Below are 144,179 nucleotides of genomic sequence, written 5' to 3'. Positions count from 1 at the left end.
TGCAGAAGGAAAACAGTCCATCCAGTGAGTGTGATGGAAACTTTCAGTAGAAAGGGAATCTTGACTGAAAAAGTCTGTGAAGGAGGCATGGGATTTCAACAGAGAAAGAAAATAGGGCTCCTACTCTTTTCTCCATTCTTTCTCTTGGGAACCAAAGAGATTATAGTGTTTTCACTCTTTTCCTTGAAAAAGTGCTTTTGTACGTAGAGACACATGTTTATGTGACAAAAATAAATCTAGAACATATAGATATTAATTCATATATGGAGAAACAAACTTATTCTGCAGAAACCAAGGCACAGTTTTTTTTGTATATAGCAATTATTTTCCCTCAAGAAGCAAACTACTTTACAAAAATGAGACAGTAATTTTTAGTGACATTTTAAGTCGAATATTATAGTTTTAAAAATGTCTTAGAATCAAATTCAAGGCTTCAGTATTCAGTAGTTTTTAATTTCAATTCACTGAAATGAGTTTTCATTACTATGGTGACACTGAAGGGAAACCCTCAGAAACTGCTGAAATGTCTTCTATTGGTAAGAGAGAACAATTGCTTGCAGCTTTATTTATCTTGTGACTATCTGAGCTCTCCTCCTGTTGAATATTTATTCTTTTGATGGATTTTATTTTTCATCCAGATTGTCAAGAATAACTCTATTTAAAAAGAGCTCAGTATAAAGAATGCAAGTCTTTTTGTGTGTGTGTTTTTCCCCTTTTACTGAATCTGTAAAAGAGGAATGATTGCAATTGTTACTTCCTTCCTTTTCCTTTCTCTGCATCAGTTTTGTACCAGGCCTGTACTTTCCAGGAAGACATAACAGTACCAGATGCAGGTCTAATAATACACACACATGAATACCTCTGTAATCATGTTATATTCTAGTTTAAATATTATTTGCACAACTGCTTTACATTACCATTTTTTAATATAAGTTTAATGAAACACTTCTTTACTAAAGTAAATCCCAATTCAGAATAATATATTCTGGTAAATTCTAGTTCTCAGATTCAGTTGTAGGTTGTCATAGCACTTTCTAACCACACATCAAAAGAAAAATCTTTATGTCAAAAGATCGATGGTAGTAATCACTAAAGCTGTTGTTCACATATCAAATGACAAAGTCCAAAGTTGCAGGCACTGATTACATATAAAAGACTGAAAAATATCTGAAGTATTTTTTATTGTTCTTTCTGCCTTTCCCCCACAAAATAATGCTTCTCAGTTGTAGCTTCTCAGTTAGTTAGTTTCTCACAATTCTGCTGAGAAAATGAATAATTTAATGCAGTTAGGACCTGAGATAACCCACATATTTTAGTCAGCCTGAAATTCTTTGATAGGTAAATAATGCAGATATAGATAAATGATAATGATGGATATGATGTGATTCCACTGGACTTTATTTTTCTTTAAGGTTACACATCAGACATTATAAACTACCTTAAGGCCTCAGTAGAGAACATTTCATTTAGAAAGATTACAGGGAAATTCTGAGTTTTGTTTCTTCAAAAAATTTAGAGCATTCTCCAACTGTGAATAAAAAGAATAAGTTTTACCAGTGACCACATCCTCCTTTTCATCTTGTACCTTAGACTATTCAGAGCAAAATTTAACATCTATTGTAGCTATGTGGATTCAGGTGGACTTATTTAAGATCATTGTTTGATTTCCCTAATCTAGACCATAAACTCTTAGTTAGCTTTTACATGGAATAGATTTGTTTATTCTTTTTATTTTTTATAAATTGTGTGTGTATGTATGTGTATGTTTGCATGCACTAATTCAAATCAATTTTGGGGGAGGGGAAGAATAGTAGTGATCTTATCTAAATTAGCTACATTAATCCTCAGTGAAATACAATGACAAGGGAGTTAAGAATATTTTAGAGTTGAAAAGGCCAACTTTCAGAGAAGTTAGTTTCCTATTGTCACTTTGTTACAGTGTTTCAACGAAGGTCTGCAAATTTTAAATCAGTGCTCTTCCCACCGTGCCATCTGAGCAGCCTTGGGCCATAAGGAGGACAACAAAGCAAATACACACACCTAAATGCTCATTAGAATAGTGTCAAAAATATGATGCCATAATTGCCTTCTCTACTAATTCTTGTTAATGTTTAACAATTGCCTTGTCTAAAGATCCAACTGGATGAAATTTTTACTCCATTTAACAAGAAAATAAGCAGGAGAGGAACAAAAGCAGTGGAGAAAGACAATCAAAGTCAGGGAAGTAGTGATCCTAAGAGTGAAAATGATGGCAAATGCCCAGTCTCGGTCTGAGTCAAGCACTAGGCTTGGGAGGAAGCTGCATTGTTCCAGGTGCAGAATTAATGTATTTCCCTAAGTGCCTCAGGGGCTTTCTCCATAGAAATCTGCCTCTTGGGAAATCTTCCTTCCTTTCTCCTTCACTTTATTACTGTATCCTCTAACTGTGGTCCTGGCCAATCAGGTCACCCAATTCCTGGAGCCCAGAAAGTTTACAATGTGAAGAGGGAGCAAAGTCTTTCACCTTATTTGTTATCCCAGCAACGAATTAATATGCAAAATGGCCATTTTCCCCAGAATACACTCTATTTTCACTATCTGTTGAATAACCAAGACAACTCAGGGAAGCTAACTCAATTTACCCCATCCCTTTTCCCTAAGGATGCCCACAGGTAAGATGTATGAGCAAAGTGCATTTTCCCAAGGCCATTTTAGCTAGCTTGCAGGAGTATTAGAGGGCAGGTCATTTATGTAAACACAAGCAGTGTAAAGACTGTTGGCATAAAAATAAAACACTCCTCTAGCGCTGGACCAGAATAGCCATGAAATTGAAGTCCTGTTGATGAAGGGAGCACACAAAGTAATACATGATTAATGCTGAAAGAAAGCACTTGAAAATTTGAAAATTTTTACATTTAAAAATCCAGATTTCCAGCTTCTCTTGAAAAACTGGAAGATCTGATCACAGTTGGCCTACATTTCAACATGACATGTTTCCAATTGAACATGGACTTGAACATTGAACACTGGATGTCTCTTTAGATAGGGCATGAGTTGTCCAGTTTTCTGCAGTCCCTACCAAAGGCACAATATAATCATATCGCCTGAAATTTGTTATCGTCTCTCAGCTATGTTAATTATCACTTCTTCTGGTTATTGGACTTTGCTAACCTTGCTTTAAGGAGAATGCCAAAAGCAGATTAAAACAGTGTGGCAATGTTAAGTGGTGTAGTTTAATGAAGTTTGAATGGGATGGGTAATCTAACTTTTTTTCTTCCTTCCTTCCTCCGTCCCTTCCTCTCTCTTTCTTTCTTTCTTTCTTTCTTTCTTCCTTTCTTTCTTTCTTTCTTTCTTTCTTTCTTTCTTTCTTTCTTTCTTTCTTTCTTTCTTTCTATTTTAACATCTTCTGTGGGCTTGTTATTGCACTAGGTAATATAAATGCGTTGTCTCATTTAATTTTCACATAAAAACTTCAAAATTTATATTGTTCACATTTTATGATGGGAATATAAAAGATCTGAGAAAGTAAATAAGATTCCGGGATCAGATGATGATTAGAGTTCAAACACAGATGATTCTGGGGCCTGTGACATGTCCTGAAGACGTAAATTAGAACCATAGCTAAATATTTACTGTGGAGGAAACATACCATTTATCAAGAGTGTTATGGGGGTCTGAGTGTGAGATGATGAGTCCCTCCCAGGTGATATGTGTTAATACTAATCTCTCTGAGACTCAGCTTCCTCATTTATACATTTCCAGACTAATATGCTGTCTTCATCTCTCTTCCTTTCCAAACTGCAACCCACCTAGCTATGTGTTCTCTCCCAGAAATTTCCTAAACCTTTATGATTCTTTATGCCCATGCTTCTTCTTCATCGTGGCCAAACTTTCTCCCTTGGTCCAATTGTCTCCTCCTCTCTGAATTCTTCTCTGGACTATGTAGATAGAATAAACTGCTCTTTGCCTTTAGTGTTATTGTTCTGCTATAGCAATCATCACATCTTATTAGAGCTAGTTGTTTATGTTTCTATGTATTGATATTTTACTAGATTTTGAACTACTGACAATAAGCATTTTATACTACATTGAATTCCTGGAAGCTACAGCAGCATATGGCAACTAAGAAAATTTTAATTAAATTGGTAAGCTGAATAAAGTCATATATGAATAAAATAATACATGCAGTTCTATATTATTCTTGAGTTAGTTAATAGTCAATTATTTTTATAACCAATTCCTTGTTTTTGCTTAGATGTTTTTGTGTCTGAGTGCCATATAAACAAACAGTCAAGTATGCCTGAAATAATAAAAATTTTAGTTTGTTAAATAAGACAAAAATTGGTGATATTAAAATAGATATAGATTAGAGCTGATGCTCTGAAAGCTATTCTAATGAAGTATGAAGTTTTAAAGATTTGATTTCAAGAAGCAAGAGGACTACTCGTTTTCTTATCAAACCAGTGAGCAAATGAAATTTTGTATTTTGTTTCATATGATTGTAAGAAGTAATTTCTCAAAGGTATTATTATGAGAAAAAAAAAGAATCAGACCTGACTTACTATGAATGCCTACCTGGACTTTTAAATAAGTTAAGGGGACATTTACTGAGCACATACAATCCCCCCTGTGCCAAGACTAGGAGATGAAAGGCTAAAGACATGATTCCTCTTTTTCAATGATCAAAGTTGATACATCAACAGAACATTGTAATAAAACATCAAAAATGATATAACAGTGGTATTCTGTTAATTAGCTCTCTGTCCTTTGGCAAGCCTTGTTATCTACTTGTTTTAATGTCTTCATCTGTGAAGCAGGTTAATTGAATTAGATACATTTAGGGCTTCTTTCAGCTCTGGACTTATAACACTTCTATGGAAGGATCTTCTAATTTCTTTAAATCCAAACGTGTCTCCAAAAGTAGAATAGATACTAGCTTTCTAAATATTTCTAGATATGTGTGTAAATCCACAATTCTAAAACTATGTGTTAAGGCACCCAGAGAACCACTGAGGGACAATTTAAATGTTTTGAGACAAAGGGAGAGATATTCAGTATGTGCTAGGAACTATGCAAACACTAGCTTGAGATACTTCACAGTTTCAACATTGGATTCCATTGCATATCTTTCAATGATGTCATATTTTTGTGAAGCTGAGTTTTCACTGGTTGCTATATAAAGCAAGAAAATCAGTGTGGAATAGGAAATAAAGGTGATGGTGTCCAATTTGATTCCAAGGTTTGAGAGGTGGTACAGAGCCTAAAAGGCAAATTCAGTATCAGTAATGGTGATTATTTAAGAATGAAATAATTTTTTTAAGTTTAATTTAACATAAATAATTTTTTCAAAAGTTTATTTAATTATTGGGATGTAAATACTTATTAAGTTTTTGAAACTTTTTAATAAATAGATGGAGCTGTTAAGTACATTTTTGGCCCATGTGCCGTGAAAAAGGTACTAAGATGTTAAAAGGACCATTTACTAAGAAAGTTTGAAAGCAACTGGTATAAAACATTTCAAATAGATTTCTCTGTTATATATAAAGTTAAGTACAGCATTACTTATAGTAGCTATGTTGAAGTCAAACTTTCATTCAACAGATAAAAATATTTATATTGAGGAAAGATACATTGTTTTTCTAGTGTTAGGTAGCTAGTTAATGGCAGGCTGTTCCATCTGCCTACGTTATCTATACTGATGGTACAAAGATAGACTAATTGTCATTCTCAAATCCTTTTACAAAATACATATTCCTATCGAAAGGTTAAATAGAAAAGAAATAGCAGCTGCTAAACAATTTCCATAATTATGGAAATTAGGTGTGATCTCCATTCTCTTAGTGAACCGCCAACATGTCCAGCTGGTAGAAACAATTGGTGAGCTAGCATGGAGATGGGCATTGTTGATTTTTACAAAGACTTGGACATGAAGCTTTTATTATGTGAATAAGGCATTTTTCTATGCACTTATTCTATTGTCCAATTTCTTTTTCATTATCAAAATATTATCTAGTCATTGAAATCAATGTAGAGAACATGGACATGATGAAAAATGATTACAAACAATTTCTAATTTTATCATTTGTATACATTGCTAACATGTTGAAGTGTACCATTTAATTCTTACTACTCTCCCATTAATGAATGTTTTACAATACTATTGCAAACGCATTGAATGTAAAATTATTACTCTATTCTTCACTATAAGCATTTTCCATATAATGATGTAATCATTATAAAAATTATTTTAATTATGACATGTTGTTCCATTAAGCAGAATTACCATAAATTACTAAGCTACTTTTTTATTATTAAACATTAAGACTTTTTCAAAAATTTTACTATGGTAACTAATGCTGGTATCAGTTAAACATGATGGACACAAAGATGTATTTAGTTGCCTCTCCAGAATCCACCCTAAACTGACAATAAAATAATGAAAAACACATAACCTCAAAGTAAAAGAGAGAATGAGATAGGAGATGGCAATGGACAAAATATTTTTGGAAAAGTTTAGAAATTGTAAGATGAATGGATGATTTGTATTTTGTTTATGAGATTGGAGAAATCAGAATCTTAAACCTACAGGCAGGGGCCATTCATTCCAAGGGGAGTTTGGAAATGTGCTGTCTCAGTATTCTGAATATGAGTAGCTTTGGATGCAGGGGAAAAAAGCAACACAGAAGGCAGTGGGGATGTATCTAATTATATATAGAAAGTTCAAATTTTGGGTTACTGATATCAACAATGCCCCCCTCAATAACTGATATATCAAGAAAGAAAATTAACAAATATATAACTTGGGTTAGGGGCCTAAGCACACTTGTGCTCTTTATAAAGATGAGGAAGACTGCGAGCAGTATTTTTGTGTTCTAAAGAAAAGAGTTTTGCTTTGAGTATTTAATTTGAAGTACTAGACATACAAGGGAAGTTGATGAGTAGCAGACATATGAATCTGGAACTAAGGGGGTAAATAAGAACTAGAGATACAAAATTTTGAAGTCATTGGCATGTGTTTACTGTCTTAAGACTGTGTGAGATGACTAAAAATTCTATATAGTTAAAAAAAGAGAAGCTAAAGGACAGAGGTCAGTGATACTACAACATCTAGAGATCAGGATGATGTAAGGAGCCAGGAATCACCATGAGGGAGGAGAAAAAATCTGAATATTGAGTTGCTCCAGACTACAAGAGAAGAAAAAAGTTCAAAAGGAAGGCAGGGATTAACTGTTTCAAAAGCTGTTGAAAGATCAAGTAAGATGGACAGTAATTGTTGACCATTGGATTTAGCAAAATGGAACATGTTTGTGAGCTTGACAAGAGTAATTTTAGTGGAGAAATAGTCAAAGACCTGACTGCAGTGATTGACAGGAGACTAGAAGGTGAAAAATAGGAAAGTTTCCATAAATAATTCATTCTAGGAGTGTTGCTGATTGAAGGAGTGGTAGATGAAGAGAAATGTGGGGGTCTACAGAAGATTTTTTTCAGATAACAGATATTACCATATAATTTGATGCTAATGGGAAAGATACAGTACAGTAGGAGAAATGGGAGAAATTAGTGATTCAGGAGATAATTATCTCAGTAAAATCCTTGGTCAAGCAAGAGGTTATGGAATCCAGTGGACACATGAAGAGTTGGAATTAGATAGGAACAGGAAGTATTTTTATTTTTATTTTTTTATTTAACAAGAGATATAGTAGAGAGTATGGGAGAAGTACAGGTAGACTGATAAAATTAATAGTGAAATAGAGGGAAATTGTATTTTGTTTGCTTATATTTCTCAGTAAAATATAAAGTAAAAAAATAAGACGTGAGGAGGTCACCCTAGTTTGACAAGGGTGAGTAGTTTAAAGTAGCTGTCTTGGAGAAAGGGAGAATTAATTGACAAGAGAAATCTAGTGTCATTGCCTACCAAGTACTGTGTATTCTTACTTGAATTATGTGGTCAAATATTTAAAGTAAGAACACTCACAGCATGGTTGTAAATTTTTCTTTCTATATCACATTCTGCTGCTTGAGTGTAGAAAAGAAATAAGCAGATAATTGCATTTCCTTGGAATTTCGTGTTTTTTCAGGGTGGGTGTATGATGGAGTTAGAGAAGGGTAAGGGGAAGTAGGGGTGTACATATGGATGAGGTTAAGATAGAGGCTATGGAATCTAAGCTGGATAAAAAAGTAGGATACAAAGGGTTGATAAAGAATGCAAAATGGTAACAAGGATGGATTGAAGGTAGGTTGATTTTTCTAACTCAAAGGATGAAAAATGCAAGTATGATACTTTTTTCAATATATGATATCTCTTTACACAGAATAAATTATATAAATGGTTTAGTTACAATTGCAAGTAAAATAGTCTGTATGTTTTAACTTAAGATATTCTAAAAATTGCATTTTCAAATTCCACATGATAGGCTAACTTCACACATTTATATTTCTTTTTCTTCCAAGACTACCTTAAAATAATAATAAATTGAGAAGAAATTAGCATAATCCAACATATGTAAATGAGTGTTTCTTATAAAATTCTGGAAATGGAAAGTAGAAAGAAAGAAACTTACTGATGGTGCAAAAGAAGTGTTAGCATTACAAGAGTGCCGATATTATGAAGTGGGTAGCCAATCTGACAAAACTCAGGGAAACCTCCAGAGAATGAAAGCACAAGGGAAGTTACGAGGAGGAGTGAGCCAAGAACAGTTAAAGAAGATGGGGTATATATACACAATGGAATAGTCATAAAAAAGAATGAAATTTTGCCATTTGCAACATGAATGGACTCTGAGAGTATTATGCTTAGTGAATTAAGTCAGACAGATAAAGGCAAACACTATAAGTTATCACTTACATCTGGAAGCAAAAATAAAATGAATGAATATAATAAAACAGAAAAAGACTCACAGATACAGAGAACAAACCTAGTGGCTACCAGTGGAGAGGGAATTGAGGAGGGGATAGATAAGGGTAGGGAATTAAGAGATACAAACTACTATGTATAAAATAAACAAGCTACAGGGATATATCGTACAGCACAGGGAATAGAGCCGATATTTTATAATAACTTTAAGTGGAGAGTAATCTATAAAAATATTGACTCACTATGTTGTACACCTGAAACGAACATAATATTGTAACTCAACTATACTTCAACTTAAAAAATGTATGAATTAGAAATAAAATGTATTTTAAATGGTAGAAAGAAGACAACATATGAAAAATAATTTTAGAAGCATATATGATCAATGTATAAATAAAGGAACAGTTTTCTAGAAAGAAAAAAAAATCATAGGGAAAGTAGTTATCCAAAAAATTCAAAAGTTTCTCAAAGCTGAAGGGAAACCCAACTCTTTAAATGGAAAGTATTGGATTCATTTTGAGCAGGAGAAGTGGGAATTTTCAGAATACTAAGGATAAGAAGAAATCTTAAACGTCTCGAGAGAAAAACATAGGTGACTTAAAAGGAACAGAATTCAGAGTGGCAATGGATTTCTCATAAGTATCAATAGTACTAGAAGACACCGCAAAATTATGTTACTTTTTGAAGAAAAGTATTGTTTTTAAGACATATTTCTTATTCAGGTACACTATCAAACAAATGTAAACGCTTAACAAAGACATCTCCAGGTTTGAGACACAAATAGTTTACATCCTGCATTGTATCTTCGGAAGTTACATAATGAAAAGCCCCGAAAGTAATGTAGGAGTAAACAGAGAAAGAAGATACAGGATCTAGAAAATGATAGGAAAGCACTGAAGATAAGTTCCAGAATGAGGGCTGGTCGCCTGGCGTTCAATCAGTCCAGACTATGACGATAGTGGAGAGTGCCAAGGAAATAACAGAACGCATGAAAGATTCCATAAAAAGGGAGTGCATGACTGAAGCATTTGCATACACATATATAATAAAGGTAGAGTTTGCTGCACATATTGGCAGCAGACAGCTCCCTTTCCTGGCTCTGTATTTCCAAGTGAAGCAACATCATTGCAAGCAATACTGTTTGTCTTCCTATCCTTTCACTTTCTCTTCCCTAGAGGTCTTATCTGATTGGTAGAGAAGGAATTAGGTCACTCTCTTCTGCTTTTTTCTTATTGAGTTCAGCCTATTTATAGAAGCATGAACTGTGGTGTGTCATCTTTCATAAGCTTACTTGTAAAGACTCTGCCCAGGTATGAGTTTCCCAGCACTGACTGAGAATGGCTGGATATGTGTATCTAATTTATAAGTTCATTATTATGTGCTCATTCAGCTAAAACACCACAGCTCCATTAAAACACTAAGAGCTGTATTAAAGACAATTTTCAAAGTTCTTTCTCTCTCTTGCTCTCACTTCTAAAATTCTAAAGTCAGGTGGTTAGAGGTGTGTTACACTGTGGGGCTCCTAAACCTGAACAGCAAGGAATAAATGTAGTTAGAAACTTCACGTAAAACAAAAGCTAGAGAAGAAGTAATATCTAAATGTAGACACTATTTGGCTATTAGAAAAGCAATGTTAGTGGTGGTCATTATGTTGTCCTTGTTTGTTGCTAGTGTTAACTTGTAAATTTGTCCACAAATTATGAAAGCCTAACAGCTCTAGAATGGAATGGAAATATTCTCAACATTAACAATTAAAAATCTAATGAAAATAAATCGATAATCAACAATACATTTATAGCATTTAGAGATACATAAAAAAAAAACCTAACCACAGAAGTAATTAAACATGTTTTTCTCTTGGGAAATGGGGAGGAATGGAAAGGGGAGTATTCCTTTTCATTTTGAGTTCCTTAGTGCTATTTAATATTTTGTTAGCCTGATTCATTTCTTAGTTTGAGGCTAAAAGACCATAATATAAGAGATTAAAAAGTTTCATAAGAGCAATATTGATTTTGAAGAGATGTGTATCAGATTTATAGGATGCATAACTCTGTTACAATCTGGCAAGGAATGTCAACAGAAACAAATCTGAATTCCTATGAAAGTCATTTAGGCAGGACAAACTACTCCAGGACTTTTAAACTAGGAGTGATTTAATACAGGGGAACAGGTGCTTCCAATATCCAGAGAACACGTACGCAAAGAGAAGGCTTCAGACTTGACCTCCTGGAAAGACTTCCACAGCATTTCAATCCTGTCTCCCTCTGTGAGTGATGTAATGAGGTCACTCATAGTCTCTGCCAAAATTAAGACTCTGCTGCCTCTCGAAACCCAGGAAGGTTGAAGATGTGTACCGGGAAGTTGGCTTTTTTTCCACTGCTGCATCAAAACTGTTTCTTGTACCAGGAAGCTTGGTAATGGACAGTGGAACACTTATTCAACCAAACTTCACTTTTCTACAGCTTTGCCAATAGTAGCACTAGACTCTTAGGAGTCTAGAATAAATGTTAAAAGCAGGATATAAAATATAATATTGAAATCTTAAATAATTAAATGTCATCAAAAATGTGAAACAAAGAAAAAATCATCAAGCTGATTTTTAAGAGATTGAAATGTCAATCTTGAAAATGAGCAATATGTCACACTTCTAATTGTTCCAGAAATGCTGGAGTCTGGAAGAAATATCCAATAAATGATGTTATTTTCACTGATGATGTTTAGAACATACTAAGAAATAAAGCAAGACTGAGTGTCACATGGGCCTTTGAACCCATCCTCAGGCTTAGGAAACTTGACTTCACTTGTCAAGCAGTGCAGGACCCAGCCAGGCTTCAGGATGGAGGACCTCCGGCCTCCTCTAAGTTGGAGTCCAACAGCAGAACTGACTTTAAAATGCCAGCCGTAATTCTTTTACCAAATATCTGCCCATGGAATTTACTCCATTACCTTTCTTTGTGGCAGTGTCAGTAGAGGGATAGAAAAGTAGCAGTGTGAAATACCAATAGCTCCCATCAATGTGAGGAGAACCAGGAATGGTGAACAGTTTTTTCCTCCCTCAACAGTTATATAATAATAGAGAAAAAAGGTAGCAATATTTGAACAGATTACGAGTGAGAAATTGGAGAAAAGCATGAGCCTTCAGAATTTGGAGGCACAAACGATTCCATGTATAATAAATAATTCTACATATTTTAGGTTAGCTTCAGAGCACTAAATATGGAGATCTTAAAAACTGCCAGAAAGGAAAGATCGATTATTCATTAAAAAAATAACTATTAGTCTGGTCAATTTCACAAGAGCCAGAGAATCTTTAAGAATAGTAACTTAAAGTTGTTGAGAGACAAAAAAAAACTAAAAAAAAAATTCTCTTAATTTAGAACCAAATACACATTGACCATATGAAGAGATTGTAAACCTCAATAGTAACCACAAATATTAAGATTGAAACAAAAGTGAGGGACTTCCCTCGTGGAGCAGTAGTTAAAAATCTGCCTGCCAATGCAGGGGACACAGGTTCGATCCCTGGTCCAGGAAGATTCCACATGCTGCGGAGCAGCTAAGCCCGTGCGCCACAACTACTGAGCCTGCACCCTAGAGCCCGTGAGCCACAACTACTGAGCCCGTGCACCACAGCTACTGAAGCCTGCATGCCCTAGAGCCTGCATGCCACAACTACTGAGCCTGCGCCCTGGAACCTGTGAGCCACAACTGCTGAAGCCTGCATGCCCTAGAGCCTGCACGCCACAACTACCGAGCCCACACACTGAAACTGCTGAAGCCCACATGCTCTAGGGCCCATGTGCCACAACTACTGAGCCTGCGTGCTTCAACTACTGAAGTCCACATGCCTAGAGTCCATGCTCCACAACAAGAGAAGCCACCACAATGAGAAGCCTGCGCACCGCAATGAAGAGCAGCCCCCGCTCACCGCAACTAGAGAAAGCCCGCGCACAGCAACGAAGACCCAATGCAGACCAAAAAAAAAAAAAAATTAAAACAAAAGTGAGATACCTCTTTACAGTAATCAAATTCAGACCTATAAAGATAGACTGTCAAATCTGGCACCCCCAATTTCTATATAAAGTAAGGTATTGGAAGAGTCAGCTTTGGGACTGTCATAAAGGTTTTTGGAAGAGTCAGCTTTGGGACTGTCATAAAGGTTTTCATATACATGAAAATAAGACAAGAAATTAGCATATAATAATTCTTGTTCTTGTTTTTGAGACCAAAAACAAGAATTATTATATGCTAATTTCTTTGTGTTATTGTGATTAAATTTTGGATATTCTCATTTTTAGATATTTAAATTAGAATTGGCATTTTTATTGAGAAATGTAAGATTTTAAAAATTTTTATTGGAGCATAGTTGCTTTACAATGTTGTGTTAGTTTCTACTGTAGAGCAAAGTGAATCAGCTATACATATACTTATAGCCCCCCTTTTTTGGATTTTCTTTTGGATTTAGGTGACTGCAGAGCATTGGTTATCTATTTTATACACAGTATCAATAGTGTCTATATGTCAATCCCCATCTCCCAATTCATCCCACCCCCCTTTCCCTCCTTGGTGTCCATACGTTTGTTCTCTATGTCTGTGTCTCTATTTCTGCTTTGCCAATAAGATCATCTATACCATTTTTCTAGATTCCACATATATGCATTAATATACGATATTTGTTTTTCTCTTTCTGACTTACTTCACTCTGTATGACAGACTCTAGGTCCATCCACGTCTCTACAAATGACCCAATTTTGTTCCTTTTAATATCTGAGTAATATTCCATTGTATATGTGTACCACATCTTCTTTATCCATTCCTCTGTTGATGGACATTTAGGATGCTTCCATGTCCTGGCTATTGTAAATAGTGCTGCAATGAACACTGGGTTCATGTGTCTTCTTGAATATGTTTTTTTCTGGGTATATGGCCAGTAGTGGGATTGCTGGGTTGTATGGTAGTTCTATTTTTAGTTTTTTTAAGGAACCTCCATACTGTTCTCCATAGTGATTGTATCAATTTATATTCCCACCAACAGTGCAAGAGGGTTCCCTTTTCTCCGCACCCTCTTCAAATTTATTGTTTGTAGATTTTTTGATGATGGCCATTCTGACTGGTGTACAAAGCTACAGTATTCAAGACAGTATGGTACTGGCACAAAAACAGAAATATAGCTCAATGGAACAGGATAGAAAGCCCAGAGATAAACTCATGCACCTATGGTCAACTAATCTGTGACAAAGGAGGCAAGAATATACAATGGAGAAAAGGCAGCCTCTTCAATAAGTGGTGCTGGGAAAACTGGACAGCTACATGTAAAAGAATGAAATTAGAAAACTCCCTAACACCATATACAAAAATAAACTCAGTGTGGATTAAAGACCTAAATGTAAGAGTGAACACTATAAAACTCTTAGAGGAAAACATAGGCAGAACACTCTTTGACATAAATCACAGCAAGATCTTTTTTGACCCACCTCCTAGATTAATGAGGATAAAAACAAAAATAAACAAGTGGAACCTAATTAAACTTAAAAGCTTTTGCACAGTAAAGGAAACCATAAACAAGACAAAAAGACAATCCTCAGAATGGGAGAAAATATTTGCAAATGAAGCAACTGACAAAGGATTATTCCCTAAAATATACAAACAGCTCATGCAGCTGAATATCAAAAAAACAAACAACCCAATCTAAAAAGACCTAAATAGACATTTCTCCATAGAAGACATACAGATGGCCAAGAGGCACATGAAAGGATGCTCAATATCACTAATTATTAGAGAAACATAAAAGCTTTAATTTGGCAATTTTCTATTTGCACAACTGTGTGCTTTGAGCTAGTGGGGCCCACACACTCACTGATTCAGGAGAATGAATTTTCCTGTTTTGTTTATAAGGAAATTGTCTTGGCATGCTACCATTGTCTTCCCTTTTAAAATTTTCCTGGTTTAGGATTTTCTTAGTTTCTTACTTGTGGGTTATCCTAGTAACTGATCTTCTCTGAATCCCTCCCATTTATCTAATTTCCTACACCTTCGTTTCTGCCAGACAAAGCCTCCATTTACCAGGCAACCCATTTTACAGTTCCAATTTTGTTTTACTTAAGAAATAAAGAAAATAATAGTTTTTTGTTTTGCTTTGCTTTTTTCCCTATAGTGTGCTCACATTGGTTAGGTGTGTTTGAAATGTCTAATGCATAGATTAATTTATTTTTATAGCTGAAGTGAACTTCAGAGTCCCACTTTCCCACTTTACTTATAGGGAGCTGAGTTTTATGTCTCCATTCTTTCATTCAACAAAAAATGATTTAGCCAGTTTAGCCATCATGATATAAGCTAGGCACTAAAAATGAATAAATGTGGTGCATGTTATATGAAGGGGTTGGGGTAAATGCAAGCAATAAGCAATGATGCACAAAGTGCCATAATATTATTTGGTATAAACGAGGTACAGAAAAGGCACAAAAGGGTTGGTAAACAATTTGAATGCAGGGATTTTAGAAAGATCCAGGGAAAAGTATGGTCTCTGTGCTAAGTATTAAATAATGCCTAGAAGTTAGGAAGGTCAACAAAGGGTACGGTTTAAATTATTCCCCTCAAAAATTGTTTTTAAAAAAATATCCAGAGATATTGCAGGGAGTTTATTAGCACTAGGACATGGTAGAGGTGAGGATGAAAGGATGAGCTATTGAGGGAGAAGGAGGTGAGCAACATAGTCTTAGAAGGCTTTGAATGTTATGCTGATTTTTCTATCATCATTCCATATAGGAGTAAATGAAATAAACGAAGGGGGACATGCTGAATACTACATAGCTGTTCCAGAAACAGCGATCAAACTAAGACTTTTTAATCTACATTCTCATGGATTTTTCACTGTTCCACAAAAGAACTATTAATGTTTCTGAATGCAAGTTTGTGTGCCCTACACACAGTGCGGCCAAACAATACTGAAACGTTACAGTTTGAGCAAAAAAAGGTTTAATTGCAGGGCCATGCAAGGAGAATGGGGGGCTCATGTCCCCAAAGTCCCAGACTCCCAGAAGGGTTTCAGCAAAGCATTGTTAAAGGCAAGGTGAGGGAGGGGCCTGGCTGGTTGTTGCAAACTTCTTGGTATAGAAATCCTTTGTTCTTGCAGCTGACCACTTAGGTCAGGTCATGATGTTCCTGTAAACCTCCAACAAGACAAATGTTATTCTCTGTTCTGCAAATTTTTATCTCTATATGAATGGAAAGTTTTACACTCTTAAATGTCAGAGCCTTGAGAATGGGCTATCCTGTATATTTCAGGCTATAAGCAACATTCTTAAAGCAAAAACAATAGAATACAAAGGTTAAAGTAAAAGAAACAGACCTAATATGAAGTCAGATTTGTTCTTCCCCATTACATTTGTTCTTCCCCATTACATTACATTTGCCAGGAGTCAGAAAGACAGACCACAATTAAAATTTTCAAGTGGGCATGCTTTCTTTTTATAAACTCTGGTCTTCAAATCTTACATTCTTTGTTCTGACTTTGGACACTTTCCAACCACTGGGGCTTGCATTGAGCTGGACACATTTCTGGGGTTTGAGGAAATAGCCTATTGCTCTACCTGATTGATGGATGAAATAAACAGAAGGCAATTTGTTCTTTCCTTGGAGAGCCAGACAGTAGCCACTGTAATGTGCAATTTAAGATGAGGGAGATGTCGGGGATAGGACAATGGATGGCGCAAGCCAAAAACTTTCCCAGTGGCAGGAGGGAAATTGTAAAAGCACTTACTGCTCATTTGCTGTGAAACCAGAAAAGCCATTTTCCCTTCTGCCTTTGATGTGAATTTATCCTTTTCAAATAAGATCTAATACATGTATTAATGATTATGCCATTTGTGTTTTTTTTTCTTCTAGCTAGTGTTTCTATGTTTAATAACATGATCTTTTTAACCTTGTATCCTACATGAAGTTACAATTTTTCACATCCCACAGTTGGGCTACATATTTCAGATAATAAAATTTACTAACAATTATTAACTGTTAACCATGTGTGAGGCACTTTCTAAGCCACTAAATGAATTAAATCATTTAATTATCACAACAATTCACTGAAACTCTTACTCTTTAACAGTTTTAGGAAGAGAACACACACAGTCAGCAGGATACCCAGAGCTGTTAATTTGCCTAAGGTGGTAATGCCATTATAGGTATTCTGTCTTTAGAGCTTGTGTGTTTGACTACAAAATATTGTTGATTTTTAAAAGGCTAGAACTGAAAGATAACTATTAGGACAGCTAGTCTAATAAAAAACATTTTAGTATCGGCAATTTTTAGATAGTCACAAAATTCGTTGGTAGCAAAGCCAGGAATAGAATCCAGGTCTCAATCCTGAGTTGACAGGTTTTTACTCTGTACGATACTACTGTTTGCCTAATAGGTGCATGCATTCATGAACACACACTCACAAACATGCATTTAATGCAGCTGTTTATAAATGACCTTTACACAGACTGGAAATCTATAGTAGGCATGAAGCTTGATAATTTTTTTCCTTGAGAGAAATAATGGAATACTTAGTGTATTAATTGAGTATTTTGAAAGCAAAGAGACAAACATGATAAATAAGATCTGGGGAAAATGGCATTGTATTTGGGGGAAATGCAACTTAGAAAATGATAAATCCCTATTTATGGGCCTTATGAGTATACTCATACAAACTCACAGATATGTATATACACAGACATACTAACATATGTAAAACCTAGACATATGTATACTCAAGCATCACACACATATGTACCTATTTGCATACATTCATTTATTAGCTGTATTCCATCTTGTAGGAATGTGGGAATATATGTCTGTGTTTGTGTATATTTATGTATATGTATGTTTGTGTATATATATGTATATGTGCATATGTATATGTATATTTAAATGGTAGTAGATTTATTGAGGATTTACATTCTCATTAGAAACAATGATATTTGTCTATATCTAAGGCAGGTGCCGTGAGGCAAAAAAGAGCAAAGGTTTTTGTAATTAGAAGAACATACATTCAAGTTCTGATTCTTTAATTATATTACCTTATGAAAGTCATCTAACCAATAAGTCCGTTTTTCTCATCTATAAAATGGTGAAATTCATCCCTAAATCTTTGTGTTGGTTTTCACTGAAAACTACACAAGGAGATACATGTCATAGAAAGAAAGAATAGAGTATATAAAATATGTATTACATGTATTTTAAATAATTTAAAACTTATCCCAATCACACCTTTGGGAAAAGATGTTCATTACTTGTTGATTGCTTATCTTTAACTTTAGATACTTGACCTCCAATTCACTCACACATCCACCTTTTAGAACTATGTTTCTTCTTTTTCAGCATATTCTAAATAAATCATGATAAAAAGAAGACTCCCACACCCATAGGTATTTACATTTATACAAGATAAAATACTTTAAAATAAATGACAGAATCTTAATGATGAAAAGTTAAGCATAATTTAATAACAAACAAGTATTTTGGATATCTGGGCTCTATGTATCCTCTGAAGATTCCACAGACTCTTCACTCTAATAAATAGAAGGCTACAGACTCTCAGATTGATACATGAGGGTGATCAAAAAACTCTATGGGAACAGAAGGACGGGGCCCTTTACCCACTTCGGAAACAAGATTATGGAGGTTCAGCAAGGGCTTCTAGAAGGAGTGACCACTTAGGCTAGCCTCATTCAATGCTATATAGACTCTCTTGTCCTGCTTCACTGGCCTGGAAGCCTCTTAGGCTGTGTAAGTGAGTGAGAAGGAAACATTTGTCATGGTGCTGGAGCCATTAGAAAGTATATATTTGGGTTCTATTTTGTTATAGCCATTAGTCTATCCTAGTTTTATTTATTTATTTTTATCTCAATTTAATTTATAACTTTATTTATATCCTAGGTTTTTTCCTAACTTTAAGTTAGTATTAAATTACTTTATAAATATATCTACTTATAAATATTGTTTACTTATATAGTATTTATTGTTTAGTTATATAGTATTTATTATTTATTTATAAACACTACTTTCAATATGACTATTAAAGTATTAAATATTTACATAAATATAAACATATATGTAAATTGCCCTGAGTTACAGCATTTCATTGAATAAATATATTCTTAAGTAACACTTGTACATGTAACCGCATAGAAATTTTTCAATAACGTTCTGAGCAGATTTTGGAGGGTAATATATAATTCCTGAAATATCTAAACATGTCCATGGAAAGGAGAAAATATATATATATTTACATACATATATATGCATTTTGATGCTTTTGTGCTATGATATGTAGAATTCTTTTGTGGAATACAGCATTAAAAAAGAATAAACTAGAACTACTTAAGTCAAGATGGGTGAATTTCACAAACATAAAGTGAAAACAAACAAAAAAATTGCATAAGTATAGATATATTAGATCTCTTTTTATTCTAAATTGCAAAAACATTAAAACATTCACATACACAAATACATTTATGTTAATATTTTGTACATATATAGCCAAACTATAAGTACAACCAAAGGAATTTTTTAAAATTTCAGGCTAATGGTACTATCTGGGCTCTAGTGAGGGGTTGGGTTAAGGAGGGCAGAGGTATTTTAACAATCTTGATGATACTCTTTGTTTAAAAAAAGAGTATTGGTTACATGGGCATTTTTTTAATGCTTTTTATATTGAATACGATTTAAATATTTTCTATCACTGAAATCTTCCATAATAACAGTAAATTTATAATATATGTAAGGTATATACTACAGTGCCTGGCATATAGTAAATTCCCAGTAAAGTTCATTTCTTTAATGAGTTATATTCTATAAAAGTACAAGATTATGAGGAGTCACATCCAAGTGCAATGTGCCACAAAATAGCTTATTGGACAGCACTAAAGCCATGTAGTCAGAGACCAAGATTCATCATGATGCATTAATGTCTTCAGTACCTTGAACTTGCCTCTGTTAAACCACATGACAATTTGTAGTGTATCCACTTCACCATGTCTTACATTACATTCACCTCTGTGCTTTTCCTTTAGGTCTCTCCAGGGCATAGCACTTTTCTGTATATATAGAACATACTCTGTAAATGCTCATTGAATGAATTCACAAGCCAGTGAGTGAATAAAGTTGCATTTTTTTCTTTTTTTAACTAGCTCTATTAACTTGAACAAGCTATTCCTTCCCTTTCCGCATTACGTTCTTTATTTCTAAAATTAATAGAATCCATGCCATGGTCTCCAAGATGCTGCCAACATTGAGATTCGTCATATTGTTACATTTCCAGGGACTCTCCAAAAGAAATGCCAGTTTCTTCTATTATAGCAACAACGTTTTAATTTTTTTTCAAACGTACAGAGTTTTTTTTGAATTGTACTGAAAGTAGAATCCTTCTTAACTAATATCACTAATTGCAGGCATCACAATAGCACAGCCCATCCTTAACCTCACATTAGGAGAAAAGGTCTAATGTTCATTACCAGATCCCAAAGCAGGGAATTTATAGCTGGCCTCAGAGGGAAACTCAGCTTACCTTGTGATGCATTTTAATTCAACAGCTGTTTAAGTGGATGTTACATGAAAAGTATTGTAAGAGATAGAAGGGATGATGAGATTTTGTGCGGTGAATGCATAGAGCCAGACAGCATCTTTTGAGATCATATAACCAGGGCTCATTTTGCAGAAAAATTTTAAATCGTGCCAGTAGGGCTATACTGGCTTTCCAGAGTCAGCTAGCTGCTTTCTGCATGGTTATAAATCACTTAGCATTTCTGTTCCTCCATTTCCTTGTAAATTAAAATAAAAACCTGCTCTTGACCTCTCATTTTCCTTTATGAACAATCTCAGGTTTATCACCTGCAAAACAGAGAAAATAATATGTCTCATACACTAATTGTGAAAATATTCTGTGGAAAGCTCCTGTTACATTGCTGTGCTATAGTTGATAGGGTCACCATGGTTATTGCTGTTGTTATTGTTCTAGTTATTATTTTTAGATAGCTGTGATATTCTCTGTGGCATCCCTTTCCTTGGCACTAGATAGGGTGAAAACAAGATTGTGAACATTCATAAGAGCCTCATTTTCCTTGGAAAACTCAGTATCCATACTCTTGTTATAGCTATCTCTTTGCATGTAGTGGCACATATATGCGAGCATCTCACAGAAAATCACTACAAAAATCAATAATTCTCCCCAAATCAATAATAATTTCATCCCTAATATTTTATATAATGTATTATATTGGTAACTCCTCAAAATTCTTGTTTCAGACTCTCCATCTTACCACAAGGCTGAACAAGACTTAGTATCCCCAGCTTTGATTTAGCACATTATGTTAAGCATTAGAAATGAGTGTAATGACACCAAAGAAAAAAAACATACTTGTTATGAACTGAATGTCTGTATCCACCCCCCCAAAAGTCCTATGTTACAATTTAATCCCCAACGTGATGGTATTTGGAGGTGGGGCTTATGGGAAATGATTAGGTTATGAGGGTGGAAGTCTCATGAAGGGGATTAGTGCCCATATAAAAAGAGGCCAAAGAGCTAGCTTGCCATCTTTCTGCCACATGAAGTTACAATAAGTCAGCCATCTCACTCCGGAGGAAGGCTCTCACCAGAACCCGACCTTCCTGATACCATGATGTTGGACCCCCAACATCCAGAACTATGAAAAATAAATTTCTGCCGTTGATAACGTACCCAGTTTACAGTAATTTGCTATAAGAGCCTGAGCCAAGACAATGCTTGAACAGAAATCTACAGAATTATTTCCTTGCATACACAATATAATGCTGTGATGGTTCTCTAGCATTTCAGAATTTCCTGTTGTTTCATGAGTAATTCTGACATATTTCTCTAGAGTAGCTTTTCTCTTCTCTGGTGTAACACCTCATTAGTCACTTGGTCATGTTTAAATCACACTCTAATTCCCCAGTTGACAAAGCAGGTCAAAAATAAAATAAATTCACAATCTTGAAAATCCTGAAAATTATATCGTATCAAAAAATATCACAACAAATCACGGACTTTGTCAAATTTATTCCATATAATATCTATTTTCTCTATTTCACTAAACATTTCTTATTTGGATAAATTCAATAAATAATAAATTATTATCTTATGAAAATAAATGTTTACTATATCTCACAGGCACCTCAGGGGTCAGTGGCTGAAAGAAGGGCACAATCTTTTTTTTTTTATTAATTTTTATTGGAGTATAGTTGCTTTACAACTTTGTGTTTGTTTCTTGCTGTACAGCAAAGTTAGTCAATCATATGTATACATATATATACTCTTTTTTTAGATTTCCTTCCCATCTAGGTAACCACAGAGCATTGAGTAGAGTTCCCTGTGCTATACGGTAGAGTCTCATCAGTTATCTATTTTATACATAGGAGTGTATATATGTCAGTCCCCATCTCCCAGTTCATCCCACCCCCCCCCTTCCCCCCTTGGTAACCATAAGTTTGTTCTCTATATCTGTGAGTCTATTTCTGCTTTGCAAATAAGTTCATCTCTACCATTTCTCTAGATTCCACATATAAGCAATATTATATGATATTTGTTTTTCTCTTTCTGACTTATTTCCATTGATCTCACTCTTACTAATTTTGACATAGCAAAAGACATTGGTCTCTCTAAATTATATCAATTATCTGGAAATAACCAGGCCTGGACTACTGTCTGCTTAGCCTGGGCCTGACAGGAATGACAATAAGAGGAATTTCTTAGAAAAATAGCTAGTTATGCTAGAGAGAAACTTTCATTTAAGGTTTAGGTTAAGGTCCCAAAATTCCAAAAGAGAAATCTCCAGCTACCTCTTAGGTGAGAAATACTTCTTCCCATGACTCATGAACCTCAGCAAATCTGCTGCAGAGATTTCAATGATCTATTCAATCCTCCCCTAATAATTTCTTTCACAATTGGTGGGAGTATGAGCAGAATAGAAACTTGACTCTGTGAGGATACATGAAGGTTATATAGTCAATATAGAAATGTGTATTAAAATTTAAAAAATAATGTTACTATTGAGGAATTCTCCCTTCACTAGTTTCATTTTGTCTAATTAGCCTTTTACAAAACCATTTGTGCTTAAGATAAGAATATGCTGTTGGCACAAATTGTGAAGGTAGAAAATAAAAAGTAATAATCATCTAAAGTCATTCACATTAGAATTATGCCTGGTGTAATAGATGGTTGGTTAGGAAGAGAGAGAAATAATAGACACATAAATAGACATTAGAAAGAGAAAAGTAAAGAAGGACTTAAATATTTGAATACTGACTAGATTTTGTTTTAAGTATCGTAGTGTAATTTATTTAAATCTTTGATGTTTTACTTAACATCGTATAATTAACATTATATATTTAATATTAAGGAATAGAGGCAGATATTGTTTCAAAGAAACTCATTTTCATTTTGGTTTTGCATCTGTTCCTTTTGCACTTTTATTGACTGTGTATTTTTGCTTAGTGATACTGAACATTCACAAAGATTATGTGATTTATATTTTAAATTGTACTGTCTTTAGGACCTAAACCCAAAACTAATATTCTTTGGTGGCCTTCAGCTTAGAAAACTTGCCTTAGAGCTGTTTTCCAGATTCCTCTGCTGATTCCTGTCCTGGGCTGTTTGTCTGTGATACGTTGTTCAGTTTTCTTTGTTCCCACACATGTGTCAGCAGAGTTTCCATGAACTTACTAGGGAACATAATAAATAATGTAAGCAGTATAAGAATATTAAATGGAATCTTCCAAGTTAATATAAGAGGCATGTTTTTCCTTGGTGACAGGATACTATAGAGATCATTCTGTCATAGCTATGCTTGTTCTCACATCAACTCCAAAATAAATTATAGGCAATAGGATGTGTTAGGTGCTATGTTTTCACTGTGAGTTGAGTAAATCATAATAACACTTAAACTTACATTAATGTTCCCGAACTTATATATTCATTGTGAAACTTCTGAAGCAATAAACAGAGCCCAAGGACCTAACTTAGACCAGGCATTTATACTTTTAACATTCTGTAGAAACAATATTTATATAATCATTTCTCTTATAGCATTTACAGTTGGGTCATGGGTTTAGGGATCGAAAGATGTGAATCGGGGTTCCCTTCCTAGAACTCACTAGCTGTGTAAATTCTGGAATATTACTGACTTCTAAGATGTGTAATTACTTCAACTGTAAAATAAGGATCAAAAATTTTACTTTGAAAGATAATTTCCAGGATTAGGAATAATTCATGTAAAGCACATACCTCAGTTCCTGGCTCAAATTATAGGTGATATTATTATGGTATTTTTAGTAATATTAATACTGGTACTAATAAAACCTAATGATTGTTGGAGAACATAAGATCTATATCACCAGCAAAAAACTGAATCCAAAGTTAGGAAATATCAAATATCATATTTACATGGAGAATTAAGCTGTCTTCCTCAAAAATATATACCTGCAAAAGAGTTTGAAAGATGAATGGAATTCAACATGTAGAAATAAGAGGGAGAAACTTCTGGTAAACTCAATAATATACTCAAAGAGAAAGATACAAGAGAAAGCTGGACCATGGTTTGGGAACAACAACAATCCATTATGTCTGAAGATATAATCCATATGTCCAAAGGTAAAAAGAAATAATGGTAGTCTTCCACTTATGGCACTATTGGCAGACTGGAAATTATGGGAAAAGAATCAAACACCTAGAAAGAGTGTCTTTTAAATGCATAGATGAATTTACAAAAGTAAATTTAATGGAGGCACAAAGGAATAGGAAACTGAAAACTCAATATTAAACTATAGGCTGCCTCAGGAATTTACTGGAAACAAATGTTAATTGAGATAGCATCAGGTGACAAAGCCTTGGGCCCAATATATGGTTGAGAGTCAGATTCCTAGACACATGTATTAACCCATGTCCCTCAAAATGCTACATACTTAGCAAAAGAATGCCCTAGGATTAATTTCGTTCTTTGGTAAATGTAACAAAGAGTAAATGACTCTCTCTTAAGGATTAAATCTGGCTTAAGATAAACAAATAAACAAAAATCTCTTCTAATAAATTGTAATCATCAGACTATCCTCTATTAGTTCAGAATGTGAATCTATATCTATATCTGATCTATATCTATATCCGTATCCATAACCCTGTCTATACATACATACATACATGCATGCATACATATGTAAGAGGACAGATTTGCTTCCTGATAAGATTAGGAAAGTTAATATCTTCCACTGGAGCTAAGGTTGGGCAGATTCACTGGTAACCCTTTTTAAAAAACTGGAGTTTCCTAAATTCAGTGTTACTCACCTGTATCATAAACCCACTGTATACACAGCATTTACTTAGAACTACCTCCTTATCACCCAATGGGATTTGAGAGAGTGAGGGCAACCACTGTTAACATGAAGCTCATTCTACTTTCCATGAGTGCCATGAGTAATAAAGCCCTTTGTCTCTGACATAGGAGTCTCCTGTCTTGTGCCACTATCTATGAAATTGTGGCTTCCATGTAATTGTTATGTTACAAGTAGGGTAAAATACAAACTATCTTCAGTTCTTGACAGTATGTACTAGTTGAATTTAGAAGAAGTGACCTTCCTTTTCTAAGATTGTGCATCCTAATTTGTATGATTTGTGGGTTGAATTATACATAAGATTCCATTCAATGCTGAGATTTTTAAGGTTTGAGTATTCTAATTATTTCAAAGCTAAATCTCAGGATGCCAAGATGGCAATTGTCATGCCCATACATATTAATTCCCCAGACACCTGGTCAATGGTGTTGTCTGTTGGCCAAGCTAGATGGCATCACATTTTCAAGATGATAGTTTGTTTTAATCAAGAATTAGGAGACATCCCAAATTTTAGTGAAATTTTGTTCTGTGATATTTTCCCAGGTGGAGTGAAGCAAGCAGTAGAATGTTGAAGCCTTCTTTGAATAAGAAAGTTAAGAGTTAAGGGAAGAAAAATAGAGAACAATTTTTTTTTCATGTAGCCTCATTTTCATGAAAGTGTGATATAATAACGAGACCTTTTTCTTTCTTGTTATATTAATCAACTGTGTATAAAACCATGTTACAAATAAATGACTAACATTTTTAAGCACTTACTAAGTGCTAAACAATGTACCCATAAAATACTTTTAAACCCATGACAAATGTTGTAAATAGAACCTTGCAAAGTCTTCATTATCACTGAGGATAAGTGACATGAAATGAAAAATGTAAGGTCACATACCTAATACATGAGGTTTATCTAACTTCTGATTTCTGACAAACATGTGGGCTCCTCATTACTCACCTGGAAAGCCTTATTATTTAGATCATTTCTATATTATAGGGTCTCTTAATTCTTTGGTTTCCTCTTGTTTTTCTCTTTTCCCAGAATGTTTCCAGAACAGGACATATTCTGAAGATCTAGAATTTAGAGCTTTGCAATTTCAGAGCATTATTTTCTTTTCTGTATATATGAAATAGGGAGGAACTCAGTTAACTGTAATTAAAACAAAGCAAAACAAAACGAAGCAGAATCTCACAAGATACTGCTTAAGAGTCAAGGGACCTGGCTTCTTCTACCAGCTGTGCTATTGCTGAAGGACTATTTCTGAGCTTTGCTTGAAATGAGAATAATTACAAAAGAATTGCCACTAGATTCATGCAGAAAAAGTATTAAAATAACCTAGAAAAAGAAACATTATTCTACAAGTAATATTTTAAGATTAATTTCTTGACTGAATATTTTTTGGACACAAGAGGAGATATTCATATGCAGACAAAAATAAAGCTTACACAGTTTCTCATTAATCATGTGAACACCTGGAAAAGATAAGCATCCTAGATTTTAGGACCTATTGTTTTCCACAAGAAGTACTTACTATTAACTTACTATTCTAGGGACTGGGTTTTTAAGATAGTTGCATTTCTCTGCCAGTAGGAGAGAAAGCATACCACAATCGAATCAGTCTTTCTTTAAACTTTTTATCTCTGACGCACCTAACATTTCCTTATAGCCCTTGTAGTAGAAAGAGTGATGAAAAGAGAGTCAGATGACCTAGTGCTAGTCTTTGATCTGCTGTTAGCAGGTATATGACATTAAACAAACCACCTGCTATCTGTGAGCTTTGCACTTTTCATCTGCAAAAATGATCATTAATACCAACAGTAATATATTTATTAAAGTTTCCTGGAAGTCACAAGACACTAAAAATAAATTCTGTGTTTTAAAATAGTTTTTCATAGTAGTTATATATTATATATAATAAATATACTAATTAATATTTCATATAATATATAAAGCATATGTATTGTTTGTAAGAAAATGTTATTCCTCAAGAGCCTACAACTTAAAAAAATCGGTAGGTGAAAGCAAAGCTTAAATGTTTCTATTTAAAAACAGGTGTCTCTAGACTCTTCTTTAACGTTGCCAGCTGCTCACAAGGAACTGGTTTGCAGCTTTTGTAAAATGCATGATTAGCAGAGACTGTGAACTTCGTTTTGCTTCCGTATAATTTTGATTTATGTTTCTGGCCATTATCCATATTATATTACTTTTTCACAGATTATTTTTTAAGTCATGACCACTCATTGCAACTTAACCTAAGTAATTACCCAAAACACAAAGAGATTTTTTTAAGATTTTGCACAAATAATGCATAAAGAAATTTCTCTTAGCAATGTTTAGAATAACAAATTAAGTGTGGGGAGGGGCTAAATTGACAATAATAATTAGAGAAATTCAATAAACTATATGTGTATATACATTCTTCACTTGGAATATTGTACATCCAAAATAACATTGTTTACAAAGAATTTCTAATGATATAAAAGAATACCAAAAACATGTCAAGGGAAAAAGTGATCCAAAATTATAAGATTTCAAGGAGAGTGAAGTCTACCTAGTTTTTAGGACTATACATATTGAATAGACAAATCTGAATTTGAATCTCAATTCTACCAATTACTAGTTAAATTATTAGGATGTTAGTATCTCTGATCCCATTTGTCTCATCTGTAAAACAGAAGTAATAATACTTTCTTCAAAGGGATTTTATGAGGATACCTAGCTCAGTGCTTGCTTTAAAAGCATCATTCAAATGAAAGTTAATCATTTTCAGTATTACCATTGTTCTTATTATGTTGAGTACCATGGCAAAAAAAACAAAACAAAACAAAAAAAAAAAAACACTACCAGAATAAGAGAAAGAGAAGAGAGTTAGAGAGCTAATTCTTGTTTTTCTACAAAAGTATTTTCTTTAGATAATATGTAAAGCCAATAAGCAAGAAAAATGCATATAAACATTATTTAGAAATATGGGGTAAATATCAGGATAAATAGCTGAAACCACTGAAAGCTGCTGCTCTTCTGGAACAAGAACTGTCGGCAGACAGAGGTGGGTCAGGTCATTGCTCTTATTATCAGCTTTGTAGTTCAATTTGTACCCCATTGCACATCTATCACATGGGTAACAATGAAAATTACATTTGAAAGAGAAATGCATTAGACGGTGGAACCGAAAAATCTAGTTCAGGATCTTAATGCACTAGGACAGTTGTTTAGAGCCTGGAATTGCCAAATTAAAGCAGCTTGATGCTAGAATGCTGTGACATTTTCTGAAAAGAAAACCAAATTGAATCAACTATGCTTTTACTTGAATCTTTTTATTATTTAAAATATGTGCACAATATATCTAGACAATATCTCTCCCCACCACTCTTTCCTTCTCTCCCATCCCTCCCAGAGTTAACCATCAATGGGGAAGTTAGTGTTCCCCCTGATGTGCAAGCTTTCAGACCTGTCATGCATAAAATATCAATAACACTGTTTCATGCTTTAAAACTTTTTGGAATCTTCCTATACTAACTTTTTGAAGTTTATCAATGTTGGTAAATATGGATCCAGTTGAGAAACTAAACCAAAGTATTTATCAGTATTGGTGGTAATAATATGAGTGGTAGGTATTTCCTTTCCTTACTCTTCTTCATTATCCAAAGTTTTCAAAATGGACACCAGCCCTTACTATGTCTTTTTCCATTTGCTATGGAGATCTCTCTGAAGCAATGCAGCCATGATAAGGAAAGTGAGGAAACCAGGAAGTCATGTATTAGTTCGTGGAATGTCACTTAGAGAAGACAGTCTTAAGCCCAAAGTTTTCTATTTAACTTTGATGACATAATTACCATCTCATTAGCCAGAAGTTGTTGGAAGAGACATTCTGCATGGGTGAAAACCATGTCAATATTTAGCTGGCATTAGTTGAGTCTCTTCACACTGAGGGCTGCACTCTTCCAGAATCATTCATTAGAAGCCTAGCCAAGTCAGCACCATTCATTAACTGTCTCTTTACTGAATAGGAAAAATGAATGGAGCCCTTCAATCTGACGTTAATAAATTGTAACCATTTGGGAAAATATTCAAATGGAAAATGTTGAGGTTCATCATTAAAATTATATTTGATGACTTGGGTTTGTTCTGGCTCATTTAAAGATATAATTTTCACAGGACTTTATCCCTGATGGTGGGTAATAATAGGTACTCTAACCAAATCATAGGGTGAGTTTAACCAGGACTCAATGGGACCAAGAGGCACATTCATAGAATAAGTATGAAAGCTGAAAGTACCCCTGTGGAACATCTAAGGGAAGAATTTCTCAAACTTCTAAGAGTTAATCTGTTTTTTCTTTTAAAAAAGTAGAATTAAACAAATAGGCAACTATAGTGGCCCCTATTCACCTCATTTTACAGATGGGAAAGTTAAAGATCAAAGAGAAAAAGCAAGGAAGTTACTACAATTTTTCCTTCAGAGCTCAATGATAGTCTATCAGAAAGAATTACTTACGTTTCAAGTCCTTTGGTAGCATTTAGAAACACTTTCTTTTTTAAGTAAGTAAGTACAGAGGGACAGTAATATATTACTTTTACTTCGTATTTCTGTAATAAAGTGGTTTGCAATATGTGCAATGTGTATATCATTTAGATCAGGATTAGAGACAGATTTTTCGCAAATAAGGTGACACTTGAAGTGGGCTTTGAAAGATGAGTGTATATTGCATCCAAATGTGTTATTTCTTTTTGCATCTTTTATTTCAACAAGTCTGTGACCTTCTTGAGGAAAGAGAAGGTTTATTCATATTGGTACATATAGTGCTTGAATTGGTACATATAGTGCTTGAATGATATCTAGAACAGAGTATGTTGGTACGTAATAGTGCTTGAATGATATCTAGAACAGAGTATGTAAATATGGCTTGCCTGTCTCAATTCAAGTTGAATTTGAGTATGCACATTGACACATCTGAATGTAATTGAGAAACATCCTATGTGTTTGGCTTCATAAATTTCCCATTTTTTTTCCTTAGTATTCATTGGCTGCTAGATGAATTTTGCCTATGCTGTGGCTATTTTTGATTGGATGAGTTTTGTTAAGAGTCTCTGCAAATCACAAATATTATATGTGAAAATAAAAAGCTGCATGGCAGGAGTATTCACAGAACTCAAAACAGTAGGAAATGTCTGTGTAAACATCTAGAAGATTCACATTAAATATCAGCAGATTTCCTTGAAAAAACATAAAATAGCCAGCCATTTGTTCATTCATTCATTTATCAAATATAAACTAAGAGCCTACTCTATGCCAGGAGAGGTGTGTAAATATCAAAGATGGCCAGTATCCTTTCATGATACTTTTCTCATCTCCCCATAAACAATGTTATTATTATTCATACACTTTAGGCAAGAGGACTGAAGTACATGTCAGCTTTCTATTGTCTTCCAGTTTTCTCTCCACACACAAGTCAGAGCCTTAAGAGGTTGCTGTTGCCACTGCTATTATGTTCCTTAAACCCTAGAGAGTAATTGAAATGGCATCCCCATACCATTTGTGGGTACTCAATGACTTTTTGCTAACACGAGTTCATTCTTCTAGAACATACTCCAGTAGGAACTGTTCATGCTCTATACATGCAACTATGTGTCAGGAATTGTGGCAATATACTAGGTAAGCAAAAATAAATAAGACACCGCTGTTGTCCATAAGAGGTTCAGAGACTAACAGGGGAGGGCAGGTATAAAAACATGAAATTTCCAAGAAAAAATTTGCTAGATATGTTGATAGAGGTAAGGAAATGTTGCACAAAAGGCAAAGATCATGTTTCCTTAGGATTTTGAGCATCTAGCTTGACTAACTGAAAGCTCAAATTCAACCAGCAATCCCGGTAGGCAGAGGAAGCATAATTGGTGATTGAGTCTAAGTTCCTGAACATGGTGTTAAAGGATTTCCAGCATCTGACTTCAAACAGTGCTTCAGCCTCATCTTCAATTCCTCCCTGTCACACACCCTGCACTCTAGTCCTAAGAATTACCAGAATTCTTCAAACATTCCATTGACTTCTATAATATTTTATACTCTTGCTCCTTCATTGCCCACTAATGTCTCACCTACAGTTACATTGAAGAAAGTTTACTCATGCGTCACTGCTCATTTCAAATGTGCCTATGTTAGTAAAATATGCAGTACCGACTTCTATCCTCAAGCACACATATAAATACACACAAATTTCTATATAATATCAAAATTTAATATCCTCTATTCATAAGAACCTGTATTTTGTCCATTATCTAATAAGTCCCACAGCATTATAATAGAAGCACAATTATTTTTGTTAAAACCATAATTGGGAAAAACATTCCTCATTGTTGCAAAAAATGCAGTGATTTCAGTTTTCTTTTTGATTTTCTTAGAGAGCTAGCACTAAAAATCCCATAGAAAATCAATGTAAAAATGTGTTGCTGTTGGACTTCCCTGCCAGTCCAGTGGTTAAGACTCTGCATTTCCACCGCAGGGGTGTGGGTTAAATCCCTTGTCGGGGAAGTTCCACATGCCTCGCGGTATGGCCAAAAAAAAATGTGTTGTTGTTGAAAACTGACACACAAACTAAACACAGGTTATATGAAGCATTAGCTTTGTGTCTTCATTTTAGAGCATAAATGATATTGTAAGGCTAAGCATTTTCCAGAGATCCCAAATGAGATAGGAAATTTTAAAATCAAGTACTTGTATGATTATTACGTATTCTTATATGAATACATCCAAGACATTAAATAAAAAAAATTTAAACACATGCATTTTTCTATCTGAAATATATCAAGTTACATCACCTCTGTCTTTTTAGTTTCAGGAGTGTTTTTTGCCAATTCTTTGAAAATTTTCTATATAGATAATAATGTCATCTTCGAACAAAGAAGATTTCAGTGCTTCCTTCTCAATCCTTAAACCTTTTTTTTTCTTTTCTTATCTTATTTCACTAACTATTACTTCCAGCACAGTGTTGAATAGGAGCAGTGAGAGGGGACATTCCTGCCTTGTTCTCAGTGGGAAAACATTTAATTTCTCACCATTAGTTATGATGGCTGTTGTAGGTTTATTGTATCAATAGCTGTTCTTTATTACAGTAAGACCTTTCCCCTCTATTCCCAGTTTACTGAGATTTTGTGTGTGTGCACACATGTGTGAGAAGGGATTTTCGACTGCATGAAATGATGTTTACTCATCAACTCATATAATTATATGACTTTTTCCTCTTCAGCCTATTGGCATGATGGATTACATTGATTGAGCTTCAAATGGTAAACTAGCCTTGTATATCTGGAATAAATATCACTCGGTTGTGGTGTATAATTTTTTTTTTATTGTTAAATTTGATTTGTGAATATTTTGTTGGAACATACAACTTTTTCATTTTATTTTTAACATATGGAAAATGTTAGAATTTAAAAATTTAGTTGATCTATGTAAACTTACTTTGAAAAGAAACAGGATAATAAAAAAAAAATTTTTTTTTATCCGATATTTATTGAGAATTTTTTGTCATACATTTTGCTCAAGTGCTTCAAAAGTATTATCTACTTGTCACATAAGTCCTTAAGTTTAGAGTAAATTTTATTTATATTTTACAGATCAAGACTATGGGGTTTAAATAGTCAAGTGACATGATCTATGTGGTAGAGTTAGTATCCAAAATCAAATGTTTCTTCTTAATTTATGGTATTTTGTTCTACCATATTATCCAGTTTATTCAGTAAAGAGCATCTCTCTCTCTCTCTGTATCTATCTATATATATCTATATATATAGATATCTTCTGATCTATAACCCATGTTTCTTACTCTTAAGTGCATGTCCTTGTGCCTGTACCTGTGGGAGGTTGGATAGTTGACTAGTCACATCTTTATCAAGAATTCTAGGCAAGTAGGATACAGGGGGTTCTTGGATCAAACCAAGAAAATATATTAGAAGCACCCATATGTAGATGTCAATATCTCACATACATTAGTACCAACTGAATTAGTTTGTAAACTGACTTAAAGATAGAATTCTGTGACAGGGTCATTGACCAAGGAAATATTTACTACCATGTATTTCTCTCACTATGAGTGAATATATACATATATAAATATATTCATATGTGTATTTATATCACCACCGAATTTTTTCATTAAAAAAATACAGACCGCAATAGGAATTAGCCAGATTTTATATTTTCTTTTTTAAACTGTTTATTTTGAAGAGTTTTAATTACTTTATATATGTTGTACAGTGTGCTTTTCAAATCATGTTATTGTACACAAAAATCTTTGAGCAGTACAATATAATGGACAAAACCATGGACTCTGGATCAACAGTCCAGGTTTTGAATTTTATGATCTTAAGCAAATTACTTCAGTTCTCTGTCCCTCAATATCTTCATCTGTTGAATATGATTAATAATTGCACTCACTCGTATAATTTCTTTGATGATTAATTTAGTTAATATCAAATTTCATTAGGTCTAAGAGACCATTAATTAAAGGATAAACCACTATGTTTGGTACCACTATGAATAAAAATTAGTGTGCTTCCAATATTTATGATAATATGCATTCAGTTTTAGGAGACACCTGATTTCAATGATGTTCATATGTGAAAAAAAGTATTTTAGAGTTGATAATATGCATTGTTTATATTATTAAGTAAAATGTTTTTGCTTATTTGACAAATAAGGAAACTTCGATAAAAGGGAGTAAAATAATTTCAGACCAGACAGCCAATCTAATTCAGGAATATAGTTAAGGGGTCTAGATTGCTACATTGGTGTAATTTCCAGTTTCCATCCTTCAGAAATAGGAATTATTTATAGTAGAAGTAAAAGTTGAAAAGTACATCTCCTATTTGATACAAGACATGCTAGTTTTAGTAGCAAAACTCATTTAATGTACAAAATTTATTCTAAATTAGTTGTATTTTGCTTTACAAATGTGATTTAGTTGATATGTTGGGATTAAAGCCTTATCCTCAACAGAATCTTTGTAAATGAGGCATCCTTAAAAGAATTGTATTCAGTTTTTCAATTTTAGCACATAAAAATAATATAATTACACTTAACTGAAATAAAATGAAAATGTAAAATGCAAAAATACAGATGCACAAAATAACATCTTAACTTGTACCTGATATTTTACCAGTGAGGAAACACAGATGCAGAGAAGTTATGCCACTGGCCAATTATTCAAATAAAATTTCAAATTGACATAAAATCTTCTGTGTATCTTGAATGCATTACTGTCATTTCCCCCACACTGGGTTTCTATGATCTTTCTTTTCCATTTGCAGTCAATCTACCTCTTAGGAGCCAAGTTAATTCTGCTAAACTTCTCTGCTTTGTTCTATCATTTAGATATATTTTACGGTCCTCAAAATATTAAAAGAAAATACTCTGTTTTTCAGGTCAACTCAATTTTATGAGTACATAATTTTACTAGAAATGTTATTCCACTGATGTAATGAGACAGGAATCCTGCCACAGTCTGTCATTACTCAGTGGGCAAGTCTGGCCTGAGCCAGTTGACAGTCACTTAGCCTTGCATTAGTGTGTTAGACAACTTATTGACTGTAATGATTATTCGATGAGACAAGCTATTAAAATGGATTCTGCCAAAGATGAAGAATAGTGGAAAACTCTCATTTATTTTAATTTTTGTTCCTATTTCCAACTGCTGAGATAAGCCTGCTAACACTTTGATCAGCCAGTATAAGAACAGATATGTTGGCCTGAGGGTCCTGTGAGTGAATGAAAGAGAAAGAAGGGAAAAGGGGCTAGTTTGTGCCAGTCACTACTTAAGTCAATTTTAGTAGATCATCTGGTTTAAACCTCTTAACAACTTAAAGAGTTAAATTTCCCAGTTGAGGACACTGATGGTCTGAAAAATAAAATTACTTATCCAAGCTCACATAGGTTGTAAGCAAACAACATGGCATTCCAGAGTCTAATTTGAGTGTCTATAATTCTTTCTGCCGTATTACAATACAGTGATTTTATTATGGGTATATTATTCTTAAGGTTTTAACCACATTTTTTAGTATAACTGGCATAGTGAGACAATTTATGTATTTGTAGATAGCTCTTGCAAATATCCTGAAGATTCTAAATACCTATTCAAGGTTTGAGGTTTGAACTAAAGGGACCCAGTGAACTGAGCTGGAATCATGAAACAGGATACACCACATTCTCCAGACCAGAGTCATGAAATCAGAATATTCCCAGAGACCTCAGAAATCTTTAATGCAAGGTTTTGAATTGCTAATTTGAGATATCAAATTGTTCATTGGCTTGTGTGCATCCCCTACATCCATTGACTTCCAACCATATGATCAGATATTGGGATTCTATGCGAGCATTGATATTTTATGACATGGAGTTATATAAGCTTTCACGAGACTTGTCTGAGATCTCTCTATTAGAGCATAAGTTAGTAATATAAATTCTCCACGGAAGGGTAATCACACCAACGCATACATGGTGGACTTGGGAAGAACACAATACAATCTTTTCTTATGTCTATGTAGTTCAAAGAAACCAGAAATACTACAAATTCCCTACTGCAATGTAGTAGGCTTTGAAAGGGGCAAGGGTGAGCTTTGCTCTTTTATGGCTGGTGTATTTCTAAAAACATTTTCTTCTTCCTTTTCAATTTCTTTTCTAGGTTTTTCTAAATAAGAGTCTTTTTAGATGAGAGTAATACCGCAAACAGACCACAGAACACTAAACCTGTTTGAGGCACTTAAGTAAATTTTGTGATATCCAATATCTAGGTTGATCTGTCTCATAGTAAAATTAATATAATTATATCTTTTCTTCTTTAAAAAAAGCCAATAAATTGTAAGTGGTTCTCTTGTGTGCAGACAAGTATTTTGAATTAAGTTTTAACTTAATGGAAACTTTATCAAATTAGGATAAATGAGGCAAAGAGTTTTCATGCCATAGCTTGAATTAAAGTTATTAAAGTTATAGTCAGCAATATATATTAAAGAAAACTATAATTAATCTTAAGAAATCAAATGGAAAAACAAAACAAAAAAATTTATCCTCTAAATGTATGGCTTAGAGTTTATTTTTGATTCAAACTACATCTTTTAAACAGTAATGTCAGGATCACAAATCACTTTGAAATGTCATAAAAAATGTTCCAAGTTTGTAGTTCAAGGGCCTTAGAGGTCCTATTTGAAGTTTGGTACTTTCTTTGTTCAGTGATCCACTTGCAGGTTATTCTGACCTTACTTGGAAAAAAATGAAAACAGGATGGCATTTTGGAAATGATCCTTCATTCTGAAACCACTGTGAGTGATGAATTAAGCAAGGTATTCTTAAGATGAAGATGCCTTTGCCATAGGAGCCAATCTCTCTGGTCAAAGTTTATGTGCATATTTATTGGCAGATTTTTTCTTTCTACTTTTGCTAAAATCCCAATACATAGAGTATCCACAGATATAGGATCTAAAAATGCATTGTAGGGATTTAATACATATTAAAAACCTGAAAGATAGTAAGACGGGAATTCTAACAGATTCTAACAGATTCCTTATGGTGGGAAAATATTGTTAGAAAAAATATGATGATCTCAGATAGAGTAGGATTGTATTTTGTTTCATTACTGTTAACTAGGTTATAAATGATTTATTGTCAAAATTCACAAAACTTTCATATGTTACCCAGAGGATTACCTGCTGACCAGTCTCCTGGCATTGATTTGGGAGACTCTAAATTAGATAACCTTGTGTGAAAAAAAAATAGCTAATATAAAAGAGAGACATTAGAGTAATATTACTGACCTTTTGCTAAGAAAAAGTTGTGCTGGATGGAAACATAAAGATTGTCTAGTCATATGTCCACAGTTTTCCCCTAGTGTCACTACAAGAACAGAAAAAAAAAAATACAAGTATTTTCACTTATAAAGGTTTATAAAAATGTAAAAAGGTTAAAAATTAAAGAAATTATATAGATGAAATTTTCAATAAGAACACATATTTATATAGATAATGCTATCTATTCATAGAAATCTCTAAAACCATTTTTTCAAAATAAGAATGTAGGAAGCAAGAACCTGATCTTTACATTTTCCTAGATAGTTTTAATGTATCCTATCCAAATATCAAGATACAAATTAGACAACACTGACCATTCTAAGCATTTTACATTTATTTAGATAATAGTAAGAAGGTTGAAGCTCTACTTATGAAAAATACAGAAACAAATACAATTCATTTTATTCTCTAAAGAAATAAACCATATGTAATTAATTCTTTCTCTCAACTTATATGGAGCACCATCTCTGTGTAAGGTGTTGGCAAGGTGTTTGAATATACAAAGATGGAATATACATTCAGTATTCATGAAGATTATGAAAACCTGCAGATAACGCATGTAAGTATAGGCTGAAGTTTTCAAAATTAATCATTATATAAGAGAAATAGAGATTCAAAACATTGTAATGAAATGTTCAGGTGTTCAGATAAGAAGGTATAGACCCATTTCTCCTTGCTTCCCCTCACTAAGCACAAGCATAAACACTGGAAATGGTACAGGAGACAAGTAAAGAACAACCCTGAAAGGTGACAAGCGTAAGGAGAGCTGGTTTAGAACTCCAGGATTTGAGCAATAATACAACATCAAGATGTTTTGTGTCTTCCCCTGTGGCAGAGAAAGGCCATTCATACCTGGTATTTTCTCACCTATGACAGAGCAGCAAAAGGTGGACCAGGTAGACTTATTATTTTCCCAGATAACAGTAGCCCAAATAACACCAGATAAGCCTGAAACAGTCTTAACCACCTGACTTAAGGCTCCTCTTTTCTGCCAGGAGATACTTAGGCTGACAGGCAGAGCCTACAGGAGAGTCTCAGCCAGCTAAGCAGACAACCTGGTAGGAAATGGAAGGCATACATGACTAAGACCTACAGGACTAAGATGTTTTTTCAGTCCAGCAGCCAACTGGTAACAGCAAAATGATCCAAATACAGTCCTCCCCCACAGTGGAGAAACCCCTTCTGTCCCCTCAGGCAGCATCCACAGAGACCAGGTGGAGCTGGAGCAGCACCAGATTAGCCAAGGACAATGACATAACTCTGCAAAGGCTGAAAATTACACTGCCATTGCAATCATAGCTTACACAAGTAAGACTTGACTCTCATGCTAAACCAAAGCAGTGCGAATGTCTGCTAGCATAAAAACATAAAACATAAGTCATTACATAAAGATAAAACAATCAATCCACCAACTTCATATAACAATTCTAAATGTGTACAGACCAAAGAGTAGATTTACAAAAATACGTGAAACAAAAACTGATAAGTTTGAGAGGATAAATTCACAATTATAGTTGGAGACTCCTACACTGCCATTACAACAACTGATAGAACTGTTAGACAGAAAATCAGCATGGATTGACTCTCTGAACAATACAGTTGATTCTTGAACAACACAGGATTGAACTGTGTGAGTACACTTATACATGAATTTTCCAATAAATCTGTATTTCAGTACTACATGATCTGTGGTTGGTTGAGTCCACAGATGCAGAACCACAGATAAATGGAATACCAACTATAAATTTATACACAAATTTTTGATTGTGCAGAGTGTCAGGGTCCCTAACTGCCACATTGTTCAAAGGTCAACTATACATTCAACCAAAAGGATCTAATTGACAAGTATAGAATACTCCATCTAATGGTAACAAAATGCACAATTTTTTTTTCAGGCCTCCATGGAGCACTCACCAAGACAGACCATACTGTGGGCCATAAAACAAGCCTCAAATAATTGAAATGATATAAACTGTGCTGTCTAACCATGATAAGATCAAACTAGATACAACAGAACAGAAACAACACTAACAGAACAAGAGGAGTCTCTAAACACAGGAAATAACACACGTCTAAATAAGCCTTGGGTCAGAGAGGAAGTCTCAAAGGATTTGAAAATGGTGCTACTGAATACTAGTAAAAAAATACATAGAACTGACAAAAATACAACCTATCAAAACATGTGGGATGCAGCCAAAAGAGTGCTCAGAGGAAAACTGATAGCAGTGCATGCTTATGTTTGAAATGAGAAAATGTCTCAAATCAATAACTTAAGTTTCTAGCTATGGAAACGAGAATGATAAAAGCAAAATAAGCCCAAAGCAGGCAGAGGGGAAAAGTGTAATAAATGTCAGCAGATATCAATAAAACAGAAAATATTCCTATAATAGAAAAAAAAGACAAATCAATGAAACCAAAATTTGTTTCTTTGAAAAAATCAATAAAATTGATACATTTATTTTAAAAATTAAACAAAAATACATAAATCACCCATACTGGGAGTAAAATAAGGATTATCATCTAGATCCTGCAGCCATTAAAAAGATAAGGAGATCATAATACAAACAACTTTATTCTCATGAATTCGACAACTTAAAATTAAGAGACCAATTCTTTGAAAACAAAAAACTACCAAAAATTCACCGAGATAAAGTAGACAATCTAAATAGCTCTTGAATAGTTTAAAGCTCTTGAAAAATAAATCTCCAGGACCATATGATTTCACTAAAAAATACTAATAAACATTTAAAGAAGAACTAATACCAATTCTACCAGAAAATATAAAAAGAGTGAACACTACCCAGCTCTTTTTACGAGGCCATTACTACAGTGCTACCCAAACCAAAAGATAAAAAAAAAGAGAAGGAAACTACAGATTGTACAAATTGGTATCCCTCATGAATATAGACATAAAAATCTTAACAAGCTTGTGTAAAATAAAATTTAGAAATATGAAAAAGTAATTATATAGTGACTAAGTGAGGTTTATTTCAGTAAATTCAAGTATAGTTCAACATCACAAAATTAATCATTATAATCAACAATAGCAACAAAATAAAGAAGAAAAATCACATATATCATTTAATGCATAAAAACAGTTTGACAAAATTCAACACCTATTTATGATAAGAACTCTCAGAAAATTAGGAATAGAAAACTTCCTCAAACTGATAAAGGCCATTTATAAAAAACCTACAGCTCACAATATATTTAATGATGAAAGACTAAATGCTAAGATAGGGAGAAAGTCAAGGATGAATGCTCTCACTGCTCTTTTTCAAAATAGTGCTGGAAATTGTAACCAGTGCAATAAAGGAAGGAAAGAAAATAAAAGGCATATGGATGAGAAAGGAAAAATTAAAATTATCCTATATGTACAACATAATAATAATCTGTGTATAAAATCCCAAGGAAACTACAAAAAATCAGATAAAACTAATAAGTGATTCCAGCAAGGTCACAGGATATATGATAAATGTACAACAATCACTTTGTCTTTCTATATATGAGTGATGAACACTTGAACACGGAAATTAAAAATGCAATATCATTTATGACACTCAAAAACAAAATATTTAAGTATAAATCTAATGAAACGGTACAAGACTTTTATGTTGAAAACTACACAATGTTGATGAAAGAACAAAATATCTAAATAAATGAAAAGCTATACTGTGTTTATAGATTGGGAGATCCCAATAGTAATGATGTTAATGTTCTCTAAATTGATATACAGATTTAACATAATTCCTATCCAAATACCTGGATGTTTTGAAAGTTACAGACAAGATTATTCTAAAATTTATATAGAAATTTAAAAAACTAACCTAGCTAAAATAATTTTGAAAACAAAGAAAAAAGTTGGATGAATTAGTGTACCTGATTTCAAGACATTATATAGGTACATTAATAAAAATTGTATAACTTTAGCACTAGAATAGACAAATAAGTCAATGGAATAGGACTGAAAACCCAGAAACAGACCCAACAAATATGCCCAACTGATTTTTGACAAAGTTGCAGAACAACTAAATGGCAGAAAAGTAGCCTCTTTAACAAATGGTCTTGGAGCAATCAGATATTCATAGGCTAAAAAAAGAAAAATAATCTCGACTTAAACTTCACAAGTTATACAAAAATTAAATTTAAATGAATTATAGACTTTAATGCAAAACTATAAAACTCATTTTAAAATATAGGAAAAAATCTTTAGGATCTAGGACCAGTCCACAATTTTTCAGATTTGACAGCAAAAGCACAATACATAAGAGGAAATGATTTTGCTCAGTGGAAGCCTATGTGAAGACGATAAAAGACAAGCTACATATTGGGGGAAAGTATTTAAAACTACATATCTGACAAAGAACGAATATCTAGAACGTACAGGAAACTCACTGCACTCAACAGTAGAAAATAAAAAATCCTATTAGAATATAGGCAAGAGACATGAAGAGACGTTTCAATAAAGATTATATAGCTATGGCAAATAAGCAACACATTAAAAGATACTCAACAGTATTATCCAGCAGGAAAATGCAAATTAAAATCACAGTGAGATATTGCTACACACCTATCAGAATGGCTAAAATAAAAGCAATAGTAACAACACCAAATATTGTCATGTATGTGGAGAAACTGGATCTCTCATACATTTCTTGTGGGAATGTAAAATGGTACAGCCACTATGAAAAATAGGTTGGAGCTTGCTAAAAACAACTAGACATACAACCAACATTCAACCCTGCAATTGTACTACTTTGAATTTATCCCAGAGAAATAAAAACATGTTCACGCAAAAATCTGTACAGCAAGCGTTCATAGCAGCTTTATTTATTACAGCTAAAACCTGGAATCAGCTCAGATGTCCTTCGACAGGTGAATTGTTAAACAGTAGTAAATTCATGTCATGGAATACTACTCAGAAATAGTAAGGAATAGACAATTGACACACACAACTTAGATAAACCTCCAGAGAATCATGCTGAAAGAAAAAAAATAATTCCAAAAAGCTGTAGTATACTACATTGTTCTACTTATGATGACATTTTAGAAATGAAAGACATATTTAGTGACAAGGATTAGGGATGGTTGGGAAAACTGGTGGGATGTGGGTATGATTATCAAAGAACAGCAGGAAGGATGCTTATGGTGTTGGTACTGTTTAGTATTTTTACTACAATGGTGCACACACACTACCTATCATAAAATTGTATAGAATTTAATACACACATGCATACGCACAGATATGAATACCAGTAGAACTATGGATATCTGATGTAGATTAATGGATTTTACCAGTGTCAATATCCTGGTTGTGATATTGTACTATGGTTTTACAAAATGTCACCATTAGAGGGAACTAGACAAATTACAGAAGGGATCACTCTGTATTGTTCTTTTACTGTACTCGAATCTATAATTTTAAAAGTGTGTGATGGGGCTTCCCTGGTGGCGCAGTGGTTGAGAATCTGGCTGCTAATGCAGGGGACATGGGTTCGAGCCCTGGTCTGGGAAGATACCACATGCCGTGAAGCAGCTAGGCCCGTGAGCCACAACTGAGCCTGCGCATCTGGAGCCTGTGCTCCGCAACAAGAGAGGCCACGATAGTGAGAGACCTGCGCACTGCGATGAAGAGTGGCCCCCGCTTGCCGCAACTAGAGAAAGCCCTCGCACAGAAGCGAAGACCAAACACAGCCAAAAATAAATAAATAAAAATAAATTAAAAAAAAAAAAGTGTGTGATGTTCAGAAGTGAGAGAAGTTTAACATCTCATATATTTCCACAATATATAGTAAGTACTAAGTTGATACTGTAGGGTTCAAAAAATGAAATATTTTGAAATTAAAGGAGAAGGAGGATTAAAAACAAAAAAAATCTCAATCAGCGTCTGGTATTTACACACATACAAAAATGAATATAGCTGCACCAAGTTTGAAATCAGCTGTGAGCCATGGCTGTGACAGGTATGGCATCATGTATTTGCAAAGCCAATACTGGAAGAACATTAGTCTTTGACCTATGCATCAGGTACAAGGTAGATGAATTAAGAAGAGGAGAAAACAATAAAAAATAAAATAAAAAAGAATAAAAGAGTGCTATGAAACAAATGCATGCCTTAGGCAATGAGTAATCGGAAATATCCTGGAATAATACTATGTTTCTCAGTGATGATATCAAAGCAATAGATAACTGTGATTACAATATGCTGAGTTGCTGCATCACAGCTGTCCAAGAGCTGCAGTATGTTTGGCTGCCCCACAGCAATATTGCAATTTTAATTAACATTTGGGGAGCAGCAGATCAGTTCAACAATTCTTCTCATTTAATTGATTGCCATTTGAAAATTGGGCTGCTTGTTTTATGCATGGACCATTGCTTACCACCTGCAGGGTTTATTTGGATGGCTAGCTATTAAATCTTATCTGTAATCATCATGAAGCTGAATACACATAATTTCTGTTTTGAAGTGCCTTTCAAGAAATGAGTTCAAATATTAAAGGAGTCATGTTTTGTAATGGAAAAGAGGAAAATTTTTTTCTATTTATTTATTTATTTATTTATTTTGATCCTTCATAGAGAAAATTTAGAGGATATTCTGTTTTTATACTAGTTTAGTATTTAAATAGGCACATAAATACATTTTATACATGCTAATACCAGTACTTGAGGTAGAAATAATTTTTGAAATATAATTCCATGGATGTTTTCAGACATACAGTAGATACTGTTGGTTGCCTACCTAGCATCATTCCCATCTTCTTCCTTCGTAACAGAATCCCAAAGTTCTTCAGGTACTCATCTCTCCAACAACTTTGTGAATCTCATTCAGGAGATATGGAGCCTATTCACAGCTCCATTTAATAGAAATGAGAAAATCATGATTAATTATATCTTCCTTTTTGATATTTGAATCAAGAATGGCCATGTGATCTAATACAGACCAATAAGATTCTTGGAGTAGTTTACCAAAGCTTCTGTGAAAGTACCCTCCTGTCTTTCCAAGAGTATCTCAGTTTTTATACTGAATCTGTAAAAAGACCGTTCTGTCTTCTAAATCTTATTTATGATATCCTGTAATCCAGTGAGGAAAGTATTTCATGGACATAAATGTGGTCATTTCTGTGAAATGCTATTGATGGATCAAACAAGATGTGAACTGATTATTAAGCATTCAGTTTAATAATATGGAGATCATGAGGATTTTGATAATGTCAATATCCATGGAGTATTGAAAACAAAAACTCAATTGAAAAGGGTTCAAAAATATGGAAGAAGAAAGTCCAGACAACTGCAAACAACCCAAGTGTCCATCAACAGATGAGTGGATAAATGAAATGTGAGATATATATGAAGGTGAGTATTATTTAGCCATAAAAAGAAATGAAGTTCTAATACATGCTGCAACAGGAATAAACCTTGGATATATTATGCTAAATGAAAGAAACCAGAACAAAAGAATAAATATTGTATGATGCCACTTATATGAAATATTTAGAATAGGCATATTCATTGCAAGTTTACCAAGGGCTGAGGGGAGTGGAAAATGGGGAGTTATTTGTTAATAAGTATAGGGTTTCTGGTTGAGGTGATGAAAAGCATTTGGAAGATAGTTGTGATGGCTGCACAACATTGTGAATGTAAAATGGCACTAAATTATACACTTAAAAATGGATAAAATGACAAATTTTATGTTATATATATACACACACACATATCTTACCACGATAAAAAATTTAAAAAAATTTTATGATGATCAATATAGACAATTCTTTCAGAGAATTTTCCATAAAATAAGTAGAGATATTGAATGCTATTGAACAAGTAAATGTAAGATAAAAATAGTGTGGAAACTGTAAAGGTATTATAATTATCATAATTAATGACACTTAAGGACAGAAGTACATTATCAACAATGACATTTTGAAAATGTAACAGAGGAGAAATTTTTAAAATAAATTGAAAGAAAAGTGAAAAAAAAAAAAAAAGGACATTCACAGTAAAAGCTTTCTCTTTGAAAATTGAAATTGGAAAGATTTTTTTTGGAAAGGACATATTTGGCTCTTTGGAAGTAATGAAGAGGTGGATCTGACTATGTTATATGTGCATCAGTGTGAAGGACAAGAGGTGTGTATTGCATGTTCAATCGTTCCATGGACTTTATTGACAAGTGTTTTTATGTGGAGTGAATATATTATTAGGCTTGCAGTAATTAAACTAAAAATGCTATGAAAGGTTATTCTAATCAGAAACTCTTCTAGAGGTGAGAAAGAAGTCACTGATGAAGCACTGGCTCAAATCAGTAGTCTAATTCAGATTAATGAATCTACAAAGTAGTCACTAATAAAACAGGATATAAAATAGTAGAAATAATTATCTTTACTGAATGTTCAATAATCAAGAAACAAACTTTTAGATGTAAAAAGCCAATGAATTTATTCATTTAATTTTAACAAATTAAAACGACAAAGCAAACAAAACAAAATTAAGCTCAGGACATGTGTGTTATGAATTCATGAATTTATTTTACTTTAATAAGTTAAACATTTATATTTTTATATGCAGAATCAGCAATGGTTTAATGCACACTTGCTATTTTTTTACCATCTCATTTTTGCTCTCCCTCAAATTAGGGCTGGATATACTTAAATATTTTATTGCAATGCAATGTATAAATGGCTAAAATAGAGATGATCGTAGGAGAGGGACACTTAAACCAGAATGTGAACTGAAGGAAGTCTTCCTGGAGTGGATTATATTTGTCTCATTTCTTAAAAAGATGAATGTAAATCAGTTCAAATATAATAAGCACTGAAGAAGAATCTATGTAGCCAAGTCTTAATCCCTAAGGGAATTTACAAAGACATCATCTAGAGTAGTGAGTGACAAATGATACTTTGATACTTTTGCTTGTGGTATAATTGAACAGATGAATAAATAAAGAAGATGTGATACACACACACACAAACACATACACACACACAATGCAATACTACTCAGCCATAACAGAGATGAAATCTTGCCATTTACAATAGAATAGATGGACCTTGCAAGTATTATGCTAAGTGTAGTAAGTCAGATGGAGAAAGAAAAACACTGTGTGATTTCATTCATATGTGGAATATAAGAAACAAACAAACATAAACGGCCATAGATACAGAAAACAGAGTATTGGTTATCAGAGAGGAAGGGAGCAGGGGCAAGGGCAAAATGGGTAGCGGGCATCAACTGTATGGTGATGGATGGAAACTAAATTTTTGGTGGTGGGTATGCTTTAGTGTATACAGAAGTCGAAATATAAGGTTGTACACGTGAAATATATAATGCAATAAACCAATGTTACCTCAATTTAAAATAAATTAAAATAGAAGGTATTTGTTTGATGATGTTTCACACAATATTTGCATTATTATTTCTACTTATACTATTACCTCTACTAATATTAAACAAATATTGCTATCAGTACCATCTACTCTTTTTAATGTCTATTTGAGCATGTAAGTGTGTTTATATATATTGTTTGGGTTAATCATCATTCAACATTTAGCAGATGAGGGAACTGAGAATTAAAAAGAAGAAATTATGTGTTGAGCCCCATACAACTTGTAGGTGGAATTTTTCTCTTTAGTTTTATCTGTACAACATGTTCATCAGTCACCATTACTGAAGACCTGCTATGGACCACACATTATGTTTTACACATCTTATTCATGCCTTAATAAACTTTATATTTTTAGGTAATGCTGTTAATGATAATGGTGAACACTTTCACGGTGCTTTAAAATAATATACAGTGCATATTATGCTCATAATGTCATGTAATTTTCTAGAAACTTTTAAGGGATAGAGCTATTTGTCATCACAACTTTGCAAGTAGGAACCTGAAACTCAAAGGGATAAAATGACTTGCAAAACACCAGACAGCAGGTGTAGAACGGTTAGGATGAGAAACTAGGTGCTCTAAATTGTAACACCACTCTTAATATACCTCATCGACATTCACTAACCTTCCTCCCCTGCCCAGAGCTTTCCACTATTCCCCCACCTTCCCTATTTACCTGATTGATGTTTATAGAACTTAAGACAGTTTTTCCATTTATTTTTAAGTATTTTTTTAAATTATAAGAGGCTAGCCAAATTAATGAGAGCTTGAGGATTGACTGAAGAATTTACAATCTTTGGGAGTTTGACTTTTTAAAAAAATCCATTCCAAAAGAATATGAGTGAAAGGTACTTTCAGTGTTAATTTCCAACTGATAATTTTAGGGAGTCTTGTAGCCACCATTGTCATTAAGAGAGGCATATACTTTTAAATAAAATAGATTCTATTAAGAATAATTTCATTTTAATCAATAAAAACTGATGTAATTGCTATTTTCAACTATAAATAATTGTCTATATATATATATTTTTTTCCCCTGGGGCAGAGAAGCACCTGTTAGGGGAGCTATACTCGCTTTTGTCATGATTCTGGTCCTTCGGCATTGACACTGACTCTTAAACTGGCTTTCTCCTTGTCTTCATAGAAAGCAGAAAGCTGCCTTAGCAGTGGAGTGTGTCACATCCTCATCATATTCATGAACATGGAGTGGGAGCCCCCAGTTTCTGTAATCAAGATATCTGAGAGTTGATGTGCTCAAGATCTTCTCTCCAATCAGCGGCGGTACACCACACCCTGAACTCAAATTATCCCTGCAACAGGAGCAATCAAGGCAGAATAAAACCAAGGTTATTCTCCTTGGCCCAGTTTTATCTCCCCATAGCCATGGGGAAGGTTGCTGCATCAATCAAGTTTCCAAATCAAAAGGTAATTATATTTTGATTTCTCTGGAGCGGTTGCAATGAGAGCAAGGTTGCTTCTACTGGGAGTTCCTACTGTGTTGCCAAACAGCAGTGGCTATCTTAGAAGGCAGAAGTAATTATGTACAAGATGTTCTTGTCCATTTAGGTGAGACTGAGTGCTGGTCATTAAGATTCACCTGGCATATGAGCAACTACTATGGGCCAGGCACAGTGCTAGATACTTTCTTGTGCATTTAGTAATTTAATTGCATTTGAACTTCAGATATATGAGCATGCACACACATGTACATGCAAATATTGGCACTGCAAAGTGTGCATCATTATATTAAAGTACGGAAACAGGTTCAGTGAATAAGTGACATGACCAAGGACACAAAGCTTGTCAATGGCTCAGGGTATTTCAAACTTGTGTTACCATGTCCCATGCTCTTTCATTATGAACACATAGTAATTTGCAAAACCTATTTCTAATGCATAGCACACTTATTCATATATCCACTACAACAGCTTGTCATTGCCTTTTTAAATGCCTATGACAGCAGTTTCAATGTTGTCTTTTTCCTAAGATGTTTGGAAATGGGAAGAATACCCTGGATCTTAGCCTAAAGAGATATTGAGAGGATTAAAAGGATGCCTGTATCATTCTTTCAAACTTTACTCCTGACCTTCCATAACCAAATATTATGAAATATTATGTGAAATCTAGCAATTAGCTAGATTCAGCATTCCTTTTCTTCTTGATATCACCTGTGAGAAAATGTGCATTATACATTTCATCTAACCATTGAATTAGTGACTGGGCTGTTTTGCCTAAAAACTTTCTAGTTTTATAGAAGGAGAGGAAAATGACAAGAACCAAGACATTTTCAGTGCACAAGAGAAAAAAAAGATATAGAATTTCTGAAGCAATATATAATTTTGGTTAAAAGAAATGGATTTCCTCTTTTTTAAAGATAAATTGGCTTGCGTTGCTATTTTTACAATCAATACATTAAAAAAAAAGGAGCATCCGCAGATTCTAGACCAGGGTTTCTCAACCTCCGCACTGCTAATATTTTATGAAGCAAAATTCTTTGTTGTGCTGTCTCATGCACTGCAAAATGTTTTAGAAGCACCCCTGGTCCTCTACCCACTAGATGCCAGTAGCACCCTCTACCAGTTGTGACAACCAAAAATGATTCCAGATATTAACAAATGTCCTGTGCAGGGCAAAATCTCTCCCAGTTGTAAACCATTGATCTAATGATCAGCTCTTGGGTCCAGATCCATCCATTTGCAGCTAGGTCATGAACTGACAAAGTACACTCTTACCCCTTTAAACACAGAGCTAATGAGATTATGGTATGTGTTTATATAGTGGATGTTATGATAAGCTACCCAGGTCCTCCTTCAGCACTGAGAGATTTATTCCTCTACATACTGGAAATATTGCCAGCAGAGAGTTTGCAGCTGTCAATCCTCATTGGAATTCTTCAGATGGAGGATGTCACTTTGCCCTTCTGGGACAGCACGTATCCAATATCTGGCTTATATTGTTTGTGAAGGCCCAGTTCCTTCCTTAGATTCAGAACAGATCTGAGCAACCCTCCAGATTCAGATCTCCCATCAGCTGGATGAATTTTACACATTGTCTCAGCTTTAAAAAAGTATTTGTAGAAGTAAATGTGCACATGTTATGTTTCTTCATGAAACATTAGACATGGCTAATTCACCTAAATCATCAAGCTGATTAGTCACGTAAAAAAGAAGGGATAATAAGCCTTTATCATGATGACCCTTCAGGATTCAAATATCAAAAGATTGCCAGACTTTATTTACACCTGTACATTTGTTTATTAAACCATTTTTGCTGGATGCCTATCATATCCTATTTATTGTGTGGGATCCAATTGATCCTTTCTCTTGGGGTACTTTCTGCAAGTAATAGAAATTCAGTTCAAAATGGATTAATGATAAAAAAATTTTCTTATACAGTAAGGTCAATAGTGAAGATGACTTTACTTATGGTATGCCAGGTCTTCTGTTCTGCTTCTTTTTGATTCTGTTGACTTCGCTCTTTCTGTATATTGGCTTCATGCTCACGATGGTGGCAGTTCCAGGCATCATTATCCAGAAATGACAGTGATCACAGGGATAAGATAAGATGCCCTTTTCTCCAAAGAAGATATACAGATTGCCAATAAACACATGAAAGGATGCTCAACATCACTAACCATTAGAGAAATGCAAATCAAAACTACCATGAGGTATCACCTCACACCAGTCAGAATGGGCATCATCAAAAAATCTACAAACAATAAATGCTGGAGAGGGCATGGAGAAAAGGGAACCCTCTTGCACTGTTGGTGGGAATGTAAATTGATACAGCCACTATGGAGAACAGTATGGAGGTTCCTTAAAAAACTAAAAATAGAACTACCATATGATCCAGCAATCCCACTACTGGGCATATACCCTGAGAAAACCATAATTCAAAAAGAGTCATGTGGGCTTCCCTGGTGGCGCAGTGGTTAAGAATCCGCCTGCCAATGAAGGGGACACGGGTTCGAGCCCTGGTCTGGGAAGATCCCACATGCTGCGGAGCGGCTGGGCCCCGTGAGCCACAACTACTGAGCCTGCGCGTCTGGAGCCTGTGCTCTGCAACAGGAGAGGCCACGATAGTGAGAGGCCCGCGCACCGCGATGAAGAGTGACCCCCACTTGCCGCAGCTAGAGAAAGCCCTCGCACAGAAACGAAGACCCAACACAGCCATAAATAAATAAATAAATAAATAAATAATAATTAAAAAAAAAAAAAGAGTCATGTACCACAATGTTCACTGCAGCTCTATTTACAATAACCAGGACATGGACGCAACCTAAGTGTCCATTGACAAATGAATGTATAAAGAAGATGTGGCACATATATACAATGGAATATTACTTACCCATAAAAAGAAACAAAATTGAGTAATCTGTAGTGAGGTGGATGGACCTAGAGTCTGTCATACAGAGTGAAGTAAGTCAGAAAGAGAAAAACAAATACCGTATGCTAACACATATATATGGAATCTTAAAAAAAAAAGAAAAAGTTTCTGATTAACCTAGGGGCAGGACAGGAATAAAGATGCAGACATAGAGAATGGACTTGAGGACATGGGGATGGGGAAGGGTAAGCTGGGACAAAGTGAGAGAGTGGCATGGACATATATACACTACCAAATGTAAAATCGATAGCTAGTGGGAAGCAGCCACATAGCACAGGGAGATCAGCTCTGTGCTTTGTGACCACCTAGAGGGGTGGGAGGGAGGGAGATGCAAGAGGGAAGAGATATGGGGATATATGTATATGTATAGCTGATTCACTTTGTTATAAAGCAGAAACTAACACACCATTATAAAGCAATTTTACTCCAATAAAGATGTTAAAAAAAAAAAGATAAGATGTCCTACTGTAAAATTCTCCTTAAATGTCATTGACCAACACTGAAGAGCAACCCATTCTAAATTAGCCACCTTAAAAAGAAAAACTTAATACCCATCAAGTGATTAGGCTATAATTCTGGAGCTGTGAACTTAGGCACTTTTGTTGGAATCATATAAGAAGGTGTGGGAGCTGAACAAAATGTTCCCTGATAAATTTTTGTAGACAACTGCAGGAAACAATGGAAAACATAGTTCCTGCTATCAGGAAGTTTATAGAATCTGTTACCTCCACCCTTTTCTCAGCCCTACCATGGCATGTAATAAATGTTCCATTACATCACTTTCAAACTTTTCTCACTGTTTAATAATTCTCTAACTTCCCCTCCATAAATGCAATAGACTTCATTATGTTTGTCTTCCCAACTTGGACTTGGCTATTTGCCAATGCCCCATTATCATTACTTTACCCAGTATACTTCCACACCTTCCTTCACCCACATTCAATCAAGTAATCAATCATTAAATCATAACCACTTATTATCCTATACATCTCTGGAATCTACCTATTTATCTCCATTACCAAAAGTTGTTCTTGTATTACTGCAGTTGCACACTAAACAGATAATCTTTGTTGACTCTTTTTGGTCCCTTAAATGAAAAGGAAGAATAAAGGGTAGCAGTACACAGAGGAAACAAAATTATGAAGGACACAGGGTGCAAAGAACCTAGAGAAACTGCAGAATTAAATACTGTAAATGCTCTGTGAAAAATTAGAAGTCAGCATATTTGGGGGGTACAAAATATACATGTTTTGCATTTATAGTCATAAGTTTGGGTTCAAAATAAATTGATAACTTCATACGTAAAATAAATTAAAATATATAGTGGAATAAAACACATCCTATGATAAAAATGATAAAATACTTAGGAGTAAACTTAACTATAAAGAGTTCAAATAGGATCCTTATTATACAACAGGTCACCAATAAACAGTGGCTATTCTTCTTTTTGGTTGCTGTTATTATTGACGTCTGAACTGTGGTCTCTACCACAACTTCTTTCTCCATCAGTTTTATCCATAGGCAAAGCTCCTCTGGTGACTTGAGCGCCCTGGTCTTTTGTCTTTGTCTAGTGACTGACCTGACTCCATGCCAGCTATCTGGCCCCACTTAGCAGCCCAGCATGGTGCAGTTGATAGCTCTGAGAAGTCTGATCTGGTGGGAAAAAACCACAGGCTTTAGAGTTTTTTCTAATGCTGACTCAGTCACTTACTATCTGAGTCATCATTAAACAAGCCTTTTCTTTCTCTGACTCTTACTGAACCCATGTGTCTGGAAAACAGGCATTAAAGCCTTACCTTACTCTCAGGTGTAGATTGTGTCACTATGTACTGGGAAGTAAATATTTTTTAAACTGCAGTTTGCTGAATAATTGTGTTTTTAAACTGCTTTCAACTATAAAGTCACTGAAAACACTGAATTATGAATATTGAGCAATTATCCCTAGGAAAAATACAGGGTTTGAGGTTTCTGAGACCCTCTGATCACATTTCATCAACTGATCAATATATACCTTGTTTTACATGTTCTTCTGTTAAAAGGTATCTAATTATAGCGTTGCCTTATTAACAATGAACTTGTAGCCCCCAACATTGTAACTCATGCCTGAATGAAGCTTATCCAGCACATATATTGTTCCTGTGAGGCACATCACAGCTTCTTGTGCCCAGGAGCGTTAGACAGCATGTCAGCACTACGCTTTGGGGCCATTTTAAACAGTGAAATCACAACAAAACACAAAAATGTGAGAAAGGTCACTTAAGGGACTCTTGTTTGTAGTATGAGAGCTAAAACAACAAGGTAGATCTTCACCACCCTTGATGTCAGCTGCAAAAGCCAGGTGACTCAAGTTTTTTGCCACTCTGCATACTTCCATGAACTGAAAATGCCCTGAATGTCAATTTTGGGGTTACAAATTTTAGCTTGTAGACTAATTTGCAAATATTGAATCTATAAATAACAAGTATGAATTCTAATTCTGTTAGGGGCAGGTAAAATTCCCTCACAGGTACCAAGAACAGGACCTATTGTTTCTGCCTTCTCTTGATTTTAGATCCCTGTTTAGATCCCAATAGCAAACATTCCTTTCTTGTTTCTATTGATGTATTAGTCAGCATTCTCCAAAGAAACAGAAGCAACAGGATGTGTATATGTGTATATTATTATAGAGAGAGAGAGACCGATTTATTATAAGGAATCGTCTTACAAAGCATGGTGACTAAGATGTCCCAATATCTGCAGTTGTTAAGCTAGAAACCTGGAGATCCAGGAGAAGGAGTGGTAGAATTCCAGTCCAAAAGCTTGAGACAAAAGGCCAGTGTTTCAGCTGAAGTCTGAAGGCAGGAAAAGACTGAGCTGGGACATTGGGACATTAATCAATTAGGCAGGAGGAATTCCCTCTTTCTCTCTGGAAACTCAGTCTTTTTGTCTTTTTGTTCTAGTCAGACCTTCAACTAACTGGCTGAGGCCACCCACACTTGCGACGGCAATCTGCTTTACTCATTCTACCAATTCAAATGTTAATCATCAAAAAACTCCTTCACAGACACATCCAGAATAATGTTTGATCAAATGTCTGGGCACCCTGTGGCCCAATCAAGTTGCTACAAAAAATTAACCATCACAATTGGTATATATTTTCATTATCTTTTTGTATGTATATTATGAAAGAATGTATATCACATATACGCACATTATAAAACCTAAAACACTCCCTGATTTCCCTCCCCCCAATTAAAGCCCAGAACTCCATTTTGGTAATGCTTCTTTTTCTTGGCTTCTGTATATTTCTTAGATAGAAGATACAGCGTGGTTGTTTGCACTCATGATTTCCTGATTCTAAAAGGTCCTGCCTTCTCCTCCTCACACAACCTAAGGGTCCAAAGGGCTGAAAAGAGCTAACCTCTTATTGAGAGTTCACCACAGGACAGGTGCTCTTAGAAATATCTCATTCAATTTTTTAGCTATGCTTTGAGCTGGGTACAATAGTAGCAATATTTGAAAGATGAGCCTGAGATGTAGAGAAATTTAGTAACTAACCCAAAGTTCTTATCTTGGTTGGTATTCTATCCTGGATTAAAATGCACTCATTCTGACTTTGGAAGCCTGTGTTCATATTTGCCCTGCTAGGCTGCATCTAACTGGCTAGTCCTACTTGGTGCTGGTCTTTTCCATTAGGAGACAGAATTAAATTCATTGGAAATAGTTGGAATATAGCAAATGATTAGCTCTTGTGCTGATGAAGCCCGTAGAAGTACTTAATTTTCTAGGACACAGGGCAAATTGCTGACTTTTGTCCAGCTTCTATGGAAAATTCCAAGTCTAGCTGTGGACATGAAACAGTTCTCAGTCTACAAAAATGATTTTGTTCCCAATCTGATGCAGTCTGGTGTGACTTCAGTGCCTTTGAAAATGATGACACACATGGTATATAACTACCATACCAATTTCAGCCAAATTATCTCTGTCCTTTTGCAGTTTTTCTGTGGAAACTCTAATTTAGCTTAAGGAATCACGTTCCTTTAGCTGAAATATTTTTGTTTTTTCTTTTTACATTTTTAAAAACTGTAAAATACATTCAGTTTAGGTTTAAAATACATGTGCTAGAATGAGACATTTCATTCTGCTTTAAGTCATAAATGACTAACATTTGAATTCTGAAATAATATAGAGAAATAGATCAACCAAACAATGTACCATGAGAAGAGTAATGGACTGAAAGATTTGAAATGTAAGCCACATACTAATCTGTCATCAGGTAGGAGTGATAAGATGCTGGCAAGAGGTCAAGTGGTCAGGAAATGGACATATCACAATATGGGGAGATCAAGAGTTACTGCAAGGAGCGACATGATTTTCAGTGGGTCCCCATTGCTTTTGTGTGAATATTAATAACTTCCTAATTATGATTATAAGATCTAATGGTGTGATCTGCTACCCATTTCTCTCTAGTCTCACCCATAGTTAGACTCCCACACAAACTCTGTCAATCCTAAGGTAATTTTTAGGCATCTGAAATATTCATTATCTTTTCTTGTGCCTCTGGGAATCCTCATGTTCTGTTTCCTCTTTCTAATTTTTGTATTAGAAAATTCTAACCTAATGTAAATCTTTTCTAAATTTCAGATTTTCTCCAACCTGACTCACTACTGTTTATTTTTATGACATCCTTCAACATTTAGCCCAAATGCCACATCAGTGAAGCCCTCACTGATTGGCTTAGACCTTGAAAGAGTTAATTGTTTTACCTTAGAGCTCATAGAAGCTTAATACTTCTCTCTTTTACTCTAGAGTCTAAATACTTTTTCTTCTTATTCCTGTTGTCGTCTTATCAGAACTCCCTTGAAATAAAGGACAAGCCTATGAGACTTGTGTCAATGTTTATTTTTGTTGCTCTTCAACTCATTCAACAGCTACTTAGTGAGGGAGTTCTAGGCGCAAGAAATATTTTAGGTGCTAAGAGCATAATGAACAAAATGAACAGAACTCTTTGCCCTTATGGATTTCACATTTAAGTTATTGCAAATATGTACATACCAAGGCAAACCAACGCTAACACAAATTGGGGAATTCTAAAAAGTAGGTGCTGACTAAGGAACCAAAAGATTGGAGTGCAGCTTGACCTGAAGAAATTTCTGGAAGGAACCAACAACCAGGAAAATGACTAAGATTCTCTTTGTTTTCCTTTGCTCTTTTATCCCCTAAGCGTCTTATTTACTTTTTCTACATTCTCTCTCTCTCTCTCTGAAGACTGGATTTTTGGGTACCCTATATATAGCCACCCTACATGATACAAAAAATTAATGTCTTTATTCCTAATTGTGGGAGAAAGATCTCTGATTGCACTAGAGTGGTCAACATTTGACTTATGCTTTATCAACTGTGACTGGGGCTGGTAGCGTGACTAAATTATACAAAATGGTACAAAATGTCTACTACTACTACAGACTCATGAATGGGAGAAGATTTTTAAAAAGCAGTGAAGCTTCAGAGCTCAAATCTCTTGGTTGACCTCAGCATGTTCTTATGGGTGTAGGTTTTTGGGTTTGGTTTTATGTCTATTCTGGCTCCCTCTGTACCTGATAACCAGGTAAAAACTATATTCCCTTGGGATACTAACTCCTGTATGCTCCCACTTGGCTACTCATATATTTTAAAAATTGAAGGCAATATAGGTGAATGTTTGCTTCTGGTTGGGAGATGATTTTGTAATAAAGCAATAAAAGAGGTACAGGATGATGAGATTGTTTAACTACTACAATAAAGTATTCTGAACACATCTATTTAAACAATATAAAAGCAAAATAAAAGGTTAAAGATGTGTCCATATGACTTAAGAAATATCATCTGGCCACTTCAAGCTTCCATTTACTTTTCTATAAAACATTCATTATGCAATACATATTTATTTGCATTTGACACTTTCTATGTGAAGTTAGTTGTTCAGGTGCTGACAAAAAATATCTTCCTGTTTCCTTGACAGTGTTTTATGAGGATTAGAAAAAATTAAAACAAACAAAAAAAACTTTTTATAAAGTACCTAAAAATGAAAGTGATTACTATTAAACAGGATAATGCTTTTAAAAGACTGTTGCAACCCACTCTCACCACTATTATTCAACATAGTTTTGGAAGTGTTAGCCACAGCAATCAGAGAAGAAAAAGAAATAAAAGGAACCCAAATCGGAAAAGAAGAACTGTTTGCAGATGACATGATACTATACATAGAGAATCCTAAAGATGCTACCAGAAAACTACAAGAGCTAATCAATGGATTTGGTAAAGTAGCAGGATACAAAATTAATGCACAGAAATCTCTTGCATTCCTATATACTAATGATGAAAAATCTGAAAGTGAAATTAAGAAAACACTCCCATTTACCATTGCAACAAAAAGAATAAAATATCTAGGAATAAACCTACCTAAGGAGACAAAAGACCTGTATGCAGAAAATTATAGGACACTGATGAAAGAAATTAAAGATGATACAAATAGATGGAGAGATATACCATGTTCTTGGATTGGAAGAATCAACATTGTGAAAATGACTCTGCTACCCAAAGCAATCTACAGATTCAATGCAATCCCTATCAAACTACCACTGGCATTTTTCACAGAACTAGAACAAAAAATTTCACAATTTATATGGAAACACAAAAGACCCCGAATAGCCAAAGCAATCTTGAGAACGAAAAATGGAGCTGGAGGAATCAGGCTCCCTGACTTCAGACTATATTACAAAGCTACAGTAATCAAGACAGTTTGGTACTGGCACAAAAAGAGAAATACAGATCAATGGAACAGGATAGAAAGCCCAGAGATAAGCCCACGCACATATGGTCACCTTATCTTTGATAAAGGAGGCAAGCATATACAGTGGAGAAAAGACAGTCTCTTCAATAAGTGGTGCTGGGAAAATTGGACAGGTACATGTAAAAGTATGAAATTAGAACACTCCCTGACACCATACACAAAAATAAACTCAAAATGGATTAAAGACCTAAGTGTAAGGCCAGACACTATCAAACTCTTAGAGGAAAACATAGGCAGAACACTCTATGACATAAATCACAGCAAGATCCTTTTTGACCCAGCTCCTAGAGAAATGGAAATAAAAACACAAATAAACAAATGGGACCTAATGAAATTTAAAAGCTTTTGCACAGCAAAGGAAACCATAAACAAGACCAAAAGACAACCCTCAGAATGGGAGAAAATATTTGCAAATGAAGCAACTGACAAAGGATTAATCTCCAAGATTTACAAGCAGCTCAGGCAGCTCAATAACAAAAAAACAAACAACCCAATCCAAAAATGGGCAGAAGACCTAAATAGACATTTCTCCAAAGAAGAGATACAGATTGCCAACAGACACATGAAAGAATGCTCAACATCATTAATCATTAGAGAAATGCAAATCAAAACTACAATGAGGTATCATCTCACACCGGTCAGAATGGCCATCGTCAAAAAATCTAGAAACAATAAATGCTGGAGAGGGTGTGGAGAAAAGGGAACCCTCTTGCACTGTTGGTGGGAATGTAAATTGATACAGCCACTATGGAGAACAGTATGGAGGTTCCTTAAAAAACTAAAAATAGAACTACCATACAACCCAGCAATCCCACTACTGGGCATATACCCTGAGAAAACCATAATTCAGAAAGAGTCATGTACCAAAATATTCATTGCAGCTCTGTTTACAATAGCCAGGACATGGAAGCAACCTAGGTGTCCATCATCGGATGAATGGATAAAGAAGATGTGGCACATATATACAATGGAATATTACTCAGCCATAAAAAGAAATGAAATGGAGGTATTTGTAATGAGGTGGATGGAGTTAGAGTCTGTCATACAGAGTGAAGTAAGTCAGAAAGAGAAAAAGAAATACAGTATGCTAACACATATATATGGAATCTAAGGAAAAAAAAAAAAAAGTCATGAAGAACCTAGTGGCAAGACGGGAATAAAGACACAGACCTACTAGAGAATGGACTTGAGGATATGGGGAGGGGGAGGGGTGAGATGTGACAGGGTGAGAGAGTGTCATGGACATATATACACTACCAAATGTAAAATAGATAGCTAGTGGGAAGCAGCCGCATAGCACAGGGAGATCAGCTTGGTGCTTTGTGACCACCTAGAGGGGTGGGATTGGGAGGGTGGGAGGGAGGGAGATGCAAGAGTGAAGAGATATGGGAACATATGTATATGTATAACTGATTCACTTTGTTATAAAGCAGAAACTAACACACCATTGTAAAGCAATTATACTTCAATAAAGATGTTTAAAAAAAAAAAAAGACTGTTGCAAATTCTAAAGCAATGGCTATGTTTGCAACGTCTTTCTTAGACTTTTTGGGAGATTGCTCAAAAAATCTGGGACGCTATCAGCTAGCCATCTTGTGGAGTCTAAAGGAATTAGGTAGAATCAGTTTTTCCTGCTGCATTTGTTTTGAGCATGGTGATTTTTATCAGGTATATCCTGAACCATGTTTTGTATCTACAAGGCTCACTGGTGGTCACTGCTGTGTCAGTGCCTACAGGTCACCATGGACAATTTCCTGAGGGAAAACCTGAGGAGCAACAGGCAAAGCTTTGAGAGTTTGCCCACCCACAGTATAAGGTAGCAGGAACCCACTAGGTGTCCATCACGAATGTGAAGTCACTGCACTTCTATTCTTTCTTACCCGCTGAGTTCATTCTTTTTATAAATAACAATTGTCCTGACTTTGTAGTTCTTGGTGCCAACAAATAACATCTGGATATTTTGGGCTGAAAAATATTCCACATACCACTCCTGAGGATATTTTTCATTTAAAAATCTAATATTTTTAATCAGATAAAATTAAACAGTTGGATTAAATAACAGAGCTTGAGCTCCTAAACTGAGAGGCCCATGAAATCGCTTTAAATCTGGATGTTAGTGCTAACTTCTTATAACATATTGCAAATGGTAATTAGAATGTAAGCAAATGAATAATACAAATTAAGTGAAAATGCTCTTCCCATTAATGAGCTTTTTTTCTTTTCCATTTTTGCCTTATGTCCCAACTGCCCTATTTCACACTGATAGATCACTACGTATTCTTTTAGACTCAAGCCAAAGGTCATACTCCATAGGAAACCTTCCCTGACTCCTTTCCACTATAGGTCTATTCTTTACCTCATTATCTTTAACACCTAACACAGTTCTCGGCACATGTAGGCAATTTAGTAATGTTAAGCGAATGCACTGCTTTTACAACACTGTGATGGGCAGAATATGACCCCACCCTGAAGATGTCCACATCTGAATTCCCAGAACCTATGAATATGTAAGGTTACATGGCAAGGGGGAAATAATATTGCAGATAGAAGTAAGGTTTCTCATTAGCTGATTTTGAGATGAGAGAGAGTACCCTTAGGTTCAATGAAATCTCAAGGGTCTTATAAGTGAAAGAGGGAAGCAAGAGAGTTGGTGTCAGAATGATGTAACATGAGAAAGACTTGATTGCTGTTGCTCGCCTTGAAAATGGAAGTGGGCAGAAGCTAAGGAATGGGCACAACCTCCAGAAGCTGGAAGAAGCAAGGGAGCAGAATCTCCTCACAGCCGGCAGAGGGAGTGCTACCCTCCCAACTCTTTCATTTTTAGCCCAGTGAGATCCATTTCAGACTTCTGATCTCCAGAACTACTGAGATGATAAATTTGTATTGTTACGCTCGAGGGTGTGAGAATTTGCTACAGCAGCAAAAGGAAACTAATACAGACATCATAATATAATTGTAGGGTTTTTGTTTTAGCTAAGTTTTCTACTTCTAACAATGACAAAGTCATTTTCAGGGTCTTTCAATATCAGCAGAAATATAGTGAAAATACATTGAATTTAGGAATTAGATAGCTCTGGAATCCTAGCCCAACACAGGACATTTGTAACCTTAGGCAGATCACTAAACTACTAAATATTTTTATCTGTTTAAAGGAGACAATATACTCTTCACAGAGGTATTGTGAAGATTAAAAATATGAAAGTCATCTGCTCTTGGCCCCAGTACACAGAGTAAAATAAATGTACCATAGTAGAGAGAATCCTTTTGCATGGTGAATGCAATAAGGCATAAGTGCTAAATGAATGGTGGGAGTTCCAGTGAGGTTTCTGGAAGGTGTTAGACCAGATGTTGGCCTTGCATGAAAGGGACAGTTTTCATATATGAATACAGAAGGGAGGTGTGCTACACACTGAAGAAAGGTGTGTTCAGTACAAGGTAGTAAGGGGAAGCCTAGTAGAGACGTAGGTAGTGCTGCCAGGTGATGACAGATGTGGGCTCTGGAGCCAGATTGCTTTGGTTTGAACCCCTGGTTCAACAACTTCCAGACCTTAGCAGCTTAGGGTCACTACTTAGACCCTTTATGCCTCTGTTTACTCAGCTGTAAAAGGACAGGTAGCTCTAGAAATGTATTGTGTAAATATGCCTAAAGCACATGGAGCAGAACATTTATAATGCACTCAATAAAATATTAGTTACTGTTTGTGTTATTTAAAGCATGTGTGTCGGGATGTGACTGTGGGGAAGGTGTTCTGGGATGCTTTTCAGCCAAAGTAACTGGAGCAGAAGCCTCTTTAATCCTGCAGAAAAGTGTCTCCAGTGGAGGCACTTCTGTACTCTTACAGGAGTGGGCAAGAGTTCAATTAGAGCTCAAGTTCAGCGAGGATAGAAATTATATTTTGCTGTTGTTGTAGTTCACCAGTTTGTCGCCCCCCAGCACGATGTCTTATCCATAGAGACATTCTTTAAATATCTGATTGAATGCACCTGTCTAAAATCCAGATTACTACCTGCAGTAGTTGATTAGTCTTATTTTGTATCAACTAGAATGTAAGCAGCCTGAGTGAAACACTTGAGATTCATTATATCAAACCAGATAAACCATAATCTAAATCACCCAGGAATAGGAGTCTATACTGTTCCACTGCCCGCCTGTGTGAGTTTGGGTGAGTCATTCAAATTCACTTGGTCTCAGGTTCTACCTTTATTAAATGAGAAATCTGGGAGATCTGTTATATTCTATTATCTGGTTTTTTATATAAATCATAATAACCTAATCATGATTATGTAAACTCCAGTTCAGATCCTATCTTTGTATCTTATTATCTACATGGTCTGCCCATCGCATTTGCTAGGAATATAATTAAACATTATAACATAAGCAGATACTGATCCGTAGGTGATGTTTACTGAGCACCTTATTTCTCAGCCTTAGTGATATTAAGGTGCTGCCCTCCATAAGCTTACAAGTACAAGTTGTTATGTATAGTCCCGAGTGGAAGAGTGAGATGTTTTGTTGAATCTATTCCATGGCTTATCTGTTCAGCACTCTTCTTGTTTAAATGGAATTATCTTGCTTCTCACATTGGCATTTTACAGATAGACTCTCTGTCATTTTGGTGCCACACAGAGCATTATATCACCACTAATACCTCATTTTTCTTGGGGAATAATATCAGTATGAAGGTGTATGGTAAGAAAATATAAATCAATCTTCCAGTAGGCTAAGAATTAAAAAAAGAATAATGATTCTGTGAGATTGTAGTATAAGAAAAATGAGGCTGGATATTTAGGCAGTGTTTATTAGAAAGTAGAAAACAATCATTTGCTACAGCTACTGATTTATGGTTCCCTCTTAGTGCATACATTGGGGTTATTTCCTCCAGAATGAAACTGTAGACAAATTCATAATTCATAGTAGTTAGAAATATGCATATAATAAAGTAGCTAGTAGTAACAGGTGAACGAGAGAGCAGATATTCCAAGGCTTTATCTACTGTTTGCAGGATGTTGATGGTACCATTTTTAATATCATTAGTAATTTTAATGCTTATCTATAAATCTCTTATTCACACAAATAGCTGTATGAGACATCATAGGTACAGTAAAAAGAATTATAAAAAACAAATCTGAGAGGAGCACTTTCACTCTCTGGCAATGGAATTCACTCCCCTAATTCCATGAAATTCACTGTTCACATCAATAAAATGTATCTAATATGTATGAAAGCATTGTAAAACAATCAAGCACCATAATTATTAATATGAGAATGTTGATTGAATACTGCTATAGTCCATTGGTTGCTTGCTCTTTGGTATAGTGATTCATTTTGGTCTCACACGATATTAGTTTCTATATATTTCTTGCTTAAAATTTTCTAAACCAGGTTATTTAAAGTAGTTTAAGAAAAAATAAGTTCCATTTTCTTAAAACAAATTATCACATTAGTTCAATAAAGGGACATTCGAATACCACTTTTACCACATAATCTATAGATAATCATAGAAAGTGTAACCTTTGTGGAGCCTCACAACATCGCAAGTCAGTTGGTTTTTCTTCCCAAATTGGTTATTTAGATTTGCTTTTATATCTCCATAGACTTTTGTCCTGCAAGTCCATAGAACTTTAACCTGAATCTGTTCAGACTTAACTCTGAATGTAACAGGGAAGAGCCAATTTTGACTCCATGTTGCATCTGTTTCTTTGACTTTAGCCTTTGCTTTTCGTTGCTTTTGTTATTATAATCATACATAATGGCCTGCCGCAGCGAACCCTACCCACCTGGGAATGGCTGCAAGAAAGAAGAAATTAACACATACCCTCCCTGAGTCTGGCCATTCCAGGAGGTGTTTTGCAAGACTGATGGCCCTTCTTACTTCTTCCCTGCCTCTCCTTCTGTATTCTGCCTTTTTATTTTATTTCCCTCTCGGATTCTATAAAAGAAACTGGCATCCAGATTCCGATAAGATGGTTATTTTGCGACACTAGTCTGCCATCTTCTCGGTCTGCCAGCTTTCTGAGTAAAGTCGTATTCCTTGCCTCCACACCTCATCTCCGATTTATTGGTCTGTCGTAGGCGAGCAGAGTGAGCTTGGACTCGGTGACATGAACAGCTATGATGTACTCTTGTTTTCTCTGACCATTTCATTACTGATAAGGTATAGGAAAATACCACCAAAGCTTGAATTCCCTGATAATGGTGGTTACTACCACCGTCTTATATTCAAGCACCATGTAGTGAAATATCTCTGGGTTGGCGAGTCAGAACAGAGTATTATTCACGTAAAGATACACAATGACAAGCTTAAGCAAGTTTTATCTCAGCTTCCTTGGGGTGGGAAACATACAGGAGGAGTTAGTCTTACTGTATATCAGTCTCTCAGTATTTTCATGAAAAAGATTGTTTGGTTCACCCATTTAGAAATTGGGTTGTCATTGTTGTTTCTGATGTATTGCCTGTGATTGATAGCCACAATAGACTTTGAACTCCTGAAATATAATAGCCAGGCTTCGCCTAGCCTCAAACGTGGGAAGACTTCTGGCGTCATTAAATTCTCCCTAGAACAGTGGTCCAGACCTTTTTGGCGTTAGGGACTGGTTTCATGGAAAAACAACTTTCCCACAGATGGGGGAAGAGGATGGTTCAGACGGTAATGGGAGCGATGGGGAGTGATGGGGAGTGATGGGGAGTGATGGGGAGCGGCAGATGAAGCTTCACTCGCGCGCCCACTGCTCACCCCCATCTGTGTGACCTGGTTCCTAACAGGCCACAGACTGGTACCAGTCTGCAGCCTGGGGGTTGGGGACCCCTGCCCTAGAGGATAGCATGCCATTTAGTATTATACATGTGTGTGTGTACATATCCAAACAAACATGCTTGTTCATTGGTTGATGGTGGGAATTTGTTTGCATGTCATCTAATTTAAAATTCACAACAGCCTGACATGGTAAAGATTATAATCTCTATGTAATTTTTCATAAATTATAGTTAATAAGTGAAATAAGTAGGATCAGCACTCATACCGTCTGACTCCAAATATGAATGTATGTATGTGTAAGGCTGTGTGTGTACTTAAAAAAATGGTAACACATTGCAAATCCCAAACTACAGGAGTCCACTTATGATACTATGTGATGCTTTTCCTCAGTTTGTAACACTGACCAAAGCCTCTGACAGATGTTTATAATGATAAAGGCAGAGGGAACTAACATTCTCTTCATTGATGAAGTACAGATTCTCACATGTCCATCCTTGTCCTTTGCTTTATTTAGTGCCTGTAAGGGTTGGTCAGCTACATGGACCATGTCTAGTTTGGGAGTTAGATATGTCTGACTCTTGTATCAGTACCTTTAATAATAATGGAACACTATCTTGAATTTTTGATTGACAATAAAGTATGTACATTTCCTTAAAACTGATGTCTAATGTTCTGGCACATTTTTTGAAGATTATCTTCCACAGCTAATATCTTAGCTCCTTTTCTGAAAATCGATTGACCACATGTAAAGGTTTACTTCTGGATTCTCAATTCTGTTCTATTGATCTATATTCTTATCCTTATGCCAATACCACACGCTGTCGATTACTCAGCTTCATAGTAAGTTTTGAAATCAGGTAGTATAAAGTCCTCTGGCTATGTTTTTCTTTTTTAAAATAGTTTTGACTATTTAAAGGCCTTTGCAGTCTCATGTAAATTTTAAGTTTATGAATTTCAACAAAACAGTCTGCTGAGATTTTGATAGACATCATCTTGATTCTATAGATCAATATTTGGGGGGTGTACTGCCATCTTAACAATATTGTCTCCCGATCCATGAAAGTGGCATTCCATGTATTTGGAACTACTTAACTTATCCTAGAAATGTTTTATAGTTTTAATTGAACATGTCTTGAAATTATTTTATTAAATATATTCCTAAGTATTCTACTTCTGATGTTATTATAAAAATTGTATTATTAATTTCATATTCGAATTGCTGTTGCTAGTATATAGAAATTCAGTTGATTGTTTACACTTGTATCCTGTACCCTAGCTAAATTACATTTTTAGTTCTAGTGATTTTTATGTGGATTCTTTAGGATTTTCTAATGGGTTATGTCATTAGAGAATAAAGACAGTTTTATTTCTTCCTGTCCTGAAGGGATGACTCTACTGTTTTTTCTGATTGGTTGATGAATTATGTGTCTTATTATGCTGGCTGTAACATGCAGCACAATATTGAGACATTGAGTAGAAGCGAAGAGTGAGGACGTGTGGGAGGAGGTCATCATTGAGAGGATATGACTGCTGGTTGACCTGTGAGCTGGACCTGGGAAGTTAGAGGTTCCTCACTTCCTCTCCTGTCCGTGGAATGTGCATTCCACCTTCTGTTCCCACTAGGAATAACTAGGATGCAGACCTGAGAGAGTAAGGTGTGGTTGAGACCACCTGGACTGAATATGTGACTGAACCCAGTTAAGGCCTCTCTATAAACTTTTAAGATTCTGGCAGATGGGTTCAAAGATCTACCTGTCATGCGGCCACCCAAGACAAGCTACCTGTAAGTTCCCTTGCTTATGAAATCTACCTCCAACCTGTCTAGAGTGGACTGCCTCTTTTTCTGGTCTTTCCTTGCCCTCTGTGTATGGGATGCAGTTTCAGATTTCACCTCAGGAACTACCCAGGTTTCAAAGCAGCATGATATCCTTGGCTTATTGCTTACCTGTGGGGAAAGCATTTACACTTTCACTATTCAGTTATGATATAAGCTGTAGATTTGGGAAAGATGATCTTTGTGGAACATAAGTTGTCCCCTTCTATTCGTATTTGATGAGAGTTTTTGTTTTATATGAAAAGGTATTATATTTTGTCTTTATCCTGAACTGGTGTTGGATATTGTGTGTGGGTGTGTTTTTCTGTTTCAGAGGAGATGATCATGTGGTTTCTATCCTTTATTCCTTTGTTTTAAGGTACTAAACCAATCTTGCTATCTTGTAATAAACCCCACTTGGTCATGTGTTATAATTCTTCATAAATGTTGCTGGATTCTGTTCGCCATTTTGTTAGATTTTTGCATCTGTTTTCATGAGGATATTTCTCTGCTTTTGTTTTCTAGTAATATTTTTGTCTAATATTGATTGATTGATATATACAATCATCTTTGGGAAGATGATACTGACATAGTAGTATAAGTTCATGTGTTCTCCTCATCTATTTTCTGAAAGGGGTTGTGATTGATAATTACTATTTTTCTTCTAATATTTGATAAAATTCACAAGAAAGCCATCTGGACCTAGGCTTTTCTTTTGGAAAAGCTTTTAAATTAATAATTCAATTTTTTATTTTCTATAGATTTATTCATATTTTTAAAATTCTTAAGTCAGTATCAGTAGTTTGTCTGTCTAGAAATGTGTTCATTTTATGTAAATTGTCCAATTATTTGACATAGGTTGATTATAACACTCCTTTATGTTTTATACAGTCAGTAGAAACTTCTCCTATTTCAGTTTTTTTTTTCCCTATTTCAGTTTTGATTTAGATTATGTTTTCTCTCATTATTTCTTGGCCAGTCTAGCTGAGGTTTTGTTACTTTTTTTCATCTTTTCAAAGAACCAATTTTAGTTTCAATAATTTCTTCTATTGTCTTTATGTTTCATTCATTTATGCTCTTATTTTATTCTCTTTGCATAATTTGTGTTTAATTTGTTCCCTTTTTAACTAGTTTCTGAAAATGTAAATTTAAAATTTCGACATGAGACCTTTTTTCTTTTGTTATATAGACATTTAAAAGGTTTAAATTTCCAAGTATGGCTTTAGTTGCATCTGATAAATTTTGATATGCTGTGTTTTATATTTCTTAAATTAAAATATTTTCTAATTTCCCCTTTGATTTGCTTTTTTAAATTAATTTTTATTGGAGTATAGTTACTTTACAATGTTGTGTTAGTTTCTGCGGTACAGCAAAGTGAATCAGCTATACATATACATATATCCCCTTTCTTTGTTTCCTTCCCATTTAGGTCACCACAGAGCACCAAGCGAGTTCCCTGTGCTAGACAGTAGGTTCTCATTAGTTATCTATTTTATACATAGTAGTGTACATATGTAAATCCCAATCTCCCAGTTCATCCCACCCCCCCCCTTCCCCATCTGGTATTCATACGTCCGTTCTCTGTCTGTGTCTTTATTTCTGCTTTGCAAATAAGTTCATCTGTATCATTTTTCTAGATTCCACATATAAGTGATATTATATGATATTTGTTTTTCTCTTTCTGGCTTACTTCACTCTGTATGACAGTCTCTAAGTCCATTGATGTCTCTGCAAATTGCACCATTTTGTTTTTTTTATGGCTGAGTAATATTCCATTGTGTATATATATATATATATATATATATATATATATGCTACATCTTCTTTATCCATTCTTCTGCTGATGGACATTTGGGTTGCTTCCATGTCCTGGCTATTGTAAATAATGCTGCAATGAACATTGTGGTACATGACTCTTTTTGAATTATGGTTTTCTCAGGATATATGCCCAGGAGTGGGATTGCTGAGTCATATGGTAGTTCTATTTTTAGTTTTTTAAGGAACCTCCATACTGTTCTCCATAGTGGCTGTATCAATTTACATCCCCACCAACAGTATAAGAGAGTTCCCTTTTCTCCACACCCTCTCCAGCATTTACTGTTTGTATATTTTTTGATGATGGCCATTCTGACAGGTGTGAGGTGGTACCTTGCTGTAGTTTTGATTTGCATTTCTCTAATAATTAGTGATGTTGAGCCTCTTTTCACGTGTTTGTTGGCCATCTGTATGTCCTCTTTGGAGAAATGTCTATTTAGGTCTTCTGCCCATTTTTGGATTGGGTTGTTTGTTTTTTTGATATTGAGCTGCATGTGCTGCTTGTATATTTTGGAGATTAATCCTTTGTCAGTTGCTTTGTTTGCAAATATTTTCTCCCATTCTGAGGGTTGTCTTTTCGTCTTGTTTATGGTTTCCTGTGCTGTGCAAAACCTTTTAAGTCTCATTAGGTCCCATTTGTTTATTTTTGTTTTTATTTCCATTTCTCTAGGAGGTGGGTCAAAAAGGATCTGGCTGTGATTTTATGTCATAGAGTGGTCTGCCTATGTTTTCCTCTAAGAGTTTTATAGTGTCTGGCATTGCATTTAGGTCTTTAATCCATTTTGAGTTTATTTTTGTATATGGTGTTATGGAGTGTTCTAATTTCATTCTTTTATATGTAGCTGTCCAGTTTTCCCAGCACTGTTTATTGAAGAGGCTGTCTTTTCTCCATTGTATATTCTTGCCTCCTTTGTCATAGATTAGGTGACCATAGGTGTGTACATTTATCTCTGGGCTTTCTATCCTGTTCCATTAATCTATATTTCTGTTTTTGTGCCAGTACTATACTGTCTTGATTACTATAGCCTTGTAGTATAGTCTGAAGTCAGGGAACCTGATTCCTCCAACTCCATCTTTCTCAAGATTGATTTGGTTATTTGGAGTCTTCTGTGTCTCTGTGCAAATCGTAAAATTTTTTGTTCTAATTCTGTGAAAAATGCTCTTGGTAATTTGATAGGGATTGCATTGAATCTGTATCTTGCTTTGGGTAGTATAGTCATTTTCACAATATTAATTCTTCCAATCCAAGGACATGGTATATCTCTCCATCTGTTTGTGTTGTCTTTGATTTCTTTCATCAGTATCTTATAGTTTTCTGAGTACAGGTCTTTTGCCTCCTTAGGTAGGTTTACTGCTAGGTATTTTATTCTTTTTATTGAAATGGTAAATGACTTTTGTGCCCTTCCTTTACACATCTACATAGATTATTTAGATTATTTAATTAATAGATTACTTAGAAGTGTACTTTATTTCCAAGTATTTGGGAAATTTTCCAGAATTCTTTTTCTTACTGACTTGGTATTTAATTCTGTTGTGGACTTCCTCAACACATAGTCTATTTAGAAGTCTGTTGTTTAGTTTTCAGGAGTTTGGAGATTTTTCTGTTATCTTTCCTCTCTTGACTTCTAGTTTAATGACATTATGGACAGAGACAATATTGCATAAATTGTCTGCAACGCTCCTTTGTCCCCTTCTTTTCTGTCTGTTGGTCTGTCACACACACATACACACACACAAAACTCTTTAGTATTTAGTTTGGCTAAATTTCTTTTTATTGCAACCTAAAAATCAAAATTTTCACAAAAATACCTGTCCACAGTAATATTGTCTTTTATCTTGTGCATGGATTTTTGAGGGAGATTCTACTAGAATGGGAATTTTTGTCTATAATTACTGTGTGTAATACCATTATTCTTCTGTAGACACCTTTCCTTTGCTTTATACATTGGAGTATGTCTTTTGAGCATTTTCAGCATTTCCACTTATTTTCACTCTTTCCACCCTTCTTCCCTCTTTGCATTTCTCTGCAGCGTTCAGCTAAGTGTTATATGCAACTGTAACAATCTAAGCCTTCTGGATGCTTGGATATTTCTTCCTATGCAGGTGATTGCCCTTTTTGTTTAATTGCTGCTTGGTGTACATTTTTGTCCCCCTCTCTTCATCAAAACTTAATTGTTCATATTGTGAATTCTTGGAGTAAGATGTTATATGAAACACACTTTACCATTTCAGCTGCAAGTATAATTCACCTTGATCATACAAATCTTGCTTCCATATTTGTATTGAGTATATCTCCTCTGTGGTTTGATTTATGCCCCTAAGAAATACCATTTCCACTTTCCTATCAAGAAATGAAAGCAATGAAAGAGATCTACAAGAATTTTTTCATGTCAGGAATGTCTTTTTCATATTTCTATGCTGAGGGAGTAATACAATGTTAATTATTTAATAAATACTATATAAATGTCTTAAAATATCCCTACCATATTTAGAGAAAATGACTGTAGAGACAATTGTATCCCAATATGGACAGAACAATCATGGATATTTTGAATATCCTAATACTTTAATAGTAAGCTGATACTCTATCAAATCAAATCATATCTTATTAATAAGACATTTTCATTAAATTTGAAAAATATATGCAAATGGTAATAATGAATCATTTGACTTTTTGAGAGACTATATTTTGGATACTTCCAAAGGAAAACACTTGATCTACAGTCCAATTGCCTTAGAAAAACAAATTTGAATTAAAGTTTGATTTAGAGTCAGCTAATGATTAAAATTTACTTTTCAAAAATAATTTTGTTGAGAATTCAAATTACAATATATTTTATACATGTCATTGTGAATTAATATATCAGCCAAATTTTACTTCAGTGATGGGGTAACTCAATGAACTTTCTGTGATTTAAACAATTTTTCTACCTTTTCTCAGATTATTAAAAATCATGGGGACTTCCTTATTAAACACTAATTTTTGTCAGGCTAAGCAATATATATGTATATAAACATACACCCTATTTCACAAAATAAACTTTAAGAAATTAATAAACCCCTTTTACAAATGGTCAACAAGAATAGTTCCATTCTCCTATATTAGGGAGCTAATATATTACATAGGTTATATCCAAATCAGATCTGTCTGATTCTACCCCTCTGATACTGCTTTATATTTACAAACCTTAATTTAATAGGGGCTAGCAATTACGCTTATGCAGAAATTTGTAGTGCATGAAGGAGGTGAGAAACATTTATACTGAATTAGAATGATCCTCTGCACTTTTGCTTTCTAGAACCCTGCAGTGCCTAGGATACTGTCATGAAATTATTTTGTGTCAATAAATTTTTCCTTATAGCACTGATGATGGTGATGATGATGGATCACTTTTTAATCATAAATCACCTAATGTTTCACAGTCTGAATAATAAATCTACCTGCTTTTACAAAGCCAACAAATAACATAAAAAGATCCACATACAACAATAGAAGTAATAAACCTGAGATATGGTAAATTTACTGAAACATGTTCTTAAATTTGTGTCTGTGGAATAATATAAAGTACAAAGAGAGACAGTAGTAGATGTACAGAAAGATGCCCTTTACAGTCTTACTGTTTCAAACTCAGTTCCTTTTGAGTAGTAAATGACAATAAATGACCTCCTGTTTGAAAATAAGAGTTAGTTAACTGAGTCTCATTACTTACAAGTGTCCAAACTATTTAATCATTTTATCTCTCATGGTGCTTTTCGATGTACCTGCTATAATGTTCAGTTCTTTTTCTTACCTCAAAAAAATTTGTCTTCTAATATAAGTAAATACCTCTTAGCATGCAAATCATTCTATATCCTTCAGAACCTGATTTCTCACAGGAACCATCTACACTGATTTTCTTCATCCTACTAAACTCCCATTCATTTTTCAAATAATTGCAATTTGATATCCATATTCACTATTTCCTCAGCGTGGCCAGCAACTCACTTATTCATTTCACCTGACAATTCTTTTTGCAACATTTAAAACTCCTTCCTTTTTTTATTGCCACAGTCAAATCTTTTTTACAACTCAACTAGAACACTAGTTTTATGGATCAAGGAACTTCATTCAAGCATCAACTTGGTCCTTTATTTGATGTGTCATCTGAGGTAAACAACTTTATTAAGTTGCTTAAGAGACATTTATTCTACATAATCCAGAAACAGAGACCTAATTAATTTGCTGTTTTATTGAAATGCCTTAATATCTGTTTCACATGATTATACATTATTATAAATATTGTATTTCCTTTATCATAACTTTATATATCATTACATTACATACATTTTATATATATTACTTATCTTTATATTATCATAACTTTATATATCATTACATTACATACATTTTATATATATATTACTTATCTTTACATTATCATAAGCATATTCTATATTAGAACTCTTTGTAAGCATATTTTTTCAGAATTTAATATTTTTATATTAAGCTACATGTATTAAACTTTATTTCCTATTTTAAAAATCAAAGACACGTATAATTTCTAACTGAAATTCCTACTGCCCTAATATTAATATTGAGTTGTTTTAATTATGGAAAAATTGAAAAATAAACATTGTGATTTATGATTATTGACAGAAGAAAATAATCCTATCAAGTGACTGACTTCACCATAGTTTATTCAACCATTCCCTTCTTGTTAGAAATTTTTAGTATGTAACTTCCACTTTTCTTCATCTTTGCAATTCATATCAATATGGAGGTCTTAATACTTTGCATAAACTGTTTCTTTGGTTTGACTTCCATTAGAGGAATTATTGGTGCAAAAAGAATAACACTTTGAAAGTTCTTTATATTATCAAATTAATGTTCAAAAATATTATGTTGGGTAACAGTTGTACTTGTTTCTCAGTTAGGAAGCAAAAAATACAACATGGCCACAATGTCACCAACTATTCACTTTCCCAATTCAGACACTTTTAGTGGCTGTCATCTGAACAGCTCAGAGAAATAAAAATTTATACACCCTCAGGGTCTTCTTAAGGACCCAAAGCACTTCTTCATATTATGTATTATTTAAGTGTAAAAACATTTGTAAATGGTTATCCGGTAAATTGGATAACCAATTGGAAACTGCCAATGACTTTGGGATAAACTGCAAGAGAGGATTTGGTGAAATGTGCATTACATTGTAACTGAAGAGGAGGTAAGTTTTGTCATGTAACTGGTGCCTGTGAATGTGTGGCTAGCCAGAGATATTTATGCCATTCAGCCTGCGCATAAACTCCAGCTATTCATGAGTCACTTCATAATCCCATTTCTCTCTTGTCAGCATATTTTGAAATAAACCTTATATTAGTTGAATCTAACATTACCAAGGAATCTGGCAGCAATTCACATAGCTGCTAGTTGCCAGTGTAATCACATTTGCCTCTCTGGTGTAACATTTATATAAATGAAACATAATTTTACTAATTTACAATGTACATTTTTATGTTCTGTTTTTTTATATAAACTTTTTATTGAAGCATAACATAAATATGGAAAAATTGACAACCATATCAGAACACAGAATGTTATCACAATCCAGTACCCTCTCAACCCCATAATCCTTTCAAGTATTTAACCCTCACCCTGAGGATAGCCTTATTCTTACCTCAAACCATAGATTAATGTTGCTTATATTTGATATGTATTATGTTATTGGAATTATAAAATACATATTTTGCCTGTGGCTTCTTTCAAATGCATGCTTGTGAGTTTTTTGCAAGTTTATGTTCATATTTGTACTTTGGTCATTTTCACTGCAGTAGAGTATAAATATACCACAGCTTATGTATTCATTCTACTGTATGCAGTGCTTCAGTGATAATTTTAGAAAATGTCTTTTGATAGAAGTATGTAGTACACAATTATGTTTGGCATGAGCGTAAATATTGAGTCATAGTGTATGAATATGTTCAATAGATACTCTCAGTGTATCAAAGTGATTTTATAAATTGAAATTCCCAAAAGTAGATTAATTTTTTTATGATAAAATATATGTAATATAAAATTTGAAGAGTTTTTCAACCATTTTTAAGCATACAATTCAGTGGTATTAGTTAAATTCACAATTTGTGCAACTATTACAATCTATTTCCCAAAATTTTCATTACATAAAAACAAACTCTGTACCCGTTAAGCAATAACTCCCCATTCCTCTCTTCTTCTAGTCTGTGGTAATCTCTATTGTACTGTCTATCTCAACGAATTTGCTTATTCGACATATTTCAATTAGCAGACATTTGGTCCTGTCCTAAACGTCCTTTAGACTCTCAGTCCACGTCAAAATGTCATTGATATTTGGTCCTGTCCAAAACCATTTGGCACGAACCAAATATACTCATGGATATTTTATTTTTTTAAATTGAAGTATAGTTGATTTACAATGTTGTGTTAGTTTCTGGTGTACAGCAAAGTGATCAGTTATGTTTATATATATATATGTATATTATTTTTCATTATGGTTCATTACAGGATATTGAATGTAGTTCCCTGTGGTATACAGTAGTATCTTGTTGTTTATCTACTTTATATATAGTAGTTTGTATCTGCTGGTCCCAAACTCCCAATTTATCCCTACCCCCTTTTCCCTTTTGTAACCATAAGTTTGTTTTCTATGTCTGTGAGTCTGTTTCTATTTTGTAAGTAAGTTCATTTGTATCATATTTTAGATTCTGCATATAAGTGATATCATATATTTGTCTTTCTCTGTCTGACTTAATTCACTTAGTATGATAATGTCTAGGCCCATCCGTGTTGCTCTGAATGGCATTATTTTATCCTTTTTTATGGCTGAGTAGTATTGCATTGTGTGTGTGTGTGTGTGTGTGTGTGTGTATGCATACATACATACATACATACCACATCTTTATCCATTCATCTGTCGATGGACATCTAGGTTGCTTCCATGTCTTGGCTATTCATGGATGTTTTAGACAGGACCAAATATCAGGGACTTTTTGGTGTGGACCAAATACCTTATGGTAGTTTGGGACATTATCAAATGTCCTGCAAGGCATATTTTATATAAGTGGAATCTTAACCATATTTTCCAATCATGTTTGGCTTATAGCACTTAGCATAACGTTTTAAAGTTTCATCCATATTGTAGCATTCATTAGAACTTCATTCTTTTTCATGAACTAAATAATATTTCATTGTATCGTACGTCACATTTTGTTGATACATTCTTCTTTTGATAAGCACTTGAGTTTTTTCAACCTTTTGACTTATGAATAATGACACTGTGAATATTTACATACAAGTAACTTTTGAGTCCCTGTTTCAAAATTATTTTGAGTATATACATAGAAGTGGAATTACTGAGTGCTGTCAATTCAAGCACATGGCTCAATTTTCAATTGGGATGCTCTTTTGTTGTTGAATTATAGTTCTTTGTATATTCTGGATATACTTTTATCAGATATATGATTTGGAAATATTTCCTCCCATCCTGTAGGTTGTCTTTTCCCTTTCTTATCAATCTCCTTTGATTCATAAAAGTTTATTTTTTTTAACTTTGTTGAAGACCACTTTACTTATTATTTTGTTGCTCATGCTCTTGGTGTCACATAAGAATTCCTTGCAAAATCTAAGGTCATGAAAATTTATCTGTATGTTTTCTTTTAAGAGTTTTCTAGTTTTAACTCTTATATTTAAGTCTTATATTCACTGTAATTTTTAAAATATGATTTAACTTTATTGTTTTGCATGTGGAAATTCAGCAGTACTTCTGAGAGTGTCAATTGTTCTACATTTTCATAAACACCTGACATTTTTGTGTTTTCATTTTAGCCATATTCTGGTATATAAAAGTTTCATACTCTGGTTATGATTAAACATGTAATTGCATTTACAGTGAAGGTCAGTACCTTTGCATTTGGATATTCTATTTTATAATGTACATGTTCCAGTCTTTTTTGTAGTTTTCTGTTGGAGTTAGCTGGTATATATGCTAAATTTATTAATTCCTAGAGTTTGCCAGGGGACACTTTTGGATTTTTTTTATATTGTGTATGTAATCGGATGATCTACGAATAATGAGAGTTTTATTTCTTTCTCTTCAACTTTATGCTTTTTATATTTTTGTTCTACTATTATACTGGCTAGGATGCCTTCTAAAGTAGTGAATAGAAATTGTGAGAACAAGGATACCTATGACATTTTTCATCTCAAAAGAAATACTTTTAATAATTAACTTAAACATAACATTTACAGTATGTTTTTATTTAATATTCTTTGTCATATTATATAAATTCTCACCTTCTATACTGCTGTGAAGATTTTATGGTGGGTTGTTAATTTTTATCAAATACTTTTTTCTGAATATATCAAAAGACGTTGTCATTTTTTGTTAATACATGATAAATTATATTGATTTAAAAATGTTAAACCACCCTTGAATTCCTAGAATAAAATCCAATTGGCTATGATGTATTATTACTCATATATTATTATTTCATATATTTTATTTCTTATATTTTATTTCATATATTTCATTTGCTAAAAGAGTTTTTGTAATACTGTGGTATTTCTTTTATAAACATTTAAGATAATTAATTGCATATATCATGTGTGCCTAAAATGTGCTTTGTGTTTAGGGTATTAATGAATTCATTGTTTTACATAGGACTATCTAGGTTTTCTTTTTCTTGAGTCAGTTTGGATAAGTTTTTCTTTTCAAGAAATATGTATATTTTATCCCAAATGTCAAATTTTTTGTCTTAAAGATATTCATAATAGTCTTATTATATTTTTAATATTTGTAAGATCTATGTTGGTGATCCATTTTTTTATTCCTATTATTGAAATAATTTTTTTATTTTTGTAGAAGTTTACTTTTTCTTATGAAAAATTTCAAACGTTAAAAAAAGAATTTATATAGCCAAAACCCAACTACAATGATTATCGTCATGATTAATCTTGTTTTTTATGTATACTCTCACCATGTTGACACCACATTGCCTATATTATTTTGAATTAAATCCCATGCAAATATGATTTCATCTATAAATGTTTGGTGTATATCTAAAAGCTATGAATGCTTTTATTATGTATAACAGGATTATTTTACTGCTAAACAAAAAGTGATTCCTTAACATCATCAAATAATCCATCCAGTCATTGTTTAGGTACTATTTTTTGTAATTTATTTGTTCAAATCAAAATCCAACAAGGTCTACACAGAAAGAAAAAATGATTGGTATGATTCCTATGTCTTTTAATAAATGAGTGGTTCTCACATTTTAAAGTGCATCACTACTGAGCCAAAGTGGTCTCTCTTTCTCTCCTTTTCTCTATCCCTTTTTATATCCATCTGTTAAATCAGATAAAGCTCCCTGTCAGTCCTAACATCTTACAAATATAAAGCTCTCCAAAATCTTAAGACTGTAAGATATTTGGAGTAGGCTATTCCAGATACACACCATTAAATTCCGAGGGTCCACCAATCAGGAAGACTTCAGCCCAAGTCACTATGAGACTCCCACTCCTTTTCCCTCCCCAGTCTTGGTGAGGGAGTTAAACTACATGGCTGCTGGTAGAGTTGGCACTCACCCCTTATTGAATACCTTTCCTTTGCTCTAGTCCTCTTATCTCTGTTAGTAAACTATAGTTCAATGGCAAGTAATTCATACTGGGTTGTCCCACCTTGTTTTCTCCTTGAAGTACATCCACAGATGTGCCTATTTTGTAGTATGTGAACTTTTGAAGTGCAATGTGTGACCTGCTTTATGTGGGCCTCCACCTCCTGCCAGGGCCATATGTAGGGGATAATTAAGTGCTACTTGTGATAGCGGAGCTAATTTACTTTCTATTTTTATATCTTTATTTGTATCCTATTGACGTGACTATTAGCTTTTTGTATATGCTCTCACCTCCTCACTTCCTCACCTCCTTATTCTAACATCCAGGCAATTGCCAAACCCTATCAACTTTATTACTTATTGACCTTGAAGAACTATCCAGTTTTTTTCTATCTCCATTGCTGCCCTCTGATTCAAAACAATGATCAACTCTATGATTTTAAATCCAATTTTCCTAATCTTCAAAATAAGCATCATTTGTCTTTGTTAATTTTCTCTGTCACTGTAGAAGTCAGTTGAATTGCGGGTACTGAATGAATCTTGTTTTGGTATTCATGACATTTTGTAACCCTCACATTTTGAATTCAAGTCAAAGCTTGGCTTATGACTTGCTATTATGGAATGGATGTTTGTGTCCCCTCCAAATTCATGTGTTGAAATCCTAACCCCCAATGTGATGATATTAGCAGGTGGGGCCTTTGGGATGTAAATAAGTCATGAGGGTGGAGCCTTCATGAAAGGAATTAGTACCTTTATAAAAGAGACCCTAGAGAGTTATTTCTCTCCTGCTGCCATGTGTGGATACAATGAGAAAGAGGCTCTGCAATCCAGAAAACCTTGCTCACCAGAACCTGATCATGTTGGGACCCTGATCTCAGACTTCTAGCCTCTAGCACCTTGAGAAATAATTTTTTTTTTAATTTCTAAGACACCCGCCAATGGTTTTGTTAGAGCAGCCTGAAGTAAGATGCTTTAAGAATTGACACGACAAAAATATTACTGTGTCAATCCTTGACTAAACTTTAAGAGGTTATACCTCCTTAAATCTTCCACTTCTGAACCCTTAGGAATCCTAAATTCTCATGTCAGAATTCTAGATAAGACCACATGAAAAGAAAATCTGGAGCCCATGTGGAGAGGGTGAGGCCTTGAGATTACATAGAGCAGAACTGAAAATCCAGACATGACTCCAACCTAGCTCTTCTAGCCAACCCTCAACCACTAGAACTTTCCTAGTTGAGGCTCTAAGCACAGGGCTAGCCAAGCCATTACAGACTTCCCAGCCCTCACAGCCATTGACGTGAGAACCGACAAGTCTCTTGTTCTGTGTGAAATCAGGAGAAAGAAAGTGACTGCTATTTTAAAGTACAAAGTTTTGGGGGTAGTTTGCTATGTGGAAGAAGATAAAAAACAGAAATTGGTACCTGGAAGAGGGGTGCTGCAGTAACAAAAACTCAAAATATAAAGCACTGACTTTAGGATCAAGAAAGAGGCATGGACATAAAGAACTTGGAGGAGACTGTTAGTAGCAGCTAGAGAAAAAGGGGACCTTAATATCATGTACTGACAGAAAGATTAGTGAAACTGCCCACCACCATCATGTGGAAGATGGAAAGTGCACCTAAGAAGCTTATGAATATGACTAAGGAAATTCCCGGGGAGAGTGGTGAAAGTACCAGTTGGCTTCTTTATTTGTCTATATGATAAAGTGAAAAGTGAGGTGAGATAAAGAAGGAACTGTTGATATTTTTCTCAAGTTTGTCTCAGCCCATTCCAATTTTTTTTAAACTTTTTATTTTATATTGGAGTATAGTTGATTAACAATGTTGTGATAGTTTCAGGTGTACAGTAAAGTGATTCAGTTATACATATACATGTATCAATTCTTTTTCAAATTCTTTTCCCATTTAGGTTATTATAGAATACTGAGCAGAGTTCCCTGTGCTATACAGTAGGTCCTTGTTGGTTATCCATTTTAAATAGAGAAGTGTGTACAGGTCAATCTCAAACTCCCACACTTCCTTTCCCCCCACCCTTCCCCCTGGTAACCAGAAGTTCATTCTCTAAGTCTGTGAGTCTGTTTCTCTTTTGTAAATAAGTTCATTTGTGTCATTTCTTTTTAGATTCCGCATATAAGTGATATCATATGATGTTTCTCTTTCCCTGTCTGACTTACTTCACTCAGTATGACAGTCTCTAGGTCCACCCATGTTCTTGCAAATGGCATTATTTCATTCTTTTTAATGGCTGAGTAATATTCCATTGTGTATATGTACCACATCTTCTTTACCCATTCCTCTGTCGATGGACATTTAGGTTGCTTCCATGTCTTGGCTATTGTAAATAGTGCTGCAGTGAACATTGGGATGCATGAATCCTTTCAGACCATGTTTTTCTCCGGATATAAACCCAGGAGTGGGATTGCAGGATTATGTGGTAGCTCTATTTTTAGTTTTTTAAGGAACCTCGTTACTGTTCTCCATAGTGGCTGTACCAATTTACATTCCCACCAACAGTGTAGGAGAATTCCCTTCTCTCCATACCCTCTCCAGCATTTATTGTTTGTAGATTTTTTGATGATGGCCATTTTGACTGGTGTGAGGTGATACTCATGGTAGTTTTTATTTGCATTTCTCTAATAATTAGTGATATTGAACATCTTTTCATGTGCCTTTTGGCCATCTGTATGTCTTCTTAGTCCATTCCAATTTAAATGCAGCATCTCATGAGTTGTTGACTTGTTTGGGGGGGAATGGAAGTAAGCAACATGAAACTGCCCAGGGAGAAATCCCTGCAAAAAAATTAATGGATAGAGTTTCAGAAGTTATGCATTTATTAGCATCATTGTATCTTAATAAGGAAAGGGACTTTGGAGATCTTTAAGCTCTTTGGAAACAGGTCCATTTTACACATTTGGCACTTTAGAAACTAGTCTAGAACATACGAAAAATCGCCCAGCATCACACAAGCTGGTGAGTGGCAGAGCTGAAAATAAAATCTTGTTCTCCTGACATCCTTCTTGCCACACAGCATTGAAGCTTTCCTCCCTTTGCAAAGTGAGACAGGCTACTGGTAGAGACATCTGAAACCTTAACTGTCAAACTGAACCAGGTTACTTGGCAGTGTCATGGTGAGAAATAATCTAATGGGCTAAAATGAAGGGAGGAAAATAGTTCTCAGCAAGTGGCATCAACTTACTTGGCAGTTTTCTCTCCCTTTATTGTTATAAACATGTTAATGGCAAATCTGAGAAGGTTCTTTTGTGAATCAGGTTAGGGATACAATTGTTCGAAAAAGCTCATTAACAATTTATGAAGAGCAGCAAAACTCATTTTCCCTAATGTGAAATCACTTCAGGCTGTCACTAGAGGAAGAATTGTTGAGAAGTGAATTGACCACATACAGATCCATTCTTTCTTTAACAAAAAAGAAAAAAGAAAGTCATTCAAAGGAAAAATATCTTGCAATAATAAGGTATGTGTAACACTCAGTCAGAGTTAAGCCCCAGTTAATATGGTTTTCTGAATTGTGCTACTTTTCTCATTTGCCTACTGTGGGTACCACTCAGGTAGACTTCATAAACCTGAGTTATCTATTAAAGAACAGCAGGGTCTCTCTGACATAGAATTTCATTAAAACAACAAAAGGATTTGTTGGGAATGACCAAATCTACCCTCTGGAAGAGAGATACATGGGGTTTACTACGCACATTCTGTTATCATATTTCAATTCCACAAGAATTGTTACCCAGGGTGGCTGAGGGGATGATTCTGTGCTGGGTGAGACTGTTTTCCTGTGCTCTGTGTGTGGCTCCTGCAGGCTTATCTCCTGCTCTCACTTGATATCTAGGATATCTTACTCCAGTCTTTCAAACTCTTTTTTTTTTTTTATTATTCAATTGCACATCTTTATTTTTTTTAATTTTTTAAATTTATTTTTTAACTGAAGTTTAGTTGATTTACAATGTTGTGTTAATTTCTGCTGTACAGCAAAGTGACTCAGTTATACACATATATACATTATTTTTTATATTCTTTTCCATTATGGTTTATCTCAGGATATTGAATATAGTTTCCTGTGCTGTACAATAGGATCTTAACTTTTCACATCAAGGTATTTGGCCGAGGTTCAGAATTTAGGCACTGAATCTTCATCTGCTATTTTCTGCATTGCAAATTTCTTGCTATTTAATCCCTTAACCCCAGGAGAGGTTGTGTGGCACTATAGCTTCTGATTATTCTAGGCATGCCACATCTGAATTTTCTCTGCCACAGTCAGAGAAAGACATCGTTCTGACCTGTGTTTCTTAATAAACAAATTTGTGTATCCCCAGAGGGGAAGTGTGCTGGTTGGCATAGGCAGAAACTGTATGCATCAATTTGATCTTCATAAAGCAACAATTTTATGACTTTAAAAAATTAAGATTTATGTTAAAATCATCATTAATATTCTATAGAATAAAACAAAAACATATTTAAGAAAGATAACTAGAGATTAAAAAAAAATTGTGTTTGAAATGACCCATTAACTCCTTTATCCACTGAGGCAATTCCATGAAAAAATTAGAACCATCACAATGGTAACAAAAACAATACCCGTCAACAGGTTAAAATTTGCAAAGCTTTTAAATCCTATTGCTTTCAATCCAGAGTAATAATGCTCACTGTTATATTTGTGAGTGACTGGCAGACAGATTTAACATTTTTCATTTGTGAGTATCTTTGTTTATGAAAATTCATTTGGTTGAATATCTCTAAGTGGAGATGTATCAGCATGTTAATATCTCACAAGGCCATATAATTGGACATCGCCTAATAATACTCAGACTCTATTGCCTAAGATGTTTGTATCAATATGACCACTACTCTACTTTCTAATTATTTGTTGAAAATGAAGGTACTTGTCTTAGTCCCTTTGGACTGTATAACAAAACACCCCAGACTGGGTAGCTTATAAATAATAGAAATTTATTTCTCAAATTCCAGAGGCTGCAAGTCTAAGATCAGGGTGCCAGCATAGTTAGGTGAGGGTCTTCTTCCTGATCCTAGACGTCTCATTGCATTCTCACATGGAGGAATGAGTTGGGGAGCTCTGGGGCCTCTTTTGTAAGAGCACTAATCCCGTTAATGAGGGCTTTGCCCTTGTGACTAATCACCCCCAAAAGACCCCACCTCCAAATACCACCACCTCTGACCATTTGGATTTCAACATGTGAATTTGGGGAGGACACAAACATTCAATCCATAGCAGTATCACACATCTGCCTGGAAACTTCCAGAAGTTTGACATCAAGAGAAAAAAATAATATAAAAATAATGTCCATCAAGCTAGAATTCAGAAATTCCAAGAAATAAGAGACTTAAGAGAGATCATTTAAAAAATATGATAAAGTATGTTCTGCACTTGGTTCTCTAGACGTCAATTTTAAGCCATTAAACATTTTTGGAAAAGCTAAAACCATATAGAAACACATTTTTTATAGTACTTGGTGGGTGTCACATTTTATAGATAAGGTTCTGGGGCCTACACAGAAAACTTCCCTCACACAGTTTTAATTCATGTTTTTACCAATTCATGAAGTCATACTGTGAACAATAAAAAATATTATGATGTCACAGTAAAGTTATTATAATCTAGTGATTTCTAATTATTTCAGTGGGCTATAATGGTTCCCTCAGCCATTATTCAATAGATCTTTAAATTAGTTGAGGTGACCATGACAGTTCCATATAGTTTTAAAAAAATTCCAAATTTGAAAAGTCAAATCTTCCAGTGTATCTTCTTTTACAACTATCTTCCCAAGAATTTTACTGGAGGAATAACCTTTGCATCAAAAATTTTGGAAACAGATATTAACTCCCCAATCCACGAATTAAAGGATATCTGGAAATTATCTAAATTATGAGTATCAATTTTCTTATCTGTAAAAATGAATTGTATGACATGGGTTCACAGAGATTTGCAAACAGTAAAGTCGATATATGGGAGGTCTGTATCTCAGTATTTTGCCTTTGGTTTTTAGAAAATGAAATATTTACTTTCACCCCCTGAGTATTCTTCAACTATATCACACTATTTTATGATTTTTATCATTCTTTTTAAAATTTTTTCAAAGTTCAATTCCATATTAAAAATGATAAAACATTATAGTTTTTTTCTTCACTATCAAAGAGAAAGTTTAATGGTGATTACCTACTCACTCATCTCTGACTAAAAAGAAAACAGTAATTTGAGGTAAAAAGAATTCTTCCTTTGAATATTTGCCTCTTACTATGCAAGCATTTGAACTTGAACCATAAAAATCAGGGATTGCCAAGATAGCTGTAAATAATCAAATTTAAAGAGGGAGGTAGGAGTAGCAGGATCTTTGTAGCTCATCACACTCACTGGTGGCAGAGTAGAATCCCATATCCACCACTGAATTACTTTGAATTGCATGTGCTATATAAAAAATTTGAGGTAGCCAATGTGCAGACTAGGGCAATCAACCGAAATGCAAATTGAAGGAATTCTACCTCTGAATCAGATGAAGGAAAAATTATTACATGGGACTAAGTCTAAACGTTTGCAAAGCCAAATAATGTTTTTGATAGTCTGGAGTAACCTCTGCGGAAAGGGTAAAAGTGCCTGAGGCAAGGATTATAAATGGCTCATTTGTGTCTATGTTTTTTAAGACCAGTGGTTGACAAACTACAGCCCATGGATCAAATGTAGTACACAGCCTGATTTTGATGAAACTGGAGCTAAGAATATTTTGTACACTTCCAAAAGGTTGTTAAAGCTTTTAAAATAAAACACAGAAAAACTATGCAATAAACACCATGTGTAGAAGTTCTAAGTATTTACTATTTGTCTTTGCAGAAGAAGTAGTCACTAGTCCTGGTTAAGACTAAGTCACTAACCTTGGTTAGAAGAGTAGAGGACAAGCTATGTCATCAATTCATTTAACGTCTTATTGATGGCATCACCAACATCACTGCTACCTGTAGGGTCATAGAAATTAATAAATGAGATCTAATTTCACTGGGTCCTCAACATCTAACTGAGGAGAGAGACATGAAAAAGACACCTGGTGTACATTTTGATAAAGGCAGTGGTCAACTGAAATACAGCACATGAGAGTAGGCACTAACACAGGATTGGGGTGAAGGGCCAGAAAATTGGGTAATGGAGACTGTTCAGCAAGAAGTGATCCCTTGCATGGAGTAAGTAGACTTTGTACCAAAATACAATAAATCAATTAAATAGAGCTCTTTACAAATCAATTTTGAAATACCATTAGAAGGTAGAAAAATATCACATATCCTTAATATACATCCATAGATATATGTAAGCATACAGACATGGACACCCTGTAATTTTCATCTCAAAATTTTCATCATGAATCAAATACAGCAATGCAAAACTCACCAGTTTATAAGTAATGACTGAATCCAAATTGTGTTGCTGTCAGAGGGAACAAGTTAAGGTTACTTGCTCAAATGACTAAAACCTTTTACTAATATTTGTAAAGAAGACTTTTAAGATTTGTATTTGTACTTGATGAGTAATCTTATGGAGGCTGTAGACTAGATTTTGGTCAAGGGAGCTTCTATAGCAGTCTGCATATTAAAAAGCCTCTTTTCTTCTTTTTTTTCTTCTCAGTTTCAGGCAATCATGGGCAGTGTTTTAGTTATCTCTTGGGATATTTATATTTCAAAAACATAAGATTTACATCTTCAAAGGACAGAGAAAGAAAGCAAATTTTCTTATAGGAGTTTTGGGATATATTTCTCTTTTATCAGAAGTCTAGGGTTATTACTATTTAAAAATTTCTTTGTATTAGGGGTTGGATGATTTGGGGCACTTTGTCCATTTCACTGTCAATCACAACATTCTCCCCTTCTTTCTCATCACTTTCCCAGAGATTCCACCTCTTAGTGTTCCAATCAGGCTTGGTCACAAGCACTCAGACCTTAATTTGGGGTGGCTTGTGACCTAGCTTTGCAAAACAGCCTACTAAGGTCTCCAACTTTTTATCTTGCTCTCCCATCTTGTCTGCTAACCAAAGCTAGTAGAGTGGTGGACACCTGCACATCCTTCTCTAACTTTATCTCTTCTTTCAACTTTCTAACTTGAGCTTAAACCTTTAATTGGGCATCAGTGGCCACAGAACCCCCCACAGTAGAGGACAGCCCACTGCCACAGCCATATTTTTCCATTTTTTGCTGCAGTGTGCTATGTGCAATTCCTCAAACAAATGTATTAAAGTAGGTAGTGTTTTCGGGATGTCCCCATACTCACATGACAGTTCACAAGCACCTAACATATAGGCCACCCCTCCCCCCATAGAGGTTGATGGCCAACCTGGGATTTCCTTTGTGGATGCCTCTTTCCCAAGACTCACTTCTTAGGTCTCCTGACTGGTTCATCAATTTTTGGCTAGCAATCTTATGAGCTTCCGAGGAGAAATCTGAAAATGACTGCCTTACACAGAAGGCAAGGTGAGACTGAAGAAAGAAGCAGACCACTCTAGATTTGTAGGTGGCAGGTTTAGTAAGCAAGGGAACTTACATACAAGGTTGATCTTGGGTGGCTGCAAGATGAGTAGATCTCCACATTTGCCTGGCAGAATCTTAAGTTTATAGACAGGATTTAATGGAGTTCATTCACATATTCAGTCTAGATGGTCTCAACAACACCTTACTGTCTGAAGGCTACATCCTTGAAATGGCTCTGGCTATAGGAGTAGCAGGCAGAATGTACATTCCAAGGACAGTGGGAGCATTAAGGAGCCTCCAGTTACCTGGGTCCAGCTCACAAGTCAACTAGCAGTCACGTCCTTCTGATGATCTACTCCAACATTACCACAATCCTGCCACCCAGAAATAGAGCCAAAATGGATATATTATTATTCCTTGGTGAATGCTATTTCAAATATTTCTCTATTTAGATAGACTTATGAATAAATATGTAAATAAATAGAATGATAAACTGATACAAATGACTTTATATCAGTGGGATTCTGTATCACACTACACTATTTTTATTCTTAGAGTATTTAATGGAATAAAAATTATAAAAAATTATAATGTAAAATTGTAGGACAGAGTCCAACCTTCAAGATGGCGGAGTAGTAAGACGTGGAGATCAACTTCCTCCCCACAAATACATCAAAAATACATCTACATGTGGAATAACTCCTACAGAACACCTACTGAATGCTGGCAGGAGACCTCAGACTTCCCAAAAGGCAAGAAACTCCCCATGTACCTGGGTAGGGCAAAAGAAAAAAGAAAAATCAGAGACAAAAGAATAGGGACAGGACCTGCACCTCTGAGAGGAACCTGTGAAGGAGGAAAAGTTTCCACACACTAGGGAACCCCTTCACTGATGGAGACAGGGGGTGGGAGGGGAGGAAGCTTCAGAGACATGGAGAAGAGCACAGCAACAGGGGTGCAGAGGGCAAAGTGGAGAGATTCCCACACAGAGGACTGGTGCCAACCTGCACTCACCAGACTGAGAGGCTTCTCTGCTCACCCACCAGGGTGGGTGGGGGCTGGGAGCTGAGGCTCGGGCTTCGGAGGTCAGATCCCAGGGAGAGGACCGGGGTTGACTGCGTGAACACAGCCTGAATGGGGCTGGTGCACCACAGCTAGCCAGGAGGGAGTCCAGGAAAAAGTTTGGACCTGCCTAAGAGGGAAGAGACAATTGTTTCAGGGTGTGCAAGGAGAGGGGATTCAGAGCACTGCCTAAATGAGCTCCAGAGACAGAAGCGAGCCGCAGCTATCAGTGTGGACACCAGAGAAGGGCATGAAATGCTAAGACTGTTGCTGCAGCCACCAAGAAGCCTGTGTGCAAGCACAGGTCACTATCCACACCTCCCCTCCCAGGAACCCGTGCAGCCTGCCACTGCCAGGGTCCTGTGATCCAGGGACAACTTTTCCAGAAGAACACACGGCACACCTCAGGCTGTTGCAATGTCACGCTGGCCTCTGCCGTCACAGGCTCACCCCATATTTAGTACCCCTCCCTCCCCCTGGCCTGAGTGAGCCAGAGGCCCCGAATCAGCCGCTCCTTTAAGCTCCTCCTGTGTGGCAGAAGAAGAGATGCCAGAGGGTGACCTACATGCAGAGGCGAGGCCAAATCCCAGGCTGAACCCCAGGAGCTGTGCAAACAAAGAAGAGACAGGGAAATTTCTCTGTGCAGGCTCAGGAGCAGCAGATTAAATCTCCACAATCAACTTGATGTACCCTGCACCTGTGGAATACCTGAATAGACAATGAATCATCCCAAAACTGAGGCAGTGGACTTTGGGAGCAACTGTAGACTTGGGGTTTGCTTTCTGCATCTAATTTATTTCTAGTTTTATGTTTATCTTAGTTTAGTATTCAGAGCTTATTATCACTGGTAGATTTGTTTATTGATGTTGTTGCTCTCTTCCTTTATATATATATATATATATATATTTTTTTTTTTTGTCTTTTTGTCTTTTTGTGAGTATGTATATGTATGCTTCTTTGTGTGATATTGTCTATATAGGTTTGCTTTTACCATTTGTCCTAGGGTTCTGTCTGTCTGGGTTTTTTTTAGTATAGGTTTTAGCACTTGTTATCATTGGTGAATTTGTTTATTAGTTTGGTTGTTCTCTTCTTTTTTTTTTTAATTACTTTTTTATTTTAATAACTTTATTTTTTTTCCTTTCTTTCTTTTTTTTTTTTTTTTCTTTTCTCCCTTTTCTTCTGAGCCATATGGCTGACAGGGTCTTGGTGCTCTGGGCAGGTGTCAGGCTTGAGCCTCTGAGGTGGGAGAGATGAGTTCAGGATATTGGTCCACCAGAGACCTCCTGGCCCCTTGTAATATCAATCGGCGAGAGCTCTTTCAGAGTTCTCTGTCTCAACGCTAAGAGCCAGCTCCACTCAACGACCAGCAAGCTCCAGTAATGGACACCCCATGCCAAACAACTAGCAAGACAGGAACGCAACCCCACCCATTAGCAAAGAGGCTGCCTAAAATCATAATAAGTTCACACACATCCCAAAACAAACCACCGGACATAGTCCTGCCTACCAGAAAACCAAGACCCAACCTCATTCATCAGAACACAGGCACCAGTCCCATCTACCAGGAAACCTACACAACCGACTGAACCAACCTTAGCCACTGGGGACAGACACCAAAAACAACAGGAACTATGAACCTGCAGCCTGTGAAAAGGAGACCCCAAACACAGTAAGTTAAGCAAAATGAGAAGACAGAGAAACACACAGCAGATGAAGGAGCAAGGTAAAAACCCACCAGACCAAACAAATGAAGAGGAAATAGGCAGTCTACCTGAAAAAGAATTCAGAATAATGATAGTAAAGATGATGCAAAATCATGGAAATACAACGGAGAAAATACAAGAAACGTTTAACAGGACCTAGAAGAACTAAAGAGCAAACAAACAGTGATGAACAACACAATAAGTGAAATTAAAAATTCTCTAGAAGGAATCAAGAGCTGAATAACTGAGGCAGAAGAATGGATAAGTAACCTGGAAGATAAAATAGTGGAAATAACTACTGCAGATCAGAATAAAGAAAAAAAGAATGAAAAGAATTGAGGATAGTCTCAGACACCTCTGGGACAATATTAAACTCGCCAACATTTGAATTATAGGCATCCCAGAAGAAGAGAAAAAGAAAGGGACTGAGAAAATATTTGAAGAGATTATAGTTGAAAACTTCCCTAATATGGGAAAGGAAATAGTTAATCAAGTCCAGGAAGCACAGAGAGTCCCATACAGGATAAATCCAAGGAGAAACACACCAAGACACATATTAATCAAACTATCAAAAATTAAATACAAAGAAAAAATATTAAAAGCATCAAGGGAAAAGCAACAAATAACATACAAGGGAATTCCCATAAAGTTAACAGTTGATCTTTCAGCAGAAGCTCTGCAACCCAGAAGGGTGTGGGAGGACATAGCTAAAGTGACGAAAGGGAAAAACCTACAACCAAGATTACTCTACCCAGCAAGGATCTCATTCAGATTCGTCAGAGAAATTAAAACCTTTACAGACAAGCAAAAGCTAACAGCATTCAGCACCACCAAACCAGCTTTACAACAAATGCTAAAGGAACTTCTCTAGGCAGGAAACACAAGAGAAGTAAAAGACCTACAGTTAGAAGCCCAAAACATTTAAGAAAATGGTAATAGGAACATACATATCAATGACTACCTTAAATGTAAGTGGATTAAATGCTCCAACCAAAAGACATAGACTGGCTGAATGGATACAAAAAAAGACCTGTATATATGCTGTCTACAAGAGACCCACTTCAGACCTAGGGACACATACAGACTGAAAGTGAAGGGATGGAAAAAGATATTCCATGCAAATGGAAATCAAAAGAAAGTTGGAGTAGCAATTCTCATATCAGACAAAATTGACTTTAAAATAAAGACTATCACAAGAGACAAAAAGGACATTACATAATATTAAGGGATCAATCCAAAAAGAAGATATAACAATTGTAGCTATTTATGCACCCAACATAGGAGCAGCTCAATACATAAGGCAAATACTAACAGCCATAAAAGGAGAAATCAGTAGTAACACATTAATAGTAGGGGACTTTAACACCCCACTTTCACCAATGTACAGATCATCCAAAATGAAAATAAATAAGGAAACACAAGCTTTAAATGACACATTAGACCAATGGACTTAATTGATATCTATAGGACATTCAATGCAAAACAACAGAATACACCTTCTTCTCAAGTGCTCATGGAACATTCTCCAGGATAGATCATATCTTGGGTCAAAAATCAAGCCTTGATAAATTTAAGAAATTTGAAATCGTATCAAGTATCTTTTCCAACCACAATGCTATAAGACTAGATATCAATTACAGGAAAAAAATGTGGAAAAAATACAAACGCATGGAGGCTAAACAATACACTACTAAATGACCAAGAGATCACTGAAGAAATCAAAGAGGAAATCAAAAACTACCTAGAAACAAATGACAATGAAAACACGATGACCCAATACCTATGGGATGCACCAAAAGCAGTTCTAAGAAGGAAGTTTATAGCAATACAATCCTACCTCAAGAAACAAGAAACATCTCAAATAATAAATCTAACCTTACACCTAAAACAATTAGAGAAAAGAACAAAACCCCCAAAGTTAGCAGAAGGAAAGAAATCATAAAGATCAGATCAGAAATAAATGAAAAAGAAATGAAGGAAACGATAGCAAAGATCAATAAAACTAAAAGCTGGTTCTTTGAGAAGATAAACAAAATTGATAAACAAAATTGATAAACCATTAACCAGACTCATCAAGAAAAACAGGAAGACTCAAATCAACAGAATTAGAAATGAAAAAGGAGAAGTAACAACTGACCCTGCAGAAATACAAAGGATCATGAGAGATTACTAAAAGCAACTATATGCCAATAAAATTGACACGTTGGAAGAAATGGACAAATTCTTAGAAAAGAACAACTTTCCAAGACTGAACCAGGAAGAATAGAAAGTATAAACAGACCAATCACAAGCACTGAAATTGAAATTGTGATTAAAAATCTTCCAACAAACAAAAGTCCAGGACCAGATGGATTCACAGGTGAATTCTATCAAACATTTAGAGAAGAGCTAACCCCTATCCTTCTCAAACTCTTCCTAAATATAGCAGAGGGAGGAACACTCCCAAGCTCATTCTACGAGGCCACCATTACGCTGATACCAAAACCAGACAAAGATGTCACAAAAAAATAAAACTACAGGCCAATATCACTGATGAACATAGGTTCAAAAATCCTCAACAAAATACTAGCAAACAGAATCCAACAGCACATTAAAAGGATCATACACCATGATGAAGTGAGGTTTATCCCAGGAATGCAAGGATTCTTTAATATACACAAATCAATCAATGTGATAAACCATATTAACAAACTGAAGGAGAAAAACCATATGATCATCTCAATAGATGCAGAAAAAGATTTGACAAAATTCAACACCCATTTATCATAAAACTCCCCAGAAAGTAGGCATAGAGGGAACTTACCTCAACATAATAAAGGCCATATATGACAAACCCACAGCCAACATCTTTCTCAATGGTGAAAAACTGAAACCATTTCCACTAAGATCAGGAACAAGACAAGGTTGCCCACTCTCACCACTATTATTCAACATAGTTTTGGAAGTTTTAGCCACGGCAGAGAAGAAAAAGAAGTAAAAGGAATCCAAATCAGAAAAGAAGAAGTAAAACTGTCACTGGTTGCAGATGACATGATACTATACATAGAGAATCCTAAAGATGTTACCAGAAAACTACTAGAGCTAATCAATGAATTTGGTAAAGTAGCAGGATACAAAAATAATGCACCGAAATCTCTTGCATTCCTATACACTGATTATGAAAAATCTGTAAAGAAATTAAGGAAACACTCCCATTTACCATTGCAACACAAAGAATAAACTACCTAGGAATAAATCTACCTAAGAAGACAAAAGATCTGTATGCAGAAAGCTCTAAGACACTGATGAAGAAAGTAAAGATGATACAAACAGATGGAGAGATATACCATGTTCTTGGATTGGAAGAGTTAACATTGTGAAAATGACTACCCAAAGCAATGTACAAATTCAATGCAATCCCTATCAAAACTACCAATGGCATTTTTCACAGAACTAGAACAAGAATTTCACAATTTGTATGGAAACACAAAAGACCCCGAATAGGCAAAGCAATCTTAAGAAAGAAAAACAGAGCTGGAGGAAGCAGGTTCCCTGACTTCAGACTATACTACAAAGCTACAGTAATCAAGAGAGTATGGTACTGGCACAAAAACAGAAATATACATCAATGGAACAGGATAGAAAGCCCAGAGATAAACCCACGCACATATGGTCACCTTATCTTTGATAAAGGAAGCAACAATATACAATGGAGAAAAGACAGCCTCTTCAATGAGTGGTGCTGGGAAAACTGGACAGCTACATGTAAAAGAATGAAATTAGAACACTCCCTAACACCATACACAAAAATAAACTCAAAATGGATTAAAGACCTAAATGTAAGACTGGACACTATCAAACTCTTAGAGGAAAACATAGGCAGAACACTCTATGACATAAATCACAGCAAGATCCTTTTTGACCCACCTCTTAGAGAAAGGGAAATAAAAACAAAAATAAACAAATGGGACCTAATGAAACTTAAAAGCTTTTGCACAGCAAAGGAAAACATAAACAAGACGAAAATACATAGCTCAGAATGGGAGAAAATATTTGCAAATGAAGCAACTGACAAAGGATTAATCTCCAAAATATACAAGTAGCTCATGCAGCTCAATATCAAAAAACAAACAACCCAATCCAAAAATGGGCAGAAGACCTAAATAGACATTTCTCCAAAGAAGATATACAGATTACCAACAAGCACATGAAAGGATGCTCAACATCACTAACCATTAGAGAAATGCAAATCAAAACTACAATGAGGTATCACCTCACACCTGTCAGAATGGCCATTGTCAAAAAATCTACAAATAATAAATGCTGGAGAGGGTGTGGAGAAAAGGGAACCCTCTTGCAATGCTGGTAGGAATGTAAATTGATACAGCACTATGGAGAACAGTATGGAGGTTCCTTAAAAAACTTAAAATAGAACTACCATACAACCCAGCAATCCCACTACTGGGCATATACCCTGCAAAAACCATAATTCAAAAAGTGTCATGTACCACAATGTTCATTGCAGCTCTATTTACAATAGCCAGGACATGGAATCAACCTAATTGTCCATCAACAGATGAATGGATAAAGAAGATGTGGCACATATATACAATGGAATATTACTCAGCCATAAAAAGAAATGAAATTGAGTTACTGGTAGTGAGGTGGATGGACCTAGAGCCTGTCATACAGAATGAAGTAAGTCAGAAAGAGAAAAACAAATACTGTATGCTAACACATATATACGGAATCTAAAAAAGAAAAAAAAACTGGTTCTGAAGAACATAGGGACAGGACAGGAATAAAGACGCAGACGTAGAAAATGGACTCGAGGAAACGGGGAGTGGGAACGGTAAGCTGGGATGAAGTGAGAGAGTGGCATGGACATATATACATTACTAAATGTAAAATAGATAGCTAGTAGGAAGAAGCTGCATAGCACAGGGAGGTCAGCTCGGTGCTTTGTGACCACCTAGAGGGGTGGGATAGGGAGGGTGGGAGCGAGACACAAGAGAGAGGATATATGGGGATATATGTATACGTATAGCTGATTCACTTTGTTATACAGTGGAGACTAACACAATATTGTAAAGCAATTATACTCCAGAAAAGATGTTTAAAAAAGAAATAAATAATATTATAGGATAAATAAACTTTACTTAAGTATTTCATCATGAGAGATTTAAATACTAAAACAAATATCTAAATGAAAAACAAAAACAACATAAATAAGAAGGTGATAAAATAAGATAAGCGTTTGGAACTTTTTTTCTAGGATTCAATTTTAAGTAGTCTCTTCAAATCCTTATTTAATAGAAGACATAAAGTTTTTCCCTCTATTTTTCAAATGGATATTTTTGGTATGTTATTAAGGTTATGTTGCCAATTCTTTAAAAAGTCATTCTCCCCTTAATTATAATTTACACAAATTTTGTTCTATTTTATTTCCGTGCTTATAGAGTAGTTTTCAGTATCATTCATTTTACTAAATCTTCACATTCTTTGATCCCTTATTTTAATATCTGTCTGGCTTGACTAGTTCTCATCATTCAATAAGATTTTAAAGTAAAGCTCATGGGTGTTTTAACCCATTACATTTGCAAGAACACATGACTGGCTTAAGAATTCTAGGGTCACATTTCTTTCTGTCAGAACTTTGTAGTCATTGCTTCATTGCCTTTTGGCATTGAGCATTGCTTTGGAGAGTTCTCCGCTTCAGAGGCATTCATTTTTATCAATTTTGGCAGTTTCTTCTAAGAATATGCTAGACTTCCAACTCTTCTTACAGAATATTTTATTTTAGCAATTGTATTATTAATTTCAAAAAATGATACACAGTTTTCTTCTGTTCCTTATGTTTCATCTTTTATTATGAATTTATATAATTATTAAGGTTATTGTCAAATCTTGTCTATCTATTCATATTTTTGAGGGCATGGGTTGGGCTTTATTTATTTTTTGTTATACATACACATGTGTCTATTCTTTTTCAAATTCTTTTCCCATTTAGGTTGTTATATAATATTGAGCAGAGTTCCCTGTGCTATACAGTAAGTCCTTGTTGGTTATCCATTTAAAATATAACAGTGTGTACATGTCAATCCCAAACTCCCTAACTATCCCTGCCCCCCACCCTTCCCTGCTGGTAACTATAAATTCGTTCTCTAAGTCTGTGAGTCTGTTTCTCTTTTGTAAATAAGTTCATTTGTATCATTTCTTTTTAGATTCCACATATAAGTGATATCATATGATATTTCTCTTTCTCTGTCTGACTTACTTCTCTCAGTATGACAATCTCTAGGTCCATCCATGTTGCTGCAAATGGCATTATTTCATTCTTTTTAATGGAGGAGTAATATTCCATTGTATATATTACCACATCTTCTTTATCCATTCCTTTGTTGATGAACATTTAGGCAGAACACTCTCTGACGTAAATTGCAGCAATATCTTTTTCGATCTGTCTCCCAGAGTAATGGAAATTAAAACAAAAATAAACAAATAGGACCTAATTAAACTCAAAAGCTTCTGCACAGTAAAGGAAACCATAAGCAAGACGAAAATACAACCCACTGAATGAGAGAAAATATTCGCAAATGATGTGACCGACAAGGGATTAGTTGCCAAAATTTACAAAGAGCTCATGCGGCTTAATATCATCAAAACAGACAACCCAATCAAAAAATGGGCAGAAAACCTAAATAGACATTTCTCCAAAGAAGACATACAGATGCCCAAGAGGCACATGAAAAGATGTTCAACATCACTAATTATTAGAGAAATGCAAATCAATACTACAATGAGATATCACCTCACACCAGTCAAAATGGCTATCATCAAAAAATCCACAAACAATAAATGCTGGAGAGGGTGTTGAGAGAAGGGAACCCTCTTACAGTGTTGGTGGAAATGTAGATTGGTACAGCCACTATGGAGAACGGTATGGAGGTTCTTTAAGAACCTAAAAATAGAGCTACCATGTGATCCTGCAATTTCACTCCTGGGCATGTATTCGGAGAAAAACATGGTCTGAAAGGGTGCATGCACCCCAATGTTCTATCTATTCATATTTAAGAGAGGGGAACTACAATACTTACTGGAGGTGGTATGTGTGGGAAGTTACATGTTTGCTGGTGGATTTCTCTGTGGCTGGAGAAGTTATCAGGTGGCTTTAAAACTGAGTAACCATAAATGTTAGTATTCTGGCACTGCCAGCTTTAGCATGGAGGTATAATATTGACCACCAGCACATGGAACTCATGAAGGTAGATTACAATTAATATCAGTACAGGGTACATCCTTCTGTTTTGCAGTCCAGCAACTTACTCCTGTGCTCTGTGAATTGTGGCCCCAAGCCTGACACTTCCCTTATTAAATTCCTCCAGAAAATAAATATCTAATCCTAGACATGATTCTGCAAAGAATAGGCACTTGACTTCTGGGGACATAGGTGGGAAATGGAATAACTTTCTGCTCCTTAGGTGCAATTTCACTCCAACCATCACCAACTACAGTAATGCTAGTGCCTCATTCCTAAGCTTTGTTGATTCTGCAGCGTTTACAAGCTTGCTTCTTGCTAGTGTGTACAGACATTTGAGATTGATTGTCCTCTGTCCTCATCAGTGTTCTCCATTCATAAATTAGAGACTGAAGCTTCAGCCATCTCTTTCCTGTGTCTTATTCTTGTTGTTTTCTGCATTTATTGAGGGTAGGGGAAAAAAATCCAAAGTTCTTTGCCATCTTAAAGTCAGAAATTCTTATTTGTTCTTATTCTTATTTGTTCTACTATTTTCTTCAGAAATATCAAGTTTATAGCATACATTTCCTTTCATGATTTGTCATCTCTTCCATTTTGTAATTTTGGGTAGGCAAAATTCTAAAAGAATCTCCAAGATTCCCACCCTCTGGTATACATGCCCTAAGTAATCCCCTCTCCTCAAGGGTAGGCAGGTCCTATTAATATGATGGAGTCACTTCCATGATTACATTAAGTGTATAAGACTGTTTCATAGCAGGTAGAGAGAGATTCTCTTGCTGGCTTTGAATAAAGAACCAGGTTGTGAGAGGGCAGCTGTAAGAGCTGAGAGATACCTCTGGTCAATAACCAGCAAGAAAGCAGGGACCTCTGTCTTACAATGAAAGAATTGTATTCTGCCAACAACTGTATGAGAACCACTGCCCCACCTGAACCTTAATTGCAGCTTGGTAAGATCCTGAACAGGAGACCTAGTTAATCCCTACCTGGACTCTTGACCCACAGACATAGTGACTTCTTTTTTTTTCTTTTTAGCCACTACATTTGTGGTAATTAGTTATGCAGTAATAGAAAATGAATGCTTGATCTTGCACGTTTTTGGATTTTTTTTTTTTTTTCCATTAACTTGGAACTATCCTCATGTCAGGACTGTTTTTAATTGTGTGTATTGTATTCTTTGCAGATTGCTCATGTGACTTTCATAATATTCTATTTTTGTTGTCACCTTTTCAAATTTACTATTTATTCAATTGCCTTATAATTTCTTCTTTTAAAACTTATAACTCTTTTTCTTCCAATTTATTTGTATAATCTTTCATTTCCTTACAAATGTGAAGGAGTATAAATATGAATTTTTTCTTTGTTGCTAAGATTACTCCCTTTTGGAATGTGTGTTCTTCATTAGCTTACTGATATACATCCTCACCACGACCAATCACCACTCTCCCTGCCTACTGTCTTCCCCACCCCTAGTATTTCAGAATGCAGATTTCTTTCTGACTTCTGCCTGTCTTTAATGAAGTCAACTATTTAATTAAAAATAATGTCTGAAGTGGCAGGCACATGAGTCAGGGAAGTCCGGAACTTTACTTCAGGTTTTGTTAGTTTTTGTGGGTTTTTTGTTTGATAAGATAGTTTCTGTCAGTACAAAACAATCTACTTTACTCTCCCATGAACATACATTTCATCTAAATTTTGGCATTCAATTGTTTAAAACATCCTACTTCCAACCAAAAAGATGTGTTACTGTTGAATAAAAGTACCATAACTTTTCCAATTTTATTCACTGAATACTATTACTTCCTCCATCTTGAGGCCTCAAGTTCTTGATGGGTACATGAACATCATGGAAAAATAATGTGCATGGATTTTGTTTTGGTTTCTATGCCTGTCTTTAATTATCTCATATAAAGAGGTAAAACTTGAACACACTTGAGGATTTCATACAAAAAAGTTTGAAGGACAAACTTTCTCTTATTTCCTTGGGCACACTGACTCATCATTTTAGCTGCTATCTGAAGCAATCCATGATAAAATACTTGTTATTATTTTTACCCACAGCAGCATAATTTAAATTCAAGTTATAGAGGCTTGTAAAACAAATTTGTATAATCACAATGGGAAATGATCTTCCCAGTGGTACAGCTAAACTAACAAAGTAATTATGGCGGGGATGAACAGTTTTAGTCCAAGCAATGTAAACTTGATTCCCATGTATAAAACCAGAGGCACGGAGAATGTAAAATGTAGATAAGATCAGAGGGAAGAATAAGAGGATACTGGGAGTTTCCACACTTTGCTACACATAGACATTATCCACTCACTTTCCCATGAGCCCACCATGGAAATGCCTTTTTCCACCTCATCTTGATTAAATATTTTTAAATGTCTTATGCAAAAAAATACTGTGTTCTTTTAAAAGGTAGTAACATTCTGGCACCAAGAGGGAGTATATTCTTCAGTAATATTTACAAGTAATTTATAGATTTATTTACATAAGATCTAATTAGGGAATATTTTATGTTGCATTAGCTAAACTACAATTGTTTCCATACTTTGTCAAGCACCAAGGTTTAATCCATTTAACAACTTTCAGCAAATATCTATTGAGGGACCCTTGTGTTTCAGGGATAGTATTAGTTGTTAGGGATACAAAATGAATAAATACCAGCCCTTGAATTAAAAGTACATAGTCTTTGGACTTCCCTGGTGGCACAGTGGTTTAGAATCCACCTGCCAATGCAGGGGACACGGGTTCGAGCCCAGGTCCAGGAAGATCCCACATGCCACAGAGCAACTAAGCCTGTGCACCACAACTACTGAGCCTGCACTCTAGAGCCCGCGAGCCACGACTACTGAAGCCTGCGTGCCACAACTACTGAAGCCCGCATGCCTAGATCCTGTGCTCCGCAGCAAGAGAAGCCACCGCAATGAGAAGCCTGCGCACTGCAACAAAGGGTAGCCCCCTCTCGCCACAACTAGAGAAAGCCCACGTGCAGCAACGAAGACCCAAAACAACCAAATAAATAAATAAATAAATAAAATAAATTTATATATATATATAAAAATTCTAAAAAAAAAGTACATAGTCTTTAAGGCTCAAGGTAATAGGACCACATAGTCTTTTAGAATCTATTCATTATTTTATTCAATAATTATTTGGTACCTACTATATGCAAGTTACTGTCTCTATTTTGATACATGCACAATTTCTATGACTACGTGTGTGTTTCACATATCTATTTTTAAATAACCTACATTTATTCCTTGATATTATATAAGGATTATGTACACCATTAATTTTTGAAGTCATCACTATTATCCATGCATTGCCAGTGCTTATGCATCAAGTTCTTCTGGAATGTCCTAGCATCTTTCTGAAAGCTACTTCTATTACATCATATGTGCCACTTATCCTTCAAGGCACGCTTAATTGTCACATCCTGTACCCCACCGTCATACTTATTCCCAATTAGATGATGTATATGTATATAATCTCTCCCTTTTTCAAATGCTCACGGCGTTCTCTCTGTGTCTCTAATATTGACAGCTTGTGTTAGAGTGCATTGTGTATGTGCTGCCACCACCATCATTACCATAAGCAATAACAATACCACAAATTCAACATCCTCCCAAGGGCTGACACGTTGTGTTTCTGTAGGGTAGGGCTCATATCTTATTATTTTTATGTTCCTGAAATTGGGAATAGTTTCTGCTACATAGTAGAACCCATTAAATGCTTTTGTACATAAATTTTGCGTACCTTTTCCTGCTGAATTTATAGTGCTTTTCAAAATACTTGACCCACACACTATATAATCCTTATATACTTAATAATAAAGTTAAAAGGAATTAAAAATATATCTATCTGATTATCCCCCAAATTGCCCCTTAATTCCTCTCAGACAAAGTATATTTGATGAGTAGACAATTAGATTTAGCTAATATGGCATTTCTGGACCACAGAAGTCATAATAAGGATGCTTAGTTATTATATAATATTATAAAAATCTACAAAAATGTGTTATCTTAGAAAATTTTTGAGCAATTTCATAAATTTAAAGTTAGGTAATGAATAATTGCTTCTGTATTACTGCATTATTTGTAAAATTCTCACCCACAATATTAATTAATATAAATATAGTATTCAAACAAACCTAAAATCTGTCTTTCTCTGCATAATATAAATTGTTGGATGGGAAAAGTTTAATTTCAAAGCAGAGCCATAGACCATTAGAGCTGAAAGAGATCCTGGAGATCAATCTGTGTAGTACATTCTTCTGCTGCTACTGAAGAGAAACAGCAGCTGAAGGAGTGATGCAATGAAACAAAGTGAACAAAGAAGTAATGAACATCTTAAAGGAACCCACTAAGCTCTTGGTTCATAGTTCACTGTTAGCTCCAAAATATCATGATGGCACATAAAAGCATGGATATTTAGTGCCAACCTAACCAATTTAGACTTTCTCAATCTTATTGTGATTTCTCTTTTTAAAAAGAAAGATACAAATGGTGTTTAAAAATTCAAATTAAAAAATGAAAGTAGGGCTTCCCTGATGGCGCAGTGGTTAAGAATCCACCTGCCGATGCAGGGGACACGGGTTCGAGCCCTGGTCTGGGAAGATCCCACATGCTGCGGAGCAACTAAGCCCTTGCACCACAACTACTGAGCCTGCATTCTAGAGCCTGAGTGCCACAACTCCTGAGCCCACATGCCACAACTACTGAAGCCCACACACCTAGACCACGTGCTCTGCAACAAGATAAGCCACTGCAGTGAAAAGCCCGCGCACCACAACGAAGAGTAGCCCCTGTTTGATGCAACTAAAGAAAGCCCGCGTGCAGCAACAAAGACCTAATGCAGCCAATAAATAAATAAATAAATAATGAAAGTAAACATTAAGAAGAGGAAACCAATGTAATGGAATTTTAGAAACATCTGATTATTTTATATATATCACATGCCATCAATGGGAGAGTGGTACTTACGTATCAGCATATTATTCTGTTCCAGGAAATATGGATCAAAAAGCACTGTCCTATTTATTTTCATAATTAAACATATGTTTTATGAAGCACTGAGCAGCAATTCGTTTTTTATGAAAGGATACCATACATCCTACAAACAAAATGTTTCCCTACTGAAAATATGATTATAATTCCAGAATTATGGAGGAATCATCTCTCTACAGCCCAATCATCCTTTTCCTCCATGTCAGGTCATTTACTTGAAAAAAGATTAGGACACAATTTCAAAGTCAAGATCAGCTTTGGTAGTAGCAACCAGATTTTGATAAAATAATATTTCTTCTTTTTCTTCTACCATATCTTCAGTATAAATGTCTCAAACAAATATTTTCAGATCTAGATTTTTCATAAAAAGATATTTAAAAAATGTTTCAAACATATAATTATATTTATTTAAACTATAAATTCCATAATTTAATTTGGAATTGGAAAAATTACTGTTATTGAAAATCTCATTTTTCTTTATAGATAATTTTGATATTATACAGAATGCAAATGATACCAATTTCTTAACTGACATAAGATTATTTACTATTTGGGATTCTCTATCATATAAACTTTCTCAGTCTTTTAATAATTTGAAATGATGTTTTTATTTTGTATAATCTCTTGTAATATAAAAATTTGACTCTGCAGAAAATCTCCACTTTGATATTTTTGCCACTGTCTTCAACCACTTTAAACAAGTTAAAAAAAAAAAAAAAACAGAATAAATGAGAGACTATGACATTGCATTGTACCGAATTTCTAGATCAATGAACCATGCAATGGCATTTGTTTCTTTGTTAAAATAATTTTATGATCCTTTTATGTGCAGGTCACTATAATAGGTGTATAGCATTCAAGGAAATGGACATGGTCTCTCTATCCTAAAAAATGCAGTCATCCTTCAACAAAATGTACATATTTAAATAATCTGTGGGTGTATATTATTGACAAATTCTTTGTGGTGTTAGGCCAAATAAAAATGATCTGATCTTAAAAATATTTTTGGCTTCTAGTTTGAATGATCTTATCCTCAAAAATGGGAAAAAACGGGATATTGTAAGAACAACATTAATAAAGAGAAATTCCGAGCTCAAGTCCCATTTTGAGTTATAGTAGCAATAAAATAATATTCATGTTTAACTAAGAAGATTCCAGTTTTATGTCATACCTAGTGTGTGACATGTAATTATAATAAAAACTATCATCCATATTTTAGCAACTTGCTGTGTATAGATAACAAAATATATATGACATGGATCTAGTAAGCATGCCATCTTTATAAATTTTTACATCTGTTCTATTGTGCCCTATTTGTTTAGTTCCTCATTCTAACAAAATAATTTTTAGCTTTACTTTCTGAAGTTTATATTTTTTTAAACAGAGATTTTACTTATGAAAGTATGGAAGAAAAGATTTTCTGAGGCACCCTACACAAATATTTTTCTATACTTTTTTTTGAAGCTTTCAAGAAATAAAGATCTCCAGGGACAAAAATAATTATTAGTTGAAACTGGAATGAAGAGTAAGCAAACATGAAATCAGGGGGTCAAACTGAAAACAAATGCCTATTATCAGCACTATCATCTGGAAACTGAGCCTTCAGACAGCAATAAATTAATCCCAGATTAATTCAGAGACACTGGAAAAGAGTAAAATGTCTGAGTTGTGACCTCCATTTACCAGTTATAGCCAATTTACACTCCAATGTTTTTGGCATATTAAAGAGAGAAAGAAAAAGAAAAGTCTTATATTTAAATTTATATTGAATAACATATTTAAACAGGCAAGGTATTTTTAGAGAAATAAAAACAAATCAAAACAAAATAAAAAACAAATGACTGATAGATTTAGGTAAGCAAAGGACATTAGAGTTTAGAATAATCAAAAACTCATTAAATAATTATTCAAATATTTAAAGAAATAAAATATGAAGATAAAATGAGAATGCAAGAAAGCTATTGAAAATAACAAAATGGATTTAAAAAAATAGCCATGTACAAATTTAGAAATAAAATATATTTTTATAATATCTCAATGGTTTAACAGGAAAGTAATAAAAAAAGGAACCAAAATCTGGTTTTATTAAAAAGATCAGTGAAAGTGATAAATCTCCAGCTAGGCTAACCAAGAAAAAAAAAAGACGCAAATGACCACTATCAGAAATAAAAGACTGAAAATTACTACTGATTCCATGGATTATAAAGATAATAAATGAACCAAAAAGGATAGTAAAGTTAATAAAGGAATAGTATGAATAAAACTATACCCATAAATATTATAGTATAGTTGAAATGGATCATTTATTTGAGAGACACAAGCTACCAAAACAGGAAGAGAAATAGATTACTTGGATATATATATGTGTGTGTATATATATATATATATACACACACATATATATATATATTCAATAATTAAGAGCCTTCTAAAAAAGAAAACATGTCTGTGTTCCTGAAAAAATCATTTTTGACATTAAACTCCAAGGTGATAGAATACTTTTAATAGGAAATGTTATCTTTGAAGTGACTATGTAATTGCCCCAAAGACAATGGTTTAAAACAGAAAGGCTTTCTTTATATTTTACTGGAAATTTTAACAATATTTGGCCTCCAATGTAAAAAGAAATGGTAGCTAACACTTATATAGCACTTCTTATAAATCAGAAATGACTAAGTATTTTAGCCATACTATAACTTATTCATCCCAAAAAGTAGCACAGGAGGTAGGGAACTATAATTATCCTTGTTCTACAAATGAGAAAACAAGCACAGGGAAATTTTGCAATTCATAACATTAGGAAATGGCAGAACTTGGATGCAAACTTGGGCAAGTGGCTTGCAAATCCAAATTCCTAACTACCCCAGAGAGGATAGGGCTATACAGGAAGACAAAGACAGTTAAAGAAAACCAAGAAGTTTGTATTTTAAGCACGTGAAGTGATGTGTATAAATTCTCTTTCATGTATTTGATAGCTGCTAAGCATTCATTAGCTTACATTTAAAATGACTTTTCTGTCATTTTCCTGATTTTTGGTAAGAAATGGGCAAATCCAGCATGTGTTCAGTCTATCGCACAAAAAGCAGACATTAGGAAAATTAAGCCCATAGAAAGCAGAGAATGTCTTTTTGTTGCCTTCACACAAATGAATGACAACTTGTCAGGGCGTAAAATTCTTGGAACACAAAGTTTTTCTCTAAAATCTCTATATGTGTTGTTAAAGTCTGGCATCTGATTTCCTGACCAATTTTTCATCCTTTATATTCTCTTTACCTTGCTTGCAGTTTCTTTTTTCTTGATGTGAAGATATTTGTGATTTTCATAAGAGTAAGGGTCTCTCCATTTTAAAAAAAATCTATGGATTATTTTCTGCTTGAAATGTCAACAACTAAGAGGGGCATGTTAAAATTTCCAAGATTAGCTGGGTTTTGTGACGTTTCTCCTTACCTTATCCTAGATTATTAGAAAATGAAAGCTCATCAGTATTGCTCAAATATCAATTGTGTATAGCTATATTGTCAACATAGTAGTAATCAACCCAGTTCATGCTATTTTGTATTTTTACCCTATATTTTTATGATATGAATATTGCCACTCAAAGTTACTGTTTTTTACCTGGGATATCATTGTTCCAGTGTTTTAATTTAATCGTATGACTATTTTCTTTTAGCTGCATCTACTGAAATCAGCATAGAGTTTTAGTTTAAGGTTACCTTTTTGACTGGCTTTATCAAATGTTCCCAGGCTGTCTTGTCAGTATATTAGGAACAGGGTAGCAGAAGCCATTATTACAGGAAACAATCAATAACCAGTTAGATTCAGGTATATCAGGTTAGTGATTGCTTTTTACTCAGTCTAAGGATATGATTTTGCTGATGTTGAGCTTGGCTATTTGTAGATATTTCCTTAAATAGAAAAAAATAAGTGCAAGTTAGCTTGTATAAATCCTTCCTGAATGACGATATAAACTAAGGCATAACAGGACTGTGGCACAGCAAAAATTAAGCATGTTAGAATCAGCAAGATCATGTATTAATACCAGCTGTGCATTTCCATTAGGGATTCTGAGGTACCTTGGGAAGCAAAACTGGGACAAACCGAATATGTTTCTATTCTCTATAGCCATGCAATTTAAGCTGCCTTTCTAGATTCTTAGTTAAAAAAATCAGGATGTAAATCTAACCTAGCAATGGGCAGTCTTTGTCTGGTCTCATCCATATTTTGGCCTAATCGTTCTCTTTATAGCAGGTGTTCAACCAAGAAAATTGCTTGGTTATCTGGGTATGGTTAAAAAAGTAAAAGAACTAACATCATTTCCTTATCTCTCCACCTACCTCCTGCTCACCATTGTACATTACTTAGATCCCCTTATAATTCAGAAATTATTTTTTTCAAGAGTGAAATAACTATCCATGTATATATGTATGATGACTTCAAGACAATAACTTTTCAGTACTTGATTGCCTAGTTGGTGTCTCTTTGGGCACACTTGAGTTGTGGGCTGGTTTAAAGCAAAAAAAAGTGTGGCAAGGAACACATGCATGTGGGATTTATGGCCACAAAACAATAAGAAACTTTATTCAGAACTGTTGCAATAATATTATATTCTTTAATTTTAAGCGAAGTGTTGTGCTAATAAATTCATCTTCATAAAATAGCTGAGGAAATTAAGGAACATCACAGTTGAGTTACTTGTCCAAGATTATGTTGAATTAAGTGACTGAATTGGGAATATAATTCACATGAAAGAACTCTGACTGAAACATTTGTCACCCCATTAATGTCTAGGCTCAATTCCACTAATCTGGTTGATGAAGTAATTTCTCCCTTAATGTAAAACTATTCAAAATTGTGATCAGCTCTTAAAAGCAGGAAACCCTCCTTTGATCAAGGAAATTTACTTCTAAGCCTTATAATGTGTTTATTACATTGTGCCATATTTTTTCTCACTTCCTCATTTACCATACTGAGTACATTGTATACCTTTATTGAATAGCATCGACTTACCTTATAACTGAGTAATTTCATTACTTGTATAATTCAGTTCCCTAATATGGTTATGCTGCTTTCAAGTTAATTTTAAATTGAAATTAGTGGTTAATTAATATATTTCAAATTCATTTCTAAAGCAAAGGCTTATTAACCACCTTTTGGAAGTTATATACAAAATTTTTATTTTTAAACTTTTATTACATCTATATGTGTATGCTGGCACCATGTATAACTGTCTGTATATACTCATATATATGAATGGTCAAAGACATATCAAACACATGTAAACAAATAAAAAACTCAGCATTGCAGTAATTATATCAGATACAGTAGCACACTACCAAATGCCATTTTTTGTGTGTGACACATTTAAGTATTGACCCTGTTTATACATTTCAGTCCTATTGGGCTAGTACAATTTTTCTGTTTTACATATGTAAAATTCAGAAAGGTTAATTAACCTGGCTGAATTTACACAGCCAAACAGTTCAGCTGTAGAGATTCAAGTTCAGTCTTACCTGACTTTGCAACTCACATTTCTCTCATTTCACTGCCCTCTTAGGGCATAGACTCTGCTATTACATCTCAGTAAAATATGCATAGAGTCCTAATAGGTATAAAGCATAATAAATTCAGTTTGTGATCTGATTCACTTAAGTCTATAGTAGTTCCCTCTCATATTTTATGCTAGAGCTAAAGCAAATTATCTCTGCTTTGAAGCAGAATCACTTTTTCAACAGCTATTAGAATTTTATTTTTGTACCTCCCTATGCTCCAGTGTAATAAATGAGTTAGATTATAAAGGTGAGTCTATTTGTAGAAAAGCATATAGATCTACTTCTGACATTATCTCCCAAGAACAAATGTTTCCATGTTTCCTTACACTATCAAAACAAACACATGAAAAAAATGTGCACGATCTTCAGTATCAGTCTTGGTGATTAAATCTTAGATACGAATGAGTGGTGAAACACTACAAAAACAGAGACACTGAAAAACTACCAGGGAATGCCTAGGATGGTGAAGGGATTGAGAAGCCCACCTATAGATAGAATTATAGAAAAAACTGGCATATCTGGATGTGTTGTTGACTCAGGGGAGGTGTTAGATATACTCCCAAATCTCTGAATGTCTGTCATATGCATAAGAAAATACCATGTGCTGTGTCATCCCATATATCTCACGTGGGAGAGATATTGTAGAAAGCAAGTGTTGATATATTATTATAAAGAATGATAAGCTACCTCTGCTCCTTGAGACAGTCAAATGGAAGATGGATAACCAAAAGTCAACCAGAATCATGTATCCAAGATTCTTTATTTTTAAAGGGCTGAATTTGTGTTTTTAGTTCCTTTCTAACTCTGGTATTCTGTGATTTAAAGATTGGAGACGTTTCCATTTTTTATTTTCTTTCTATATTCATCCACAAGTTGCACGATAGAGATTTATAGTATGGGAGTCATATTGGATTATCTACCTTTAAATTTAAATCCTGAGTCTCCTAAACATTCAATACATGAGAAACACACTGATTCTAAACCATCAGACATCACCTCTAGTATACTGGGCATGAATAGGACAGACATGTATTAACTGTCTTGACAAATGTAAGACAGATGTGTGTGGAGAAAATAGAAACACAATTTTGACCTGTAGCTTGAACTTCAAACTAGTTAGAAACTAATGGCCAGTTAAAGCATATTTGGGCACTCAGGCTATTATGGAGATAAATTTCTTCAGCTCTTTCTTCTTATTTTAACTTTCACATGCATTTCCCAGGTTGTTCCATCTTTCCTTTCTTCAGAATGTTTTTATTGCCTCTCATTGTTCAGGTACTTATAACTTGGATTTTTAGAAACTGTTATTTTCCACTGTTTGACTCTCATTTATCTCTAGGGACTCAGCTTGCATTTTCTTTTAAAATTTTCTTGTTTCTCTAGCTATTTTAGATAAAGACTTTACCCTATAAAGTTCCATTTACTGGGACACTAATTTGGGGGGATCTTTCTTTTTCAGGGCAGTTGTCACATCCATCCTGGGCCCCTGAGTGATAAGGACAAGATAACATACATCAATTTAAGGATGCATGAAATAAAGTTCAGAAAAATTTGAAGTATACTTGACATTAGTGGAAAGTCATACTTTCACTGTCTACTATCTGTCTACTACAATAGATCTTAAGTTCCTTGAAAACAGGATTTTTTTTTTTGGCTGTATTCTTAATAATTTGGTTTGAATTTCTCCAGGTGAATTTCAAAGTTCTAACAATTATTCCCTCCCCAGAGAGAAGAACCTTTGTTATGCTTCAAAGTCAAAATGAAATGATAAAGAACATCAATTGGGTTTACATCATGAAGGGATGACTTCTTGGAAGAGAGTTACAAACGGCAAAGAAAGAAAACCTTAATTTATGTATTAATGTTTTATAAACTGGCATATGGAACACAAAACAATTTTGTTTGTCTAACTAGGTCTGTCTGTCTATTTGTCACTATCTATCCATCTTTTCACTAATGGAGTGGTAAGGATTGGAAAACTGGGATGGGTCTTGGCGAGTACAGGAAAAAAGGGCAGAGCAGATTATTCTGCTCAGCTACTAGATCTGACCTGGTACTAGCGTGACTTGAGGGATTTTCAAACGTTTTATCCAGCTTAGCTCAAATTACCGAAGTTGGAGCCTATGTCGGGAGTTAGAATGAAGAGAAGGAGAATTCAAATGTGGACTTTTACATGCATTGGGGATTAGTATCAACGTGAGAATCAGAAACCTAAAACCTTTGCCCAAAATTTTTGGTAATCATTACCTAAACTGACATTGAAAAATAAATGCTTTATTCCATGGGATTTATGAGGAAGTATGAGGTTGCAGAAATAGAGAGCAACAGATATTCAAGTTCACAGATTAATTTCATGGTGGTCTGGGTGAAGAGCCTCTTGGCAACAAAAGTGCAGATGATAACTGGGACTATAAAAGGTAGGCATATGCCTTTCTAGGTTGTAGGGACGAATCTAGGCCAGCAACGGCGTGTCAGTCCTAATATGAGAAAAAGCATCCCAAGAAAGCAATGATTATGCACCAAGAGAGAAGTCCAATCAATCTTGCCAAAAGGGCAATGCACAGTAGAGGAAAAAGGCAAGGTGGACACATTTCCAGTCTTGTGGAAACAGCATTAATTTGGGATCCAGCCATTGTGGAATATACTACTCCTCACATACTGCTTGCCTTAGTCATGAATGATTGAAGAGCTGAGTGCGGCTGAATGCAAAAGTTGCAGATTTCAGTGGAGACAGCTGGTAAAAAGCAGAATCTGAAAGAAAAACATGGGGACTTCCTTGTCAGCCCAGTGGTTAAGACTCTGCACTCCCAATGCAGGGGGCAAGGGTTCCATTCCTGGTTGTGGAATTAAGTTTCCGCAAGCCACATGCCACACAGTGCGGCCTGGAAGAAAAAAAAAAAAAAGCAGGAACTCGCAGTGTAATTACTGGACTAAAATAAAAGCCTGAAATTTAATTTGTAGACATGGACTGATAGTTTCAGAGACTACAAAACTTGCTTAATTTAAGAAAGTAATGTTTTTAGCAAGAAATAAAAGACCAGCTTTGGTCCAAATACTATATAAAAGCACAGAACATGTAGTATAGACCCAGAACTAGGACAACAAAAGATTGTTTTCAAATGAAAATCCAGAGAGAGAAACATGACTGCTACTCCTAGGTAAGAGTTTCACCAATTCCCTAGCATCTAGTGAAGAGTAATTAACAGTTAACATCATACCAAACATACATATAATTTTTGTTAATCATTAGTGAATTTTTCCTCCAGTGTCATGTCTTACTGCACTACATATCTGAAATTAAAGAGCAGATGAAACATAAATTTTAGAGAGATTTAAGGAACCTAAGTAGAGTTAGTTTAAGAGTTATCAAGGACTATTTCAAATAAGTAGTTCATACGTTGATATACAAATACCTAAAAGTCTAGATTGGCCCATTCACCCTGTCATTATATCTATAGAAATAGTTCTAATTTACAGAATAAAGATTTTTCTTCCAGAATATGGCCCACGAACAGAGAGAGAGAGAAAGAGAGAGAACTTGTCCTCTTAACCCCTTATTCATTTTTGTGCCTCAGAAAAATATTATTACCCTTTTTTCATTTTATGTTCTTTAAAAAAAACAAACAAACCACCATTACCACCCAGCTCACTGAGTTGTTGTGAGATAGACTATAGGTAGATATAAATTGTGTCCGTGAAATGGTAATACACTAATACACGACTCTTTCAGTGACTTTTAGTAAGCCTGACTTCTAAACAATGCACACAAAGTTTGTTCTTTCTTACTTTCTTATCTCTGCCTGCCTTTAAAAAATAGGTATATTTAATTTATTATCTCTTCTTCCACAGTTGACTTTCTCTTAAAAACAAAGGGGAAACATAGCACTAAGAAAGTGCTGTTTTCTTATGAGTACTTTTTAAATTCTTATTTGCTATTTTATCAACAAACTATGTCAAGTGTCTATGTTGAAAATAGAGACGCATGAATACCCAAGTTTCATTATTTTTGGTATTTTGCCAGTGTGCAGTTTAGTGTCTTATTATGAGCCATAAAATTTGCAGCAATTTTGAAATTAAGAACATGGACATTACAAATTAGACTGCATAAAATTTCACAAAGCCAGTGAGATACAATTTCCCCTTGTGGAAAAATTTCTGAGATTAAGTGAGAATAGAAGGCATGAGAAATTCACCAATTAAAGCATCTTTAAACGTTGGCATTGAAAGAGATTTTAGAGGATAACAAATGCAATTAATTGCCATTATTATCACCATTTTCTTTTAGACACCTAATGTAGTACAAGGAAGGAACTGCCAACTTTGAATTCAGAACACTATAAATTTGACGCTTGGTTCCATTATGTGCCAGGTATTTGAGTTGGACAAATCATTTACCCCTTTGATTTTCAAATCTCTCATACATAGAAAGGAGACAATGAAGCTTAATGTTAAGGCTGTTATGAAGATTATTAATACATAATTATATTAGTCCTTGGCACAATGACAGAGACTAGCTCTCATTATTAATCATGAAGCTATGACTTGGGTGGTAGAGGTTTAATAACCCTTAATTATACATAATGCTTTATAGTTTCCAAGGGTCTTTTCATATGCAATACCTATTTTATATAAGGTAAGTAAAGGCATAATAACAACAGCTCACTTTTCTTTACTGCTTGCTATGTGATAGGCACCTTGCTAATCATTTTACATCCATTTTCTCATTTCATTCTAAGGCAACTCTTTGGTATAGGCATTATTAATATAAGCCCTGATTTAGAGATAAGGAAACAGTCTCAGAGAGATTAAGTTGCTGAAAGTTCCTAGTAAGCGGTGAGCCAAAATTCAGCATCTTATTTCTCACATCAGAGGCTGAGTTTGTAAGCACTGAACAATACTACCTGCTGAAAATATGACTGAATTAAACCAGAATATAAGTCTCATACAAATGACACTAAGTTTGGGTGACCTTGGTAATATTTTTATTATTTCTGTATATTTTTTGGAAGGTTTTGAAAAACTCAGAAACTATTTTCATAGCATACAATGACCTTTTGGAATTTGAAAGCCGCAAAATAATTGATAATATTGCCCAATTTTCAACATCAATGTTATATTCATCATCAGATTTTTAGAGGCATATATGTTGATGCAAAATAACTTTGCTGTGACTGTTTGTATTCTGAGAGATATAGGTGAGAGAAATAGCTGAATTTAAATTTAATTAATATTAAGAAATATAATACACTTGTAAATATTAGGTTAAACAATTCTCTTAAGAGTTTCTTAAATTGTTCTTTCTAGTAAAATATAGATTATTTTCAGCATGATATGTGGTTATGAATAAAGAAGGTACTTCTTTATTTGACTTTGAATTTCAGCTTTTAAGCTTGTGATTCAATGAATTATAATTTACTTACTTTGCATTTCCAAGTGTAAAGTGCTGGTTTATTAAAAAAAAAGACTATTGCATAAATGATACTGTTGCACTATATGTATTAGTGATTATAATCATGTGTTATGGCATTTTGGTTGCCTGCTTATTACACATTTGTGGATATATTTCTTATGGCTATATTTTTATAAGGTTTTAGGCAATTTTCTGATATATGAAGGCCTAAGTGCAACCAAGAAAACTTCCTGGTTTCAGAATCCTTCAATTTTAAAAATATATTTATTGATTTCCAATGGCACTGGTTGGGTTTCCTGGGAAGAAAACTCTGAGATGGAGATCAAATGTGCAGAGAGTTTACTGGGGGATCAACATCCGCAGGAGAGAGTGAAGCAGGGAGTGAAGGAGTACTTCTCTTACCTGGCAGGAAGAGAAATACTCTGTGAAGCAGTAACAACAATGATTCAGAAAATCCTAAAGGGGTTCAAGAGCTGGGAGAGCCTTGTAGAATTGTGCTGAACTGGGGCAAGGTGACTGGCTCTTTTTTTATAGCCCTCTCAACCAGTTATTGAATGCAGGTTGCCTCTGGGAAGAAAGCATGGGCTTGTGCGAGGTGAGTCTCCTCAGCTGAGTGCAATTACCCCACAAGGCATCTGATGGATGCTGCTTAGAGTGACAGTGGCAGGGAGCCCTCAGGGGTCAGCTTTCCTCGGAGATTGCGTCAAGTGAGGGGAACCAGCTTGTCCAAGGCTACGACACATTCCCAGGTGACCTATATCGATTGATTGATCAATATAAGGATATAAAGGCCTGACCCTTTGCTATGGACTGAATTAGAGCACACACCCCCCCCCCCGAATTTATTTAGAAGCCTTAACTACTCTCCCCATATGTCTGTATTGAAAATAGGACTTTTAAGGATACTCTTAAGGTTAAGTGAGATCATAAGGGCAAATCCCTGATCTGGTAGAACTGGTGTTCTTTTAAAAGAGGAAGAGAGACCAGAGCTCAGTCTTGTTCCCTCATGTGAGGGCACAATAAGAAGGCAGCCTTCTGCAAGCCAGGAAGAGACCTCACCAGAAACTGCACCCTGCCAGAATCTTCATCTTGGACTTCCCATTCTCCCAAACCATGAGAAAATAAATTTCCATTGTAAAACCACCCAGCCTTGATATTTTGTTATGGTAGCCTGAGCTGACTAAGGCACCCTTTCACTCTAATTTGTAAGAGTTCTGATTCTATTTCCCAGGAAACCCAATTCTGACGGTTGGGACTGGAAGGGGTATAAGAAAACAGCTACTTGGATGGAGCTGGAACATCTGTTACCCAGCCAGGAAGGACTACATTCCAAGTGGTAAGTAAAGCACATATCACCTCTGGCACAAAATAGTGATGCAACTGTTGGAACTTTATCACTGGTGTACTAAGATGGTATACCAGTGAAAAGAAATTCCTTGACTGGTTCAATTTATCAAGGACTTGAGAAACATGAGTGAACTAATAATTGTAAGAACAATGGAATCAGATGGATATTACTAAGAAAAAAAAAGATAATGAATAGTTGAGATCGATTAACTGGCAATTCAAAGCTAAATGTTAAACTCAGAGGACTTTTTTCTCTTTATTTTTGAAGTATAGCTGATTTACAATGTGTTAATTACTGCTGTACAGCCAAGTGATTCATTATATATATATAGACATTCTTTTTTAAATATTATTTTCCATTATGGTTTATCATAGGATATTGAATATAGTTCTTTGTTCTATACAGTAGGACCTTGTTGTTTATCCATTTTATATATAAAAGCTTACATCTGCTAACCCCAAGCTCTTACTCCATCCCTCCCCCAACCCCCTCTCACTTGGCAACCACCAGTCTGTTCTCTAGGTCTGTGATTCTGTTTCTTTCATAGATAGGTTCATTTGTGTCATTTTTTAGATTCCACATACAAGTGATATCATATGGTATTTGTCTTTGTCTTTCTGACTTACTTCACTTAGTATTTTAATCTCTAGTTGTACCCATGTTGCTGCAAATGGCATTATTTCATTCTCTTTTATGGCTGAGTAGTATTCCACTGTATATATGTACCGCATCTTCTTTATCCATTCATCTGTTGATGGACATTTAGGTTGCTTCCATGTCTTGGCTATTGTGAATAGTGCTGCTATGAACATAAGGGTGCATGTATCTTTTTGAATTATAGTTTTGTCCAGATATATGCCCAGGAGTGGGATTGTTGGGATTGTTGGAGTGGGATTGTTAGATCATATGATAGTTCTATTTTTAAAAGTGCTTCCTAGTTCTTGCCTACAGGGAGCTAAACCAGTTTTTTGGATTAACTGTACACTAGGTAAAGAAAAATATTGCAAATTTTTCAGCACTGTTGAACACAAAGTTGACCAAAGTGTTATCAGGGCTTCCCTGTAGGAATGGGTCCATTGAATACTGGGCCCACCCTGTGGTCATTTATACAATCCCCAAATAAACCTGTGTATTGGTACAAGCACCAAAGGGCTCCCCAGTCTTTGGGATTAGAGCTGTGATATTGAGGAAGGCCACATGGAAGCCACTAATTTGACCCTCCCACTTCAGCCAAGATAAAAAGATGAAAAACACCACACCTCAGGTTAAATGGCAGAAATTAGTATCACCTTTAAAGACCTCAAGGATATAGAATTTCCTTTTATATCTCTATAAATTTCAACAATCCCTACAAAACAAGCAGATGGAACCTGGAGAATAAGAATGGATTCCTGCAGACTCAACCAAGTAGTTAGTAGCTCTAATTACTCCTACTGTCCAGATGTGGTATCCTGGCTAGAAAAGATTAATATGACCTTTGATACATGGACTACAGCCATTGATGAGGAAAATGAATTCAGTCCTATCAGAAAAGAGGATTAAAAACTATTTGTATTTACATGGAAATAACAAATTTTGCTCTGGAGGTCTGTTAAGTGCCCTGAATTCTGTCACAATACAGTCCAAAGGGATCTGGACCATCTGGTAGTTCCCTAACATAACACAGTGGTGCATTATGTCAATAAAATCATATATTCAGACCAATGAGCAAAAAATGATGGGCATGTTAGAGGTCTTGGCAAGACATTTGTCCCCCAGAGGGTGGGAGATAAATGCTACTAAGAAACAAAGGCCTGCCACATCAGTAAAATTTTTAGAGGGAGCAGAGGTCTGAAGCATGCTGGAATATCCTTCAAAAGTTAAAGGCCACTTGTTCATCATGTACATCCTACAAGGAGGAAGAAGACACAATTCCTGGTAAATTGCTTTCAGTTTCTGAGGCATAATATTATATTTTACCCCTGGGAATATTGTTTTGACCTGTATACTGAGTGACACAAAGGTTTGCCCCCTTTGAAAGGAGCTCAAAGGAGGAAAAAGGTTTGCAGTAAATGCAGGTTGTGCTGAAAGTAGCCCTGATGTTTGGCCCATATGATCCAGCTGATGTTGTGATATTACAAGTATCATTGATGGGAAAAGATGTTTTGAAGAGTTTATTATAAGCACCAATGGAAGAATCATAATGCTACTAAGGATAATCAGAACTACTAAGGCTCTGGAGCAAGACCATGACAAATGCATGAGAGATTATACACATTTGAAAAATAATCCTTGGCACGCTATCAGGTTCTGCTAGAGTAAGAGGGCCTGACCACGAGTCATCAAATGATTATAAAGCTGTAAATGTCCACCATAGGCTGAGTTTTGTGAGATCCACCAAGTCATAAGGTCAGGTGGTCCAAACAACCAAGTAGATAAGCTGGCAGAGCTACCAGATAGTCTGCCTTGACCACCCAGTGTCAGTACAATGGGCTCATTTATTAAGTAAACATGGAAGCTATGTATGGGTCCAAGAGTACAAGCGCTCACTTACCAAGTCTGATTAGCTACTGGGATCACCAAATATCCAAACTTAACGGAGCAGAGACCAACACTTTCAAAAAGACCAACAGGTTTCCTGTTGGCAAGTTCTTCACATAGGACATTTTCTATTTTAGAAGAGCCCACCTTTCACATATTCTGGCCATGGTTTTGCCTTTCCTGTCCTCGAGGACTTAGCTAGCACCACTATCTGAGGACTTAAGAGATTTTTGTCCCAATTGTACATGAGCCCACATGGAATCTCATTAGTCCAAAGGTTGCATTTTATAGCCACAGAGGTGTGGAAATGGGACCATAGCTTGGATTCTACCAGTTACATCACATACCATACTACACAGACCCTCCCAGCCTAATAAGAAATTGAATAAGGAAGGCTGTTGAAGGCTCAGGTGAAGCACTGCTTTATAAGAAATACTTCATGAGAAGGGGCAATATCTTCCAGGATGTGGTACACTCTATATTTTTCCAGCTTTATTGAAGCATAGTTGACAAATAAAAATTTTATATATTTAAGGTGTACAATGTGATGTATACATTGTGACATGATTACCACAATCAATCTAATTAACATATGCATTACCTCACAGTTACCGTGTTATCGTGTGCAGAGAGATCTTGAGATCTACTCTCTTAGTAAATTTCAAGTATACAATACATTATTATTAATGTACGTAGTATTATAAATATAGGGGAAATAGTTCATATTTGCAGTTAACTGGTATGAGTGTAATTTAGGAGCTATATAACTAAGTATTTATAATAGTGTCCAATTAATCTCTGTTACTAAGTAAAACATACATCCATGTGATTGATTTCCTTGGTAATGACATGAGGTAAAGTGGAGTTCCACATCAATCTTATTAAGAATTATACTTTGGGAAGAGGTTAATTGCAGTCATACAGTTATATGATTTCAGATCTGTAAGGAGTCTGGAATTATGTGGTACAATCTCAGTATTTTGCGTAATAGGAGCTAGACTCAGAGCAATCATAGAGATGATTCCCTGACTTCCAGGACAGTGCCATTTCCTCTCTGCCTCTGTTGCCCCGTAAGGAGATACACAGTGAGAAGCTGCTCAGCCTGCTGAGATTGTTTTTCTTAAAATTGAGTCTGGTTCCAATCAATCTGGATCTCTGAATTGTTCTGTGATTGAGTTTTTTAAATTGACTTGACGAAGAAAACCATTGTACTCAGCTGCTCCCTCCTATCAGCAATATCTTATCTTATTCACCTTCCTATCTCTCTGAATACCTCATCAATACTTAATGTCCTTTCCAGATGGCTCCATAAAGCAGGATAGGCTTTATGAGAAAAGCTGTTCAATACATGTCCAAACCAAATGATGGTTTACGTCCTTTATTTTTGAATGAGTGGTTTGGTACTTCTGCAAACATCTTTTCTGTTTAAACATGACTGGCTGTAATAGTCTCCTCCCCTTCTTCCACTTTAGAGACTGTTGAGTTCCTTGCCTGGTTGCCTCCCCTCCTCTTGATCAGCAGGTCCAAGAAGCTGAACATTATTGGACTGTGTTGTTCTCGGTGGTTATGAGTAAAGAATTGTGCAATCCTAACAGGATCACTTGTATGTCTAGTCTTTGCCTGGCACCACGTATGACTAATTTTTTAAATTTCATGACAAACCTGAAAGGATTTAAACAACTTAAGAAATAGATGAGAAAGCCAACACTTAAGTTTAAGAAAATTACAGAGAAATAGTAAATAAGGTCACCCATTGTTTCCCAAGCGAGCGCTCATTTATTTATTCACTTATTTATTAGACAGACATTTATTGAACATATACAGTGTATTAGACAGGCTGCTAGTTACTAAGACACAGGCAGGTAAGACGTGTGTACCATTGACCTTAGTGAAATTACATTCTCTTATTTGAAGCAGACAATCCATTAGCTTACTGAGTGATGTGAGAGAAAGTAGATGCAGAATAAATGAGAAGAGAGCATGGATTGTGTTCTGAGACACCTTGATTTAAACAATAGGTAGAATACACAAAATGATTTGAAATGGAAAGCCCCAGAGTGAGTGGCTTCATGGGAGCCAAGTGAGATTTGTAGTTTAAAAAAAAAAAAGATAGTGCTCAGTCGGGGAAATGCCACAATGCCACTGATGAAAAATATGATAAGAATTTGAAATTAAGGAATTTATTAGGTCAGTTGAATGGAAGAATTTCACTAGAGATTTAAGAATTTGTAAAGAGGAAAGAGGAGAATGATAGCTGAAGTGGAACCCTGAATAAAAGTAGTTGTGCGGTTGTTTTAATATTGGCCATGTTTATTAAGAAGAAAAAGACATACTGATCTTTAAATGCCTTTAGGAAGAAATCAGTGGACAAGGGAGCAGATAATGAATAAGGTAAATTCCTGGTGAAGGACTCAGAGTTCAAGTCTTAAGTGGGAAAACAGATCTCCTTCCCCTTGCCTGGAGTGAAATGAGGGGCAGAGGCAAATCCCCTCTTGGTCTGAGAAAATCAGAGAAAAGTCCACCTGATAAAAGAAAAGGAGAATGCAGCATAGGACATTTGTAGAGATTAAATAATTGAAGAGCAGTTTGAAAGAACAGAAAAGCAAACTTACTAGAAAAAAAAATTTACTGTGGGAACTCTAAGTCAATGTTTGAAAAAGACCATAGATTTTTAATAACATCAGTCTATGTGGTTATATGATTTATCTTTTCTCTAGAAGCCTAGCATTCAGGGGTCTCAAGGGTAGATATTTTTTAAAGTGTTTTGGCAGTAGGTGAAACAAAAAAGATAACGGGAAAAGGAGGTATAAGACATGGACGATGTATCAGAATACCAGATTTACATCAAAATCACTTATAGAGCTATGTAAAAAAACAGACAAGCTATACACAAGTTATGACCTACCTTGTGGAAGAAGAGTCTTATTCTATGAGTAAGGACTCTCATGAAAATCTGTCTAAAAAATTACAAATCCCTGATAGACAGTCAGAGCATAGAACACCTTTCGTAATCCCATAATCTAAGCACGTTGGAAATGGACATGAAGAAAGAGGAAATTGCTTAAGGAAAGAGTATAGGACAAAAGGTTTTAATTACATTAAAACACAGATAATGTGTTTGTCATTGAGAGAAAGCAAAGGAAGAAGAGATCAGAGAGTCTTTACAGCTTCAGAGTTTGAGTAGTTTAGGTAAAGACAAGGCTCAGAATGAGCCCGTAAAAATGAGTGGAGAGAGAGGAGTTGAGTAGAATATTGTCAGAAACAAAGTCAAGGAATTGAGAAACCAGGCCATTAAATGGGACTTCCAGTCTCATCTTGTTATTAGAAAGGAATCAACTCGTTTGAGCTAATCAAATTCTCATCTTCAGTATCTTCATCCATAAAATATGGGTTAGGATATCTATGATTAATTTCAGCTCTAAATACAGTATGAAATTATGAATGTTATTCAAGTCTCATTATGATCTACGTGCACACAAAACTATTTCAGTGTTATTCCATCCCTGGAATTCCTTACACCAAGATTTCTGATAAATTTATATAGTTAATTCTGTTACCTAATTTTATTCATTGGCTTATAGAGAAAACTAGGGGATTTCAGGAAGAAAAACACCTTGTGACTAACATATTTATTTTTACATTTGTGAGAGTCAGTGAGGCAGCATTTGAGGCACTTTTACTTCATCAATCATAGAAATCACATTCATATTTTATATATTTCTTATATTTATAAGTCTTTAAGAAAAAGTTGAGGGAGTTAATTTGAAGATCCCCAAGAACAACAGTAACAAAAATGATTCATTCAGGAACATTGAAAAATTGGGGAGAGGCCAACTGAGTTTTTTTTAAAAGAAAAAGCAATTATATCAACTTCAAGAGCCCAAAACTTCAGTTTTTATAGTTTTAGCAAGTTGTAATTACAGAAAATAAAGCTTACAAACAAGAAGACACTGAGGGCTTCCCTGGTGGTGCAGTGGTTAAGAATCCGCCTGCCAGTGCAGGGGACACGGGTTCGATCCCTGGTCCAGGAAGATCCCACATGCCGCAGAGCAACTAAGCCCATGCACCACAACTACTGAGCCCACGTGCCACAACTACTGAAGCCCACGTGCATAGAGCCCGTGCTCCGCAGCAAGAGAAGCCACTGCAATGAGAAGCCCGGGCACCGCAACAAAGAGTAGCCCCAGCTCACTGCAACTAGAGAAATACCATGCGCAGTAATGAAGGCCCAACGCAGCCAAAATAAATAAATAAATAAATTAATTAAATGAATTAAAAAAAAAGAAGACACTGAAAACTCTCTCTACAAAAGCAGGTAATAGGTTGAATAAGTTTAATTTTGTAAGCCAAAATGATACAGAGGATTTCATTTGGAATTTTATAATTGCATTTTGAAATGTATTGACTTTTGAAAAGAAAGTTCTGCTAGATTTCTCATTTCTAACAGTTAAATTTATATCTGTGTAAGTGTAAAGTGAAATTGAAAAAGCTAATGATTTTTCAACATCTAATTTGCTAAAACATTTAAAAAATCATAGATACAACTAATTTGACAAGCTTTGTTTTATAAAAATATATTTCAAAGAAAAGTACAATGAATAGAAGCAAAAGGATAGTTTTTTGTGAACATATTAGGAACTAAATATTTATATATTTCTTAAAAATAATAGAATTGAGGATACCATCTTTTAATATAGTTTGCTTTGAACTTACCAATTATCTCAGCACATATAACAGATATTTTTTCAATCAGGAATATGGTATATAGAGAAGAGTAAGCTGAAGACGGCAAAAATATTTTTTCGTTTAAGTACAAATTTTAAGATTATAATATTTTTAATTAAAAATGCTTAAAATGCCAAAGCCATATGAAAACAAATGTACCTTGCTCAAGAAAATACCAATAACATGCAATTAATGATGGCAGATATGGCTAAGAAACTGATTATAATATATTGAACATGTTTCAAGATTACTATTTTTATTTTATTTTTTTAATTGAACTATGGTTGATTTACAATATTGTGTCAGTTTCAGGTGTACAGCAAAGTGATTCAGTAATATATATATATTTACATATATATATAGCTTTTCAGATTCATTATAGGTTATTTTAAGGTATGGATATACTTCCCTGTGCTATACAGTAAATCCTTTTTGTTTATCTATTTTATATATAGTAGTGTGTATCTGTTAATCCCATATTCCTAATTTATCACTCCCCCTACCCTTTCCACTTTGGTAACTGCTATGTTCTAAACAATATGAAGTTCATTTTTTAACTTTTTGTAGATACATTTTTTTAATTTAAAATTTGTTTAAAAATATAATTTTAATAGAGCACTTTTTTTTTAGGTTCACGAATAAAATAGCACCAATTTGTCAATCGAAAAGTATATCATTTTTTATTGATATAATTGACATATAATATGTATATTTGGGGTATAAGAAATAATGATTTAATAAGTACATCATTTTATGTGTTTTTATTATTCTTTTAACTCTCAAAATGTCCTTGTTTTGAGAATAAATTTTATGATCATCCTACTCTGGCTTTGAGGAGTTTAGAATAAGCAATAGGGAACCACTGAAAAGTTCTGTGCAGGGTTTGCTTAATAACTTTTGTGCTTGAGAAGATAACTGCTGTTTGTTCCTGGAGAAAGAAACAGAATTGAATCAGACTTTGAGGAATTATAGCAGACAGGAACGTGCTAACTTAAAAATTTTCTTTTTCTTGAAAATTTTGAAAGAAGGGCACTCCAAGGGATTAATAAAATAACATGATACACCTCAGCTAGAAAAGAATCTTAATATTTTTGTTTGCTCTGAAAATCTTTAGAGACACTTTGTTTTTTAGACTGAAAAGCATTAAGATTTTTTTTAGTGAGTGCTGCAAATAAATCATCTTTCGGCAAAAGAAAGTATTCTAGCTGTACTTCACTTTATTCTGAAGTTGGAAAGTAAGAGCATATTGAATTTTAATAAATCAGACAACTTTAAATTAACCAGGGAATAGCACTTTAAAGAAAGGAACTATTTTTATAACGGAAATAGTACTTTTGTAGTGCAAATTACAACTCATAACATGTGTTTTGTAAATTCACATTTACTAAGTCTTTAACTAGCAGAGTGCATGAGTACTCAAAAATGAATGTCTTTCCAGAATGTTTTTAAAAACAATTCGCTTAGGAAGGAAAAAGGAATGAATGCAAATGTATTGTCACTCCCACAGTCTGAGCAGGTACAATGTTAAAGGAAACTACCCATTCTGAAGAGGGATAATGATGAATAAAGCATAATATCCATCCTTCAGTGAGACACGAAGTAAATAAGGAGGTAGAGGCAGGCTATGAAAAGCACCATAAAATGTTTGGGTAAGTGGAAGCATAGCTAGAAGGGAAGAAAGAAGAAATTAATATTGCCAAATTCATTAATTTTAAATCTGAAAGAGTCTCATGGGAGAACATAAGAGAGAAGTAGGGTTGCCAGATAGAATATAGAAGGCACAGTTAAATTCGAAATTCAAATCGAATGAATAATGTTTTTGTTTTTATATAGGTGTATTCCATACCATAGTGACTTATTGTACTAAAAGTTTGTTGTTCATCTGATTTTCAAATTTAACTGGGCATTTTCTAATTTTACTTGTCAAATCAGTCAACTCTAAACATAAACTAGGTTTTGAAAAATAAAAACTTTCAAAATCGATAGCTCCACACAACCATATGCATTGTGTCATATAATTCTCAGCACAAAATACGAAGTATGTTTTAAATTTCATTTACTAATGATGAAAAGAAGGCTTGGTGAGGTTGAGTAAGCCAGATCACACAACTAGCAAGAGACTGAACCTGAGTGAGCCACAGTTTGTTTGATTTTTTTAATAGATTAAATATATTTGTTTAATTTTTAAATTTTTTCCAGATTTATTGAGGTATAATTAACAAATAAAAATGTATGTATTTAAAGTATGACAAGATGATTTGACATGCATATTTATTGTGAAGTGATTACCACAATCAAACTAATTAACATATCCATCACCTCATATAGTTTCTTTTTTTGTGGGTATGTAGTAAGTATAATTAAGATCTACTCTCAGCAAATTTCAGATATACGAAACAGTATTGTTAACTACGCTGTACATTAGACCCTAGAACTGACTCATCTTATAATGGAAAGTTTGTACCATTTGACCAACATCTACCCACTTTCCCCACTCCCTAGCCCCAGTAACTACTGAATTATTTTCTAGTTCTATGAGTTTGACTTTTATAGATTCCACATATAAGTGACATCATGCAGTATATGTCTTCCTATGTCTGGCTTATTTCACTTAGTATAATGTCTTCCAGGTTTACTCATGTTGACACAAATGGCAGGACTCCCTTCTTTTTTATGGCTGAGTAATATTCCATTGTGTATATATCCAAATTTTCTTTATCCATTCATCCATTGACAGACACTTAGATTGTTGCTATATCTAGTCTATTGTGAATAATGCTGCAGTAAACATAGGGATACAGATATATTTTTGAGATATTTCATTTCCTTTGAATATATATCTAATAATGGGATTCCTAGATTGTATGATAGTTCTGTTTTTAATTGTTTGAGGAATCTCCATACTGTTTTCCATAATGGCTGAACCAATTCATATTTCCACCAATAGTGTACAAGAGTCCCCTTTTCTCCACACCCTTGCTAACACTTGTTATCTCTTGTCTTTTTGATAATAGCTATCTTAACAGGTGTGAGATGATATCTCATTGTGGTTTTGATTTCATTTCCCTGATAATTAGCAGTGTTGAGTACCTTTTCATGTATGTGGTGGCCATTTTTATGTTCTTTGGAAAAATATCAATTTAGGATTTTTGTCCATTTTTTAATTTGTTGATGATGGTGATGATTATTATAACTATTGAGTTGCATGAGTTCTTTATATTTTGGGGGTATTAACCCCTTATCAAATATATGGTTTGGAAGTATTTTCTCTCATTGCCTAGGTTGCCTTTTTATTTTGTTGCTCTGATGAGGACTTCCTGTACTATGTTGAGTAGAAGTGGTAAGAGTGGATACCCTTTTCTTGTTCCTAATCTTAGAGGAAAACCTTTCAACATTTTACCATTGAGTATAATGTTGGCTGTGGGCTTATCATATGTGGCCTTTATTATATTGAGGTACCTTCATTCCATACCTAATTTGTTGAGAATGTTTATGATGAAAGGATGTTGAAATAGGTCAAATGCTTTTCCTGCATCTTTTGAAATGACCGTATAATTTTTATCCTTCATTTTTTAATGTGGTATCTTATATTTAGTGATTTGCAGATGTTGAACCATTTTTTGCATCCCAAGGATAAGTCCCTCTTGATCATGGTGTATGATCTTTTCAGTGTGCTTTGAATTAGTTTGATAGCCTTTTGTTGAGGAGTTTTGCATCTATGCTTATCAGGGATATTAGCTTGTACTTTTCTTTCCCTGTAATGTCCTTATCTGGCTGTGGTATGAGGGTAATGCTGACCTTGTAAAATGAGTTTAGGTGTGTTGCCCCTGTTTCAATTTTTTGGAAGCGTTTGAGAAGGATTGGCATTAATTCTTTTTTAAATGTTTGGTAGAATTCACCAGTGAAACCATTTGGTCCTGGGATTTTCTTCGTTGGGAGGTTTTTGGTTACTGCCTCCATCACCTTACTCATTATTGGTCTGTTCAGATTTTTTATTTATTCATGATTCAATCTTGATAGGTTATATGTTTCCAGGAATTTATCCATCTTTTCTAGATTATCCAATTTGTTTGCACATAATTTTTATAGTAATCTTCATGTTCCTTTCTATTTCTGTGGTATCAGATATAATGTCTCTGCTTTCATTTGTAATTTTACTGAGTTATCTATTTTTTCTTTGTTAGTCTACCTAAAAGTTTGTCAATTTTATTTATTTTTTCAAAAAAACCCACTCTTATTTTGTTAATCTTTTCTATTATCTTTCTAGTCTCTGTTTCATTTACTTGTGCTCTCATCTACATTTCCTTTCTTCTGCTAACCTTGGGCTTTGTCTGTTATTCTTTCGATAGTTCCTTGAGGTTTATTATTAGGTGATTTAAGATCTTTCTTTTTTCTTAGTGTATCATTATAATGTATCATTTATCACTCTAAGCTTTCCTTTTATAACTGCTCTTACTGCATCTTGTAAATTTTGGTGTGTTGTATTTCTATTTTTGTTTATCTCAAGATACTTTTTGATTTTTCCTTCAGCCCATTGGTGGTTCATAAGTGTATTGTTTAATTTCTACATATTTGTGAATATTTTACTGATTTCTAGTCTCATAACATTGTGGCTGGAAGATACTTGATATGATGTCAATCTTCTTAAATTTATTAAGACTTGCTTTGTGGCTCACCATATCTATCTTGGAAAAATGTTCCATGTACACTTGAGAAAAATGTGTATTCTGCTGTTGTTGGCCAGCATATTCTGTATATTCTGTTAGGTCAATTTGTTCTAAAATGTAATTCATGTCCAGTGTTTGAGGTTCTTTGCCCTTTATGTATGGATTTCTACATCTCTTCCAAGATTTGAGAATTTTTCACTTCTTCTTTCTTTAAATAAGCTTTCTTTCCCCTTTCTTCTTCTGGAACTCCCACAATGCAAATGTTTGTTCAGTTGATGGTATCCTATAATTCACAAAAGTTTTCTTAACTCTAGTTTATCCTTTCTTCTTTTTGTTCCTCTAATTACCAATTTCAAATGATCTATCTTCAGTTTGCTAATTCTTTCTTCTGCATGATTGAGTCTCTTGTTCAAGCTCTCTATTGAATTTTTTCAGTTCTGTCATTGTATTCTTCAGTTCCAGGATTTCTGTTTGGTTCTTTTTATGGTTTCTATTTCTTCATTAAACTTCTCCTTTTGTTCATGCATTGTTTTCCTGATTTCATTTATGTGTCTATCTGTGTTCTCCTACATCTCATTGAGCTTTTTCAAGATGATTATTTTGAGTTCTTTGTCAGGCAATTCATAGATCTCCATATCTTTGAGGTCAATAACTGGAGTTTATTAGATTCCTTTGTTGGTGTAACATTTGCCTGATTCTTTGTGATCTGTGTATACTTTTACTGGTGTCTGTGCATTTGAAGGAGCAAACCTCTTCTGGTCTTTACAGACTGGTTTTGGCAAGTAAAGACTTTCTCCAGTCAGTTCTCTGGACTAATGAGATTATCTCTGGAATCAAAGTTGTGCTGTGTTGGATCCAGGTCATGAGGCTATTGCTGGGCCTAAGTCTGGTCTGTAGTTGGTGGGCCTGTTACCAGGGGCTCAGGCTAGCATGAATCCTGTCTGGTTACTGGGTGAACAGTAAGCACCTTGCTTGGTAGGAAGGTGCTGGGATATCCTCCCTACCAAATGTCTGCTTCAGGCTCCACAGCTGGATCTGCAGACATTAGGCCCATTACCAGGTTCATGGATGGGTGTGGCTCCCACAAAGTCCCTTGAAGAACTTCTTCCAAGTCACTGGGCATGTCCCTGGGAGGGCAAGACTGGCCCCAGACCATGGCTGAGAGGGGCTCTAACTGAGTCCCAGAGTTGCTTTAGGGTTCACAGCCTAGATAGAGGTCTGCAGACCTGACACTGGAGGCATGGATGGGTGTGTCTTCTGTCAAGTCCCCAGGTGGCCAGAAATGCTCCCTGACCATGGCTGGGAGAGACTGGAGCTGAATTACAGAATTGTTTCAGGATCTGCATTTGGACCAATGTTGGTGGGCTTACCTCCAGAGGCACAGATAAGCATGTCTTCTGGTGGTTCTCTGGTCTGGGTGGGCAGAATTGCTCATGGACTGCAGCTGAAAAGGATTGGAGCTAGCTGCAAGATCATTTAAAGATCTGCTATCAGCATAATTTTGGTTTGCCTGCCTCTAGGGGCATTGATGGACATGTTTCCTGGAGAAAGCCTGGGTTTGCAGAACTACTTATGGATGGTAGCTGGAAAGAGCTACAGCCGAGAATAAAACTGTTTCAGAATCTCTGGTGCAGACAGTTGTATATCCTGGTGGGACCCTGGGCCAGCAGGGCTGCTTGTAGACTGTGGCTGGTAGGGGCTGGAGCTCAGTTATAGGGCCATTTCAGAATCTACAGTCAGCTTGCATTTGGCAGGCTTGCTTCCAGGGACTCTCAGACCATAATCAAGAGGGGCTAGGGCCAGATTCAGAGTCTACATCTGGGATTTAAGTCTGTGTGCCCATCACCAAGTCACCGGCAAGTTTGATTCCTTCTGGGCTCCATGGTGTTTGGTGCTCCTGGCTGAACCAAGGTCAGATGAGGCTGTAGCCAAGTTTGGAGGAGTGCAAAGCTTTTCTGGGTCTGTAACTGGTACCACTGTCAGCTGTCTGGGCATGGGCCTGCTTTCTCAGAATGGCTTTCCTCAGTGTTGTACTCCAGCAAGTTTTCAAAATCTCCTATCTGGATCCCAAAACTCCCACAGGGAAACTTCTATCTGTGGATGGCTGCCAAGTTATTGTTGCTGAGAGAGGATACAAGTGAAGGACCTCTTATCCTTCCATCTTGCTGAGGCAAGGTTTAAGGAAGGTGATTTATAGTAAGCTAAAACAACTAGAGATTTCAAACTCGTGAAAAAAAAAATACCTCTTGCAATGGATCGTCTCCAGGCTTAATGCATATAACTTTAGCTTTATAAGTTACATAAGAACCCATTTTTAGTCTTTTTAAGAGACCATTTTGAGGACATTTTTCTATGAAATCTATCGAAATTAATATTATCAGATATTTGTAGAGGCCAAATCAAATCAATGTTCTCAGCAAATATATTTGGAAAGGTAGTTAAAGCAGTGTTTACATTTGATGACATCAAGTGTCTTCATAAATAAAAATTGAACAATGTCCTAATTACATGCCTATCACACACAGAGAGCTATTTGTTTATTCTAGTTAGTGAAATCTATTTACTAAATTCTAATAGACTATGTTGAAATATATAAACAATGTGAATCAAATTAAGATATAAATTGCATGAGGTTATTAACTAATAATAAAAATGAACGTATTCCCATTGCAAAAAAAAATTCATCTCTATCAATAGGATACAAGGGCAGGCTCTTTGAATCATTATGCAAATAGAATCAGGGGACTTTAAAATAATTTAACTTTTTAACTTGCTTCATCTAGAATTTCATCTTAGACCCTCACTGTGTGGCACTGCTAGCTTATATTGTGCCTTTGCATAAATTAGGATAGAAAGTTACCTGTTCTAAGTGGGCAGTTTCAGACACAGACACTCTCCTGCCAAAAAAATCTCAGGGAAACACTTGTCAACAGAAACGGGTTGGATTTAGGTGCCCTTAACCCTCATGACCAAGCCCTCTTGTGGAAGCTACTACGTGTACCACTGCATGGGTCGGCCAGGACTTGTTGGATCGAAAGCCTCCACTGATAATGCCCTTCTCTATCTATCCCAGTGGAAGCAGATAGACAGAGAAGGTGAGTGGGAACAAACAGTTACAGAAGAACAACATTAGCTTACAAAAAAAGCCAGGATGAATCTAAAAGGCATACTTACACAAACACAGACACACACACCTACCTACCACACGAATTGTGAATTGGCAGCAATAAAAGTCAATTTTCACGTGGCGGTTTTCAAGTGACAGGAGAGACAGAATTGACAGGAAGGCAGGCTAGCGAAGCAAAGGTTACGATATTGGAAATGAGAGATGAGTAGCACATTGAGGAGCATATAGAAGCGGGGATAGAAAGAAAGGTTCGACAGCACCGCCTCGCTTCTCCTCTTTTCTCATGATTGCTGTCTTGAAATCCTCTTAACCCAGAGCTAAGTGGATTGCAGAATGATCCCCTGCTACCCACCAGAATAATATTCCACTGGCCCTACATATACTGTTGGAAATAAGAAGTATTTAGGATTCAGACTTGCATATGAATGAGAAAAAAGAGAAGATCACATATGTGAAGAATTCATGAAAAATTCAGGAAATAGCCACTAGAGATCTCTCCTGTGATTTAAAAATTTGCATTTATTAATTAAAAAGAAACACTTTCAATGTAATTCATGAATGGAATTAGTATGCAAAAGTAAGCTAAAGTTACTATATATTTCAAATGATTTTTTTGACATGGTTATTATATAAAATTGAGTGGCAAAGTAAGACACTCATGGAAAGCAAAACAGTACTGTTAAGGTTGCCAGAAATGGAAAGCTTCTTTATAAAAGAACATAATTTATTTTCCTCCCTCCTGTGTTAAGCCCCCTTTTTTTTTCTAATCACTGTCTAGTGTTGAAATAAACAAGTGACAATTTAGTCGATAAAATCAGTGGGAGGACGAAGCCAGAGTGGGGATCAAGGTTATCAGACAGGATTGAGAGGAAAACTAAATCTGCAGAATGTGTGCTGACACTCATGCGTGTCCATCATATGTCCTGCTGGGATGAAACCAATCAGTAGAAGTTAATTTCCCCCTTGATCCCTAGGCAAAGGTTTTATTGTGCTTCTTACAACCATAGGATCACAAGAAAGAGAAGGGTACTCACCATTGCCAGTGACCTTTGAGAGGGGAACTTGTTAAATGTGGACCTGAAACTGACAATGATAAATCAACCAATCTCTGACCTGATTAATGCTACATTCTTAAGGCTCTTAGTGGCCTATAATTGTCTGTTGAAAAGAATGAATAGAATAATTTTGGTAACATACAAATTTAGAATGCAACTTCCTGAAAGGAACTGCTTTATAAAAGGTGATGACACATTGGTTTTAGAAAAAGAAAAGCCTAATGAGAGTGTAGGCAAGTCTATTACATTCAGTTCAATACAGCTCCACAAATATTAATTGAATGCCAACTGTTTTTAAGACTCTGTGGCTTCATTTCTTACCATCATGACAATTCTCCACAGACTTGGGGGTTAAGGATCGCTGATGTGAGAAACCATCATCTCTGAAAACCAATTCAGAATTTCAATGGACTTTTAGGTTTACTCCCTAAGATAAAGGTAAATGTATCTCTAGTCAGTGCACTAAAAATGAAAAGCCTCACTCATATATACTCTGCAATATTCAGTAATAGTATGCTCTCCAAATTTGAGGACAAAGATAGAAATTATTACATTTTTGCCATAATGACTGTTTAAATGCTAAATAAAATACATGAAATAAGGGGTTGTCAGTACAGTATGTAACTGGACATTAGCCGTTGGGCACAGCATATCTCTCAAATATAATCATGGACACCAGAGTATCTTACAGGCCAACAAGATAATTAGTATTGAGAAATATGATCTATTTAAACATCAGTGGCCACCACTCTTTTGGTGGAAGACTTGCATCCACCAGAAGTCTGAAAATGACTATTCTGAATTTGGTATGGTCCATGACAGCTCGAATCTCTGGTAAAAGGAGACACAAGCCATCCTGTTTGATGGGAAGCACTATTCCCAGGAGAGGAAATGAATTCATTTGTTTATCAATTATGAATATAAACAACAAACAGGACATGCACCGGGTACTAAAAGGACCTTGGGAGAGAATCAGTAGAATAAGGCATGATCCTTGCCTTCAGGGGCACTAATTCACTTTATTGAGGGGAAGAGGGACAGCTGATCAACAATTACAGTGCAAGCATACGAGTAACCAGGCTGCTCAAGGGATGCAAAAGAGATACAACTAAATTATACTTGCTGGGGCATTAGGAAAAGCCTAATTTGTGTTATAAAAGATGAGCAAGAGTTACCTAGATGAAAATAAGGGGAAGGGCAATTCAGAGGAGAAATGGCAAAGTATGAGGACTTATCAGAGCTCCATCCATCCTGCTGGCAACCTTGAGCAGGCTCAACTCTTAAGCTCAACTCATATCCAACTTCATTGCTCTGATGCAGACCAAGCAACTAGCATTTGTGTTCTTGTCAGTTCATCCTTCAGACCAGTGATTCCTATACTGTGGTTGAGGTGTCCGTCTACCAACTGTTAATGAATAGTGATGAGTTAAGGCAGAAATCAATAGTGTTTAGGATTTTAATAACCCTTTGCATCACTGTGATATTCAAGCACCTGATCAGTTGTTTTGTCTCCTTGAACAGGATATTAAAAAAAAGGAAAAAAAGAAAAAAAAGGTCTCTCTGCTATTCTTTACGTCACCAAAAAAAGATATGCTTAAGTCCTAACCCCAGTACCTCAATACCCAATACCTATATCTGTGCAGACGTAATCCAGTCAAGGTGAGGTCACTAGGCTGTGCTTTAATCCAATATGACTGGTGTCCTTAGAAGAAGAGGTAAAATTGAACACAGGCATACACAGAGAATGTCACGTGAAGACACATTCACACAGGGAGGAAGCCACGTGATGATGGTGGTAGCAATTGAAGTGCTGCAGCTGCAAAAAAGCATGTCAGGGATTGTCAGCAGGCCACCAGAAGCTCGAGGAAGCAATGACGAATTCCCTTTACAGGTTTCTGTTAGAACAGACCCCCACCCAACACCTTGATTTCAGACTTCTAGCCTCCGTAACTGTGAGACAACAAAGGAAACTAACATAGCCAAGGATAGGAAAACAAACACACATAGTCCTTCATCACAGATAGTTTGCAAAGTTCTGCCTTAGATAAAGTAAAAAATTAAATCAGCAGTGGCACAGACCGGGGACAGAAATGACCCAGAGATAAGCAGAGTCTAAAGAGAATTAACAAAAGCAGCAGAATCAGACAGGCAATGCAACTGAAGAACTCCTCAAGCAAGGGACAGTGAAGCAGAGAAGCTGCTAATCTGTCTCTGAATGGTGATTATCCAAGAGATACCTTTGCCACATCCTACATCTCTTCCTGGTCCCATACATTTCTAAAGGTAACTTCATTTTACCCAGGACATTGGGGACTTTTCAGAAATGTTTGGGTTAGGAATACATGGAACATACAAATCAATAAATGAGAACTCACAATTGTAAATTGTAAAATTTTAATAATTATATTGCTGGTGATTATTAAATAGAGATTAGACACTTTGCTTGCTACGCATCAGGCACTACCCCAAACCTTTACAAATATTCTCACTTAATGTTCACGGTGGTGAGTGATAATAATTTCCTCATTTCAAAATGAGGATGGATGAGTAACTTGACCCAAATTAAACGATTTGCCAATGGAAGAGCCGAACTCCAAACCCAGATTTCTTTGACCCTTGTGCTTCTGTTTTAAACCATAATCTTTTGTTACTCCTCCAGAAAAATTGAATGAAGCATGTTTTACCTGCTGGTGAAGCTTGAGAATATGGGCTTATATCTACGCATGTCTGTTGACCATTATTAACCACCCAGTAAACACCAGGCACAGTAACAGATGATTTCCTTTTAGCAATTCTAACACTCCATTATTAACTCCATTATACACATTGAGAAATAAACTCTGGCTATTTTAACTTTTCTAGAAATTAAAGAGAAACAATTTAAACCCAGGATAGACTCCACCACCCCACCCCCTTCCACAGCCCTATTCCTTGTCAGTGCTGTGGTGGGGTCTCATAGTGAAGGCACAAAGGAAGAACCCTCGGGTTCTCGGGAAGCTCTGCCCCAGGGAATCAGGGGTGCTTCCATCTGTCCTTTTTCTCTCAGTGCCTTCAGGCACATGCTTTCAAGTAGTCTGATGAGTTTTAGAAGATCTACAGAGTAATTAACAAGTCAAAAATCTGTTAGCTGAGAGTTAGTTTGTCAGATAACAAAGTATTATAGTAGTTGATTGTGGGCCCTAGAAATAGAATTCATAGGTTAAAATCCTGGGTGTGTTAGCAACCTAGTATAATCTTGGGCACAATAGCCACATAACCTATTTGTGTCTCAATTGTATGATCTATAAAATGGGGATGATAATACCTACCTCACTGGGTAAGACAATGCTGGCATATACTTCACATGATTGTATAAATATTTTAACAGGTATTGGTGGGAATTGAGTCTGGGAAACAATTCTATAATTTGCAGTAAAAAATGAAAGAAAACAATCTACCTGTCTGGCAATTTGTGTGTTTTAGTTGTGTCTTCTCCAAATATTATTTTTTTTTTACCTGCCCAAAACCTATTACCTCAGAAAACCGACATAGCTCAGTATGTGGTTTGCTTGAAAGTAGAACTGTGTCTTATATATGCTTAGACTAGCTCTTATCTTTACAAATGTTTTTCTTACGGTGCCATCTTTGTTTACCTTGACTTGTGTTTACAGTGGCAACAGAGATGTGGTACATATTTTAAAATATGTAATAAGAGAAGACCCAAGTTCCACTTTTATTGTACATATTTCTCTAGTCACTATAACTCCGTCAGCATGTTTCCTGGTGTGGAAATCAGATTGATAAATCCCTGCCCTGCTTATTTCAGGGAGTTTTTATGAAGGCAGAAGTGAAATTACTTTGAAAAATATGCCACAATAAATAGAGTAGATAAACCAAGATAATCTATTTATTTAGTCATAAAGAGCAAAATAATGTAGTTTTGCTGTAAATAAAAAGATGTATAAGAAAATCGAGTGGTTTGAGAAAAATAGAATGAGTTTTTAAATGTATCTTAAAGGACACACAATGCAATATGTGCCACTCTGAGTAGTTCTCTATTATAGTCACCATATTATCACACTTTGGCTAAGGTAGATGAAGAATATGGAAATAAGTTTTTAGAGCCATTTTTACAAACATTAAGTATACAATTAATGGACAATTCTCCAATAGTATATTCATCAAACAATGAACAAATTCTAAGAGCCTCTTCTCTGCAAGATAGCATGAAAAAACAAAGTAGAAGAAAGGGAACATATTGTGAGAAAAACTGAGATTGCAGGCATGGAGCAAGGTTCTTAGCATTTGTTATTTTATATATCCTTAAAAGAATACTAAGATAACATTTCAATTCTATAGATAAAGAAGCAAGATCAGAGGAGTTCTGTAACTTGCCCAAGGTCACAGAGCTAATTCCAAGCAGAGGCTGGATTCAAAGCCAGGTCTCCATAGAGGCAAATCCATCGCATGGGGCCCAGACATCCATAGATTCTTCCTTCTAGTTGGAGAGAAGTTGACATGTGCATAACATAACCTCAATTAAGTGATGCCAAAGAATTAAAGTAATTGAAAGAACTTAAGCGCTTTGTAAACAGTAAAACTAAAGGAATATGAGATGCTAATGATAAGGGCCAATAAAATTCATGCAATAATTGACAAGAGTGCTCAGAGGAATAGCCAGCAGTAGTAGGGTTTGAAATATAGCTTTTAAGTAGGGTAGAATAACTAAGGATCAGTGGAGATTTCAAACATTTCCCACAGAATTCAGACATAGAAGTGAGAAAGATCAGACTATTCAAGTGATAGCTTATTTGATGACATATTGTTTGAGGTTTAATTGAAAATGGCAGTCAAAGCTATGACAAAAAATTTTGCTTTTATAATTTTTCTCTGTATGGCAATCCTCAGAGTCAGCAAAACTCAGTGGTCTTATATTTGTTATCAACATATTAGAGTTTTTCCATCTAAAATCCCTGTTCTTCTGCCTCAGTGAGTAAGCAGTTGGAGCCTGAAATGGATAAGGTGCACTCATTTCTCACAAAACACTATAACAAAGGTATGCTCTTAATAGACAAATCAGAAAGGTCACTGGAGTTATACAAGTTACCTTTGCAGAGAGACCATTGGTCTTGAATTTAGAAAATTGGATGCAAGGTTCAATCTTAGTAAATATACTGTATGGTTGACCCTGAATAAGGTGCTTCACATCCAAAGTTTTCTAGCTTGAAAAAAAACAGTACAATACTAATAATGTTAATTAATATTTATTCAGTACATACTTTACAGCAAAAGTTGGCTAACTAAGGCCCACATGCTAAATCTTGCCTTCCACCCGTTTTTGCAAGTAAAGTTTTTTGTTTGTTTGTTTTTGCAGAAAAAATGTATTAATTTGCATATTGTCTATTACCTCTTCATGCTACAACTAAAGATTTGAATAGTCATTACAGACATGGCATCACCGGCAAACCGGAAGTATTTACTATCTGGCTTTTTACAGAAAATGTTTGCCAACCTCTGATGTATAGCACATAACTCATTTATTCCTTATAACACCACTTTGAGATTTTACAAATGAGAAACTGAAGCAAAGAGATATTTAGTAACATGGCCAAAGTTACAAAGCTGTGGAGTGGAGAGTTGGTATTAAAATGACTATAACACTAAAAGGATACTATTGTAATATGTGAGAAAGTACATTGTAAAGCATGAATGATTCATGAATTAGCTCTTGAAGGACTAGTGTGCCCCTAAAAATCAATTTTTGAAGCAACATAGAAGTAGTTTCAAAATCTGACTTATCCACTTAATTTTCTGTGACTTTGTGCCTACTAATCTAAGTTCCCATTACCTTATTTGTGACTTGGGGTAGTTATACTTACCTTGCATAATTTTACTATGAGAATTAAAGCAAGTGACTGTAAGACAACTTGTAAAGCATGGCAGCTTGTGAGAGATAAGTAAAGGGGCTGCTTTCACTGGCTTATTAATCTTTGTTTTCACAATACGTTTACTTGCCTCCATTATACTATTTAACACGGTGTTTTATTTCCTTTCCTAACTTCCTTTCTCCTTCACTAAACTGCGAGCCTCTCAGAAGGAAGGAGCATTCCTTATTTGCTTCTGTTTCCCAAATTTTTGCAGAGAATTTGGCACCAAGAAGGAGTCCATAAATATTCATTGACTAGATGACCAGTTCCTAAAGCACAAGGGTAGTTGATCTTGTCACACCCATTCCTTGCTAGGCCACATTAGAGAGAAAAAAATGTTCTTTTTGCTTTCCAGTATGTTTAGGATATAAAGAATTGTGCTTCATTGGTTGGTTCTGCATTATGGCTAGGCCTGGGATTTATTGCTGCATTGGGTAGTCAGCTTATTATAGTCATTTTTATTCCTTCTTGGTAGAATCAATTAGGTAATCAAGATGAAACATGTGTCTATTATTGGATTCAGAAAGATGCCATATTATTTCTTCAAAGATACTCATAAATCATCCAAGAATGTGCAACAAATCAGAATACTTAATTTGCTGAACTCTGATTCTTTTCACCAGGGGATAAAATGAACACATGCTAAAAGCTGTTGGATGGTCTCTAAAAATTTCTTAAAACAGTTTCTCCTTGAACAACTTAGGCTACCTAAGTCACTTAATAGTGACTGCTTTTCTTATGCCCTGAGGCCTTAGACCAATAGGTATTTTCTGGTCCACTAAACGTCTGTCAGCACTAGCTAGGTATCCTTATTCAGGTCTTGGCCATGCTTCCATCTGTGAAATGGGAGTCGTGATTCCTCCCTCACAGATTTATTAGGAATATGAATTAAAATCACAAATGTAAGGCATCTAGGAGAGTGCCTAGAAAATTATAGTTCACATTACATAGTGATTTCCTTTCATTGCTTTCCTTTTTTATTTTTTATTTTTTTAAATCAAGGATGAGCATCGAGGTTTAATCCATAACTTATACAGATTAGACTTTCCAAGGAAATCAGACCAATCTCAAAACAAAAACGAAAACAAAACAAAACAAACAAACAAAACAGGCCAAACCAAGTAAAGGCCACTTGAGGTTTTATCTGCTACATCTGATGTACGTATGTGTGTGTACATATAGATATGCAATTATATACATATATTAATTTCTATTACTCAGATCTTTCTCAGATCAAGCTGCTCCTATTCAAATCTCTAATCTCTAATAATTACCAGCCCTATAGTCTCAGTTGCTCTTGAAAAATATCATGTAATAAGCATTCAGTAATTGTTATCTCTTGGGTTATTAATATATTTAAAGTGTTGCTGACTCTCTTAAAGTTGAGGCTATATTTTTTTAAATCTGTTTTTCATTGTTTTCTATCTCATTTCAAAAATATTTTATTTGCACCTTATATCTATTGAGCACTGTGCTAGAAAGTCTGTACAAAAATAATGACTTCAAGAGATGAAAAATTTAGTAACTTCAGATACATTTTGGACAATAGCAGAAGTAAGTGGAGATGAGAGAATAAGTGAGTCATGACATAGGCTACTTAGTAGACAAAGCCATGAATGATTCTTTTTTTCTTAAGAAATGTAAAAAAGGCAATGACAGCATAGAGGAAGCAAAAAATGATTTGCCTGGCAGAATATGGGGAAGCTTCAAAACTCAAAGACTTGGATCTGAGACTTGAAGTCGTACACATTTTTTTCCCCAGATGTACAAACCTGAAGATGGAATCAAAGGAAAACACATAAGCAAAATCCAAGATGTTGAGAAATATTGTTGTGTTTTTAAGCAAGTGGCTTGATATTTCTGTAAAATATAGATTGGGAGTTAAGTGGCAAGGGTTAGTACTCATTAGGTAGGCTGGATCTTTATTTGTTCAACCAATGTATTTAAGGTATGCTCCTGTTAATAAAGGTTTATTTAATAATTTAAAACAGTGTTGTGGCATGATTATATTTGCATAATGGAAAGATTATTTCAATAATAGGACATTGAGAAACAGATATTTGTAAGATTTAAGGAAAAAAACAAGGGTGACCAGTGTTGAGATTTTTGTAACAACCTAGGGTAAGAGTCAGTGGCAACCTGAAAGAAATAATGGCAAATGGACATGGAAATAGGTAGCTTAATACCAGAGCTGTGTGTGTCTTTTTTTAATGAACAAATATTAGTAGAACCTGTTGCCTAATTAGATGCAAGGAGTAATGAAAATAAGGCAAATAAAATGACTTCCTGACTTTTAACTTCTCCATGACCTTCCAAAACCCTTATTAGGTCATGCTGTATTTGGAAGTGCACTTACTTTTCTTTCTTTCTATAAGCTTACCAGAGTGCCTGGCACATATTAGTTTATCAACAGATAATTGTTAAATAAATAACTGGTGAAATTTGTAGATCTAGATAATACAGGGTGAAGAGTAGGTTTATGGGAGCAAGAGAATGATATCGGTGTTGGAAATATATGAAGTGTCTGTGGCTCCGTTTTACAGACTTTTAGCAAGTAATTCTATGCCTGGATGAAGAGCTCCCGAGAGAACTGGACAAGAGCTACGGGGTCATTAACATGTAAGTGGTGGTTTAAGATACATGTATGAAGGAGCCCACCTCAGGAGAGAAATGCTGCTCTATTTCTCTATTTTAGTCAAACTCTGTCCCACTCACCTGCCCTTTACCCTTCCAACTCTTCTTTAGTTCCATCTATGTGCCTTTCTATTTTTACTCTTTACCTGAAGACCAACATTGGTCTAGTGCAGACCATTGTTTAAATGCCACTTTCCATCTAACTAATCTTTCAGTGATGATTGATCTCTTTAAGGCAGCCCTGTAAAGAAATGCTTTTCAAAGTGTGATTATGAGAAAAGGTCAACTTTCTGCATCTTATTCATGTCATCATTAACACCAAAGTCCTGTCCACTTGAAGAATAAAACAAATCCCACTAATTTTTACACTGTCTTAATCATAATTCTTCTGTTATATAATGTAATGATTTACAATGAAATTTTACATCATCTATATATCTAATTAAGGCCAAAATTAATGTTTCATGCAGTCATTTCTTATGTATTTCTTTGTGGTCAAGGTAGTAAAAATTAATCACTTCTTGTAGTGCTTTAAGAACGCATTCATTGCTATTCATCATTTCATTCAATGAATATTTAATGTTATTGTTGGTTTTATTAGCAATGAACTAAACCAGTTAGTCTGCCCTACCCAATTTAAGTCCATCTTTATTCATAAGACTCATCATTGTGAAATCAAGGGAAATTGCACTGAAATAATTAAAATAGAAATAAAACATTTAGCAATTTCAAAGTACTTCACAAACATTTATTCATTTTTATTACAAGCCTTGAAATAACACTATGAGTATTATGAAAAGAGCTATTTCCTATTGTAGGTAGCTTTGAGAATATAGTAATTCATTTTCCTAAATTCATATACTTGGTAACTGTTGGACCTTAAACTTGAACAGATCCTTTCATTCATCATGCAGCCTTTTAGTAGAGACAACTTGTCTATTGGAAATTCTTTCTGAGGATTATTAACTGGAATACTATTTGACTCCTCTGATAATATTTAATCACAAATTTAAATTCATGACTTATCTTTACCATGTTGATATTCTTAAAACTTTTGATGAATGTGTCTAACTTCATTGCATTTATATAATTTGACACGATGTACATATTGGAGTCCTAAAGTCACAAAAGTGTAGCAGTATTTCAGTGAGAGATTGAGAGAAACTGCCATTAATATGCAATATTCAGCAATGTTGGGTGCAAAAAAAGAAAAGACCTCTGAATTGGTCTAGGCAAAGGGCAATTCATAAAAAAATCTGCCGTTGTTTTAAGGCAAAATACAGAGCAGCTCAGGAGAGACAGTTTTGGATTCTACTGCCTAATTCTTTCACCTTTTATTCAAAAATCTATTAATTTCACAAATAACTTCTAAAAGTTGACTGAATCATAAAAATCAGAATTTTTCTGTAAGAAAAATGCCTACAAAACTTGGCTTTAAATAAATAGCTGTACTTCCAAAGTGTGGATTTGTGATCTTTGTATACTGAACTTGGAATATAAGGATCGTGCCTCACATTTTTATAGCAACCATGGTAGGACCTCAGCATCTGGAAATTGGTAGATGTTGATAAATGCTCAATGAATTGTTGATGTTATACTACTTCTAGGTTTCTGGAGCAACTATTTTCCCATTCTACTTCGTACGTAGACATTTACACTCAAACACAATATTATGCAGTCTAATCAATGAAAGCCAATGCACTGTGCACAGATTTATCTAAAAGCTCATATCCAGTCCAGCTAAATAAGTAATTCCTATATGGTATTGAAAATACCTGAATGGACATATACAGAGAAAACAGGGACCATCTGCAAACAAGAACAGCCTTCAATCTCACATTAACCTAGCAAAATATGATTGATAAGGACTAAGGAAAATTCAAGAACATAATTGGGCTCTTTCAATGTTATGCAATGATCACAAGTATTTTTCAAAAAGAGTATTACTCTTAATGAGCACTATTAACAATGAAAAAGTTCTGCTCTTAATGGCATAAGAAAGAAAGAAGACTGGCTAAAAGTTGATATTAAGGGCAGAGGAGGAAAAGAAAAGCCAGAAAAAGAGAATGAGAATGAAATACAGCAGAAATCTGCAAGCTGTAATGATGGGCTTCATCTCTCTAGATTATACTTTACTTATCTGTAGCATTTTTTCAGATCTATTTGTGATCCATTTTTTTATGAACGATGACTTTGCTAAAATTCGCTATTCTTGTAATATATTGTTAGCATGGTGATACTTCAAGAAATAGAAAGACCTGCTCTGATAGGATATTTTTATTATAAGTATTTGATATGAAAACCCATGTAATAAAGAATTTAATTGCCCCAAAAGAGATCTAGCCTTTGCCCTTGGTTCCTGGGAGGTAATTACCACTGTTTGCCTGGGGGCCTTGGAATAGCCAGATAGCAACAGTGTGATTTAGAATGGGGGCTGACCGTGCCTTAGAGTGACAGTGGGTATGCCAGGAAGACCAACAATATGATTTACGGTGGGAGCTTTGAGTAATGAAGTATCAATTGATCTAGAGACTGAGATCAACCACATAAACATCAATCAATCAATCAATCAGTCAGTCAATCAATCATATCTACACAATGGAACTCCAGTATAAACTCTGAACTTGAGGCACAAGTAAGCTTCCCTGGTTGGCAGTACCCTGTGGTATTGTCACATGTCGATGCCAGGAGAGTAGCAGGGAGGTGACAACAGAAGTTCTGTGTCTGGTACATCTCATGGGCCCTGTCCCAGGCATCTCTTCCTCTGGCTGATGTTAATCTATACCCTTTCCTGTAATAAACCATAATTGTGAATATAACAGCCTTCAGTGAGTTCTGTGAGTCTTTCTAGTGAATTATCAAGCCCAAGAATAGTTTTGGGAACTTCTTGAACTTGCAGTTGGTATGGGAAGTGAGGGTGATCTTGTATGGACTATTATGGTCTCTCTAAACTTCATTGTTGGATAATTCTCACAGTTGGCCTAAGCTTTTGCAAGACCACAATAGAAAGAGCCCTTTTTGAGCTCACTCGTATATAAATCAACAATTTCTTAATATCTAAGAAAGTACTGTCTAGAAGGTCCAGTAGTATAGATTTTGGGTGATATAAAGGAGAATAAAAATTAACAGCAGCTCTCTGGATCTCAAAATCTAGTGAAAGAGACAAGTATACACTGCAGTTTTAATACAAGACATAATATAGCATGATTTTCTGAAACAGACAGAGAAGAGAAAGCAGCCCCTGACAGCAGGGAGCTGCTTTGGCAGTGACAGCCAGACCTTGGTGTTGCTGGAATCTGGCCTGGAACTCTCAATTAGGCCATTGTTTTCTTTTGCTGTACATGAATAATTTCATAGAACAGCAATATCAAGGAAGGCCACCTTGTGATATGTTAGATTAAGATAAAAACAGGACCACACTATAATCATTTTTGAATAAAGACAAAAGCAAGAACACTATCCAAAGCCCACAAATGACCAAACATCCTCTTTTGTGGCTAATGGGAGCAACTACTGCTGCTTTTTAAAAATAACTTTAGACTTGTTTTGTTCCTCCTTTTAGACAAGATTGATAAAGATGAATAAACACAAAATACCCCCAGCTTCCAAAATATACCCAGTTAAGAGCAAAACTCTTCTTAAATCTAACACTTTCCAAAACCCTTTAAGTCTTTTAACAATTTTTTCACTGAGATCGCCCTCATGTTTCTAATGGTGTGCCCTCTCTCTCATGGCATCAAGTCAGTAACCCAACTTTGTTGGACTATAGCAGTGTTCCTGGCAGTCTTTGACTGATAGGCATCAACAAAGCTGTGGTATGTGTACGACTTTGACAGAGAGATCTTGAACAGAGCAATGACTATCAGTTTACCACTGTTGCTGTAGTGTTTGTTGTGCCTGAATGAGGGGGCTTCACAAAGTCCACACAGCAGATTAGTGACTGAACTGAGATTATCACCGTCACGTCTATCTCCTGGAGCAATGCTCTGTATGTTGCACCATTCTGGTTGTTTTTATTTTCCCTTAACTTTAGTCAATACAGTCGAGAACTAGAATACAACTTAAACTAATGCAATTTAAAATGCTGTGATGTTCAGTAATTAAATATGTGATAAAAATGAAATTCAAAAAACCTTGAGACTTCCTGATTACAAAGTAGATATTAAAAACTACTCTCATTCTTTATTCAGAATGTCAAATCTGGGAGGACAGATTTGAGCTTATATGAGCTTTAGTGTGGTTCTGTTTCAAACTATATAGTTACTTTATCATTCCAATCCAGATCTTGCAATTTTATATTTTCCACAATTAAAGATTATATGTATAAAAAAGTATCCATATAAAACATATGTACATATGTATCCACATATGCATACATAGTTGAATATATACACATATATATTATTGCTCATATATCTTTCAAATTTGTTAATAATAAGAATATTTTCTTTTAGGATTTTTTTTATTCTATGACTTTCCACCCAACATGAAAATAAACCATGATAAAAAGTATTTTTAATAGAAACATTGGTGTTTTTCAAATGTAGTTCTATTAATAAATTAAATGTAAAGGAAGTCAATAATTAAATAAATTAAGGAAATGCTAGGTCTTTTAACAGAGTATTTCTTAGAACCTTTTGTTTATGAATGTATGATGTGAATATGAAGAACAGGAAAACAATGCAGGATGCTTTCATTAAGTACCTGACAGTCCTTCCTATACCTCTTCTCCCTGCCCACTTTCTGCCCACTCTGTGCTCGATGTGGCTCTACTAGTTTGCAGAACAAAATTTGAATCATAATGACTATTTCTTTATTTGCTTCTTTTTTATTTTATTTTTCTTCCAGAAATATGAACAAAATGCTCATTATAATGGCCTTTAAGGTGGAGAATTAGGGCAAGTATGTGATATAAAAATGAAGCTGTAATGTGATTGGGGTAAAAGCATGAAAAACATGATTATTAAAAATGCTATATAATTCCCATTATATAATTGCTATTTGGGAGAAGAGGGAAAAGTGACATTGTTGGAAGATTGATTACAAAGGAAAATAATACTAATGGGTTTTGAAAAGAGAAGAAGGGGCATGGGAAGCATTTAGGTGGAGAGAAAATATTTGCAAACTCAGGGGGAATGTCTTGTGTCAGGTGGAAAGGGAGAGAGGGTAAAGAAAGGGGGCTTAAGTTGTTTGGCAAAATCCTGTAAGGAACGGTTTTGATAATTTATTTGTGATAGTTAATGAAAAGTAAGCTCATTATACAAAAATTGAAATATAGAAAACTATTTTTAAAATCATGATAAGCGTAAGTCCACTTTTCATGAAAACTGCTCTTGTAGAAATTGGTGTGTTAGTTTTACAATTATTTCTTAGGTTTATCTTAAAATTTTCTGGTTTTGTTTGTATATTTGTTTTTGAGGAAGTGTTGGTGAATATTGATTTGTCTGTTTATCTCCAGTAACTTTGCCTCTTCTCAATACTGTGAACTTCTGAGTAGCAGGAATCACGGAGCATTCAATTTTTTGGATACAGTACCCATCACAGCATCTGAGTAGTAATAAATAAACATGTCCTTGAAGGAAAAAAAATAAGCAAATTGCTAATGGGATTGAATCTTTCAGGAGGACTAAGATTTAGAGAGGTAAAATATTACAATTATGCAATTAAATAGCAATAATAACTATAATTTATTGAGTGCTTATTTTATGTAAAGTACTATGTACAATAAAGCCAATTTATATGCATTTACTCCTCATGACACACTCATGACATAGGCGTAATGATTATCCCCATTGATTGATGAGGGAACTGCAGCACAGAATGGTTACGAAACTTGCCCAGCTGGAAATAGGCAACACCTTACGAAGATCCTCTAGTTTCAGATTCCAGGCAGTTACCCACTACATATACAACATTGTTCACCATTGAGAAGTAGTGAGGAATTAAAATAGAAATAAAGTAATAGGGATGGAGCTAAAGGACGGTATGAAGGTAGGATTAGCAGGACTTGAATCCAGTGAAATGACAATATAAAAGAAAAACTTTAAAAATAAATCCAAGGAATATCATTCGAAATTTTCTATTTAAAAATATTTCTTGTTTGCCTATCATGTGCCAGCACTTTGCTAGCTG

This window comes from Eubalaena glacialis, chromosome 14, assembly GCF_028564815.1.
Source record: "Eubalaena glacialis isolate mEubGla1 chromosome 14, mEubGla1.1.hap2.+ XY, whole genome shotgun sequence".
Taxonomy (NCBI): domain Eukaryota; kingdom Metazoa; phylum Chordata; class Mammalia; order Artiodactyla; family Balaenidae; genus Eubalaena; species Eubalaena glacialis.
This window is presented reverse-complemented; position numbering follows the sequence as displayed.